The sequence below is a fragment of the Lontra canadensis genome, unplaced genomic scaffold (assembly GCF_010015895.1).
Source record: "Lontra canadensis isolate GAN:19392208 unplaced genomic scaffold, GSC_riverotter_1.0 scaffold48, whole genome shotgun sequence".
Classification (NCBI taxonomy): Eukaryota; Metazoa; Chordata; class Mammalia; order Carnivora; family Mustelidae; genus Lontra; species Lontra canadensis.
In genome coordinates, this window is record NW_022631042.1 from 12,546,267 (window position 1) to 12,690,445 (window position 144,179).

Consider the following 144,179-nt stretch of genomic DNA (forward strand, 5'->3'; position numbering starts at 1 on the left):
CGGAGATGTAAACCAAGCATTATATTGGAGTTAGACTCAACAGAACCAGAGGTTGGTTGGATAGAGCTTATGAGAAGCAAGAAGGGTCAAAGAGAACCCACAGGTTTCTGGTGTGTGCATCTGGGCAGATGGTGGGGTCATTTAGTGAAATAGGGAACACAGGGAAAGAGGGGGTTTCAGCTGGGAGAATGATGTGTTCCTCTTTGGACCATTGGTTTTGAGATGCCTGTGGGCCATCTTAGTAGATTTCGAGGACACAGCTGCCCATCAGAAGAGGAAGCAGCCAGCTGTGTCGGGAGTGGCAAATGGGGCCATCCTGCGTTCTCTGCAGCCAGGTAGATGCCTCTTAAAGATGGGCCCAGCTGATTGGTAGTTAAGTAAATCAGAGTGGAGGCATACATCTCCATTACAGTGGCTGCAAGCCATTAACACACCCAGCAGCACTCTTTACTGAACGCTGCTCTCAAACAAATAGCACATCTGGCAAGTTAGTGCCAATTCCATGGCCATTGGAGCCTGCAAATCAAAACATGTCTCTCAGTAACGTGCAGAGTGAAACAAAATGGCACTGAAAGGGGCTAAGTGATGCTGTTTATGAACCTCATAAACTGTCTGAATGTCACGGTTCATTAACCAACCCGCCTTGCTCAATCCATAATCCCAAACCCTGGGTGAGGTTTGCTAGCGTCACATTCCACAGAAGTCACAGGACCAATTTAGCAGGATGCTCATTAATAAACTCGTACGATGTACTGTCCATCACTTCATCAACAACTACCCTCAGGGGACACAGGGCTTGACAAAAAGAATCTCCTTTTTCCCAAAACTGAAACCCAATGTAAGCTGAAAAATATGTTGATCCCCGTTATAGGGCAGGGATAGAAGTATGTCTGTATTGCAAAGTAACCTAAGCTAATTAGATCCATCAACAGATTGTCAACAGATTGTCAAATTAGAAGGAAGGAAGGCTGTCACTCCACAAACTCGCTACCAGGTGGATGATACAATAGAAATCTCAAACACAACGTTGCCACACATTCGAATTTATTAGTCATCAGAAGCAAAACCTGGTCACCCCAAGAGATTCTGCATCAAGTCAGGCGTCGGCTTTCCGCTCAGCAAGGAGTCTGCTTCTCCCTCTGCCCTTCCCCCTCCTTATGCGAGCGTGAGTGCGTGTGTGTGTGTGTGTGTGTGTGTGTGTTCTCACTCTCTCTCTCTCTCAAATAAACAAAAAAAAATCTTACTAAAAATTAAAAAACATAAAACACTAATGCTAACCTTCTTGGAATGTGGATTTCCAGTTAGTGGGCTCAAAGTGTTAATTAAACTACCCTGCCTAAAATGTGTATTCTTGGGGCGCCTGGGTGGCTCAGTGGGTTAAAGCCTCTGCCTTTGGCTCAGGTCATGATCTCAGGGTCCTGGGATGGAGCCCCACATCAGGCTCTCTGCTCAGTGGGGAGCCTGCTTCCTCCTCTCTCTGCCTGCCTTTCTGCCTACTTGTGATCTCTGTCAAATAAATAAATAAAATCTAAAAAAAAAAAAAATAAAATAAAATGTGTATTCTTCATTAAAGCATCTGAAAATGTTAATTTAAGGCCCAAGGACTTAGATTTACGTTAACTTATACCCATATATATCACATACTGAAATTTTTTGAGAGAGATTTTTTGAGAGAAATTTTTTGCAAGCAGGGAAGGGCAGACAGAGAGGGAGGAAGAGAACCCCAAGCAGGCTCCACACCCAGCACAGAGCCCAGTACAGAGCTTGATCTCACGACCCTGAGAGCACCCAGATGCTCTTCACATACTGAAATATTTTAAAGTGAAAATCACATGTAGACAATAAGATATTTGGGTTTTTATTTTTGTCCTTGCTTTGATGTTAAAAATAAAACCAGAACTCATAGCATGGGCTCTGTTCCAATCACCTTTTACTATGTAACAAAACTTAAAACTTAATAGAAACTAATGTCAAGCATGGTGATTACAGTTAATAATACTGTATTATATACTTGGAAGTCACTAAGAGAGTAGATCTTAAATGTTCTCACCACAAAAAGTACTGGTAATCATGCTGTGTGAGAAAGTGTTAGCTAACAGCTCTGGAGGTGACCATCTTGCAACACACTAGTGTACCAATCAACATGTTGTGCCCCATAACCTTACCCAATATTATATATCAGTTATATCTCAGGGGAAAAAACACTAATCGTTATCTATTTTGTTCACAAATCTACAAATTGGTCATGGCCAGTTGGAGGCAGAAACTCCGCTCTGTTCCACTGCACCTGGGGCCTCAGCTGAAGGACTTGGAACAGCAGGATGGGGAGTCAGGTCCAGAATCCTAAGAAGACTTCTTAACTCACCTCTCTGATACCTGGGCGAGGAAGACTCAAACACGGGCTCAGCGGACACGTCAATCTGAGCATCTATACATGGCCGCTCCACTTGTCAACATTTTGGGCTTCTGACAGAATGGTGGCTGGGTTTCCAGAAGGAACATCCCCAGAGTGAGTGTTACAAGAGCATGGCCATTTCAGACCTCCGCTCAGAAATGACACAGCCTCACCTCCACAATGTTCTGTAGTGACAAGCCACCCCTGATTCAAGGAAGCAGAATGAGACCTCACGAGCCTCTAGAAGGGCAGTGGTTGATCACATTGCAGAAGGGCATGGGGGAGGGGAGTCGGTCGCATAGCCAATGATTCGAAAAAGCAATCTGCCTCAGGTTAGGACTAAAAATGATTAATATGTGGTCACCGGGTCTTTGTCCTGAAAGAACTCGTAATTTAACTGTGGAAACAGAAAAAGAAACGAATAATTACAATACAAGATGGTGGTAGATCAGGGATCAGCAAACTGCGACTTGCCTCCTGTTTTGTAAATACATTTTCGCAGAACATAACCATGCTTACTCATTTACATATTGTCTTTCATACTATGATGACAAAGCCATGTAGTTATGACAGAAACCATATGGCCCACAAAGCCTAAAATATTTACCTTTTGGTCTATTAGAGAAAAAGCTTGCTAACCCCCTATAATAGATTCTTTTAAAAAGGAAGGAAGGAAGGAAGGAAGGAAGGAAGAAAAGGAAGGAAGAAGGAAGTAAGGGAAAGAAAAAAAAGCTTTGGCAGTGGTGAGGGGGGAAAATTAACTTTTTTTTAAGGTTTTATTTATTTGTTTGTGAGAGAGAGAGAGAGTGAGAGAAATCATGAGAGGGGAGAGGGTCAGATGGAGAAGCAGACTCCCTGCGCAGGGAGCCCGATGTGGAACTTGATCCTGGGTCTCCAAGATCATGACCTGAGCCAAAGGCAGTTGCTTAACCAACTGAGCCACCCAGGCACCGGGGAAAATTAACTTTTTATTGGAATGTCAAAGATACAAAAAGGGTAAAATTTAGACTGAATTTTATTCAATGATTTATTCCTATTTGACTTGTCTGAGAAAAGATTCAGGGCAGTTGACAAGGATGTGGAAAGGATAACTAGGCGTTCACCAGCAGTGGTGTTGGAGAAGGGACATTCCAGGCAAAAGGAACATGCATGTACCACGTGTCTGAGGAATGAAAATGTGGTCTGTTCAGAGAACTATAAAGATTCAGTGCAGTGGACCATGTGGTGGGGGCTCCCAGGCCAGAAAGAGTGAGAGGTCATGTGATACCAAGAAATAGGAAGTCTGGAGCCCAAAAACTCTCAGGAGAACCATGATGAAGACTGGACCCAGGCCGACTAACAGGAATGCAGAAGCAGGGTTATGTCCAGACATTCGCAAGGATCATTCCCTTATTTCCTCACCTTTCTCATTTGCGACCTCATCAGAGATGTCTTCTGTAATCAACGTGTCTAAAATAGCAACTCCCTTCTATTAACCTGTGTTCCCATACCTTGCTTCGTTTTCCTAGCCATTAATACCAGTCACCACTATGCATTTACTTGTCTGTTGCCTTTTTCCCCCATCAAATATAAGTTTCAAGAGCATGGTCTTTCTCTGTTTGTTGCTATTATCCCAGTGCCCGACAGCAATAGACTAATTTGTTGAATGAATGAATGAATGAACGAATGACCAAACAAGTAGGAAAATATCGAAAAGCAGAGTGACCACAATTCAGAAATTAACTGGATATGGGATGTGGGAAGGGGAAAGCCTGAGGGTCACTCCAAGATTTCTAGTACAGTTGGCTGGGTAGATGTTGATGCCATCAACTAAGGGAAGTAAGAAAAGGTGTATTGGGGAATGAGGCATTGGGTGAGAAGACTGCAAGTTTGGTAATTTGGTTTTAGACTGTTGAGTTAAAGGGGCCTCATAAAACCATTCAGAGTAACTATTCAGTTGGCAACTGGGAATTTGGATATTAAGTTTAAGAGAAAAGAAATGAGTGTGAAGATCTGAGATCACCTGAGTATAGGTGATAGGTGATACCATGACAGGATTTTTTTTTTTTTTAAGGCAAAAGAGAGGAAGAGAGCTGGTGACTATATTTGAAAAGATAAAACATCCTTTAAGAGGTTGGTGGAGAAAAAGGAACCAAGGAGACTTAGGTTACAGTCAGAGAAGAAGAGAACCAGAGAAGAGCTAGTGCCAGGTGGGCCAAGGGAGCACGTTTTCAAGAGAGATAATAGCCAACAAATTCAGATACTGGAGAAGGCTTCTGATAGGATGAGGGAGAGGATCTCCAAAGAGATCCAAAATGTTCCATGGTGACTCTTACTGTTGGGATATATTTCTCATTTAGAGATTAAATTTCTTCTGTCATCCTCAGAGAAATAAGATTCCTCTATCTAGAGACCAAAATTCTACCCCTGCAGTTGACAGCCTATGTTGTCTCTGTGACCAGGTAAATCATTGGTAAAGGGAATGTTCATTCAAATCATGTTACTAACACAACTCCAACCACGTGAGCTGTCCACATCATCAGGGTGTCCACTCACTGGTTAATGAGCTCCTGTCTTGGGTAATTAAAAAAACAATATGGAGTCATTGTTTTGAGTATGAATCACAGCCACAAATAGATTTGCTTCAGTCCTTAATTGATGTAAACAAGGTATTTCAAGGGACCCAGCAGTGAGTTCTCAGCTGAAGGTGGTAATCTCCTCTCTGAATCTCAATCCATGTTTTTATTTACTCTTCTTTCACCCTTTCAGATTCACTGTCACCTCAATATGACATTTATGCCCCCAAAACAGTTCTCTCCACGGCATGACCAAACACTTCCTAATGAAATTCAATGACCTATCAGCACCTTCTTCTGCTGATTCTCAACCTGGTGGTCACCAGCCACCTTTATCCTCTCTTGGAAGGCTCTCCTCCTTTGGTTTCTCTGCTATCAGGTTCTCCTGGTTTTTCTATTGCTCTGTGTATTTTTTATTTCTTTGAATGGCTAGATTTCTTCCTTCTGCCCCTAAATGGTAGTTGTCTCCTAAAATCCAGTCTTCATTTTTCCGGCCTTCTACTACACTCATCCTTGTCTCCTCCACTTCTCTGTTCTTCTGCTTTCCAGCTGGTCATATAGTTTATATTTCCTGTGATGGTCGTCATTGTATGGAACATCAGTATATGTATAAATATACAAAATATTTCCTACAATGTATTGGTAAGAATGCCGCCTGTTTAAGACTGTGGCCAGTTCAGGTAGTCTTTTTTTTTTTTTTTTTTTAAGGATTTTATTTATTTGATAGAGAACAAGTGAGAACATGAGCTGGGGGAGAGGCAGATGGAGAGGGGGAAGCAGGCTCCCCAATGAGCAGGGAGCCCGATACGGGACTCGATCCCAGGACCCCAAGATCATGACCTGAGCTGAAGGCAGATGCTTAACCATCTGAGCCACCCAGGCACCCCTGAGGTCATCTTTTTATATTAAAGTCAAAGATGATATTCTGACTTATGATATAAAAAAGCGTTTTGAGACAATAGTCTCTCATCTAAGGATGAGATTGGGCAGAGTTTAATTCACCCTGGGGACTAGAAAAGTTCAATTAAGAAAGCACTGACTCAGAGGGAAAATTGTATTAAAATTAAATAACTTTAGGGGCACCTGGGCGGCTCAGTTGTTAGGCATCTGCCTTTGGCTCAGGTCATGATCCCAAGGCTCTGGGATCAAACCCCACATCTGGCTCCCTGCTGAGCAGGAAGCCTGTTTCTCCCTCTCCCGCCCCCTCTCCCTGACTTGTGTTCCCTCCCTCACTGTCTCTGTCAAATAAATAAATGAAATCTTAAAAAAATTAAATTAAATTAAGTAACTTTCGGGCACAATGCTAGGTGCTCATTTACATATATTAAAAGGGAATTGTTTGAAGCCAGTTAAAGCTACTTCTGCAATAGAATTCACAACAGAGATTAAAAGTTCGTTATTTCACACATTTTCTTTAATAAGAATTTAATTCACTTAATGCTACATATGTTTATTTTGCTATGTATTTAAAGTTTATCTTTTGTCTGTACCCTTTAAGACTTTTTAAAATAAATCTTTTCAAATCAAAAGTGAATATTATATATTTACAGTGTCACCAAATTTTCAGTCATTCCTATCAAATATTAAGTTTATCTGGCAAATCCTCCAGCCAAAATAAAACACATATTTGTTTAAAGGAACAGAAGGAAGGATGAAGTCAGTAAACGTGAACCCCAAATATAGTAAGTGATGTTCAGGATGTTGGTCCTTCAAATGCGATCTTTTCCTAGTTTTCGCATTTCTGCCAAAAGTAACATTATTTTCTTGGTCCACAGGCTTAATGTCTTAGAGATTCCTTTACCTCTGCCCACTCCTTTCTTACGTATCTCCAGCCTGTCTGCAGTCATTACTCATTCTTCTTTATTTTCGGAGCTACTATCTGGTCTAGGCCATGGGTACTTTAACAAGGGGAATGAAATAGCTTCTCCCTGGTCCTCTTGCTCCCAATCTCTCACTAGGTCAAGTACTTCTCACCAGGTACCTCTTTCGTATGAAAGAGGGCTCGAGGAATTTTTTTAAAATATCATTTTGAAGTAAACTTTTTTAATCCTCTGAGATAAAAACTTCAATGACTTTATATGAGCAGGTAGATACACATCAACATTATGTTCTTTGGATTCATTATATGTAATTGGAGATAAAATTTGTTTCCATTTTTGCCTCCATCTTTGTGACATTTAGCTCTTAAACTTCTGAACGCTTCTATTATTTAACTGAAAATTCAATCTTAAGTTGAAGATGGAAACAGGTGAAAGAGGCCACAGAATGGACTACTTGAGGTACTTCTAGGAATAGAGGCATGAAGCTAATCAATTATCTTGAGAGGTAAGTAAAAAATATAGACTCAAAAAGGAGTTAGATACACTTGAGGGCAAGGGATCCATAATGAGTTAAACACACATTCAGAAGCTTATTCATAGTCATCAGGATATTATCGTGTGCAGCATAACGAAAGATGTCAGACAAGTTTGCTGACATGAACTACTGGCTGTTTCCTGGGCAGTGTGCTTCAAAGGCTCTCTATGGCCTGTCATATAAAATCCAAACTGAGAATCTGGGCTTCCGTCTCTTTAATTATGAAATGGCCATGCTGGTCTTGAAGAGTGGTCTTCAAAATTTTGAGCAACCCAAAACATAAACCAGATTAAAGTGGAACCATTAGAAGAAAGCATTCCCAGGAACCAGATACTACCACTCCCACCATGCCCCTCCCCACTGCCCAGCACCCCCCAAAGATAAATCGCTGATGTGGAAGATCTCCAAGTTTCTTCCTTGCTGCTGGGATTCTCTTCTGAACTTAGATTTCAACGTCCTCCATTAAACGCTCTTGGCTTCCTTTACCAAACTCGGTTTTCTCCATTCCCCCTGAGGGTTCGGGATACAAACCCAAATGCCCACGGACAAGGTGGAAATTGAGGCAATCCTGAAGTCCAACCCTCATCTAAAGGGTTTACCATCCAGAGTTGCCAGATCCTCCCATTTGTCTGAAGAATCTAGAAATCCAGCTCTTCCTTTTAAAATCTGGAGATTTTTAAAATGTGGGTAGCTATGATGGTTACTTTATGTGTCAGCTTGCTAGGTTATGGTGCCCGGTTGTTCAGTCAAACACTAGTCTAGGTCTTGCTATTAAGATATCTTGTAAATGTGGTTAACATCCACAATCAGCTGATTGTAAGCAAGGGAGATTACCTTTGACAATATGGGAGGGCCTCATTCAATCAGTTGAAGGACTTAACAGCAAAACAAACAAACAAACAAAAAACTGAGGTTTCCTGGAGAAGAAAGAATAAGGAATTCTGTCTCAAAAATGTAAATAGAGGGGCACCTGGGTGGCTCAGCCAGTTAAGGGGCTGCCTTTGGCTCATGTTATGATCCCAGGTTCCTGGGTTCCAGCCCTGTATGGGGCTCCCAGCTCAGCAGGAAGCCTGCTTCTCCCTCTGCCACTCTCCCCTGCTTCTGTTTTCTCTCTGTCAGGTAATTTAAAGAAAAAAAAATGTAAATAGAAATCCTATCTGAATTTCCAGTCAGCCAGCCTACCCCAGTGATTTCAGACTACACACACACACACACACACACACACACACACACACACACGTTTTCTTGGTTCTGTTTCTATGAAGAACCATGACAGATAAAGTAGCTAACCCAGACTTTTGTGAATCTCTGTAGGCCAGACAAAAGACATGCATGAACCCAGACTGTTCATGCCACCAGAATGTGGCCTCAGTGCCCTGTCATCCAGCCCATCTTCTTGGGAGCCCCTGTTTAATGTGCACCTCCTCTTGGTACCACCATGCCCACATGGAAAGCCTTCCCCATTTTTTATTCCCAGGAAATCCAATGCTACCCAGATGCACCATGCTCAAGGCTCTCCTCACTTTCAGGAAGCTTCCATAATGATTAGATGCCATGATGACCTCTATGCATTACTTTCAATTCCATCTACATTTAACGTTCACAGATAGAATGTGCTATGTGATGCCATCGTCGTGATTTTTTAAATCACTCTCAAAACATTATTCGCCTTGTCTCTCAAGGACTAACAAACGTCTCACCTTTAGACATTTTCTGTCATCATTCAACAACTTGTGCCAAAAACAAATTGCTCTAGAAATCAGAAAACAGGATGAGTTCCAGTCTCAGCTCTGACACAAGTTAAGGGCATTGCCTTGGAAAGGTCTCCAGGCATCTCTGGGAAGCAGGATACAATTAATTAATGGCTAAAATTTACCCACTGCTCGCCACTCTCCAGTACTATGAGCTTTACATGCTTTGATTCATTTAATCCTTAAAATGTTATGACATAGATACTATTGTATAGAAGAAACTAAGACACAGAAATACAAAGTAATTTGCCCAGGGCTAGCTTGCAAGCAACAGAATCAGCATTTGGACCCAAGCAGCCTGGTTCCTTAGCCCATATTCCCTTTTTTTTTTTTTTTTAAGACTTTATTTATTTATTTGACAGAGAGAGACACAGCGAGAGAGGGAACACAAGCAGGGGGAGAGGGAGAAGAAGGGTTCCCGCCAAGCGGGGAACCTGATGCAGGGCTCCATCTCAAGACCTGGAGATCATGACCTGAGCCAAAGGCAGATGCTTAACAACTGAGCCACTCGGGTGCCCTGCTTAGTCCACATTCCTAACCACTACACAAAGGAGACTCAAAATATATATTGCATAACTCCCAGCAGCTCTAAAATTCTATGATTTTACTTCTAAGATCACCTTCACTCAGTATGTTCTTTATTAGAAGACACAATAAGGACTCACTGAATGTTAAAATGAGTCAACTACTTTTCAGTTAATTTCTATTTCCTTACCATGATGGCAGGTCAGGTTATGTGAGTGTGGAGGATGAGGTTTGACTGAGCTCCTAAGTCACTAACAATAGGTTCTGATCATAGGACTGACATGGCCACTAAATTCCCTATCTAAACTCTATCCTATTCTTAGACTTATAGTCCCATGAGATTAGATTATACTGAACATCATTTGTTTCCTGCAAAGCAGGATAAAAAGATATCTCCAGAATTGGTGTGTAAGGCAAGTACTTACCCAAAGAAAATGAAAACACGAATTCAAAAAATTGTACGTACTTCTATGTTCATTGCAGAATTAGTTATAATAGGCAAGATACAGAAATAAGTCAAGTCTCTGTAGATAGATAAATGGGTAAAGAAGATGTGGTGCACTGGAATATTACTCAGCCATAAAAAAAGGATGAGCTCTTGCCATTTGTAACAACGTGGATGGACCTAGAGGGTATAATACTAAGGGAAATAAGTCAGGCAAAGTCAAATACAATATGCTAATACCCACGTGTGGAATTAAAAAAAAATAAATAAACAAACAAAGAAAAAGAAAGAAAAAAACAGACTCTTAAATATGGAGAACAAACTGGTAGTTGCCAGAGGGGAGTTAGATGGGAGGATGGGTGATAAAGGAGATAAAGAGTACACCTGCCACGCTGAGCACTGAGTAATGTACAGAATATTGAATCATACTGTAAACGTGAAACTAATATAACACAGCATGTTAATAACAATAATACTCCAATTTTAAAAAATAAGTAAATAAAAATTTTAAAAATCTTCAATTAGGGGGTGCCTGGGTGGCTCAGTGGGTTAAAGCCTCTGCCTTTAGCTCAGGTCATGATCCCAGGGTCCTGGGATCGAGCCCCGTGTTGGGCTCTCTGCTCAGTGGGGAGCCTGCTTCCCTTTCTCTCTCTGCCTGCCTCTCTGCCTACTTGTGATCTCTGTCTGTCAAATAAGTAAATAAAATCTTCAAAAAAAAAAAAATCTTCAATCAGTGCCACACCTGAGTGGCTCAGTCGGTTGGGCATCTGCCTCTCAATTTCAGTTCAGGTCATAATCTCGGGGTCATAAGGTCAAGTCCTACATCGGGCTCTGTGCTCAGCATGGAATCTGCTTGAGAGTCTCTTTTTCTCTCTCTGCTCCCACCACTCACACTCTCTAAATGAACAAATAAACAAACAAACAAATAAAATCTTCTTAAAAAATAAGTAAATAAGGGCACCCGGGTGGCTCAGTCAGTTAAGTATCTGCCTTCGGCTCAGGTCATGATATCAGGGTCCTAGGATTGAGCCCCACATTGAGCTCCCTGCTCAGTGGGGAATCTGCTTCTCCCTCTGCCCCTCCCCCCTGCTCATGCTCTCTCTCAAATAAATAAATTATATTAAATAAATAAATAAAATTTCAATCAGTCAAAAAAAAAAGTACATTACACGCTATGACTGATCATACAGTTGAGGTCAAAATAAGCATTTCCAGCTGGTGGCACAACCACAGAAAAAGAGTTAACTATTTGCCAACAGGGGCAGAAACAATGACCTTAAAGATGGGAGTTAGGCTGGTTATAGCAGATCCTGTCAATAACCCATCCTTGTGCCCTTGGCCCAACACCCCCACCACCACCCAGGTCTTCAGGAAACGGTTCCCACAATACTGACAGCTTCCAGCCTCAAGCACTTGTGTCTCTCTACTGAAGGGCACGCTTGGGCCAAGCCTGACAAGGGCCAGAAACGTGGAAGGATTTATGTGGCCAGGAGTAACCCCCAACCAATGAGGTGTAAGTAATCAACTTCCTGCTCCCGTCAGTAGGATGCTCCTGGGGCTGCTGCACATATATTTTTTGGAAGCATCCCAGAGAGATTGAGTCCCTGTGCCCACAGTGGTCATTGACCTTACCCCACTTTCTGTGTCTCCATCTGATTCTATCACTATGCTTCCTGGGATCATTTCCCAAATCAAGTTCTGGCACCCAAATCCTTTGTCTCAGTTTGGAGGCTGTGGTTTTGGAGGAACATAAATGAAGACACCAAACCTTCCATTCCCAGTTTTTTCACTCCTGATTCTCAGTTTCTACAGCAGCAATCTTCAGATCCACACGGCATCCTACTTCCCAGTGGTCTGAGTCCGCCATTGGGGGAAGCCACCAAATTGTGCATGACGATGCTTTCTAAGACTGTGTAAGCTCACATGTGTACACGGGCACATGTAGAAGCAGCAAAATGACGTGGGTCAACATTTCCCAAAATACATCCCAGGGAATGATTTTTAATAAATTTTGCTTGAAAAATAATCTTAATGTCAAATTAAAATTTTTTAATGTTAAATTTGGGGCTGGGTTGCTTAAAGGACAGAGAGGGCTAGCATACATCCCATGATTCTGTTGTGCAAAGACAAAAAGGTGTCTGTTTGCTCTGACTTCTCTTGTTCTTGAGCCTCTATCCTCACCAACTGGGAAAAATTACACTTGCCAATTAAAAGTCCCTCAGCCTTGTCAATTTTATTTTTTATTTTATTTTTTTTTAAAGATTTTATTTATTTATTTGACAGAGAGAGAGAGATCACAAGTAGGCAGAGAGGCAGGTAGAGAGAGAGTGGGGAGGGGGGAAGCAGGCTCCCTGCTGAGCAGAGAGCCCGATGCGGGGCTCGATCCCAGGACCCTGAGACCATGACCTGAGCTGAAGGCAGAGGCCTCTACCCACTGAGCGACCCAGGCACCCCAGTCTTGTCAATTTTAAAATGTCTCTTTTGGGGGTGCCTGGGTGGTGCAGTCAGTTAAGTGGCCGACTCTTTCTTTTGGCTCAGGTCGTGATCTCAGGTTCATGCAACTGAACTCGAGTTGGGCTCCCCACTCAGCGCAGAGTTTGCTTGAGATTCTCTCCGTCTCTGCCCCTCCCTTCTGCACTCTCTCCTTTGGGGTACATATTTAGTTAACTCAAAGTTCCAAACTTTCTATCAGAAGTTTCTCTCCCTCAAAGGATCTCACCATCTCACATCATAAGTGGTTTAGGGGCCCAGAGGCCAAGAAAGTATGGAGAGGGCATGCTGCCCACTGGAGGTGGGCCCCACTGTCCACCAGAATCGACTGGAGAGATTATAAAAATGCAGATTCCCAGGTCCTCTCTCTGGATGTTTTGATTCAGGGACAATGGAGTGAAACCAAGAACCTGTGTTTTTAACCAATTTCCCAGAAGGTTCTGACATAGCCAGAGCAAAGCCTGGCATTTGGGAAATGCTAGCATGGTCTGTCTTGTTGCCCACCAAGTTTTGAACTTCCTGCCATACTATAAAGTAGGAAAGACTCACGGCCTGCTGTCTCCCGCTGAGGTGTATGATGTAGCACTGTCCTCGCCTTTATTCATCATGAGGCATATTGGGGCAGAGGATAATAAGGTTTCCATGTGAGTGCTGGCACTAGTGGTAATATACACTGATGCCGTAATTTAAATATGGTAATCACAGAATTTTTAAAGCAGAACTGAGGAAATAAAAGGAGGAGAAGAGCCTCTGGTATTAATTCCAGTCATTTCAATACCATTAAGAAGGAGTAAGTTTTGGGGCGCCTGGGTGTCTCAGTCAGTTAAGTGTCCGGCTGTTGCTTTTGGCTCCAGTCGTGATCTCAGGGACATGGGACAGAACGTGGGCTCTGTGCTCAGCCAAGAGTCTGCTTGGCAATTTCTCTCCCCCTCTGTCCCTCCCCCCGCTTGCAAGCATGCTTACACGCACTCTCTCTCTCTTTTTCTCTCTCTAAAATAAATTTTAAAATCTTAAAAAAAATTTAAAAGGAGTAAGTTCTAAGAAAAGCCACACAAAAATCCCTGAAGAAAATGAGGAACAGTTTTATGAACAAAGACCAAAAAAAAAAAATTATATATAATTTACTTAATAAACTCTACATCTACAACTCTGAAAATTAGATCTCTTATAAAAACTGCTGGAAAAAGAAGTTAGAGGTTATTTTTCTATAATTGTATACTTTAAAATCATTAGATAAAATGCTCTTTCTGTGGTATTCTTTATAATAAAGAAGTTTATAGCATCATTTTTGAAGTATTTTTAAGATGGATATTGTATCTTAATGAATACATAGGAAGGGTTTATACCACTTCAAGTTGATATCAATAAAATCTTTCACCCAAAACAGCTTTACATTTCAAATTCCCTAGAGTGAAATTTAACCTTCTAAAATCTGATCCAGAATATTATGTCAGCCTGTTTCTTCAAAGAGAACCTTTACCTGACATAGGAGTCAGAACATAGTGGGTTGGATTTTGGTTATAAACAACGACAAGATTTCAGTAGCTTGACCCACCAACAGTGCATTTCCTGCCCATATGCAAGCTCAACGCGAGTGAACTGGGGAGCTCAGCTGGTCCCAGCCTTTCAGGGGCCATGTTGACATCTCAACATGGGCTCAAGTGCTTCAAGTTTCCCACAGCAGAGGGGAGGAAACATGACAGCTTGTTACACAATTCTGCTCACCTTTCATTTGTCAAACCAAATCAATTATCATCTTAACTTCAAAGAGGGTTGGAGAATATTGTCTTACTGCCCGCCTTCTAGAACTGGAGAATTTGTCACCAACCCTACTGGGTATCACTTCTGCCTTGCTTCTTACTCCTCTGTACGTTGGCACCAGGTAACAATCCACACTATCTATCCCCCTGTTTGGGACTCATATTTTTTTTAGGTGAGTGGGAAATAATTTTAATCAAAGAATTGTACATTTTCTTCCCACATATCTTGCTTTGTATTAGGAAATGACACTGCGATCCATTTCACTAAAATATTACAAAATATTTACAAGAAAATATTAAAATAACTCAAACACAAAAGGCAAGATGGGGTAAAATAAACTGTTTTTTCAGAAATCTCTACTCCAGTGCCCACTGCACACAAGAAGAGAATCAAAGCAAGTAACAAAGATCCCCCTGATCACAAGTTTCCAAAGAATTGGAGAAGGGGAACAAATGGGATGAACACAGTGGTATGAAAGGGAATGTGTATTAGCAGCACCGCTTCAATAACCCATCTATTCTGAATGAAATAATCCTCTCTTACATGCAAGAAATTCTAAACTTTAGTATATCCCTTGAACTGAAATTTAAAAATACCCTGACAGTGAAAGTCGCTCTTTCACTAAGTTTAGTAAGAGCCTCTTTCCCCACCAATCACTGATATGAACAGAAACCTGTTCTGGCATTAAAAGCTGTTACAGGAGCCCTTCCATCTCTTTCATGAAACCTTCATAAACATCATTCTTAGTCTGCACTGAGACAGGAACAGATGGACCAGACTTGGGAGCTGCTTTGGCAAGAGGCACAGCAGAATCATCCTCTGACTTTCTTTGGGGAGCAGCAGTGGCCCCTTTATCCTCCCGACATACCTTCAATGCAGTGGGCATGAATCGAGTGATCTCTGCCTTGGGATTAGTGATCGTGGCTTGGCACTGATGGTTGCTGGTGCTTTCTTCTCAATGGTGGCTGCACTTGTATCATCCACCTTGGGTTGCTGAATCAAGTTGGGTGGAGCACATAAAACCCCTGGGTTCGGCAACAGAGTTGGTGGGAAAAGCCCAGATGTGGCAGGTCCAAGTGGAGGCACCAAAGGTGGGTGCATCATGCCAGGACGAGGTGGAGGGATACCTGGAGGAGCAGGGGGATGCACCAAGGAGCCTTGGTGGGGGTCCCTGAGGAGGAGGGCCAGGAGGCAGACCTGGAGGTGGACATGGGGGAGGGCCAGGAGATCGGCCTGGTGGTGGGCCTGGAGGCAAAAGTCGGGGTAAAGGCCCTCGGAGTCCCGGCATTCCAGGCAGTCTCAGGAATGGAGGAGCTCCGAAAGGTGGTCCAGGAGGAAGGCCCGTGGGAGGTCCAGGGGACCGTAAGGGTGGAGCCAGGGGTGGTCCAAGAGGAGGCAGTCCCAGCATGGGAGGTGCTTGAATCTGAGAAGGAGGAACAGACTGTGGGGCGGAGGGTGGGGGGGAGCTTGCTGCTCTGAAGAAGCAGTAGATGTGCCATCAGAAAGAGATTCCTCTTTATGCTGTTTTTGTGATTGCTCTTCTGCTTCAGAATCATCAGAATCGTCTTCGTCATCATCCTCTGAAAATTCTTCTACTTCTCGTCCCTACTCGGGGATTTCCTGACCTGCCATTGGAAGCATCACGGCTTGAAGGGGAGTCAGTTCCTTCATGTTCTTCTTTTTCTTCCTGATTTTCCAGGCATATCTGCAAATCTCACACTCAGACCTGACTTCTTTCCTTCGTTGTTCTCTCTCTCATTATCATCACAGTCCACAAGGTCATCCCCTTCACTTTCTCCATCTGATCTGTCAGTGTCGCTGTCATCAGTATTGTCATCATGCTTATCTTGATCCATGTCCTCAGGATACCCGTCATCTTCACTGGTGCTGGAAACATCATCATCATGACCCCGCTGAGCAAGTTCTGGGCTATATAACATGTCTTCATCCCGCCTACGAGGGGGAAGATCTAGGGCAAAGCCCACTTTATGGCCATACATTTGTAAGACTTGAGGAGGTGGTGGACCAGGGGAGGACCAGGAGGTTTTCTGTCGGGGGCAATCATGGCACACTATGTCCAAGAAGAGGAAGTATAGAAACTGCCCATGTTGGAGGTCCATAGGCTCAAGTCTTTTTAAGGATGGAGGGTGGCTGGGCACCAGGCCTGTCCTGGATTAAGATGTTGGAAGGAGCATGTGGCATATCTGGCAAGGGAATGCTCTCCACTTCCACACGCTGAGCATTCTTGACAGTGTCAAAATATTGGCTAAGTTGAGTCCTTTTCTGTTCATATTCTACTTCTAGTTTTCTCAGTTCTTTGTAAATACCCGGATTGTCTTTCTCATAGAGTCGCAGGTTACATTCAGAGGTTTCACACAGCTTTTCACACTTGTCTTTCAGCACCTTCTCATTTAACTGTGGTTGCTGCACCGGGTTAAACTCCATTTCCTCCAATTTCTCCATGTCCTGGATAATCTGCTTGGGATCCTTCATCTTCAAAACTGCAGCTCGTACCATCACGTACTGTTTTTTGCTCTTCTTTAATTCTCTCTTCCAGGCTTCTTTTTGGGTTGGTCTGTGGGGTTCATAAATCTTCCACTCTTGGTGGATAATGTCAATCTCCATCCCATCTTGACCATTTGTATGGTTCACTTGTTCATTAAAACAAAAAAAACCAGAAAAACTCGTAGGAGCCTTCACCTCTGTGTACCCGTCAGCCACCCAGCCACCGCCATCTTGAAAGCTCACGTCCCTCCTTTGGGACTCATATTATCAATCATAAACTTACATTATCAATCAAACAACAAAATATTTCATCCTTCTAGACCCATCGTATTAAAAGCAAAATCTCCTTTTTTTCTTAAAACCAGCATCCCTAGTATATCACATTTGGGTAGAGCTAGGGTAGGTAGGTTCATTTTTTAAAAAGAGGAGATGCTGGCCCCACTGTGACAGAGATGACCAGCTGTGCACCAACCCCATCACTATCTCTGGGTGGTCACTGGTGAGCTGCAACAGAGGCTCAGACCCTTGCAGTAGGCATAGTTATATGACTCCATTCTGGTCAATGAAATGTAGATGGAAAGGTCATTTCCCACTTTCAGGCCCAGCCCATAAAAATCGCCCTTGTCACATGCCACTCGCACGTTCTGGCTGGATGCCGATGCGGGCAGCAATCTAGAAAGCCACATGTGGAAGATGGTAGAGCTTCCCTCAGCCTGGTCTCCAAGGGACCATGTGACCCGAGCCTTCCCTCAGTGCCCTACACTGCTGCTGATACGTATGTTTTAGTAAAAATAGGCTTTTTTAAGATCATTAAAATAAACTTGGATTATGACTGATAAACTTTGAGATGGGGTGGTATAATAATTCACAAAATACTCTAAAAGTGTGACTTAAAAAGTGTTTTGGTTGGCCTCGATTCTGACAAGATCAACTAATGTACTTGCTCAGCTATTTAGGAATCTCCGTTCTCTAAGGCAGATTCTCTGGGTAACCGCGCCACCTGACGAGACAATTTTCCAGCAAAAGCAGGAAGAACTGCACTATTCTCGAAGGTCGGGAAAAGGCAACAGAGGAGATGGCCAGTGTCTGGTTTCGTGAAAGACTTTACTCATCACTGACCCTTCCGCATAGAGAGGAGATACAATCACGTCAGTGACAGTCTAACGCCGATGGGCCACATTCTAAGTGTCTCATGACAGAAATAATTCATAACACGTGAACTTAGATAGATGATGCTACTTACATTTTATCACGCTCCTCAAAGGGCTATCAACGCTCCTATGTTGCTGCCAACAGAACGCTCCATTTCTTCCCCTCCCCCACGGGGGGGGGGCACCCAGAGAGGCTGCTCCCCAGCCCCCGGGTCTGTTCGGTGGGTCACGTGACAGAGTTCTGACCAATGAAGTGACGGCACGAGAGCCACAGGCAGTTCTCAAACCCAGTGGAGGCCTCAAGGGCCAAGGGGAGAGCAGAACCTCTAGCTGGAGGGAGCTGGTTCTGGACTGAATGCTTGGAACCCACCAGCTCTAGAGGAGAGAAAGCAGTAAACCACTGAGATTTTGTTATGCGATTAGCTCAGTTAGGGTACCCTCATGACTGTATTAGGGCTGTGGCCTTGGCCCCAGAGAACCAGGAGCAAGGTTAAAGCTAAAGGGATGGTATGTAAAGTATACCTCAGTAAAGCCGTTACTCTTTATGAAAGAAAGTCCAGGGGTCCCGAGGGATGTATTCCAACCCCGCTTCTGCTCCCTCCCACCCCCTACCTTCCCCACCCCCTACCGGACTCCCCCCACCACCCCTGTTGAGGTTGGCTCTTCCCACTCGTGCAACAACTCCTACAGACTGCTGCTCGCCGCCAGTCGGGCATACCCGCACTTGGCCACAGCCCGCGCTCTCTGGGCCTTTTCCGGCATTCTAGGCTACTTAAGGAAATTTCAGTCTTCCGAACTCTACCTGCCTATACTATGCCCTCCGCTGGAATGCTCTTCCCCCTCGCTTCTCCCTGCCCAGCTCTCCCTGCCACCCACCCCTACCGAGCAAGGCCTTCCCTCTGGAAGGCTCAGGTGGGAAAGACAACCCTGAACTCCTACAACCCTTGTTGCCCCCCGCGTCATCTGTGTGTGATGACAGCAGGTGGACATCTCTGGCCTGCTAAGGGGCAAGCTCCTTGCAGACAGGGACTCCATCTGCCAGCACACGGACGACAGTCCATGACAAACGTTAACCGAATGCTTGCTTCGTGGGAAGCAGACACGATGGTCCGGCACTGCCCCCACCCGGAACATCCAGATTCACAAGGCAAGGGGTCTGCCAAGAAGGCGGAGGAAAACCCTCTTAATTAAGAAAGTATGGAAAGTTGCTTAAATTTCAGACATTTTTAAAGTAAAAATGACTTTAGGTAAATACTATGGTTGATCCATATTGACGTATAACGCCCACGCAGAAAAGTGACCGTCGAGGGTACAGCTCGATGAATATTCAACAAAGTGTTCACTCCGCGCCGCCCCTACGTCATCCAGAAACAGAGTGTTCTCAACAATCCAGAAGCCCCTCCCCCGCTCAAGTCGGTAAATACTATTTTAAAAGAAAAGGAAGGAAGGGGAGGGGGCAGATATCCACTTCAAAAGAAAATGAGAAACACGAGGGGGGGGCACTCACCCCCTCGTGGAGCCACGCCCATTGGGGGCTTTTCCGGACCCGCGGAAAATTCTCACCGGATTAAACAGAACCACGAAATGGATAATCGCAGAGCCAGCGGCCGGGCTTTGGAGGCGAAGAAGATTCCTCCTAGGTACCCGAAGTAGCGAGGCTGTGGGGTCCGCCCGGCCCGCGCGCCACGCTGGGAACGGAGCATGGGGCGGGGGCCCCGGGGAGGCGGGCAGGTGGCGCAAGGCCCCAAGTCCAGTCCGCCACTCCGGAGGGCGACGCAGGGCGGTGGCCTCGTCGCGTCCCCAGCCCCGCAGGGCTTCGTTCGGGGTCCGCGCTCCCTTCCCACTTCCCACCCCCGCCCGCCCTCCTGCACTCTTTTTCTGGAACCTGGAGAGGCAGGGCATCCTCTGGGATTCCTTCCAACGGGATGTGCCTCCGCCAAACTCTTAAGCAGAGAACCCAGGGCTTTGAAAGGATCAAAGTCCCACGTAAAGGCCTGAGAAGCCGCTTGTTGCCATCGCTCCAGGCCTGGACCCGAGCTCTGAGAGCAGGCTCCATTTAAGCCCGTTGTACGTCTCTGCTATGCCCTAGAACAGGGAAATCAGGCACCATCTTTGGTTTGGAAGCTGCACTCCCTGTTGCAGTTCTGTCTCTGTCAGGATCTCGGTACATGAGATAGAGACAGTCATGTGATGAGATAGTGGATAGGTGTGTAGGTAGATAAAAATTCTAGAGTGTCTGCAGGTAATTCTGCAGGCAAGGTCCCAGGGCAGGGTCTTGACAACCGTGTTGAGGGGAGGGGGGAGTGGATTCCTTGTTTACAAGGATGGGTGGTACAGGGAGTTTGGGGTCTTATATTTCAGTTCCTTATATTAAGGGAACAACAAAGAGAACTAATAAATTGGATCAGGCAGAGGGGCTATAAAGGGGATGTTTCTAAAGCATTACAGTTCCTTATAATCTTACACTGAGTTTCTTCCCACCTGCCACAGTCTGCACAACAGTTTCCTCCCATATTTCCTGTTCTGAAGTTTCCAGAGAAGGCAAATTGCAGGGCTTTGGGTTACATGGTTAGATGGGAGGGAGGGGATGCCTGGGTTTTGGTTGATTTGGGAGATTAAAGGGGGATCACCCCATATTCCTGTTGCTTCCTGTAAATGCAAGGAGATCCACTGATTTTTTTTCTTTTTTTTTTTCTTTTAAGATTTTGTTTTTTTGTCAGAGAGAGAGAGAGAGCCCAAGTAGGGGAAGTGGCAGGCAGAGAGAAGCAAACTCCTCGCTGAGCAGGGAGCCCAATGCAGGACTTGATCCCAGCACCCTGGGATCATGAGCTGAGCCAAAGGCAGGCGCTTCACCAACTGAGCCACCCAGGTGTCCCTCCACTGATTTTCAAAACAGAGATATCCTACACAAACTATCCATTCCACAAATATTTATCAAGGCCCTTGCTTTGTATGTGCACTGTGTCAGGCCCTGGGGGATTCAGTGATGAGCTGACCAGTCACTGTCCACAAGGATTCACAGTCGAGTGGAGGAGACAGCCCAGTAAAACAGCCATGGTCCCCTGGAATAAACACTGTGACAGCTGCCGCTTCCCAGCTGTGGGACCCGGGGGCAAGTCACCCAACTTTGTGCATTATTTTCATGACCGGTGAATGGGGATAACAGGAGTGCCCTCCTTGGGATGTGATGAGGATTAAATAAAGTAATATATCCAAGTGCTTGGAACAATGTAAGTCACATAGAAAGTGTTACGGGAGAGTTTGTTCTTGTGGGTGATGATAGTATTGTGATTCTTGGGGTGCTTACCGATGGAGAGAAAAGCTTCCCTCACCCTGTGCTTTCCTAAACCAGAAAGCCCACCAAAGTGATCTCTTCCCTCAAACTGTTGCATTTTTGTAACAGACATCATATATTGTACTTAATCGTACCTATACGTACTATCATATTGTACATCTTAGCTTTGTTTCTGCACATCTTATCTCTCCAACTAGACTGTAAATAAACTCTCTAAAGGCTATCACAATGAGCTTTCCTCATAGCAAATGATTCATTCTTAATCTGTTCATTAACCACTGACAGATCTTACTGGGTTATTTTCTCATCTGTCCTACCTTGTCATTCTTGCCATGGTTGGAAGTGATACAGAAGGTCATGTAGGTCTACTGATAAGAAAAACATGGTCCTAGATGCGTGGAGATCCACAGAAGGGGGTGGGGGAGAAGAAAAGAAAAACATATCAATAAAGCAGGTTAATGATGAAGTCTAGGGGTCTTCTGAGGCTGAAAGAGGCCCTAACTCATAAAGAATTCTTCTGCAAGGAGGAAGTATCCACAGAAAGGAAGGAGACATTGACCACGACTTCTGCCTTGGAACGCTTATGACATACGGTCAAATTTTAGCAGCTATATTAGGATTTGGGGAAGGGTAGGGTATTTTTAATCTCAAACCACCAATAAAGCCTGAACCATTTGCAAGTTTAGTCATAGAACAGACAATATTTGCATAATTGGACTTAGCTGAGTACTTCCTTCAGTGGCAAGGAGACCCAAGAGCCAGTGTCTAGCATTTTGGAATAACTAATGTATATATATGGGAAGTGGGGGATGCAGGGGGTAATCAGGTTGGGATGTGCCCCCCCCCAAGTGTGACTGAGCCAGGGCTAGGAGGGGGATCTGTTGAATAGTCTGGGAAGAGAGCTGGCCAAGTTCATGGTCCCTCTGTGGTCAGCTCTCCTGCCCCAATTAGCCCCCCTTCAACAGTCGGTGGGAAGCACATTCCCCTCATTCAGAATCCACCAGGAGGACCAGCTCTGAGGCTTCTAAATCCACCATCCTCCTAAAGGAGGATTTCTAAGTAGGAATATACTTTGGGAAGCTGATGAGGCCCCTCTAAATTTTGGGGAGGCAGTCCTCGCATCAAATGGTTTGCCTGCTGCTGTCCATGATTACAGGTACTATTTGACTATTTGTAGAAACTATCTGCAGAAAGCTAAGACCCAAGGGGTCGATGTGAAAGGAGATTGATCAGATCAAGGATAATTTATCTTGATGTAAGAGTAATTCAGAGAACCTCTCAATTACATACCTCCAAGAAAGCTATGAGGCCAGCACCATCCTCCCTGATGTTCCTGGGGCTTAGCTAGAGTCCAGGAGAACCCAGATTGGGGATGAACTCTAGTATAGGAAACCCTGGGGCAGAGGAGAGGGGACACTGCTTCACGATCTGAGTGGGCTTAGGGGTTCCAGAAAGAACTGAGGTCACCTGGAAAATATAAAACTCTCTAAAAATTATTTAGGATGGTTTTTCTATGGATTCTCCACTCCCATGGGACTCAGAAGCTATCTCTTTGTGACTGTCTATCTGATGGTTGTGTCAGTGCTCAGCTCCCCAATCTTCCCATGACAACTATTTTTTCTGTAGCCAATATCGGTCACAGTAAGTCTTCCCCAACAGCACACATGGATACAAGCATACACACATACATACTAGTGATATTTTGGACCCTGAATGCTCTGAAAATATAGAGAAATGTCTTAGCAAGGTAAAGAAGCAAGCTCTCAGAGCTTATCTTTGAAAATGTTCAGCTTTGTAACTCAGGCCCCTAGATTACTAGGTTTCTCCCCACCCTCCACCCCTCAGTTACAGCTGATGAGCAAGGGTTCATTTGAATTCCTGTGGGGGTGGGGGGGGAGACAACAATTCAATGAGCTTTGCAGGGCTAATGGGCTTAACTGGGCTCTTAAAAAGCTTCCTACCAGACTGTTTCTCTAATATTGCGGCTCTTAGGCCTTTTCTTCTCAGAACTATCTAGAAAGAACTATTTCTGTCTCACGTGTTTATGTTTTATGAATGTGTATTTAATTTGTCTCAGTCTCTCCCCTTCTAAAGAATTCATTCAAAGGGGAGAATATACGTACGGTAAACATCGTTCACTCTCGTGCTTCCCTCTGTGCTATAACAGGAAATGCATTTCTGACACTTTTAAAATGAGCAATCACACGTATAATCAACTTGGTTAAAACTTCCTTCCTGGTAACTGCAACACTTCCTCTGCATCTGGATATGAAGGGAGACCCAGAAAAGCGGAAGAGCTTAGAGGCACACGGGGTCGATTCTCGATTCGAATTCGTTTTGTTTGCAAAAACTAAACAAATGATCCTTCAGCATCTCTGCCTCGCTCGGCGGCTTTATCAGGTATTACTTCCTTCTATTTTTTGCCCTTTGTCGGGTCTGACTCGGAATAGTGACACTTCCGCCTCAGCTCGAATATTTTTATCTGGAAGGGTTGTCGGTTCTCGAGATGATACCACCGCTGAATGGCTCCGGTTCACTGTCTAGTCCAGCCTAGACGTGAGGATATTCACAAGGTTCCGGCCAAAGTGTCTGCAGGTGCATCTGTCCTGTTTTGTTTTGTTTTGTTTTGTTTTTGTTTGGGAGGAAGTGGGGAGGGCGCCGGGGGCTTGTGCCTGCCGGGCTTCATGGTCTTACAAGTGCATGCTCACTGCTTATTGCGCGTAAGGGTGTTTCTGATGCCTTCCCCAGAGGAGAAAGCCTGTAGCCTCGGCCATGAAGGAGAGCAGTGAGTACTTAGCCAGCCTGTTTTCTTCTGCGTCCGGTATCTCGTGAGATGGTTCAGTATCACCGCGGCAGAAGCGATTGCTGTGCATGTGTCTGTTGCCTCAATGTGGACCAATTTTATTTTAACTTGTGTCAGTATAAATGTATCTTATGGTTCTCTTCTTCCATCGTTAATCTAGGACATAGGCACAGACCAAAGAGTGAATTAAAAGCTGGGAGAGAGAATCCTCTGGGACAGTTGATTTCATGTCTTTACTAAATATAACTTCATCATATTTGAAGAGAGGGAATATTGACTTTAAAAGTAAGTTCAGGTCAAGATTGAATAGAAGCTTGGATCTAATGAAACTTGTCTTGCTTATCTTTTAATCAAACTCTTTTCGGTATATATCAAATGGTCTGCTCTTAAGGAAATAAGTACTTATGAGTCTTACTAACATTAGTCATTTAAGAGAGTAAATGGTATTTTCTGAAACATTAACTATTGTTTCGATGTTTGATTCTTATTTAGAATATATCTTACAATGCGGTGATACTGAATGTTAAAATCAAAACACCTTGTTTGTATTTCAATTTTAATATTTTTACTATTTATTGGAAGTGTTTCCTATTGCATTCTGTCACATTTGTACTCAAATGTTTTGTGAAGGGGAGGTACTTATTAAAGATTTGAGGAAAGAGTGAAATGATGAAAATGAATTTGTGAATTCTCATCACAGAGAAGAAAAAATGAGAAAAAAAAAAAAAAAGGTTAAATAATTGACTGGGATCCACCTAGGAAATCACTAGAATCCAGAAATCCTTTCTTCCAGCCTGTGGTTTCTCCACTGTCAGAGGCAGAGCAGATGGAATGAATTGGTGCAAAGTCACAAACATCTGAACGTTCCTACTACAAGAGTACTGCCTTGGTGACTCCCCTAAGATCCTGCCTTAATGTAGCAATGACAGTGGGAACGTGTACCCATTTCACAATTCAAAAACGTAAATACTTGCAAACGTTCTTACTCTGCAATATCACCCAATCTGATGGTTTTGAATATTATCAATGCAATTACCAACTTTTCTAACTAGAAAGAAAAAAAAAGAAAAAAAGAAAAAGACAGGAAGTTGGCTAGATAGTAAGATACCTGATCCAGACAGTTTGAAAATCGAGAATGTGCAGCGTGGCTGGGTGAGGTGTCTGGGTCCCAAGGAGAAGTGTAAGACTGAACAAAGACGAAACAAGTCGAAGGCCCATTTTCAAAGTGGCGGGGGGGGGGGGGGGGGTTCAACATCTCACACTGCACCTTGTAAATTAGAACTCTGCCCTTTAACTGTGTGATTTTAGTCCTCTATCCATTTCAGTATGCTTAAGAACAGCTATTACCCTGGAGCCGTTATAACACGTGAGGGACCGTGCGAGATGAGTGCTTTACGTCTCTTTTTAAATTTTCAGATGTAATGAAAGTACAAGATAAATGAACCCCCATATGCCTATCGCCCATGCTGAACAAGGATATCACCTATGCTGAACAAGGATATCACCTAATTTAATCATCCCTTTCACCCTCTGAGGGATTCCCAATCCCAACTGACAGGTGGTAAACAGGCGCAAAGATCCCTGAACTAGCTCAAGGCCCCCAGATACCAGGGGCGGGGTCAGGATTCCCGCGCCCCGATTTCAAACACCACCCCTGCCCGTCCTTTCGTGCGCGTGTCATTACCATTCTTCTCCCTTCTTCTGCCACCTCGTGGGAAAAAAAGTGCCTTCCCCGTGACAAAGCCTCCTGTGTCCCCGCTCCCAGGTCGCGTAGGGCATGGAGCTGGAGAACTATGAACAGCCCGTGGTTCTGAGAGAGGACAACCGCCGCCGGCGCCGGAGGATGAAGCCGCGCAGCTCCGCGGCCAGCCTGTCCTCCATGGAGCTCATCCCCATCGAGTTCGTGCTGCCCACCAGCCAGCGCAACAGCAAGACCCCCGAGACGGCGCTGCTGCACGTGGCCGGCCACGGCAACGTGGAGCAGATGAAGGCCCAGGTGTGGCTGCGTGCGCTGGAGACGAGCGTGGCGGCGGACTTCTACCACCGGCTCAGCCCGGACCACTTCCTCCTGCTCTACCAGAAGAAGGGTCAGTGGTACGAGATCTACGACAAGCACCAGGTGGTGCAGACCCTGGACTGCCTGCGCTACTGGCAGGTGCTGCACCGGAGCCCGGGCCAGATCCATGTGGTGCAGCGGCGCGCGCCCTCCGAGGAGACGTTGGCCTTCCAGCGGCAGCTCACCGCCCTCATCGGCTACGACGTCACCGACGTCAGCAACGTGCACGACAACGAGCTCGAGTTCACGCGCCGCCGCCTGGTCACCCCGCGCATGGTCGAGGTGGCCGGCCGCGACCCCAAGCTCTACGCCATGCACCCGTGGGTGACCTCCAAGCCCCTCCCGGAGTACCTGCTGAAGAAGATCACCAACAACTGCATCTTCATCGTCATTCACCGCAGCACCACCAGCCAGACCATCAAGGTCTCGGCTGACGACACCCCAGGCACCATCCTCCAGAGCTTCTTCACCAAGATGGCCAAGAAGAAGTCTCTGATGGACATCCCCGAGAGCCAAAACGAACAGGACTTTGTGCTGCGCGTGTGCGGCCGGGATGAGTACCTGGTGGGTGAAACGCCCATCAGAAACTTCCAGTGGGTGAGGCATTGCCTCAAGAACGGAGAAGAGATTCACCTGGTGCTGGACTCGCCTCCGGACCCAGCCCTGGACGAGGTGAGGAAAGAAGAGTGGCCCCTGGTGGACGACTGCACGGGAGTCACTGGCTACCACGAGCAGCTGACCATCCATGGGAAGGACCACGAGAGTGTGTTCACCGTGTCCCTGTGGGACTGCGACCGGAAGTTCAGGGTCAAAATCAGAGGCATTGATATCCCGGTCCTGCCCCGGAACGCTGACCTCACGGTTTTTGTGGAGGCCAACATCCAGCACGGGCAGCAGGTGCTTTGCCAAAGGAGAACCAGCCCCAAACCCTTCACCGAGGAGGTGCTCTGGAATGTGTGGCTCGAGTTCAGCATCAAAATCAAAGACTTGCCCAGAGGGGCTCTACTGAACCTCCAGATCTACTGCAGCAAAACTCCAGCCCTGTCCGGCAAGGTGGCCGCAGAGAGCCCCAGCTCTGAGTCCAAAGGCAAAGCGCAGCTTCTCTATTATGTGAACCTGCTACTGATAGACCACCGGTTCCTGCTGCGCCACGGGGAGTACGTGCTCCACATGTGGCAGATCTCTGGGAAGGGAGAAGACCACGGGAGCTTCAATGCCGACAAGCTCACGTCGGCGACCAACCCAGACAAGGAGAACTCAATGTCCATCTCCATTCTTCTGGACAATTACTGCCACCCCATCGCCTTGCCTAAACATCGGCCCACGCCTGACCCTGAAGGGGACCGGGTTCGGGCGGAAATGCCCAACCAGCTTCGCAAGCAACTGGAGGCAATCATTGCCACGGATCCACTGAACCCTCTCACCGCAGAGGACAAAGAACTGCTCTGGCATTTCAGATACGAAAGTCTTAAGCATCCAAAGGCCTATCCTAAGCTGTTTAGCTCCGTAAAATGGGGACAACAAGAGATTGTAGCCAAAACATACCAACTGTTAGCCAGACGGGAGGTCTGGGACCAAAGTGCTTTGGATGTTGGGTTAACAATGCAGCTCCTGGACTGCAACTTTTCGGATGAAAATGTAAGAGCCATCGCAGTTCAGAAACTGGAGAGCTTGGAGGACGATGACGTCTTGCATTACCTGCTACAGCTGGTCCAGGTAGGGCTGCTGCTGCGCTCCCCAGAGCACTGTCCTTAGAGGGTGTATTTGCATGTACACAGTCTCCCCATCCAGTGGTCATCAAATGCCTTTTGTCCCTGGTGTCACAGTCGGTCACAGTAGATCTGATGAAGCCACGTCAAAAAGCAGCAAACTGTCCCATTTACTTGTGTACTCTCTTGGAGGGGCCGCCAATAAGCATTTTGAAGACCTGAGCAATTTTGCTTTTTAGGAAAACTGGCCCTACAGGAGTCCTTTGTTCTCATTTACTGTATGAGTGACAGATCTGACTTATTGAATGCTCCCTTTTGCCCAGACAGGGAGGCTCCAAGTGATTTGCATGCTTTTCCTGTATTCTCACATAGAACTCTCCCGACAACTATGATAGAGGTCAGATTAACATTTGCATTGTATGTGTGAGGGCACAGAGGATGGAGAGTCTAAGGAATGTGCTCAGGTCACATAGTCGGGAAAGAATCGAACCAGAAATCCAGCTCCAGGCCCTGCTCTTTGCACAGCCTCCAATACCCTGCAACAATCCCATGGCAGGAGTGTGTGTCCTAGAGAGAAAAGGTCAGCCTCTCTGATCGCGCCCATCACCATCCGTAGAGTAACATCTCCTATCTGGGTGGCACCTGGAAAGCCCCTCTCTCGAGACAGGTCTGGTCCAGCATTTCCACTCCAGTTCTCACACCTTTCCCTGTAGTCCAGAGAAGCTAAGCGATTTGATTACGGTTTACCTAGGAAGTTGAAAAAAAGGAGGCATGGTTCCACGCACCACAGCAGTTCCCAGATGGTTTTGTGCTGCTTAACAAGGAAGAGGAAGTAAAGGAATTGGAAGGGAATTGTTTGTTTTCAGTGCAGAGATGTCCCTACATTAATTCAGTAACATATACTGAGTCTTTGCCGCATTTTGGATGGTAGATAGAGAGCGGTGATCACAACCGGGTCTGTCTCTGCCTCCCCATAACTTGCGGTGCTGTGGAGAAGATTGACAGCAACATACAAACAGATATTTAATGACAAATTGTGCACATGCTTTGGGGAAAGCCTGCAGAATATTATGAGAAAATCGGCAGGGGTCCTGGAGATACTTAATATAGCTGGAGGAAACCAGGGACAGTTCTGAATAAGTGATGTTTTGACCGAAGATCTTTAAGATTAGCCAGGCCGAGTGTTAGACACTAAACTGTCAAATCATTAACAGCCTATTAGAGGAAGGCCCCTGAGTTTTCTGAGGAGCATTTTGGATATTCTCAACTTTAACTCTGAATCTTCACCTTCTCATTATGCAGATCCTTGAAAGATGATATTCGACCTTTGCTTTCATCTATTAAATGTACCTAATCTTTTCTCAGCCAACTAGTTCAGATCCTGACATACCACAGGTGAAAATTAATGAAATTTAATTCACCGATGAATTATCTTTCATTGTCATTTTCTCAAGCAAATTGTACAGAATTGAAAAATGAATGGCATTCTTCTTGGAACTGTTTTAAATGAAAGAGGTCAGTAAGTAACACTACCATTGAATTTGTGGTTGTAAATGTGAAAAAGAGTCATCATTTGTAAAACTATTTGAGACATTTTCCGATATGGCAGAATGACTCATTCCTGATGAAAATGATCTCCTGGTTGAGATCAGCATCGTGTTTACAGAAGTGAAACACGAATAAGGTCAAAAAGACTCACGTTCGAGCCAGAAACATACAACTGATTCTGAAGTTGGTACCGTGGCTAAATAACCACATTCTCAGAATTCAGACCCTCATGGCAGCTACAGACACCTTACTGGCCCACACATGAGAGGTGCCTTTGACAGCATGGAGATAAGAGAGAGATTATCATGTCAGGATTGATCATTTCCAAACTGGAAAACCAGAGTAAGAACTGGATATTGTACCAAGAAACCCACAGGCCTGCAAACATTAAAGCGGAATGGGAATTTCTTTGGTTCCTTGGGAGAAAAAAGATAGACCATTTCTATTTGTAAAGGAAATACTAAGAGTATTGCTAATTTCATTTTAAGCCTCTCTTTATGCATACATGTGATATCCACCCTCTTTTTGCACCCATCTTATTTGCTACTCTTGCAGCTGTTAAAAAGATGAGGTACTATAAGTACAGAGAATGATATTGCAAATATGTATACACCCACCATTCTTAATTATTTTTTCCACTTTACTGGTGCTTTTCCTTCGGTCATAGAGCAGTCTGCCACCTGAGTCCATATCTCTGTGATAGCCAAGAGATAGGAAAATGACTAAACCGGAAGGAGCATCTAAAATCAGAGACTTTTCAGACAAAAAGCTCTGTCTACACTGCTCCATGGCAGAGGGGTAGTGATCACTCTGTGTGGGTGGTCCAGGCCTGCTACTAACTTGCAGTAAGGCCCATGAGGCAGCTTGGGGAGATGCCAAACACAAATCTTGAGCAAAAGGGAACCGACAGGATTTTTAGGATTTCCACATCTAATCTTTTTCTCCTTATAGGTACTGTTATCTGCACTGTCCATTTCCTTTCCAACAATCTCTTTTACGTATCACTTTTGCCGATTTGTTGTAGCCATCCCCATGTGTCCCCTCTGTCCTTCCAGTAAATCAGGGAAGCCCCTACCGGGAGCTAAAGCCTCACAGCTTCACCTTTGAGGTTATCAAAAGCACGTAACGATGAGTCGAGAGTTCTGGCTTCTAATCCCAGGCCCTAAGCAAGTGGTTCACTCTGGCCCAAAGTGTCCTTGAAAAGAACGGCTGACTGCAATGACTGCTAAGAGTCTCCTCACCCTAGCTCAGAAAGACCCAGGACGGCAGACCATTTTCCCTGCATCCCCTTCTTCCTGAGTAACCAACACAGAATGCAATTGGACAAGTGCCCATGTGTTCTTCCTTCAGGCTGTGAAATTTGAACCCTATCATGACAGCGCCCTGGCCCGATTTCTGCTGAAGCGAGGCTTAAGAGTAAGTCCTTCCACTTTGATCATAGTGGGGCATTTCCAAAGTCAGCTAGAATTGGCAGCAGGAGCCCGAGTCACGATAATTTCATCCTTCTCGTTCCCACCCTCAGAACAAAAGAATCGGTCATTTCTTGTTTTGGTTCTTGAGAAGCGAGATAGCCCAGTCCCGGCACTATCAGCAGAGGTTCGCCGTGATCCTGGAAGCCTACCTGAGGGGCTGCGGCACGGCCATGCTCCACGACTTCACCCAACAAGTTCACGTGATCGAGACGCTTCAGAAGGTCACCATTGATATTAAGTCACTCTCTGCTGAGAAGTATGATGTCAGTTCCCAAGGTACAGTGGCTGTGTTTTCATGGTTCCCTTTCCAAAGGCCTTCATCTCCAAGTGCCATCAGCCTTGTGATTCTTCTCCTTTAGAAAGGCAAGTCGCACCTTCCGAAAGGGAGCCAAGGACAGGTTTTTTTAATCCCCTATCTCCGTGGAGTAAGTGAATTTAAAGCTCCCTTTTTACAAGTTCATATTTTTTTGAACTATACACATATACGTGCTAATGATGAATTTATGAAAATAGACATTAAACTCCATGAATAATTTAAAAAGCATTATGCCAATGTAAGATGTATTAAGAACGATTGTTTGCACCCATCCAAAGATTAGTTACTTGCAAATACTTACCTATTTCCTCCCTTTCAATATGTGCATAATTTTCAAATTTTCAGTCATTTAAAGAAATTAAGAAATTAATTTAAAATGTGTGTGTGTATACATATAGACACACATACATTTATTTATTTATGTCAGTGGACTTATACATCTCCTCTCTGAAGTCATTTCCAAAATGATCTTCTTATCCCTAAGAAATCCTGCCCCTGCCCCTAGGAAAATTAATCACTCTTTCTCTGTATTCCCATAGGTTTGGGTTGATACTGTATTAAATTAGAGTCATTAACATGTCTTTCTGGTCTAGTAAATTTCATGAGCCTTGAAACAAGGGGATATTTCTTACTCATTTGTGTATACCTAGACCCAGCACTATGGCCCCAGGTGGACACACTCTAATATACTCAGCCAGTATTTTAAACTTAATATTCCAAATTTCCACTTTTTCCCTTTGATTCTTTTCCAATACACCAATAGTACTCTCCCCTAAAACATAATAATGGTAATAATCATCTTTTTGCATTGCAAATAAGAAAGGGAAACACTTGTTCTGGCCTCCAGTATGGTATTCAGGAAGTCATTTTCAACCTACATATTTTGCCTTAGACTTTAGAATTCTGAAGAACTCCTGAATTTTGAGGCTATCACGTTGTCTCCACATAACCTAACTTCCTCTTTTGAAAAAAATTTACAGAACCCTAACCGAATGGCATTTCAAACAGTCTTCAAATGTCTGTTCCCCAAACCACATGGCAGTTGAGAGTTTCACATTGGAACAAAAACTACAGTATTCATTCCTTAGCATTACCCTCAAGGTATCCTCCCTTACCTGACTGGCTTGGGATCCCACAGATGCACTCCCACGCTTCTATCCTCTGCTGTATCATGCGTCGCGGTCACATTGCTCACAATAAGCCTGATTTAGGGGCGCCTGGGTGGCTCAGTGGGTTAAGCCTCTGCCTTCAGTTCAGGTCATGATCCTGGCGTCCTGGGATCAAGCCCCACATCAGGCTCCCTGCTCGGCAAGGAGCCTGCTTCCCCTCCACTCTCTCTGCCTGCCTCTCTGCCTACTTGTGATCTCTGTCTGGCAAATAAATAAATAAAATCTTTTAAAAAAATTATAATCCTGATTTAACCTGCCACCTCTTATGGCTAGTTCCTCAAAGACAGAAACCCAACGCCCTGGGTTCCGACTCCACACCAGACCAAATGGATAGAATGTTATGAAGAGATGTGGCCTCAGGAAATGTTCTAGATAAAATCGGTGACTCCCTGAACTTACGTAACTTTTGTGTGCTTTTGAAAATTACAGTTATTTCACAACTTAAGCAAAAGCTTGAAAACCTACAGAATGCGAATCTCCCCAAAAGCTTTAGAGTGCCATATGATCCTGGACTGAAGGCGGGAGCCTTAGTGGTAGGTATCACCCTGATGTCCCCAAGTGGTCTTTGTGTCTTGAAGCTGTCTGTGCACGCTTTACAGGGTCCAGTGGGTCAGAGCTAACATGTATGTAGAGACAGAGAAGCTGGAAAGTCCCCGAGAGGGCTCTTGTCAAGGTGTTCTCTACGCACTAGCTACTCAAAACCTCCACACCAGGCAGTCTCCCAACCACTTGGTTTTAAATCAGCTCTCTTAAGGAATCATTCACATACAATAAAACTCACTCATTCGAAGTGTACAGTGTAATGAGTTTTGACAAATCATATAACCACCACCACAATCAGGATCGAGAACATTTCCAGGGAGATCTCGTAGGAAGGGTCCTTTCATGTGCCTTTGCAATTAGTCCTTCCCTCCTGCCATCCCCCGTCCTAGACAACAAATCTGCCCCTGCCACATCATTTAACTTTTCCTAGAACTTCATGAGGGGGAATCATACACTGTGTGGTGTTTGTTTCTGGATACTTTTCCTTAGCATAGTGCTTTTGAGATCCATCCACGTCACTGTGTGTGTCAACAGTCTCTTCCTGTTTTTATGACTGAGTGGTATTCCCCTGTCCAGATATACTGAGACTTGTTTTCCATTCACCTCTTGAGGAAGTATTTAACAGCGAGGCAGTGGAGTCATGGTACATGTGTGTTTCATTTTATAAGACACCGCCACACTGGTTTTCCAAAGTGGCTGTACCATTTTCTTTTCCCACCAGCATTGTGAGTTCCAATTGTCCTTCACCCTTGTCAACACTTATTATCACCAATTTTTAATTTTAGCCATTCCAATGGTGAACTGGTATCACACTGTTGCTTTTATTTGCATTTCTCTAATGATGTGGAGTATCTTCTTGTGTGCTTATTTTTTTCCCCAAGATTTTTTTGTTTGTTTGTTTTTTATTAACATATAATGTATTATTAGCCCCAGGGGTACAGGTCTGTAAATCACCAGGTTTACACACTTCACAGCACTCACCATAGCACATACCCTCCCCAATGTCCATATGCTTATTTATTTTTTTGAGAAGTTTCTGTTCCCACCTTTCATTCTTTTTTTTAAATGTGGGTTGCCTTCTTATTTTTGAGTTATTTATATATTCTGGCTACAAATCATTTATCCTTTATCAGGTATATATTTTACGAATACCAGTCCATGGTTTGCCTTTTCATTTTCTTAGTAGTGTATTTCAAAGAGCAGAGGGTTTAGTTTCGATTAAGCCTAACTTGTCACTTTTTTATAGTTTGTTTTTTTGTGTCCTATGAAACTTCTGCTTTATCCAGTAATTCTCAACCAGGGGTGACACCCCCCAACAAAAACACATACATGTGGTAAAGTCTGGAGCTATTTTTTATGGTCACAACTGGAACAATGCTGCTGGCATCTAGTGGGTAGAGGCCAGGGATGCTGTTTACTATCCTACAATGCACAGAACAGCCTCCCAACAATGAATGATCTAGCCCAAAATGGCAGCAGGGCCAAAGCTGAGAAATACTGCCTAATTCAACATGACAAATCCTTTTTCCTAGAAGTTTCATTGTTTTCTCTCTTATATGTAAGTCTTTGACGCATTTTGAGTTAATTTTTGTGTAGAGTTGGAAGTAAAGATCAGGTGTGGGTTTTTTAAGAATCAAATATCTGACTTTTCTGGCCCCATCCATGGAAAAGACTAACCTTTTCCTGTTGAAATACCTTGGCACTTTTGTCAGATATCAACTGACCATATTTCAGAGGTCCTATATCTAGATTTTCCAGTCCACTTCATTGATCTAAATATCTATCCTTGGGGAACCTGGGTGGCTCAATGTGTTGAGCTTCTGACTCTTGATTTGGGCTTAGGTCATGATCTCAGGGTCAGGAGATTAAGACCTGCATCAGGCTCTGCACTCATTGAGGAGTTTGGCATTCTCTCTCTCCCTCTCCCTCTGTCCCTCCTCCCACTTGCTCTAAGATAAATAAATAAATAAATAAATAAATAAATAAATAGATATCCTTATATCAATACTGCATGCTCTGGGTTACATTCAGATGATAAACCACTCCATATTTGCCTAAGAATCTTACAACAGTATATTCCCATTACCATCCTCCCATCCTTTGCACTATTTTGTCATGCCTTTAACTCCCACATATATTATAAACCCAATAATAATAATAGCTATTGTTATTATTGCTTTAAATAGTTAAGAACAGATTGAGCAGATTTAAGAGATTAAACATTTTTTATATTTACCCACACACTTAACCACATTTGGGACTCTTTTATTTCTTTGTATCGGTTCCTGTGTCCATCTGGCATTGTTTTCCTTCAGCCTTAAATACTTCTTATAATGCAGGTCTTCTGGCTAGAAATTCTTTCAGTTTATGTTTGTCTAAGAGACCTTTTTATCCCACCTTCATTTTTTCGGAAGCTGTTTCCCCTAAATATCGAATTCTAGGGTGATTTTTTTTCTCCCTTTCAGCAGCATTTTCTTCTGGCTTGCATATTTTCTGACAGTAATTCTTCTATCATTCTTATCTTTGATTTCTCTACATGTCTTTTTTCCCCAAGATGCTTTTAAGATTTTCTTTTTTAGCACCGTGGTTTCCAGCAATTTGATGATGATGGGCCTTGGTATGGTTTTCTTTACATTTCGTCTACTAGTATTTGTTGGGCTTGGATAAACGGCACATGGGAGTACCAGGGCCCTGTGGGGAGGGGGGGTTATGCAGATGGCATCTGCCACTGCCTCTTGGGTACCTCCACAGACTCTGAGGGTTCCTTGGAACACAGTTTGAGAACCCTTGCTTTCAGGTACTGTGACTTGCTCTTATATCCAGATTTGGTTGGAATCCTTTCTGTGTTTTCACCCAAATCATTAAACATCATTTTCCAGCTAGGATGCCGTACTGGCTGTTTGTAGTGGCGCCTTGCAAGAGGATTTGTATCTCCACAACACGTATTCATTATGTATTGGAAACACATGACCCTTTCCTTACAGATTGAAAAATGTAAAGTGATGGCCTCCAAGAAGAAGCCGCTGTGGCTTGAGTTTAAATGTGCCGACCCCACGGCCCTATCCAGCGAAACGATTGGAATTATCTTTAAACACGGCGATGACCTGCGCCAAGACATGCTGATTTTACAGGTACGCCCACCGCTAAGGAAATTTTTGCTCAGGTACCTGAAAAAAGAATTCCGTGTTAGAGCTAAAAAATGCCCCCATGACTTCCATTCCCACTCTCCTATTCCATCCACACACGGTGAGCCAGGATTCCGTAACAGAGTTTCCACAGCGGGGAGCATGGCTGCAGACTGTTCGATGCGTGATCAGGGAACAGCCCCGTTCCATCCGTCCGTGAGAAGATGCACAGCCAGCCTCCGCATGGGGCCAGATGGGTCTCCCTCCCCGTGCCCTTCTTGTGCACACCATATTCCTACCGTGATAACATAGAATACAGACCTCTTCGGCTGCCTTGGCATCCCCTTTAGGTATATTTATAGACATAGATGTGCACCCACAGGTGCTCTCCTTAGAGACCCACAGACTGTGATACACATCCACATCTGCAAACCCAAGTGAAGGAAGAGAGAACAGGCAGGTGATTTCAGAACTCATGCAGTTAAACAGCAGGAGTGAATGGATTACTAGAGCAGAAGGCAGATGATAATCGATGTTGGCCATCTTCCGTATTGGCTAACGTTTCTGGATCAACTTTAGCTTTGCAACCCGGTAAAGTAATATTCTCCATATTCTAGCTCACCATTGTAGAAGTAACATAAGTTCTAATCTTTAGTGTGGTTTATTAAAAATAGGCAGACCTCATTGAGCTAAATGTGGCCTGCTTAAAAACTGGTCGTGTTTTCCATTCTCTCCGTTTCTGCTCATACTTATTTCTGATACGGAAGCGGTAATACCTTTTGCTCTTTTCAAGAATCCTAGGTGTATTGTCTCAGAAGTATTCAAAAGAAAGAAAGAAAAAGAAATCCTTCAAACCTCTTGGAGTTTTGTTGCATTTCCCATAAATCTGCAGACTCCTTTGCATTATTCGAAGACAAGAACTTGCATCACTGTGCCATTCCTCTCAATTTGCGGGGAGGTTTGCACATGCCTTTTATGTTTTGTTTTGATGCTGAGGCATGCTGCTTACAAGAGCTCAGGAAGCCTTAGTCTCTCCACCTGCAGAATGGGAATGATAATCATACTCCCGTGAGAGGGTAAATGCAAAGGAAAGACCTAGAACAGCACTCAATCAATTTGCCGACATTTTCAGCACTGCTCCTGTTGCCTTGGGTTAGCCCAAGCATGCCTTATGGATAAAAACTCGTAAGAACAGCAGAGCAGACCGTAACCTCAGAATAGCTAAAACGTCATTACCGCGTCTCCCCACTCAAAATCCGTTCACCCTCTTCCCAGAGGACATCTCAGGGACCGAACTTAAGAGGCCCCCAAGGAAGGAGAATTTCAGAGCACCCACTGCAAAAAAAAGTACGGCTATTATTTATAGAGTGTAATGTACATATTTTGTGTTACCAGATAAGATTGTGGGGCTTTTTAAGGGAGAAGAAAAAGACATTAAGCAAATATATATTTCTAATGGAGACTTTTTTTGTGATCGCTGTCCAGATTCTACGAATCATGGAATCCATTTGGGAGACTGAATCTTTGGATCTGTGCCTCCTGCCATATGGTTGCATTTCAACTGGGGACAAAATAGGTATGTGGTCACCTCGGGAGATGAATGTACCACTCAGCTCGCTTCAAGGGATCCTAAGCCCTTTCGTGTAGGCATTTAATACCTGAAAAATTACACACATAATCCATATAAAAAAAGAAGGCAGTGTTCCAAGGCTGGTGCACGTGACTCGAGTTAATGTGGATCTGTTGGAAATACACAAGTGTGGGATTCCAGTCCTGTGACTATACATGGTAATGATTTTAGTAAGAACTTATTCCCTCCTCTCTACTTGCCATGTCTAAACTGTAACTCGTTTCACTGCACATTAAACGTCTCTCTCACAAATAACATTTAAAAATAGATGGAAAGATCTGTCACTTACTTCAGTATCTTAGAATTCACATTATTGAAGTGATTATATAGTCATCTCTTTGGTGCTTTTATAGACATTTAACATTTTTTTTTCAGCCACACATATTTTTATTCAAGCTTCTGATCTGAGAACTGTATAAAACCACTTCCATTTGACCCTGGGATAAAAAAAGGAAAAGGCACCATTTGCCAACCTCCTATGCTCAGCACATAAGTGCTTTTTACTTATGACTTTTCAAAACCAGCTTTCCTCTTTTCATTCAGGGACACCAAAAGCAGGTCCCACACAACTTCCTCCATCCTCCTCCTTTACTTTCTGTCCCTCCTAAGAAAACCAACAGCACAAACCTGGAAAATAGCCCCCTGGTTGAAAAGCCTCCTGCCCCCCGCCCCCATCAACAGAGACAGAACCATTCACCCCGGGGTCAGGCACCAGGTCCCGGTTTACATCAGATTCTGTGCCTCCTGTAGGAATGATCGAGATCGTGAAAGATGCCACAACAATTGCCAAAATTCAGCAAAGCACAGTGGGCAACACAGGTGCATTCAAAGATGAGGTCCTGAATCATTGGCTCAAAGAAAAATGCCCCATTGAAGAAAAGGTGAGCTCCTGCTTTTTGCAGCGCCAAAGGCTCCTTGCAAGCTGGTCATTTATGTACAATAATGGGTTCACATTTTCAAAGCATCTACCAGTGTCACACTTCCTGATGTTGGGCAAAATCCTGTCCTCGTGAGGCCAAGAGGGTTTTAAGCGCCTTCCCATGGGACACGGCAGATTGGTGTCAAACGCTCCATTCAGAATGCTGTGAGCATTTGTTTCTCCTTTGATTATCAGGCACGCTTTGCATCAAATTTGGTTCTATGAAATGATGTGTTGGCACTTTTTAGGACAGTCCATTGTTGTTGTTCAGCAGAAACATGTAGTCATTGTGTTATCAACCCCTTCCTCCCTGGGAAACGCCACCTATCCTATCAGTGAACTTGTAATTTACACACCCGCCTCCGCCCTCCCATCTAAACGGTGAATTATGGATGCGGCAAATGTCAGTTCCAGCATCTTTCTGAAGGACGTATGCTGCGTCCTTCACAAGCTGCGTGCTTGGGCTGCTTGGCTGTCACTTCAAGTTCTGCTGCGCCAGATTAGCCCTTCTCATTTGCATGGTTAGCAGTCTTTTGGGGAGGAAATATAACTAGCAGCATTTATTAGGCGGCTCTACACGTGGATTTGTGAACCCGTGCCTACTGGGAGTGGTCACAAGCAAAACATACGTTCACGGATGAAGGAGGAACCATTATGGGTTCTGTGGAGTTGCTGGCAAGCGGTGCGGAAACGAACCCTTTGATCAACTGTTGCTCCCTGACTCTTGTTTCCTCTCCCCGCTCTCTGAGTCACTGAATCTTCACCTAAATTGTAAGGAAAGCGGTGACCAAGTCAGCAACTCATAGAACGTTAATGAAATCAGGGGCAACCCACTTGCTCTCTGAAAACAGTTCCCAGAACGGTCCTTTTTGGAAGTCACCTGTCATTGGGGTGCTCTGTTCTTTGTGGTTAGAACACAGCTAATGCCCAGATGCCTTTGCATTAGTTTCAGGCAGCCGTGGAGAGATTTGTTTATTCTTGCGCTGGCTACTGTGTGGCTACCTTTGTTCTTGGAATAGGCGACAGGCACAACGACAATATTATGATCACGGAGACAGGTGAGTTTATTTATTATCATTTTTCTATCATGGTAGAATATATATAACAGAATTTACCATTTTGACCAGTTTTAAGTATACAGTTAAACGGCATTAAATACATTTACACTGCTGCACAACCATCACCACCCATCGCCAGAACTTTCTCACCTTCCCCAACGGAAACACTGTCCCCACTGAACTAGTACTAACTCCCCCTCTCCCCTCTCCTCGGCACAGAGCAATATTTAAGCAGAGGTCCGTGTGAGAGCTCACATCTAGAAGTCATTACCGTGCAGGGACATAGACGCCGTGATCACTCCCAGACAGAACCCAGGAGTGAATAACGGAAGAAGATGCCAGAAATGAGACTTCAGAAGGAAAAGCCAGAGAGTAGCTAGAAAGCTTGTGTGGGGACATATCCCAGAAGCTGGTGACAGCGGGTGTGATCGGTAGTGCCAGACGCAGCAGGGAAGTGACGACAAGAACTCCCAGATGTCCTTCCATCGGAAGCGCTCTGCCTTCCTAACCTACCCCTCGTCACCAGTTCGCTGACTGCCCTGACAGTGGTCAGTACTGGCTACCGTGCCAGGAAAGGGTTCTCTAAGAAATCTGGACCAGTTTAAGAGTGGAGCCTGGAAAAAGCACCAGATGGGGGTAAACTGCTTCCTCTCTGTGGGAAGCAAAAGATGTCACGTACTTATGGACCAGACGTGCAATACGGGCTACGTAAACGAGAGGAGATGGTGGTCATCGTGGTGGTAATAGTGACAGTGGTAGAAATGGACCCAAAGGAGATTCAATATGGTTTAATTCTGTGGGGCTACTCCAAAGTAAAAGGTGAACGCCCTTCCCCCAAGCAGCACCAACCCGCCTTCTTTCCTGAGTCCCATAAAGGGCATAAGAGGGTCCGGGGTGTAACAATGGCAGATTAGCCAGAGAGTGTAGACTTCCATTTCTAAGAATAATTGAGACGAGTCGAGGATTTTTTTTTTTTTAATGGCATTTGGCTGTCATTTAAAGAACACCAGAGGATATCAAAAACACACTTGGTTCAAAGAGTGCTTTGTGGTTACTACTACGCACACCTGCTAAGCCGAAAAATATCACAAGCCTCTAAAACAGGGTAAAAATAGCTCTCTCACCCAAGATAGCTCATTTTCAGGCAACTTGAAAAAATACTCCAGGAAATAAACAAACCAGAGTGTTGTTACAAGCCATTGTGCCAGTGTAATGATGTCTGACATTTTCTTCTCTGAAGGAAACCTATTTCATATCGACTTTGGACACATTCTTGGGAATTACAAAAGTTTCCTGGGCATTAATAAAGAAAGAGTGCCGTTTGTGCTAACCCCAGACTTCCTGTTTGTGATGGGAACTTCTGGAAAGAAGACAAGCCTACACTTCCAGAAATTTCAGGTAATTGGCCTCCTCCTGCATGGCCTCCGGGAACACCAACCAGAGAGTGCTTGCCGGGCCCAGCAGCTCTGCCCCCCAGCTCCACTAAGGCTTTTCTGCCCACCCTCTCCGGCAGAGACACCCAGTCCTCCCCGTTTCCTCTGTTCCATCCCCACGTACACAATCCCATTCCTCCGTCACCTCCCACCTCAAACCAGACGGCAGGTGAAAGCATTCTGTAATCCAGGGACAGGCAGATCCAAAACACCAGGATGGCCCCTGTACTGAAGGGGTTGACCCCTGGCTTGACCGGGGAGCCCCTCCGAATATTTCTTTCTCTATTCAAGCCAGGGCCTAGAAAATCCAAATCTTGCCTGTCCCTTTCAGGACTCTCAGACAATCGTGAGCTTCTCTTGATGTCTGCGACAGGTGTGTCTTTTTCAAATTACTGACAGAGGGGATGGTGGCTGCATCCCTGGACTCTTGTCTCATGTGTGTGAAGGACAGTCCCTTCTCTCATTCGAAATGCTGTCAGTGTGTGTGCAGGGGGTGTGCCCAGCTCTGACACGGGCTACTCACCGGTCAGCGGGCTCTGACATGGGTCAGCCCGTCTCCCCGGGGCGTTCACGTCCTCCTTGCTTTTTTATTCCTTCCTGGTCTCCATCCACATTTGACTAGCAAATATTTCAAGCACCCGAGGAGGAACATTTTGGCACTTGCAAACTTAGTCACTGTGAAGGAATAGAAGTGAAAATGACTACCTGACGGGCTGCATGAAATACGTACACGGTACCCCCCACGAACACAAAACAGACCAGGGAGCTCGAGAGTGTGACTTGACCGGCACCTGTGCTTGGGTCCCCTCTAGAGACCCCACCCCCGTCCCTGACCCCCAGCCTTAGGGCCTCTTCAGCACAGCCTGGTTTGCAATTAGCACTTCAGGAACAAACCTTTTTTCCGGAGTCTCTTCTGGAGTCCCCTGGGATCCTTGGATGTGGCTCAGGCCCCGCAATTGAGTGCAACAGAACTGGGAGATACGCATTGTTTTGAAAGCTGTCTGTTCTTGTTTGTTCTCCTGGCTGATTTCGATCTGATTACAGGACTTAATTCTCCCACGGTTCCGGGAATGCTGTCAGAGAGACTGAGATCTCTGCGGCCAGATGGTCTTAGGATTTGGGGTGTGTGTGTGTGTGCTGTGTGTGTGTTTCTGTGTAAACTCAACTGGATTTCAGACTATTTCAAGGGATTTGACACATTTCAGTCCTGTTTTTCTTTAAAATTAAAAATCATGTTTTTTGACAACTTCCTGGAAGAGAAAAATGGTTCTCAAAAAAACCCCAAACCTGGAAGAACTTTACCATTTAAAGAAGAGGGGGACCCCAGAGGGGGTTCACCCAAGGGGCCTAAAGCACAGCCGCAGTCATGCCACTGAGAGTCGGGCACACAGGAGTCCGTCCTCTCTGACAGGCTTTCCTGCTGTCTCTGTGTGTGTTCTCTTTCTCTCGGTCAGTGGTTTTCCCCAGAATGACTGCCCGTCTCTGCCATTCCTATGGACCCCACAGGGTCCGTGCCACCCCTAAAATCCCAGCAGGACTTCCCCTTTTACTCTTATTCATTGTTATGCTTCAGAATATTCTTTAATGAAGATTTGGGACGTGGGAGGCCAAAGAAAGGTCACTCCTCCTCCCAGACAGCTTCTACCCAAAGCAACAAAACTCTGCAGGGAGCCTTTGCACTAGTCTCTCGGTCCAGGACCACTGCTCCATCTGTTGTGACTAAAGCTGTCTTCCCAAACCGCTAAAACCTCCTTCACCAAAGTGACCTCTAGGCCATGTGCACTGCTAAAAAACACACCTTCGTAAATTTTACGGAACTGATGTATCTGTGTTCTAGAGTACTGGCCTACGGTTTAAGTACCTGTGAGCCTTAAACCCAGATCCAGAATAGCACTGTAGCTGAAGGATGGCTTTGGAGCAGACAAATAAGCTTGAATCCTAGCCCTCTACTTAATATCTCTGTGTGTGATACAGAGCACCCGCCTGTTCAGAACCTGGGGTTCCTCTTCCATAACAGCAGGAGCAGGAAGGGATTATCTAAGCGCAATGGGTAGAATGCTCTTCCCAGTGCCGAGACCACAGCCAAAATCCAACATCTGGCAGACCCCGGTGGGACGTATATTGCAAGGGGTCTGCTAACTTGGAAAGCTTTTAAGCTGAGAAGCCCTCTTAGACATGAGATCACAAGCACAATAGCAACGTACAAAACGCAGAAGAGTAGCCTTGTTCTGGGGAAAGAGCGGGGGTGGTGGGGGGTCTGAGCTCTGCCTGCTTGCCCCCCACCCTGCCCCTTTATCTGCTCACCCCCCACACCTCACTCACAACAGGGAAAAAGCTGGCCACAGACACGTGTGTATACGATTATCTCATATCCAGGCTTCCTGAAGTTTCAGCCTGACCAAGATGAGCAGCAGGTTTTCATCATTTGACTCAGGCCTTGTGACAATTTATTTTTTTTAACATACTATGAAACCCTCCAGAAATTTTTCTGTTTCTTAGTTTTATGTTCCCTTTTTGAAACAAAGGCCTTCGGGCTCTGGGAGGACGTCTCTAAGCTCTCGAAATAGCGCCGCAGGATCTCGTATAATAAAGCCACCGTTTTTAGGTAGGCTAGAAAATGTTGTATCTATTTACATTTTGAATCAAAGGTGTCCTCATTTCCAGCAAACCGCTAATTTAGAATGGTGAGGTTAATTAATGCACACAGCATGTTTGAGTAGCCTGTTAGGGAGGGTGGAGAGAAACTGACCCACTTTTCATTAAGGGTGAGGCAAGGCTTCTCCGTAAGACGTGAAAACATACCTAGCTCTTGGCTGAAGGCTCGAAGGCCGGAAACTGAAAGAGGAAGGCGCTGCTTTATTGCCCTTCTCCCTTTTTTCCAAAATACTTGTTGAACCCAGGAGCATCTTGATAAATTATTTCTAGAATAGGGTCGACTTCAGGAGCGAGCTGTGATCACACAAAAAGGCACAAAACCAAGGCACGCTGACTATTTGAACCCGAGGACCCCTGCTGGCCTCCGGAGCAGCGTCCTGGACGCCACGTGCTAAACAGAAACACTTCAAAGATGACGGTTTTGATAAATAAATTCTCATTTGGCAAATCTCTCCCTTACTGAAGAGTGAAAAGGAAAACCACGTTTTACTCACAGACAATTGATTTGAGAACCACTGCGCTTTAAATTTCACTAAATGGTTTTAGAACCTCTGTGACCTACAGATACATTTATATCATTAGCAAATGAAATTTGGCTCCCTCTTTTTTTAATCTAAGAACGTGGGGGCTTTCTCCTAATTTTAAAAGTGGTAAATTTGGTTTTTTTCCTAAAGCCAGTGAAATATTAAAAATATCAGGAAGATACTGAAAACCCACCTTCCAAAAAGAACACTGTCCACATTTGAGTGTTTTCCCTTCATTCTACTCTTTGGCCTTGGAGAAGATTGTAAATTCATCAGAATTTGGTTAAAACCTGAACTGAAGCAATAGATACAGTGCTACTCCCTATAAACTGTTCAGCTTCTCACCTCACTTTGAATCAAATCTGATTATCGAAGCCTGCCCAGGAGGCTCCATTCGGGGAGCCCACTGCACACCCCCCACACTCACTTCCGAAACAGAGCAGTCGCCCACTGGTGGGGCCCCCGGCTGTAGGCTTTGCCCTGCACAGTGCCTTCATGGCACCTGGGACCGCATATCGCCGTCTGGGCAAGGCTATGGCAGCCGGGCCCCATCTGACCTTAATCCCTCCCGTGGGGCCTGAGACGTAGTGAGCACTCAGGAGGAATTTGCCGAGTGGAGAGGAGAGGGCCGAGGGTCAGTTCCTGCCTGCTCTTGGCACACAGTAGGCACTGAGCAAATACATGTTAGATAAAGCAAAAGAAAGCTGGGGAGCCAGATAATACCTTCTCGGGCACATCTATGCGAAGCAGGCAGCTTGAGGAGCACACTTAAAAGGCATTTGCCCCTAGATGTCACTCTTAAGAAGCGTTTTATAGGAGAGAGTTCTGGAACTTATTCATGGTGTTACTTTAATCTTGGCGGCCGGCTTTACCACCCCTGGCAGTGAGGTCCCTGCACCCGATCTCCGTGTGGAGTCCTGACCTGGGTTAAGAATGATCTCAGCTGTCGTCTTGCTCTCCTCTTGGTCCCAGGTTCTTTTAACTGCCTCTGCCTCAGTTTCTCCAGCACAGCCCTGCTTGTTAACCTGCCTTTAGGAGCGGGGCCCTGCCCCCACCTGCCAGTTGCCTCGCTGAAAACTCAAGCATTGTCCTAACCCCCGCCACAGGGACCCTAGCGCTTGACACTTCTGAGGACTGTGGCCTCCTCGCCGGTATTCCCCATTCCTGCTCTCTGACCGCCCTTCCCCATGTGGTAACCCTGGGTTTGTCTACACTGAGAATCCCCTGTACTTACGGGCTGCCAGCCTGTGCCTTCTCAGCCTCCTGCTCCGCCCCGTTGTGGTCACCAGGCCCTGCTTTTCCCTAGTTCTTACCAGGCACTGATGGATAAGATCCATTGCACTTTGCGCGGCAGACACAGGGAGGGAAGGACCATCCAGGCAGAAAGAATAGCATGAGCCGGGGCATGAAGTCAGTATTTAGTATCCGTATTTAAGAACAAAAAGTACAGGCGCCCGGTATGAAAGCCACACAGGTATAGACAGAAATGTGGGGTGAAATTTGGGTCAAGGAAAGAAATTTGCATCTAGTTTGAAGCAGTGCAAAAGGTGTATTGGGGGGTGGGGGGGTGGAGAGCAAAGCAAAGGAGTCACTTGGAACTTCCTTAATGAACCACACATTCCTATAATGGACGCCTATTATAGGCCAATAGGGAGACGACAAGCTTATCTGTCAAACGGCCCAGAACACACTGAGTTGAGAAAGGATTCCCTCCTGGGATCTGCACCCTGGACCATAACAAGGTCAGGTTCAGCCTGCTCTCCCAGCCTGAGAATGCTCAGTACTATACTATCCACCGGAAGACAGCCTCAGAGAAGGGTCCAGCATCAGTCATCCGTAGGCGTCGGGATTCACGGGCATGGATTTTGGACCCTCGTGACTTTTAAACATCTATTAAGAATAGCCTTCCAACTGGCATCTCCTCTCCCTGTTTAGTTTCTTCTAGAGAATTGTTTCGTCTACCCGAAGAGTATTACTGAGGCTGTTACTCCCGTGTTACAAAAAAGTGTACTCTTTATAGAGATCCTCTTGCAAAATCTGTTAGGTCATAGTCTCCAGAAAGGCTGTGTTTCTCCTACACAAAGAGTTTCTTAAAATCATCTGACCATTGGGTGAAGTAAGGGGTTTGATTTTCCTTTTGGCTACAGATACATGTGAAGATGGCCCACGGCAAGTACATAGCGTTTGTGATGTATGGCCTTGAACTGGTCTTTATCCCAACCCCCTGTGATCATGTTCTTTGTCCTTCCTTTCCTTTTTTCTACTCACTTCAAATTAATGTTATTTTGACTTCTGTGTACCCAGATAATCCGACCTCAGTCCCTTCTGGAACAGGCTAGAACATGCACACATATCCCTACATCCAGTCCATTTAGAATATCTGACTAATAATGCAAGACAGTGTAATTGTAACTGGTAGGTTTCTAATGAGCTTCTAAGTATTTGAGAACATGGCAACACAGCCCTTCGCCTGGTAGACGGAGCTGGTCTGAGATTCATTTTTAAGAGGTCCTTAGAGAGAAGATTCCTAATTCAAACTCAACAAATGCACAGCCAAGTGTCAGACACACTCTTCCTTCAGATTTACCAGAAAGTGCTTCCTCCTGCATTATTGGGTCTGCTAGCCGGGGTCTCTCCGTTTTGCCAAAATAACTTCTAAAAGCATAGCCTGGCCAATTCATTGATTTTTTGTTTGTTTGTTTGGTTTTGGTTTTTTTGTTACAAAACAAAATAAAATCCTCTCTGACAGGAATGTTTTTCTCTCCACTGTCTCCTTCCTCTAGCAGATGGAGGCAGCCTTACTATTTAGAAAAAGTCAGTGGGTGCGGACATTGCTTTTCATTGATGAGTCTTTGTGAGGTTTTCTCCTCTCTCTCCTCTCGGCCCTGGAGTTCCTGTTTTGTAGGCCTGTGGTCGCTTCCTCATTTTCGTCAGTATGTGTGTGCAGTACTAGTTCACTTCCACTTTGTTTTAGAGGAAAATGGAGGAGTTTGTTTTAAGAAAAAGGAGGCCTATTCCCTATGACCTTGGACAGCCTAAAGCAGCCAGAGCTCATTGGTGGTTAAAAAATTAGCAGACTGGGGCACATGGGTGGCTGAGTCGGTTAAGGCTGTAGGCCTAGGTCAGGATCCCAGGGTCCTGGGATGGAGCCCAGCATCAGGCTCTCTGCTCAGCAGGGAGCCTGCTTCTCCCACTCCCTCAGCCCCTCCCCCAGCTCATGCTTGAGCTCACTCCAGCATGTTCTCTCTCCCTTTATGTCAAATAAAATCTTAAAAAAAAAAAAAGGAAGAAAGTAGTAGACTGTATACAGAAAACTTTCGGTTTAATGAACAAGTTTGGGCCCAGTTAACAAAATGACTCTAAGTCTTAACCCTGAAATGGTAATGAAGTCCTTTGTTCCCAAGGCTTCTGGGAGTGGTAGCTTTGTAAAAACAAGCTTTTCCTTTGGTACTAGATGCTATAATTAAGGCACTTGAATCAACTATGAAATTAGGAGCTGAGGTGCTGTGTAGGCTCAGTCTATCTGTTAACGGCTCCTGGGTGGTGTGCGGGCTCACAGTAACAATACTACCCGCATTCCCCACACTCGGGCTCATTAACAAGTGCATCACACCAAGTTCCCAAAATCAGTCTTCCTTTACCCCTTCTTCTCCACTCAGCATCATACAGCCTTCGCCAGGCAGCTGAGAAGGAGAGAATGAGGATGTCTGGGGTCGTGCCAAGCAGCCTGGGCGGAAGGGAAAATTCTGCTGCTCCAACCAGTCACTTCTGTGTTCTGTGTTTCCCCCCAGCTCCGCAGGCCACATCCTCAGCCCCTCAAACCACAGGCCTCCGGCCCAGGGCAGCCCATAGCCAGGGCGCTCTCACACACACCCGTGGCTGGGTACAAGAGCAGAACTGAAACTTCTGGGGCTTGAGGGGGCGGGGCCAGTGCCCAGCTGAGCCCCTCCCCCGCCAAGAGAACCCCCTGCAAGAGCTGCCAGGCCACTATCTGCTTCCGACTGGCTCCCCACCTCCGGGTGGAGAAGTGGGCGTTGGAGAATGCAACTTGGCGTTCTATTAATAGTAATCGCCAACCGCCCACACTGCCCTTAAATCTCACCACAACCCTATGAAACGGGTCTGGGTATTCTTCTTCTTATGCTACAGATGAGGAAACTGAGCTCTGGGGAGGTTAAGTGATTTCTCCGATGACAAAGAGCTTGTCTGTAATAAAGCCAACTTTGAATCCAGGCTGCGAAGCATGACCACACATCTAACCCCTACTCCACACGGTTGCTAAGCCAAAGACCATTAAATCTCTAACCAAGGTTTGGTGTCTGCTCAGCCTGTCAGAGTGTAGACAACGTGTCTGTCCCATACAGGGCGTGCAATTGGGGGGTGAGATTTCTCCCTCACAGACATGACCCTTCGCACACAGTAACAATCAGAACTGAGTAAACTCAAGCCAGCGGAGATGCCTCATGTAAAGGAGATGGCCCAAGAGGGAGACAGACAAACACAGGACAGTTCTTTTCCTTTAATACATTTCTGTGTGCCACAGTGAGGAGTGAACCCATGGGCTGCCGCTTTAAAACATACACAGCACCTAGGACTGGTGTTCAAATACCTTGGCCCCACTCTCATTTTCCTTCTCAAAGATTTTCTATTAAGGCATTTGACCACACAGTGAGCTCAGACAGCAAGGGGTGTGCCTGGAGCCCCCAGTGTGCAGAAGGCTGGGAAATAATTAAAAATCAGAATATACTCCAATTCAAAACCAAAAGGCATCTCCATCGATGCCCTTGTGAAAATCGTGTGAGCTGACAAATTAATGAGCCAGTTGCCTGGGGTGAAGTCTGCCCTTCACCTGTGTAATTACCAAGAAATGAGAGCGACATCGGTGTGTCCTCTGGATGAGCAGAAGATAGTGATTTCGGCCATGAGTGGGGTCACGAAGGACACAAGAGTGCTAATGCACTGGGGCCGAGGCAGGAACAGCCCAGGCCCTTGGGTCTGGGAGCTTCCGGCTCCAGGGCAAGCAGGCAGGCAGGAGATACAGAGTGATGACCCCTCCAGACAGGGACAGGAGATGAGGAACATTTACTGAAGGAGTGCTATGTACCACCCCCCAGACCGGGCATTTTATATATATTTTCTCGCTTAATGCCAGAATCATCCATGGGCTTTTCTGCTTAGACGGGGTGATGTGTCCATGGTCCAGCCTTGCTGTACAGAATGATACAGGCGTGACCGCCATTACTGCGGCTCTCAGCCGGCCACGTGTGAGTGACACAGACAAGATCAACCAAGAGCAAAAAAGGAACCTCACTACCTTAACATTTTGGCCTGTTAACCTTACAGTCTTTATTCTCTATAAATATTTTCTGTCCGTTTACCAATACGGGCTTACGCTGCATGTGTTGTCTGATGCCCGCTTTTTAACTCAGACGCTGTTACATGGTCATTCCGCATTCCTGTCCAGTCTCAGTCCAGCACTTACAGAGCACACAACTGGAGGGACTCCCACCCACCCTTTTATCAACCCGCACTTGTAAGATGTCTAGGTCCCCTTTAAGTTCCCGTGTTTTTAAATAATGTTCTGCTGAATATTCTTATAGACCGAGCACTGCAAAAGTGATGCGATTTTTTTTTTTTAAAGGTAAATTTCTAGCATGAAAATTGGTGGGTAAAAGGATAGACACATTTTTGAAGTCCAGTTTATTGAGGCATAATTCACCTACAGCAGAACTGGGCCTTTTCACGCATACACTTCTTTGATTTTGGATGAATGGCTTCGGTCACTTGACCACCGCTGCAGTGATGTTCTGTAGCACTTACTAGTAATTTAAAGCTTTTGATGCATGTTATCAAATTGTTCGCTAGTAAATTTACACCTATTCCCACCTTCTGTCAGCCCGTGAAAGGTGAACATTGGATTTTATTCTTTTAAGAAAAAAATTTAAGATTTCCCAATTTGGTAGGTCAATGTTTCCATTTTGTTTCATTACATTTATTTGATTACTAACGAGATGGTGTATTTTTTCGTGTTTATTCTCTGGTTTTATGTCTTGTAGTGTGAATTCGCATTTATATCGTTGGCTTATATGTCTGCCAACTACTTAATTCCACTCTTTCTTACCTATTTGTAAGAGCTGTTGGGGGCCGGTAATGAAAGAAGTGATTTGTCGTGTTGCAAATGTGTCTTCTCTTGCTGTTTGTTTTTTCTGTTGTTGGTTATAGCTTCCCCACCTCCAGTAACATTTCGATAATCTCGCCACCTTTGCCTTAGAAGACTGCACCTTGGAAAGTGATCTTCATAAAGGCCTTTCCCACTCCATGATTATTTACATGTTTACCAATTTCCTAGGAAAGAAATTGACCTAATAGTTACAGTAAGAAAAAAGATGAAATGTAGCATATTTAATCTTTAATGCATCAGGAATTTATTTTCGCATATCACATAGGATAAGCTTTGTCACCCAAATGTTGAGCTGATTGTACCAGTCCCATTTATCCAATAATAGATCTTCTCCTCACTAATTGGAGAAGTCACCTTTGATATATATTACATGGACATTTAGTCAGATCCGTGTGCTGAACTTTTCCATTCTCGTCTACACAATGTCTTCTCTTTTTCTGAGGAAAAGAATAGGTGCTATTTCCCACAGTTTTAAATACCATAGTTTTAGAATATGTTTTAGCATCTGGCATGCCAAGAACTGGTTTTCATTAACGTCCTTGTTCAAAATGTTCTCTCTGGGCCTAATGGTTCCAGGTAAACTTAAAACCATATCTAGGTTTTAATATCCAATAGGAATTTTTGTTGAAATTTCATCGTAGATGAACTTGAGAAGAATTTGTGACTTTATAATAAGCAGTTTTCTCTCTGAGGATCATGCTACATCACTCCACGTGTTCAAGTTTCCTTTTCTATTTCTCAGTAAATTTTCACATCTTTAAAAACAACGGGCTCTGCGGGTTTTGTGTATGCATTTATCCCAGGAGTCATGGGGTGGGGTTGGTTTTGTTGCTGTTATTCACAGCATTTATCTTTTCACTCTACTTTCTAACTGGTGGTTCCAATTTATAGCATCCTATGTATTTTATCAAAAGCCATTTTTTTCTTTTTTCAAGATTTTATTTATTTATTTGACAGAGAGAGAGATCACAAGCAGGCAGAGAGGCAGGCAGAGAGAGAGAGGGGAAGCAGGCTCCCTGCTGAGCAGAGAGCCTGATGAGGGGCTCAATCCCAGGACCCTGAGATCATGACCTGAGCCGAAAGCAGAGGCTTAACCCACTGAGCCACCCAGGCACCCCTCAAAAGCTATTTTTTAAAGATTTTATTTATTTCTTTGACAGGCAGAGATCACAAGTAGGCAGAAAGGCAGACAGAGAGGCAGGCAGAGAGGCAGGGCGAAGCAGGCTCCCTGATGAGCAGAGAGCCTGATGCAGGGCTCGATCCCAGAACCCTGAGATCATGACCTGAGCTGAAGGCAGAGGCTTAACCCACTGAGCCACTCAAGTGTCCCTCAAAAGCTATTTTGATAAAAACTAGTTGCTATGGTATTTTTGCTTTTTTCCCTTCGGTGTTCCCAGGAGACAGTGAAGTTATTTGTAAATACTAACAAGTTTACCTTTCACATTACATTTTAGTTACACATTAAGTGACATGTTAATTTTAAGAAATTAGAAGCAGAGGTCACCTGGCTGGCTCAGTCAGTCGAGCATGCAATTCTTGATCTCGGGGTTGTGAGTTTGAGCCCCACGTTGGGTGTTAGAGATTACTTAAAAATAAAATCTTTTAAAAAAATCAGAAGTGGGTTTTAATACAGTACCTTACGATGATCCTTGCAATTTGGGAATAAATAGTCTTTGGAGATGTATATTATTCGTTTAGCATTTTACTCTGTATTTTATTTGAAATATTTCTATCTGTAATCATTAAATCCCGTTTTCTTTAACACGCTATCTTTGCCAAGTTACAATATTAGGGCTGGGTGGTTCTCATACTGCAAAATTGAGAACCTTGCAATTTCTTCTCTACTTCGGGACCCTTTAATTGGCATAAGCCCTTAGCCTTGCTTCCCAAGTGGACCCAACTCACCTATCTCATCTGCTCGAAGGCTTTTGGAGGAGGTCCAGCCAAAGCATTGGCTTAATGCCCTCTCTCTCACTCAGTATCCAGCATTTGTACTAAAATTCCCACATTTATTCAACAGTCTGAGCGTCAGCAAAACGCTAATACATCTGTTTTCTTAGACTAGGACAAATTGTAAAATAAAGATGAAAACAAAAATCTCCCAACACCACATTGCCATCGTTTCTCTGGATTCCGTGAGCCGTTGGCAAACACTTAGGCTTACATCAAGTTTACTGCTTCCAGTATGGTGTTCAAAAACGGACTCACCCCTGTGCAGAGCCTACACACATTTCTACCCTCAATGTCCTAGGACAGAAATGGACGTACAAGGTAGAGTAAGAAAAAAGATGAAACGTAGCCTATCAGTTAATTTTCCTGGAGCCCAGCCGGACCCTGGGTGACAACACCAACGTGCTTCAGAGGGTATAAACACAGTCCTACGTTCTCATCAAGGCTTCCATCTGAGGCGGGGGACCTGCCCTCTTCGTGACGGCTTCCACCCAAGAGGACAGGATAAGGCCGCGTAAATTCCAGGACAGCCCCGTGGCCTTCGGCCCACTCAGTTATCGCAATGAGGCTAACAGCACTGTCTTTTCCTTTTTCCTTTATGCAGGACGTGTGTGTCAAGGCTTACCTCGCCCTTCGTCACCACACAAACCTGCTGATCATCCTGTTCTCCATGATGCTGATGACGGGAATGCCCCAGTTAACCAGCAAAGAAGATATCGAATATATTCGGGACGCCCTAACAGTGGGGAAGAACGAGGAGGAAGCTAAGAAGTATTTCCTGGATCAGATCGAAGTTTGCAGAGACAAAGGATGGACGGTGCAGTTTAACTGGTTCCTGCATCTTGTTCTGGGCATCAAACAAGGAGAGAAGCACTCCGCCTGATTCTCCAGGCTAGAACGCAGAACCAGTGAGGGTCCTAGAGCTTTAGGTCAGCACGTCCGTCATCGAACTCGGATCTGAAAGGTAACAGGACATCACAAAGGTTGGCATTTCAGAAAGACAGCCCCGTTGCTAGCTGGACTCTTCGCTGGAGGAAAATACTGGCATGTCACATTGTCTAAGTCACGTTGGGTTTTAGGCTTATGCCCAGGTTTGTTTTTTCTCTCATTCGCCTCAGTGATGTCGGAGAACAATCTAAGTTTAAACGTCTAAGTTTAAACAAACTAATTACTTCCTCATGGTGCCTGCTGATTGGATTATCTCGTCATTGAGTGCTTCTCGAGAATAATTGGTGACATGTCTTTTCATCTGGGTTTACCCTCAATTTTGGTTATTCTTGCGTTCCTCAAGCCCTTGAGAGAAAATGATGTTATCACTGTACCTTTCTCTCATTCCCCAAAGGACACTTCCAAACACTCCCTCTTTGTTTGTAGAGGTTAGTGATTTGCTGAAAGCAAAGGCAAGCTAGCCTTTTTAGTGTCTCTTGTAATTAGGGTCTTTTATAGCATACAATGGAGACGCACGGACACACAGTGGAAAACCTGAGCCGTTGGACCCTGGCCCTCCCGGGTGGGTCTGGCTGAAGGCTTACGAAGAGAATAGCAGAGATAAGACCCTTCGTCTCAACTCCACCCAAGAGTCAATGGTCAAGTACAGTTACTCCAGCCTTCACTAGTGGAACCAGGAGGAAACTAAAGGGGACCCCCCCCATTTTTTTAACCTTTTAATCTTCCTCCCTGCCTCCCTTCTTCCTTAATGGCTAACCCTCCCACAACTTGTTACCCAAGTTGTGAAATCCTCAGAACATATCTACCTTAGAATTCAAACAGTAGTTGAAAAACAATTTCTCCTCTAGGGTTACTGAAATTTTAGGTACTTCTTTGTAGAAATGTTTGGAGGTTTTTTTTGTTGTTTTTTTTTTTAAGTATATTATTAAAGAGGACATTCTAGGAAATAGGGGTTCGTTTCCAAATGCCTTAATTTTAAATTTTAGCCTGAGCAGTTTTTTTTTTTCTTCTTTTTTAGTGGAAGGAGGTCTTTGAGCTCTAAACAATACATCCAGTTAGGAAACACACTACGTGCTCTGGCCATCTCTCAGTTTAGAGGACTCTGAAACTCTGACGTATTCTTCAGATTTCCTAGAAGCTGAAATGTCTTCTCTAAAAACTATTTTCATCTCCTAAATATTCTATAGTGGAAGCGTTTAACCATAGAGAAAGATCGTTAAATTATTTATAAAATATTTTAAAACTACCTATAGTTGGTACTTTACCTAGAAATAACTCTGGTCACAGTGCCTACATTTTCACATGATCACGTCTAAATAGATATTTAATTTAAAATTTTTCTGAAGAGATGCCTGTTTGACTTCAGTGTAGCCCAAACTTTTCTTTTTGTATATGCAAAAGCCCTTTGAAGGTATAGGTAACACTGCTCCCTTCCTGCTGAGCCTTTGCCTGGCTCATGAGGGGTCTAGAATGATCTCTTCCTTGACAAGCTATCCTTTTAAAATCACACTCTATCCTCCTATAGAGAGGACCATGCCCTGTAATGAAATGTTTAATCCTCTGTCTTAATGGAAGATGGATGTTTTATGGCATTTTTCCAACAACTATTCCCCACCATTCTTTTGAAGAAAAATAGGAAGAATGATGCTTTCTAATTCAGAAGAGGCTGTATTCATTATTCTTATAAAGAACAGACAAACTTGGCCTTGCTACAGATTCTGCTTTTTATTTGAATTGCTGAAATAATCATCTTTGATAGAAGAATCACAGAAGAACGTGTTTATATTTAGCTTATTGGCACGTGGGCACACCTATTTTCACTTCAAACGAACAGGTTCTTACGCTGGTGCACATCACCTTGGTCTTGACTCCTCCATATTTCACTGAACTTGAACTCTTCAGACTTGCCAATAAAAATCACATTTACATGTTTCCTTCCTTCATTCCTCCCAGGGAATCACATGATCCACAACTTTTAGATCTTTGAAAACGTTCTAGAACGAGGGCCATCTCCTCCTGGGAGGAGATTTGGGGGGGCTACCCACGACTCAATCTTCCCTGCCAGAAGAAAACAGAGATTACAAGTCAGAGGATTCTGGCCAAAGCAGCTTTTGTGTGTGTCCGGGACTGGCTACATAATTTGCAGAGCCCAGTGCAAAATGAAAACGTGCAGGCCTGCCATTCCAAAATTGTTAAGAAGCTCAAGACAGCGAGAGAGCACGGAACCAAGCCCAGGGCTAGACTGGTCACAAGCCCATGAAGCTGAAACTGTATATATCTGAATAATGGCTTTGGTGCTCGCTTTTCCATTTGGACTATGTGCGAGTTCCGATAAAGTGCCCAGATCAAAATGTTATTTCTGTTCTAATTAAAATACCTCATCTCTATGGCTGTACATTAGGACTTCAAACACTGGCCCATTGTTTTGGACTGGAACCATGGCCACTAAAAGTAGCACAAAGCAGGTGTTCAAGCTCTAGCCCTGTAGGACTGTATTTGACTAGCTTTGGTGAAAGTGTGAGGGAGTGGAGACATTATAGATAAAGTATGGAAACCCTGAGAGAAAACTCTTGACTTTTAAAAAAATATTAAGTATATATTTTACAGGAGATGAATTATTTTTTTAAAGAAAGATTAGATATAGGAAATCTGCAGGAAAATTTGGAGGCTGTGAGTTCTTTGTAAATGGAACATATTTTTGGAAATGAGCCAAAAATGATTGAGGAAGTAAATTTCTGGAGCAAATTCTGGCATTTGGTAAACCTAGGCTCTGTTTGCCACAGCCATGAAATAAATTGCCAATTGTGTTTTATGATACAAAGAAAAAAATGGGGTGATTTTTAAGGGTTCTGCTATCTTATTTCTGTTTAACCCAACCTAAAAATTCCAGTTAATAAATGTGGTTCTAGTCTGTGTTCTTGTCTGCGTACTTGTCTGCATATTTGCAAAGACTCATTTTTAGGACAGATGCTGGGCAAACCTAGGGCATGCTACTTGGCAAACACACTCATTCAGAAAGTTGAGACATTCCCTCTTCTGGATGGTCTAGGTCTCCCCAATTGTATTTGCGTCTTAATTGTTGAATGTAAATTCAAATGAAAGAATTGACTTCTTGTGTTCTCTGTACACATCTTTTAAATTTCTGAAAGGCCAGAGATTCCTGAGAGTCAAATTCTTTAAGAAACCCATGGTGTTCCCACAACATACTAGTCTCTGTGCTAAGGACTGGGAATTTGACTATAGAACAAAATCAACCCAGCCTCAGTCCTTCCAGGGTCTATAGTTTGCTGGCAATAGCAGACACTTCAAAATGAGGAGGGTCCTCTTGTGGGTTGAAATGTGTCCCCCCAAAAGATATGAAGTCCGAACCCCTGGTATCTGTGAATGCAATTTTATTTGGAAATAGGTTCTACAGATGTAGTAAAGTTAAAATAAGTTCATAGCAGTGGGCCCTGACCCAACATGACTGGTACACTTAAAAGAGACTGTAACAGAGGTAGAGAACATAGTGTCTTAAGCCAAAGAACACCTGAGGCTACTGGAAGCTGGAAGAGATAAGGACAGAAACAAGGAAGCTGGAAGGGACAAGGACAGAAACAAAGCGCCCTCCCCTAGAAGCTTCCAAGGGAACACGGCCCTGCCAACCCCTTGACTTCACCTTTCTAGCCTCTAGAACTGTGAGAGAATAAACTTCCACTGTTTGGAGTCACTCAATTCGTGATATTTTGTTATGACATTCCTAGGAAACTAACAGAGTGTCAACAATCATCAGTTTTGTAGGGGTTTCTTTTTTCGGGGCCAGGGGGGTAGAGACACTTTATGTAAGTAAACTTGATATTTGATATTCTCTGCTGTTACCAAAAAGATTCAACTTCAGGCAAAATACGTGACAAAGTGTGAATATACTTAATATATAAAAAGCATTAATAATTCAATAAGTAAAAAATAAGCACCTTATCGGAAAAAATATTGAATTCACAAAAAAAATGCACGTGGCCAATTAGCATATGACTGTGGACCCCAAATCACTGTGGATTAAACAAATGCAAATTAAGATAACTTGAGTTTCTTTTCACCATCAGATTAACAAAGATCGGCAAAGCCCAGAGTTGATGATACTTGGGGAGAAAGAAAGCTCTATCACACTGTTGAAAGCAGAGCAAGTTGATAAATTTATGCATGGCATTTTGTCAAATTTTATCAAAATTAAGAAGATATCTATTTTCCGGCCCACCAAGTCCACATCCAAGAAGTTATCCTTTAGCAATTATTGGACAAATGTGCAAAGACTTAGAGGCAGAACTAGTTACCAGCCTTCTCTGTAATACAACCCCAAACTGCAAACAGCCTGAAAGTCCCTCAATAGGGGATTGGTTAATTAAGTCACATTCATACAACGGACTACAGTGAAGACCCTGAAAAGATAAGATAGATGAAAATTTATTGACATCCATGTAGATCTACGATCTACTGAGGAGTGAAACAAGGTGGTTATAGGCCAGTATTACAGTACAGTCCTAATCAAGTAAAAATGGAAGTTTGTAGCAACATTAAAAGGCTGGGAGAATATATTCACACCAAACTGTCAATAGTGATTTTTTTTTTTTTGACCTTGTGTTTTTTTTCTTTTTCTCTTGAGCGTGACTTGATAGTATTTGAATTTTTAATTTTTTTTAAATTTTATTTATTTATTTCACAGACGGAGATCACAAGTAGGCAGAGAGGCAGGCAGAGAGAGAGGAGGAAGCAGGCTCCCCGCTGAGCAGAGAGCCCGATGTAGGGCTCGATCCCAGGACCCTGGGGTCATGACCTGAGCCGAAGGCAGAGGCTTTAACCCACTGAGCCACCCAGGCGCCCCTGAATTTTTAAAAATGGGGGAGAAAAAGTCTTTTAATTTTGGAAAAACAATACAATCTGCATAATAATCCTGCCTTTTCGCTTATACCAAGCCTCACTAAAAGCTCAGAAAATGTTCTCAAAAGAAAAAAAAAAATCATGTGAAATCAATAATTATCAAATGGTAATGTCCGAGCTGTTGTCAGAACCTTCTGGCATATAAATGACTATGTCAAGGTTTCCTGCCTCACTGTGATCTTTTGCCCCTGTGCCCACACCGAACCCTCTAACTCACAGGTGAGGTCCCCCTTGGAGGTGCAAACCACCTCATTTTCCCTTCTCAGGAGTGTCAAATTTTTTTTCTATACATGCACTCATTAGTACAAGTCAAATCTCCCTGCCTGCTCCTTTGTAGGACTTTTTCCTTCTGGGACCCAGCCTCTGGGTCTGGGTTCAGAATGCACAGGTCACCTGATTGGGAGGATATAACAGGGACAGGGGCACGGCCAGGAATACAGAATCCATTGGCAGCCCCCCAGCGACACTTCTCGGACCTCACAGCAGAAGGACAGTCCTGTAAGAAGTTTTATACTCAGAGATTCAACCTCAGAATTCTTTTGATTACACTTAAGTGTTGAAACGGGTCCCTAGTCTCTTCAGAGATGCACACCCCCACCCCCCGATTACCCCTGCCATTTCCAGCCATGTGCAAGGTTGTGGCTGAACAGCATCTCCCATTACCAGATGTGTGTGGTGGCCAAAGCCACAATGGTCCCCAGCATCCCCACCCCCATCCCCATGTCTTTTTTTTTTTTTTTTTTTTTTTTTGGCATCATCACCAAACACCTGTTCTATAAACTAACCCAGGCCTCCACTGGGAAAATCCCATGCCCACAAACCACTGCCAAATCCCTGACCTCTCCCTGGCTCTGCTCTCCTCAGTCCATGGTTCTGGAAACCAGAAGAGAGAATTCTTCAGTTTTGCAGCAACTCATTGCTTAATAATCGCTCATCGTGACAAAGCACAATTGCAGGAGTTGGACTCCTTTCATTTACAGAGATTGAAAGGAGTCTGAGACTTGAGATACCCTGATGGAATTGCAGGTAAGTGTGCGTGTGACTGTAGAAGCAGAGTGGACCGGAAGCCGGCGGTATAGGGTAACCCACATCAGAGTCTAGGCCAGATGCCATAGGAGCAGTTTAGACGAGGAGAGGCAGTAAACACAGCATTGGATCATTCCAGATTTGGTACAGACTTCCACTTGAAAGACTTGTCTAATCTCGTTAAGCTTTGGCGCTCTCCTCCGTAAACTGGGAAGACAGACAGTAGTGCCTCATTCACAGAACTGCGGTGCAGATTAAACGAAATCATCAAAGTGCAGCTGGAATGTCTGAAGTCATTGTTCAATAAATGAAAGCCATCATTTCCATGCTCCTTCTCAAGGAAGGCTGAAGAAGCTCCAGAAATCAAAACAAAAAGTTCGAAGGCAACACACTTGAAATGTGACTTCTCGGAGTCCTTTAACTGGTGGAAATCTGAACAACTTTCTCAATATGTCGTCTTCCCAGAAGGACTTCAAAGGAGAAATAATTTCCACTCTAGGTCAACATCAGATACCAAGGTTATCTTTTAAATAACATTCTACGCTGACGAGTTAGTCTAATCAGTGCTCTGGGCCTACAGAAAGCTAGAGGACCCAAAATCAATTTAGAAGACTCCTCTTTTTGTTGTTGTTCAAAGCAAAATTTATTTATTTATTTTTTAAAGATTTTACTTATTTATTTGAGACACAGAGAGAGAGTGCACAAGCAGGGGGAATGGCAGGCAGAAAGAAAGCGAGGAGGCTTCCTGGGAGCCCCATGAGGGTCTCAATCCCAGGACCCAGGGACCAGAACCCAAAGCCTACTAATTCCTACTTAACATTTTCTCCCCATCAACTTTACAGAAAGTAAAATTCAGCCATTTAAATATATAATGTGATGAGTTTGACAAATGTACACACACAGTACCTACTACCACAGTCAAGAGGCAGTCCAGTCCCATCCCAGAAAGTTCTGTCAGGCTTCCATGCAGTAAGTTTTGGCCCTTGTCTCCACTGAAATGCTTTGGGTCACTGCAGTTTTGCCTTTCCTAGCACTGCACAGAAATGGAACCATGCCATAAGTGGTCTTTTGTGCCAGTCTACTCTCACATAGGATGATGCTTTGGAGATTCATCTAGGATGCCTAAATTTAAGAAGGCTCACTCGCTGGACAGATTCACGCTAGTTCACCCCAGAGCCAAACTCCAAATTTCACGTTCATCCGCCATCTCTGACAATGCATGCCGGTGGTTCCTGTTCTACCTTAGATTACAGAGACCTTTCCTTCCTCTTCCCTTGTTGGTAATACAAGACAGTAGGTGACAAGAAGCCTTCATTTCAAGGGCTTCTTTTCCTCTGATTTTCAAATTAGTGCAGCGATAGATGGTAACATTCCCCACTACTGCTGAGGGGCAAGCAAGGAGCAGCGCCAGCAGACAGAGGAGCGTGGGAACACTGAGGTCATCAGACAGTCTAGAAAAGGGACCTTCTAGAGCAACATTTCTCCAGTGTTCATGTGCACGCAGCTCACCAGGCATGCCGATTCTGATTCCATAGGTCAGGGACAAGGCTGGAGGGTCTGCATCTCCAGCAAGCTCCCTGGAATATCTAATGCTGCTTGGCCCCAAAGCACACTTCACATAGCAAGGTTCTAGAGGACACAGAGGCAGATTCTGTGCACTGGTGGGGAAAGTCAAAGCTATAAGGAGGCTGAAAACATGTACCAACCTACACTCAAGAAATACAGCTCAGAGGGGCGCCTGGGTGGCTCAGTGGGTTAAGGCCTCTGCCTTTGGCTCAGGTCATGGTCCCAGGGTCCTGGGATCGAGCCCCACATGGGGCTCTCTGCTCGGCGGGGAGCCTGCTTCCTCCTCTCTCTCTCTGCCTGCCTCTCTGCCTACTTGTGATCTCTATCTGTCAAATAAATAAATAAAATCTTTAAAAAAAAAAAGGAAATACAGCTCAGAGACATGATTTTTCATCAATACATATATATACATCATCAATCATCTCTGTTTTTTTTCTAATGGCATCTCAATTTTCTCATCTATAAAATGGACGTTAAACTAAACTATTTATTTATTAAACTAAGTAAACCTCCAGTACAGTCAGTCCCCAGTGATCTTTGACTCCTGGTGTCATCCCCTTGTGTGATCCCCTCCCCTTGAGTACAAACTGGGCCTAGCAACCTGCCTCTAACAAATAAAACAGAGCAAAGATGATGCGACGTGACTTTCAAGACGAGGCTGCAAAAGCCTGTGAGTTTTATCTTACCAGCATTCTCTAGCTCACTCTTTCCCACCTGTTCAGTTCAGTGAAGCCACCTGCCATGTCGCTAGTCACTCTCCGGAGAGGTCTATGTGGTAACAAACCCAGCAGGCCTCCGGCCCACAGTGTGAATGCTGTGAATTCTGCCAGCAACCACCTAAATGAGCTGGGAGAGGGGTCTTTGCAAGTCAAGACTGTGAGAGATCCAGAGCCAGAGGACCCAGCTAACCTGTGTCTGCATTCCTGATCCACCGACACCGGTGAGATAATGTTATGGCTTCAAGCCATAAAGTTTGAGTAATTTATCATGTGGCACTAGATAACTAATACATTTCAGAGTTGTTTCAAAGATTAAAAAGGACAAAGGAATTAATGTAAGTGAAAGAACTTAGCACAGTGCCTGGCACAGAGTGTCTGCTTGGCAAAGTTTGTTGAAACTAAAAACAGCAGTGTCATAAACATCACCAGGATCTGTAAACAGCAGCGGTAGCCACTAATCTAAGACTAATCCATATGTATAAATTCTGCTACTTTCAACCTTGTCAGGGAACCTGCAGAGCCAGAAGTTGGACATATACCTGTAAATACAAAGACATAAATCATGCCATTCATGTTTTACATATTTATGCAGATATCTCACTTCTATATGGTAAGCTTGTTGTTTCATGGATCTTAGGGGCATGCTCACATAACCCAGCAGGGAGGAAGAGGAGAGAAGGGGGGCACAGGGGCATCAGAGGTCATCAGAGATTCTAGAGAACTTCTAGAACAGAATTTCGCTCTAGAAGAGGAGGAGAGAAGGGGAGCGCCCACCGAACCATGATCTGTCAGGGGGCATTCCCACATTTTTTTCTCATCCTCTCCCTCCTAGCTTCTAGTTGATTCAAAGATGCAAGTTCAGCAGCGGCCATCCAGCCAACGGAAACTGTTAAGAACCACGTGCGGGTCAGCCCAGGTCCAGAACCTCCACTCCAACAGCCATCAGAGCCCTTCACCAGAACTGGAAGCTCAAAACTATATGATGAAAATCACTGTGAAACGTGTGAGCGCATTTCAGAGCGAGACCAAGTCCACCCTGTTTCATAGACCTTTATTCAGTGACCGCCCTGTGAGCCTGGCATTCAGCCCTCTGTGATCCCGGGAAACAAAAATAAGTAGAGCGCCATCTGGTGGATGGGACGGTACAGTCACGCTTGACCATCCAGGAAACCGGGGGGCGGAGCATCATCTACTGTGCTTGCTCCTTTGCAGGCTTGGGAGTAGGGGCGGGGAGGTCAGGCTGACCTCTTGAGAGCGAAGACGGGTCGTGGCAGTGTGGTAATAGAGGTGTAAACAGTCAAGAAAATACAAAGATGCCCAAAGTTAATTCTGACTCAGGGCCCAGGAAAGGCTTCCTAATGAAGGTAACATGTGTGTGTGTGTGGTTTTGAGGAATAAATAGGATCTTACCACGTAGGTAACAGCATTCCAGATGGGGTGAGGGTAGGTGCGGCCCAGACAAAGGCAGTGAGGTGGGAAAATAGGAGGTACGTCCAGAAATGCCGACGAGAGTGTCACCATAGGAGTATCAGCTGTATGGCAGCAGAGTGGGAAGCAAAGGCTAAAATGGGGACGATCATAAAAAGCCCGGAGAAAAGAGGCTGGATTTATCCTGCATGTAACAGAAAAGCATGAGTACCTTTTAAGGACAGTAGGAATTTGGCCACACATTAGCCAGTATGCTTTGGGCTGCAAGTGACTGAAACCCAATTCAAACGGGCTTAAGCGAAAGAGTGTATTGGTTCACTCAACTGGAAAGTGAAGAGGTACATCTGGCTTCAGGCTCAGCTGGTGCCAAAGAATAAGTGATACCACCTCTCACTACTATTTTCCCCTTCTTGACTTCTTTCTCACGGGGAGTCTGTCCACACTGTGACAAAGATGGTGGTCAACAGCTACATCCCAGTGGCGTAGGGTCTCCTGTGCGAAAAGAGTGCTTCTTCCCCAATTGTTCCATCAAAGGTCTGGGAGCTGAATCTTTCTGGATAATCAGCATCACCCATTACCAACGTAAATGCTAGGCCAGGGGAATGTAGTGCCCCTCTTTGGAGACTGAGTGGGTGGGGGAGGGTTGGCCCTATCCAAACTCTATTCAGTGAAGGGGGCTGGATCCTCAGGAAAATCCAAGGGCTGTTTTCAGAAGAAAGAGAAATAAGTGTAAAGCTGACAAAAAAAACAAAACAAAACACAGCAACTTGAAAACCAATACCCTGTCCATTGCAAAACAAAAGAGGAATTCTAGAGACAGTCTTTTGGAGAAAATGCAATACAGGTCCCCCACCCCCACCCCTGAGGCCTCTGCAACAGACCAGGCAAGACAATGGTGTGAACCAGGACACAAGAGCCCAGGCATGACAGGAATAAAACAGTGGCTCATAACCTCACACAGAGTACTGATGGGTCCAGAGAGAAACGTTTTAAGTGAATCTGGAAATCATATGTGTAATCAATGTGATTTAAGGGGTCCTGCGGTACGAAGACAAAACTTAGATTTTATTGTGTTTCTACCCATGTGAAATGAATTCAGGTTATCGTGGCTTATTTGTTGTCAGAACAAAACAGAGTCTAAGATAACTTAGTTTGAAGTTAGACAAACACCACATATACAAGTCTACTTTGGAAAAAAAAAATTACTCGTTTGCATTACCTGTGGACTCAAATTTTTCTTCAATTTGCTTTAAAAATTAAAATAATTATCTAATTGCATTACAAGCACCATAAAAATCCCTAGCCATATATGTGGTATAAGTACTTTATTAGATACATGCAAATTTAAAAAAACAGTGCAGAAGACAAGATCTCAGGTGAAGGAGTTCAGAACATGCACCCCAAAATATGCCACTTTGGCTTACCGATTATTTTTAACTGAAAGCAATTAAGAACCAGCAGATGCAAGAACGCTCCGAGCTCCCCTTTTCTATAAAAGCTTCCATGAGAGAGGTGCCTGTCCTCCCTGCATCAGGAAGAAAAGTACATTCTTATCACCGGAGACTTGGAATTACCACCAAAATGGATCTGGACAAATACACAAAAAATAACTCTTCTCTCTCACTAGCTTACCTCACCAATATATCTCTTAGTAACCTCCCCACAATGTACTGCCCTTAACCCAGACCCCTTCATCTTGCCGTTTCTTCCCAAGTGTATCATTTCCTTATCTAAAAGATCTGAAAGCTTTCTGTTCTGGTCACTTCTTTGGGTCCTCATTCTCTTGTGAAGCCCTCCCCTTAACTGTGAAATTTTAATAAAACTTGGATGCTTCTCACCGTTAGTCTGTCTTATGTCATTGTAATTCCGAGGCCCAGCTGGAGACACTCAGAAGGCAGAGAATGTTTTTCCTTCCCTACACAGGAATCTAAACATGATTTTCATGAAGAAAGTGCTAGAGGCAGAGTGGGGTTGGGGAAAGAACATGGGGCTGAGGGGTGGGGGTGGGGGTCATGATTCCACCCCAGGGCAAACCAATCAGCCCCCCAGGGGGTCAGGATTCTCATCTGGACAGAGAAAAGTTAGAGCTGGACTCTGCGGGGTAAGGTTCCTTCTGCACCTGCGGCATAAGGTTCCTTCTCCACCTAATCTGCTGTGGTTTTTTTTTTAACCAGAAAGTTCCCCTACACCCATAAGGCTCCCTCCCAGGGACAATTCTGAATCTCCTCAACGCTAGACCTTTTCTGGTCAGCCTGCTGGGTGGCAGTTCTATAAAAAGCCTCACTGACACTTCCACCAGAGCCCATCACATGAGCATGAGGCAACATTTCTGTGCGGATCACCCAGCCACACCCCGTGTAAGCGCATGACTAAAGCCACACACCCACCCCTCAGATGGCCAGTGGAAGGAGGTCAGCGTCCTTGCAGTACCACAAAAAGGACACCTATCACAGCACCTAGGCAGTCAGAAATGACAAGACCCAAAACCCGGACCAGGGAGAGACATGTGGCAAAAGTTGATTCTAGCAAAGCGGAGTGTTTTATGAGAGGCCTTCTAATTGGAAGGAACAGAAAACCACTCTAACTTAAGAACAAAGTGGGATTTATTTTAAGGATATAAATCTGTCTCATAAAACCTTGGATCAAGAAGTACATCCAAGCTTTCCAAAAAAAAATGGGAACTAAAAAGCATCAAAAAGACTTTCCCATCTCTCTCCCTCGCTCCCTCGTCCTTACCTTTTCTCCTCTGTGTGCTTGTGCCTTCCTCTCTCCCTGCAGACCCCCTCTCCTCTTCTTGGTTGAGCAGGTCGTGAAGCATGGCCACATCTCAGCCCTCCTCTGGTTGGAACATCTAATTTAAACCTCCAGCATCTTTATGTTCCAATTAAACTACACTGAAGGTTATGATTGGCTCAGCTTGTCCACCTCTAGGCCAATCAGTTACGACCAGGGAGGCGGGGCCATGTGGTGGAAACATGGCTGCCAGGACCTACCCCCCACTACCCTGGAAACCTGGGCAAGGTAGTACACCGAGTTCCTGAAGATCTTCGGCCTCGAAAGAGGATATGTAGGTGTAGAAACACTTCGGCCAAGTTTTCTGTAATTTTTTTCCTTGCTTAAATATTTATTTGCATATTAGACAATATACAGAAAGACATTCTATTGTCTACATAGTCTAATGTACAGAGGATCTAACTGCGAAGACACAGCTGCTGAATCCGAACATGACTATCATTTCTTAGTACCCATCATACTAACAGAGAAGAAAAGCAATTCAAGCAACTGGAGTTAATCTTCCCTATCTTTCACCCCAGAGATGAACCCAGGTCACTTAATTCTCCCCAGCTGAGTATGCAGCTGACATTTTAGTGAAGGAAGCATAAAAATGATTTCTGGCTATGTAGGTGTGTTTCATGCAAACATTCTTCTTCAGCAGCTCCTGACTTCAAATGAGAACTCCAAGCACTAGCAGGCACGTTTAGTGCTTAGTACATTTAAGAAAAAAGAATAGGAGTTATATGGTTTCCCTGGAAACCTCTTTCTGAAGAAACTCACACAAGCACCTTCTCCACAAGCAGGATTCTCCACCCCCACCCCCCACCACCCCCCCCACCCCCGGGGGCGTTCACTAAAGTGTCAAGGCCAAGGTTCTGCTGGCTGGAGCTGCAGGAGCAATGGCAGACCTTGTTTTACTTGGAGTTACTTAGTATCAAGTCTCTCTTCACTACCTGCTTTTAGGAGAAAAACAATCCCCAGTGGCTTTTGGCATCTTTAAAAACATTTCCAAGTCCTGGCTTATCCAAGGGAAGTGGAGGAAGTCCTATCATGTTTATCAGAATGGGTGATGGGGATTTGTCAGGAGAGGAGATAGCTCACCAATTATTATAAGTGATTTGAATCTGAATTCCCAATGCAGTCACGTTCAGATTCGAATAAAAATGACCTGGGGAAGAGCAGTGGAGATCAGTATCAGGTTCAGGGCCTTTTTCAATAGCTTTGGTCTTTTAGAGTTTGGGGGTAAGGTTACCCAAAAAAAAGAACTATCAGATTTGCAGAATTTTCTGGAAATTATTGATACCTTGATTCCCAAAGTGCCATGGGAGCCAGGTTGAGAATGATTCCTACCTAGCTTAAAGGAATATTATGAGCCACCAGCTTATATAAGTAACCCCTTCTTCCACTGCACATTTCACAATCCTCCTGTTTCCTCCACCTCCCATCTCCATAACAACCAGGGTTGTTATCAGAAAGAAATCAGCCTGCTCCTTTGACTTTTGTCTCTAATTTAGGATGCTTAACTTAGGAGGTCTACTTTTTTTCTTCCTTGGGAACTCTTCACATTTTAAGGCATCAGGTCAATATCTTGGTTTCAACATCCTCCCCCACACCCAGCATCAATTGAGAAGATGCAAATCCAGCAAATCACATCGGGAAAGGGGATATCATTGTAAGATACAGAAGAGACTGCGTGATTCCTTTTAATAGATCAGGACAGGCAATACAATTTTAATATTGACTAGCCTTGTATAGGCAAGAAAAAGCAATGTTAGCCAGAACAACACTCACTCCAGATTCCCGTACTAAGCAAAGCCTCCAAAACTGTGTCCCCATTTCCACTTGAAGTCATCCTCAGCACTTAAGATTGCATGAGGTCAAGACTGAAAGGACCCAATCTACTTTTAAGATAAAGTTCTTTCTTTTTCATTATGATTATCAAACATTTATATGCCAGATACCCTGTGAAATCTTTGGAATTCAGAATTCATAACACACAATTCCTTCAGAGAAAGAGTCATTAAGTCTCCTACCTGTATTTTTTTCTTGTTCATATTTAGGGACAAATAATGTTCCTTAATTCATCAGTATACAATATTAGATAGGAAAAACTTTCTTGAATTAACTGGCTTTCTAAATTTCCTAAAACATAAGAGCTGAAGTTCTTTAAATGTTTATCACAGATGAATGATTCTTATTCTTCCTGGCCTTTGCTCTTCTCACAAGGAAAATGGAGCCAGAAATCCAAACTAACCGAAGGATTTGTATGAATAAGAACTATCATCTGCTTACCTGCCAAGCTCAGTAAAGGCTCATCACTCTGTTAGTGGCCCTACCCTCTAAACTCGACCCTCGGTTTCTGCAAATAACTTGAAGTATCCTGTTGACTGATAACTAAAACTACATTTCCTTTTCCTCAAATTTTCTGGATCTCTCTTAAAATGTTATATTTATCTTAATGAAATATGTAAGGCATATTTTGGATTCTTGTAATATTTTGTCTTCACCAAGCATGTCAATTGACTTGAGAATATTTTGAAGTGATACAAATCTGGATGGACATAGAAACTGCAGAAGAGAATAAAAGATTTCGAGACCTCTAACTAGACTTAATCAAATGAATAATATTGTGACAACTGGAATTGCTAGAATCCAAAATACTCAGATTAAAAGAAAATCCTCTCATGGACTTTCCCCAGACAGCCACTAAATATATCATGGACACTTGCAAATCTAATATCCAAGAGTTCAGCTACTAAAGGGCAACTCCAAAGGTCATTTTTTGTAGGAAGCCAATTTTGAACCCAAGCTTTGAGACTCATGTGAGGAGTTGAAGCACTTAGCTAACGAGTGAGTCCTTCTGACCCATCTTATTCATATCTCCACAATTCTTCAGGGTGTATATAAAAGTATTCACAAGTGCAATGTCAATGCCAGTTGTTTATTGCTTTGCCTGTTTAGTAGTTATTGATGCAATGCTTTTGTAGTTGGAAAATCCATTTATTCCCTACTGCACCAAAAATTAGTGTGTGTTAGTCATTGGAAATTCTGTAGCAAGCAAATACATGTAAAATCTCTGTTCTCATGGACTTACACTGTGCAGGATAGACAGACAATAAACAAATGAGATAATTACAGATTTTCAATGGGTGTGATTAAGGCAATAAACTTGGTAATGTATTACCAAGTAAATGCAGAAGGACTACCCTACATAGATGGGTAGGAAGAACCTTCTGAGGAGTTGACATCTGAGTCAAAATTAGAAGGAAGAGAGAATTGGGATGCCAGTACTTAATTATTAGCTGTTGCTGGAGAAAATTAAGTCCAAATAGAAACAAACAATGCTATTTACCTGTTCCAGGAGATACTTAAGAATCAAAAGGCCTCAATGGGATGGATATGATAATTTAAATGCCTCTGAATTATGCATCTACTTTTCTATGAGTTATTTCAGTCCTCAGGATGAAACAGAGCCACTGCTTGGCTATAATGTGTTATTCATTAGCATAATCTATTTAGAATGAACCGTATTTCTTGTGGATATTTTCTGTTACCAGCATTAAGTGTTATCTTAGAATACAAGTGAATCAACCGTACAAAATTCAATCACATTTCTATACACTTGCAAGAAACAATCTGAAAATGAAATAAAGGGAAAAAATTCATTTACAATAACACATGAAAGAATAAAACGTCAAGGAATAAATTTAATAATGAAGTGCAAAACTTATACTCTGAAAACTACAAAACATTGTTGAAAAATGTTAAAGGAGATCTAAATAAACATAACAGATGCCCGGGTGGCTTAGTCGGTTAAGTGTTTGCCTTCAGCTCAGGTTATAATCCCAGGGTCCTGGGATCGAGCCCCACATCAGGCTCCCTGCTCAGTGAAGAGCCTGCTTCACCCTTTGCCTGCCACTCCCCCTGCTGTTGCTCACTCTCTCTCTCTCTGACAAATAAATAAATAAGTAAATAAATAAACAAACATTGAAGCATCCATATTCCTAGATCAGAAAATGATATTGTTAGATGGCAATACTCCCTAAATGGATCGCAGAATCAACACAGTCTTCCTCAAAATCCCAGCTGGCTTTGTTGTAGAAATTGACAAACTGATCCTAATATGGACATGCAAGGAACCCAGAATAAATAAAACAATTTCAAAAAGGAAGAACAAGGTTGGAGGACTCACATTTCCCAATTTCTAAACTGACTACATATGAATCAATGGACTAGAACTGAGAACCCAGTGTGGAAATGGACATAGGATCTGAACAGACATTTCTCCAAAGAAAATATTAAATAGTCAATAAGCTCACGAAAAGATGCTCAATATCATTAGCCTAAATCAAACTCACAATGAAATACCACTTCCTACCCACTAGGATGACAATAATCAAAAAGAGAATAAAGAGGCTGGAGAGAAGGTGGAGAAATTGGAACCCTTATACGCAGCTGGTGGGAATGGAAAATGGCACAACCGCTTTGGAAAACAGTCTGGCGCTTCCTCAAAAGACTGAACATCGAGTTACCATATGACCCAGCAATTCAGCGCTTAGGTTAGAGAAATGAAAACCTACATCCACATGAAAACTAGTATAAAATGTTCTTGGCAGCATTATTTGTAATGGGTAAAAACTAGAAACCCCCCAAGACTCACTGCTTGATGAATGAATTACAACGTACAATGGAATGTTATTCAGCAACAACAACAAAAAGAATGAAGTATTGGTATATATTGATACTATGCTACCGCAAGGATGAATACTGCCAACAGTACTCTAAATCTATGTGAAAGAAGCCGGTCACAGAAGACCACATATTGTATTATTTCATTTACATTAAATGTCCAAATCTGGCAAATCTATAGAGACAGAAAGTAGATTAGTGGTTAGCAGGGATGGAGGAGGAGTGGTTGGGGGTGAAAATAGGGAGTGACTATTCATGGTCGTGGGATTTCTTTTTGAGGTGATGAAAATGTACTAAAATTGATTGTGATGACAGTTATACAACTCTGTGACTATATTACAATTGTACACTTTGAATGGGTGAATTGTATGGTATGTGAATTACATCTCAATAAAACCTTTATAGTTTAAAAAAAAAAAAAAAAGCTGGAGACAATACCAGGAAGCATTGATGGTCCAGAAGATCAGAAGAGTCAACAGGAATTATTTATTTATTTATTTATTTATTTATTTATTTATTTGAGAGAGGGCATGGGCACAAGCAGGGAGAGGCAGAAGGAGAGGGAGAGAGAGAATCTCAAGCAGACTTCCCATCCAGCACGGGCCCATCCCACGACCCTGAGATCATGACCTGAGCCGAAATCAGGAGTCAGATATTTTGCCAAGCGAGCCACCCAGAAGTCTCAACCAGAATTTCGTAGGTCAACTTATCTACCTTGCTTTTACGTACAACCTCTGTGTAATAACACTAGATGAAAATCTGTTGTTTTTAGGCCCTCAAGTAAAGGAGCATCCATCAGGCACTTCAACAAACCATTCCAGTTGTGACAACAACTCCAGGAATCAACAAACAAGAATCTTTTCTAAGACCAACTGCATGTCAGATTTTAGGCTAAGATTAATCTCCCTTGAGGAGAAAAGATTAACACAGTAATTACTGTGTTTCCTATTTTTCTGGGTGTTTCTAGTCTAGAAACAAGAGCCTGGTACTAATCTATTATGCCTCTGCTCTACTGGTCTCATCTCAGGTTTGGCTCCTTCCTGAAAAAACTGAGTGCAAGTCTCCCATCTTAATTTAGGGTAAGAGAGACACTGCACAAATGTGTTACTTTCTCCCTGCTTTCATGCCCATCAATTTCATGGGCTACTATGTGATAACTGAGCTTATACACAAAAGGAAAATTATGACTCAATAACAATAGCATTGTTTAAAAAAAAAAATGATAAGATGCTGGTTACTATTTTATAGTTTTCCCAAACCAGAAAGTCCTTTTTCTTCTCCCAAGCATGCTTTTAAGGGACTTGGTTTAAGGTTCTTACCTTCTCTTTGCCTGATGCTTTAAGTATGTTAGTATCAGGAAATTTTTAAATATACCACAACCTTATGAAAATCTGAAACCAGCGGCTGGAGAGTGTGTGGAAAAGAGCTACAAAGACAGCGACAAAGAGATCTCCAAGGAAGGTAAAAAGTAATGAGGTTTTTAATGTGGGGTTCTGCCAGTTTTTCTCTCTTCTACCCAACGTAGTTAGACAGTAACCTGCCCTTAGTTTATACTCTCTATAGATGGTCTCCAAAGCTGTCATAGAGAGTTCTGGCTGAGCTATCCTCATCTCAAAAGTTCCATAATGGAATAATTGTATATTATTTTAATATATATTACTTTAATGCAGTAAGAGCTTTTCATACTGTGAGAACCTTTTGCCCCAGTTACACTGTGTTTACTATGTGCTCCTTTCAGAGTCCTCTGCTGAGAATATACTAATTTTTCCAAGAGGGGAAATTTTTGTATTTAAATGAAAGTCCATTTCAGCACAGTGATTACTAAATACTATACGAAGCACCGTGGTGGTTCATAATGTAATGTTGACACAACTCTCAAGGATCTTAGAGTCTAATGAGTTGAGAAAGGGCACAAATAACTCGGATACAGAGGGGAGCAGGTCAAATGTCACCCACCAGCATCGGTGTTTAGTTCCTGATTTCCCAAAGCTTTCCTCCTATGTTTAGTTCCAAGAGCTCCTGAGAATTTGAATAAAATGCAAGTAATAAACAATTATGTAAATATGAGGTCTTCTATTCACGGTTATATGTTTTTTTCCTCCAGTTTGATTTCCTGGCAAGAACAACACTCAAGGCTTCCAATGCTCTAGCATTTAGGTGTTTCTTCATTGGGAGATTTACATCCTATAAAAGAAAGGACGATGATAAGGCTGAATTCATCTGTGTCCCTGATGGCAGATTGATTCTATCCTAAGAAGTTTTGTTGAGGGGTAACTGGGTGGCTCAGTGGGTTAAGATTCTGCCTTCGGCTCAGGTCATGATCTCGGGGTCCTGGGATCGAGCCCCACATCAGGCTCTGCTCAGCAGGAAGCCTGCTTCCCTTTCTCCCTCTGCCTACTTGTGATCTCTTTCTCTCTGTCAAATCAATAAGAAAAATTAAAAAAAAAAAAAAAAAGAAGAAGAAGTTTTGTTGACATTTGTTTGCTCCTACTCCAAACCCTAAAGTAGACATGGGTTTCTTGTCCAGGAGCAAATATCAGAAGAACCCGAGAAAGCACGCACAGATATCACTGGGAGGATGTACCTAATATATTAGCCGTGGTGCCTGTCCCACCCATAATCCCGCCTAGGGAACTCTCTGCTTTGTTCTAAGGGAAGGTGACTTCACGGAACTACAGTTGAATCCGAGCCAATCTGTAGCTTGGTTAGTGACCTAGGGTGGGTCCTGGTATAGAAAATTAATGAGTCTTTCTCTTGGAAATTTAAACTAAGAAATATTGAGAGGATAAGAGAATAAGCACCCCACTCTCTCAGTTTCTCTTGTTCGTAATGGGAACAGTAATAAAAGCATTTACAACATAATGGAAATTAATCAGTTCTATTAAAGCACTTAGAACAAGATCTGGCATAATAATAAGCAAGTCATAAATGCATCGCCGCCATCATCATCTACATTTTGAGTAGTTGTCTTCTGTTCAAAAACTTTCCATGAGAATGCACACGTAGTAATACATGTGTAATAAGCTACAAAATGAAAGTAATGAGTACTTTTTGTTCTTATATTACATATTTCCGTGCTGTTAAAGTATTTTTAGAATGTATATATTATTTTTATGATTTTAAGAACTCATAGAAATTAATTTCAGATCATGACCTGAGCTGAAGGCAGATGCTCAACTGACTGAGCCACCCAGGTGCCCTGAAATTAATTCTTTTAAAGAAAAAAAAAAATCCTGGGGTGCCTGGGTGGCTCAGTGGGTTAAAGCCTCTGCCTTTGGCTCAGGTCATGATCCCAGGGTCCTGGGATCGAGCCCCACATTGGGCTCTCTGCTCTGCGAGGAGCCTGCTTCCCCCCTCTCTCTGCCTGCCTCTCTGCCTACTTGTGATCTCTGTCTCTCAAATAAATAAATAAAATCTTAAAAAAAAAAAAAATCCGAGCTCCTGGATGGCTCAGTTGGTTAAGCAACTGCCTCTGGCTCAGATCATGATCCAGGATGGATTCCTGCATCTGGCTCCCTGCTCCGCAGGGAATCTGCTTCTCTCTTTGACCCTCCCACCTCTCATGCTCTCTCTCTCTCTCAAATAAATAAATAAAATCTTAAAAAAAAAAAAAAATCCAGCCATGGCTCCCTGTGGCCAAAAATAAAGCTCAAACTCCTTAGCACACCAAAGGCTGCCATGATTTATTTCTCTTTTTCTGGTTAAGATTTTATTTATTTATTTGAGAGAGAGAGTGGGTGCATGTGAGCATGAGTGGGGGACAGCAGGGAGGACTGGAGGGAGAGGGAGAAGCAGTTTCGCCGCTAAGCAGGTTGCCCAATGCAAGGCTCTATCCCAGGACCCCGGGATCATGACCTGAGCTGAAGGCAGATGCTTACCCAATGAGCCCGACCATGATTTATTTCTAACATACTTTTCTTTTCAGCCTCATCTCCTCTAGTCAGAATTGCCTTGTCTTCCTTTTTTGCCCCCCTCAGCCCCTCATTGGTAATTCGTCTGTCTGCCCTTGGATCCACTCCCTGCCCTTCTCCCTTTGCTCTGAAAGCCACGTGAGCAGGAATTTTGTCTGTTTGGCCCCTGTCATAGTCTGAGCTATAGGACCTATTTATTAGATGAATGAATAAATGAATGACAATGACCTTTGCTTCGGTCATGGAAGGCAGGGGGAGGAATGAAAACCATTGATAGAATGATACCAATTCTGTCTCTTTCCACACTCATCTAACTTTCTCTCCCTCTTGCTTGGAAAGCTCTGGCTTCACGGGCCTTTCTCAGATTCTTGGGCCCACTAAGATCTTTCCAAACGGAAGTTCCTTCTCATCTTTAGATCTCGGCTTCAGTGTTTCCCATTTTTCTCTCCCCCTTACTTGTTTCCTTCATCATGTTCATTAAAATTTGTAGTCATCTATTTGATTCCCTCTTTAGACTATGAGGTCCATTGGGGTCCGGGCCATGTATCCCTAAAATCTTTGTCTGCATATATCAGGTACTCACTGAAAAACAAAGCTTAAAAATTGTTGCTGAATGAGCCTCAGATAAACTTGGCTTCGTAGTTTCGATCGTGGTCTCCTGGGTTGTCCACTAGTTATGGGGGTCAAGCCAGAAAATAGAAAATTCCCTGACAGCGATACTAGGAGATTCCTACTTCTCACAGTTGTATTCAGACTGGAAAGTTTCCCCTCCCACTACTCTCTTTGCACAGATGAGACCCTGTTCATCAAATACCACTGCTTAGGAAGAGTTCTATGCTGTGGCCGAGATGGGATGAATGGCTGAAACGAGTTGGAGAAGATGCTCCTGAACCAAGACCCTCTTTCACACGATCTGATTGCTGAAGGCAATTTCAAATTAATTTTGTTAATTTCAAATAATGAGGCTTTTAATTGTATGTGGGAGACATGGCATTAGTAGCAATTCAATTCCCATTCTTTCAAGGAGCTAAAGATTTAGCTTCTCCTCAGCCTTTTGGCTAAGATGGGGTATAAAGAATTAGCTTCTGAGGCCATACATTCCATTATCAGGTTTTCCAAGAAATGAGAAAAACACTGAATTTTTTGAAGCTTAAGCCCATATTCTGAATCTGTTTTTCATTCCCACTTAACTTGCCTTGTTAAAAAAAAAAAAAATCAGAAGTTAAGATTTCGACATTGACTAATTCCACCAATTACCAGTACGATCTTCTCCAGAGCTAATAGCACCATCCTTCTTCCCCATGTTCCATGGGCCATTTGACAATATTTTTGAATATACAAGGCACACATTCAATACTTAACGAATCTTTAAGGAAGTACTGCTGTTTACCATTTTTGTCTTTATGAAGAAAACTGACACACAATGACATTTTCACGATTTGGTAAATCACTTTTGTAAACCCTTTCCTGGGTAATTAGAATTGCCGGTAAAATCCCAAGTTCTTTGTTTTATTTTTTAAATGAGTTCACTTTTGCATTCAGGTGCCTTGCAATACCTCCTTTCTCTTCCTTTTGGTAATACAAGACACCACCTTCTCGCTCCAGTTCCAAGATGGTGCTTCTTAAACGCAGTGCAAGCCAAAGTCGGAGTCCTGTGTGTCTTGCCCCAACGCGCAAGTGCATTTGCAGAAACCAACCCCCAGGGGTCAGAATTCACAAACTAGAAGTGGCCTCAGGCTTCCTTATTAGCTCAAGAGCCTTCAGCTCTAGCCCTCCGGAGACTAACCTCTTACATGTCATGAGAGAAGTGGGGTTTTCCCCAGAGGATTTTTGACTTCTCTTCACTTGGTGATAAAAGGTCCAGATGACAAAGAATAAGACATGTCAAACCATTCTGGGTAGCTAACGAACCTTTTGTATATTGCACAAAAATGTCCCTGACTTGACCATTTGGTAACTATTTTAGTCTTTCCTAATCATTTAGCAACGAAGAACATTCTTTGCTGATGTGCCATCTTGGACCAGATAGACCCTACGTTCACACTGACAGAATTCTTACTTCTTGTTATGGGACCACTAAGTGTATCTTCTTAGAGAAAAAAACATGCTCTTAATACATTTTTTTAAGTTATAATTGAGAGGCCCCTGGGTGGCTCGGTGAGTTAAGCCTCCAACTCTTGGTTTTGGCTCAGGTCATGATCTCAGGGTCATGAGATGGGGAGCCCCATGTCAGGCTCTGTGCTCAGCACAGAGTCCACTTGAGAATCTCTCTCTGTCTTCCCTCCCCGCCCCCACTTTCACTCCCTCTCTCTCTCTAATAAAATAAATAAATAAAATCTTTAAAATAAATAAAATTATAACTGATAAAAACTTCAGAAAATCATCCTCCCAGAAGTACATTTCTATGTGATGTCAGCCAACAGAGCGTGACAAAGGCAAACAGGTGAGAAGTGCTTAAGGTTTAAAATATTCATGGTATCAACACTTCCAGGTAACACTTACTACCTCTCGGTGGGTATTCTTATTAGAGAGAGAGCTTCTTCTCTAGCTTAGAGTGGGAAATGACTCCTTTGGGAAGAAACACAAATCCCAGAGTTTCCCACATCCCAGGTGACTTTTGCCCATGGAAGGCCAAAGAGTGGGAGGGGCACCATGGGAGGGGGGGTGGTGACCACCGGGCCTGTGGAACCAATGTGAACCCAGGCTCCCTTCCGCTTCTAAGAATCCACCAACCTCACTGGACAGCATCAGCATGCCAGACCCCTCTGGTCACCTCTCCCCTTTCTGTTCCACTCCTCAGATCCAATTTCCCACCATTCTCTTCCTTCATAGCTCTTACTGCTAACCTGTCATGCCCTAGTTGATGGAACAACAAAATAAAATAAAACCATGCCTTCATTGTTCTCAGCCTAGTCAGAGAGATTCCCTGCCTTCTGTATCGTCTGTATCATCTGCTTTCCTGCACAGAGGGAAATTCTGCTCTCCCAGGGATGACCCCTTTTCTGAACTCAGCTGAATAAAAGCTGCTCTGTATTTTCAAGCTCAGCTTCTGGGCAGAATTCTCCCATTTGCACTTCTGGGTCATTAACACTTCCCTCAGGCCCTGTCATTCTCACCTCTGACCTCACTACCCCTTCACCTCAAACTCGGGCCCTTGTGGCACGGCTCCCTTCCAGAGAACTTCCATCTCCATGCAAAAGACCATCCATAAAACACCTTGGTCTCATAGCACCTTGACCTTTCAAGACCACACCTGAAGTTTAATTGCTCCCTAGAATTACTCCATCTCTGACATCTTAGACTCAAATACCCACCCCCTGACCGCATCCTGTTCTTCCGATCACCACAGCGTAGCTGCCACTCAACCAGACTGGCGCGTCTAGTTCTGTATCCCACCCACTCTCTCCATCCTGTCAAACCCCTTTTGTGTTCCCGTCACTCTTTTCTGCTCCCCCAGATTCCATGCTCAGTCCCTTCACTCTCTCACCCCTTGACCTACTTCTACTATCTCTAACGCCTCACCTGTGTGGGCTACTCACCTTCCCGCAGCTCTTCCTTCTTCAATTTTCAGGCTACCTACTCTTCCTGAGTGACCTCATCTACTCCCACATTTTAAAGTACTATTTACGAGCTGATGTTTCCCAAATATCTACCTCCAGCCAGATAGTTTTCCTAAATCCAGGAGGAGGCACATACCGGAAGGTCTACGGAATATTTCCACTAGCACTTGCAAACTCACTTTGTCAAAACTGAGCTAATCATCCCTCCCCCACAGTTGGGGTGGAAAGAATGATCCTCATCTCAGTGAATGGTACATTGTGTACCTAGTCTCTCAAATCAAGAAGTCGAGTCATTCTGGACTTCCTTCTCTTCCTTCGCCACAAGCATTCTTTCGATCACAAATCAGTGACTGATTCTCAAGAGTCTGTGGAATTCACCCGTTCCATAGCCTAAGGATCCTACTCATTTCCTACTTGAACTTGACATCAGGCTACTCTAGCTGCAAGCAACAGAACCTAGTTCTGGCTAATTTGTTATGAGAGATGTATATATATCAGAAAGATACTGGGTAGTTTCCCAAAATGGAAGGAAAACTGACTAACTAGAACTTTGGAAGGCTAGGAACCGATGGCTTACAGAGGTAGAAAGCCTCCTAAGGTGTACCATTAGCTTGTGTCTCTGTGTACCTTCTGCCTAATCACCCTTTTGTAACCCCTTCCACACCACCTTCACACACTTGCTTTCCAAAACAGAAATCCCTCGTTCTTAAAATCCTTCACTGGCTAATCAAAGCTTTCAGAATAAAGTCCCCAGATCCTTAGCATTCATGAATTGGCTTCTCTTGGTCCCGACCATGCCTCTCCCCCTCTTTCCTCCTCACACCAGATTCTGGGTCCTATGCCCTGCAGGTGCCAAACTTGCTCACATTCGGGTGCCCACTTCAGTGATGATGATCCTGGCAGAAACAGAACTCACCTGGGATGGCTCAAGTGAAGATTCTCAAAGGAAAGAACCACTTTCAGAAGTATCAGAAGGGTTGCATGAATTGAGAAAGGAAGATGGACCGTCTATAGACTAGCCATGGTGGGAAGCCGTGACCAAACTGGGCTGGATATATCAGAGGTATCAGAGCCCAGGGAGAGCTGAAGTCCCTGTGAGAGGATCAGCCCTTCGGAAGGGTCGCCTTGGGAGATGCAACTCCTACCCCGGGGTTAGGACGCCCGCCATATCCCCACGTGATCCTCTGCTACTCTGTAGAATGCATATCACAGCTCGTTTCATACACCAGGGCAGCGCTCGTTTATGTGCGGCTTCTACATTTTTGGAGGACAAAGACTTCTCGCTTCGGCATGCCCCAACATACACAGGCCAATATCCAGCACGTAGAGTGCTCCACAGTATTTGCTGAATTAATGAGTAAATTCATTGATCCAACTAGTTTCACATTTTTTCCCCTTCTTAGAAAAGATTTTATTTATTTATTTATTTGAGAGAGAGAAAGTGAGGAAGAGAAAGGACGTGAGCGGGGGAGGGGCAGAGGGAGAAGGAGAAGAACACCCCTAGCCCCCATCCCCTTCCCCCCTCGCACCTGCCACCCCAGCCCAGGGAACTGGAAGCGGGGCTCCATCCGGGAACTCCAGCATCATGACCTGAGCCAAAGGCAGACCCTTAACCAATTGAGCCACCCAGACGCCCCAGTTACACATTTTTCAAAGTAGAATCTGAAGGCAGCAGGTTTACAGGCAAAAGAGGGAAAGTGAGAATTGCAGGCAGAGTTTGGCAATAAGCTTCTGGAGATGGGAAAGGTACCACTCGCCCTGTTAGGCTCCTTCTGTCTCCAGGATTGGGTCTCCCAAAAAGTGTTTCATGTTATTCGAGTAACATGAAAATAACCATTTGCGGAGTCTGACTTTCAATGGAAACCATGAGCAAGAACTCTACACTCACCCAGTGCAGAAGGTGAGGGACAGCATCTGTCTTCTCTGAGGTGAGAAATGAGGGGTCCATGGGTATCGATGAGATTCTCAAAAATAGGAGGATAACCACAGCCAAGAGAGGAGAGATTAAGCTTAACTGAAAGTGAAAGGATCTCTCTTGTTCCATAAAGCTGGTATGTGGAAGTGACAGTGAGGGGTCTTGTAAGAAACAGAAATAACTTGGCTCTCTGAGGGTAAATATAAACCAAGACTTAATAGAAGAGATTGGTACCTCTTAGGCCTGCAATTAGTTCACCTTAAAGAACGTGTAACTTTGGAGCTGGGATCAGGTGTGTCAGCAGCCAATGTCTGGGGCACAGGTAGGGCCGAGCTCAGGGAGCCCTCAGTTCTGAGAACCTGAGAACCCAAGGTCCTTGGACCAAAGTGAATTCGCTAAGGTGTCATGGATGGTAGAAGCCAGGCTGATCTCTCCTAGAACCATCTGCTATGGGCTGAATTGTGAGCCCCCAAAATTCGTTATGTTGAATGTCTAAATCCAGCATATATTTCTGACTATATCTGGAAAACAAATCCCCCCCCCTTTTTTTAGTTTATTTATTTATTTGACAGAGAGATAGAGACAGAGAGTGAGACAAGCAGGGGGAGTAGCAGCGGGAGAAGGAAAAGCAGACTCTCCCCTGAGCAGGAAGCCCGAGGTGGAGCTCAATCCTAGGACCCTGGGATCATGACCTGAACTGAAGGCAGATGCTTAACCAACTGAGCCACCCAGGCACGCCTGGAAGCAAAATCTTTAGGAGCTAATTAAGGTTAAATGAGGTCATGGTGGGCCCTTATCTGATCGAACCGTAGCCTGACAAGAAGAGGAAAAGGGAGAGAGATCTCTCATGTGAGACACAGGGAGAGGCCACAGAGAGAAGGCAGCTGTCTGCAAGACAGGAAGTAAGCTTCTGCCAGGAAGCAGATCAGCTGGCAAACCTTGAACTTGGACTTCCCAGCCTCCAGAACTGTGAGAAATAGATTCCTCTTATTTAAAGCACCCAATCTGTGGTATTTTGTTATGGTAGCCCAAGCAGACAGACAACACCGGATATCAACTTGGGCTCTATATTTGAACTTTTCTATACTCTGAAACAAAGGGTTTTCTTGTGTAAAATTGGTCGTTTAAGGCCAAAACTTGAAGCCAGAGGACCCTCCATGAACCACCTTCTGTGATCCTCTGTAAAGTGGGAATGCCAATCCCTGCTCTGCCAGCCTCACATCACTGCTGTGATAACCAATTACACGAGAACACTCTGGAAAACCAGGCCTGCCAGGATGTGTAAGCATCCCAGGATCGGCCCTGCCCACCTCCCAGCCCAGAAGGGAGCCGCAGGCACGCACAGCAGGAATATTGGCTCCTAGATTTCTTTCTGAAGCAGAACAAAAGGTTATCCTAATTCCCACTTGGAATAATTAAACGAGGAAGCATTCGGAAGCAGCAGGAAAATTTCAGGCAGCTAATGCCGGGCGAGTCTCAAGTCAATGCAGGAGCCAAACTTGGAACGGCTGAGACAGGGGAAGGAAGAGTAAAACAAATGTGCAGCTTAGAGAAGAGGAAAGAGCCAAAAAGCTAAGAGAACTCTGGCTTCTCTTCCCCAGGCAACAGTCTGTCCCACAGCAAACGACTGTTCCAAGGGGAAGAGAGGGTTTTTCGGAGGCTGGGATCTTGGGCGGCGGTGGGCGCTGGCGGGGGGGCGGGAAACAGGGCGTTTGAGGTGTAAGACAAATCGCTCGCACCGAGTATGAGTAAAAGTGAGCGCAGCAATGAGAGGAAGGCTAACGGCCTGAATGTGGGCTAAAGTAAATCTTGTCAAACATGATTAAACGCCTAGCGCGGAGGCAGGAGCTCAAGTTCACACGTGGCCAAAGCCCCGGTCCTTCGCCAGAGGAGCCGAGACCCACGGCGCTCCCATCGTGCGCCTGCGCGGAGGGTACGGCGGGCCTGGCGACCGGCCGACTGGGGCGCTGGGGAAGGTGAGGCCAGGAGGGGCACAGGTCAGGGCGCGGGGCCCCGGAGAGGCCAGGGAGCGCGGTGGGGGGAGCCTGAGCAAAGGGGAAAGTGAAAGTCCGCACACGCGTGCCCCTCCCCCACCCACCCCTTACCAGTCGGACTCTGCGCTGCAGCTCTGGGGACCCCGGGCTCCTCCTCCATAAAACGGGGCTGACAGAACTGGCTCAGCTTGCCCTCCGGAATTGTTGGGAGAATCGGAAGAGTTCCAACAGAAAATATTTCCTAAACGGAAACGAATCCTCCACCTGAATGGTATTCAGTACAGGTATTTCCGTGGAGCCCAGGTACCCCCCCCTCAATGGAAGCACACCGGAGGGAGGGTCGCTCAGAGCTCCTTCCCCTGGGGCCTCTTCCTTGTCTGCTCTCAGGAGCACCTGGCCCCCTTCCTGGTGACCTTGGTTGGGCCCAGGCTCCGCGGTGGCCACGGTGGTGGCAGAAACGCCACCACAGGGTGCCCTTTTCTCTCCTTCCTCTCTAGTCTTAGAGCCCTGCCCAATAACCGCAAAATACAGAGCCTCTAGACTTCTGCTCCCCCACCTACTTCCTCCTGCTCCAATTCCTCCTCTCCCTGCTTTCCCATAAAGGGCAGTGCTCATGGAAACCCAACGGGTTGCAGGGGACGAGCTCCATCGCCCCCACCCTTGAGTGCGACAGAATGGTGCCCCTGTCTCCTGCCAGTGCTTGCCTTTGCCAGGACACAGCAAGGAGAGTACTGGGGACTCCTGTGACGCTCTGGAGAAGCGCCTCCCACCCACAGGGAACTTTCAGGGGCCCTCTGGGAGATTCCTGAGGGGCACAGAGGCAGCTAGGGAGTTCTGTAGGGTCGAGGAGGGGGCTGTAGCTAGCTGTAGCTGGCTGCCATATCCTCCCCACCCGCTCCACTTACAGCGCCCCTCCCACAACATTGCCACCTGGCCCTACCCTGGGAAGGCTCTCCCCAGTGCCTGGCCTCCTGTGGGCCCCGGTGGTCTTGAGACCTGCCCATCAGTGTGGGGATGCACACCCAGATTGCTCCAGGTGTGGCTGCCTGCCCGTGACCACAGCAAAGCCAAGTGGACAGTAGGAAGGACACTCAGAGTGAAAACCAAGTCTCGGATGAATGCCCACAGGGGCAGAGGTCTCCCTACTCCCAGAGTTGGCTGTGCCCAAGATGGGCCAGAGACTGCGTCTTGCCTGCTCTCCCAGGGCAGCCTCCAGGAAGGTGAAGTGAGAGGTGACTCCAGGTAAGCACTCAACCTCATGCACATTGGAGTTGCCTGGAGACCTTGTTTGAAACACTGACGGCCCCATGCCCTTGAGCAATTGATTCCGATGTGGCTGAGCGAGAGGCCTTGGAATCTGTGGCTTTGTACACTTCCCCACGTGCTTAGAATGACTTAGAACTGCCATTCTAGGTTCTCAAACAAGGGAAGGGGGCATCACAGAACGGGGGTACCCCAAATTCGAGCTAGTGCCCCATCACTCCTTTTCTTTACCCTCCTCAGACCATCCGTTCCCGTTCTTGACTTTCTGGGTCCTGCTCGGGGTATCTCTAAAAAAGGCATAAGAGAGGAGTGCTGGGCTGGTCAAGGCTCTAACTTTGTAAAAACTCACTGCCCTGCCCGTAGTCTCGGTGCCCCAAGAAGAGCATACCTTCCCCACCCCCACTGTGTCTTCAGCTCAGATTAGAACCGCAGAGTCTGCAGCTTGCTCAGGGCTACTCTAAAGACGCCCCTCCTCTTCCAAAGGGTCCCTCACTGATGGAGAGGAGTGGCAAGAAGAGTCGGCTGGCTGGGCCAGGGAACTGAGGCCGTGATATGAGGACTTGTTTGTGCCGAGATGCCAGCTATAACTCAGCACTTCTAGCTGGAGACTGAGGCCCTCCGGGTCCGTTATAGCCATTAGCTTTCCTTTCAGGCACGTATTTATCTAACAGGCTCTCTGAGCCAAGCTTCTGTCCGGTGCCCCCTACCCCCACCCCGGCTTCCTGCCTCCCGAGGCTCAGGCAAGTAGCTCCTTTATCTAGCATGATAGTCAGAAACACCCCCAGAAGATAGGATACCGCTTCATTGGAACTCTTACCACCCCAGAGAGTCCCACGCCCAAATCACACGGCAGGAGCAAGGACTAGAAATGGTCTTCCTGCGTGGAGGGGCAGGGCGAGGTACTTAATGCAGGAATATGCAGAGTTCTCTCCCAGTGTGTATCATACAAAGGGATAGGGTAGATGCTTTTAGAGCTGTTTCAACAGTCTTGGCAACAACCTGGGAGATAATGATCCTGATCTGTTTCATAGCTCAGTAGAAGCCCAAGAAGGACACATGCCCAGGACGTAGGAGGCAGTAAATGCAAAAGCATTTGGATGCAGGCTTCAGGCATGGGGGCTGGGGGATGCTGACTGCTCATCAGCGGCAAACCTGTGCAGAAAAGTGGGTGCTACAGAAATCCCCTGGTGCCTGGTGCTGATTACACGCAAGGGGGAGTGGGAAGTCTGGATCCATGCAAGAACGTGGATGGCACTTGAAAGCATTGGGTTAAGCCAAGGCCACATAGTGTGTGATTCCATTTATACAGAAGGTCTGGGACAGGCAAATCTACTGACACAATGTAGATTTCTGGTTGCTGGGGCTGGGGCTGAGGCCAGGAGTGAGTGCTGAGTAAGTGTGAATGGCTATGGGTCTCTTTCTGGGTGAGAACAATGTTCCGGAACTACATAGTGGTTATGGTTATACTAAAAACTACTGAGTTGTATACTTTTTATGGTATGTCAAAAAGAGGGGGAAAAAAAGAATCCAAGCATGAAGGTCTTCAAAATCTGGAAGCTCCCCAGGATTCCCTGAAGTTCCTAGAATAACTTTCACAAGGTCCTCCAACGAGTAAGGGGAAAAGGCAAAATGTAAGTCAAAACCTGGAAGAGCCTGGTTCCCTTCCATCCAATGTCAAGTTCAGCTGGTCCCTTAACTCATCAGCAAGCCCTCTTCCATGCAGGCCTCTAGCTCCCGCCCTCCTGACATCTCACGTGGGTCTTCTGCACGCGGGAATCGGGGCTGCGGTTAGCGCAAGATTGGACTGGAAGAGTATATTGGCAATGCGGACTCAAGAAGCCCCATGGGTGGTTGGGGAGCTGGGCTGGAGTGGGGATGGAGGGTATTGCCACCCTGGAGGGCTTAAGGAAATTTAGAGGACTGGGGAGAGAGGCAGGATAGGGCCTTTGCATGATCTGGGTACCTGGCACAGTGTGCCACCCACCCCTCCTGAGCCCCAGCTCATAAAAGCTATGACACTGGGTCCGGCCTCTCTCTGAATGGCGGCTGCCAGCGAACACCAGAACAATGTGCCTTAGGAACCCGAGCCCCGCCCTCACCTCAGCCACCATCCGGCCTCATGTGCCTGTGTAGCTCAATCACCTCCAGAGGTCCAGGTGCCCAGACATTACCATGCGTTTGGTTCTGTATGCCCCTGCTCTACCAAACACCCAGGCTCCTGCCACATAACATGCTTCCCTGAGCATCCTGGGATACCTGCTCTGAGCTTAGCACCTGTACCATAATGTCAGAGTTCTTCAAAGCCTTTTTTTTACCTCTTCATCTCAACCCACCCCCAGCTCTTTGCTGAGAACATCACCTGAGAATATGACCTCCCTGTTGTCCCCTTACCAAGAGGTCAGCTTTTCTCAGCCTAAATGCACTGCCCTCGCGGCTCCTGCATTTTTAAAAGATTTTGTTTATTTATTTGATAGACCATCAGAGAAGGAACACAAGCAGGGGGAGAGGAAGAGGGAGACACAGGCTTCCTGCTGAGCGGGGAGCCCAATGCGGGGCTTGATCCCAGGATGTTGGGACCATGACTTGATGCTTAACCACTGAGCCACCCAGGTGCCCACTCCCCACGAGCTCCCTGACTCCGTTGCACTGTTTTCCTTCGGCCCCTTCTTTCTTTTCTTCGAAGCACCTGTTATAACATGAATTATTGTTTTGTCCTTTACCTGGTTGCAGACTTTCTCCTTCTATAACATAAGCTCCACCAGGACAGGAATAAGGTCTGTGTCCTTCACTGCCACATCACTAGCACTTAGCACGCATGACAGGCATGCCGTGGATGTCTGAGGAAGGGAGAACGAGATGAAGTGAAGGGACAGGACAAGTCAAGGAGTTCTAGATATCAAGAGGGCCAGGTACAAGACCTGCTGAAGAGGTGTGGAGGAAAGGGGAGAGGGGTCAGCCGGAAACAGGAATGGCTAGAGCCAGTTCCAAGCATGCTGTCTCTCGCTTGCTCGATGAAAGGATTCATGGTGGCTAAGCAGCATCCACCCTGTGGACACAAGATGGCGGCCCGAGAGCCAACTCTTCCAGTCCAAAGGGCGATCACGCTTCCCTGATCTTCTAGAGAATTCCAGGCTAGTCCATGGAGTGAATCAGAGGCAGCAGCCTTTTCTCCACATTTAGAATCGCCAACTTGTCCTGAGCACCAGCCCTCCACTGAAGGCTTACCAGGTGCTCCCAGTCTCAGTCTCGCCGTAAGCATGTGACCTAGCACTCACCGTTCCCATGTGACAGACACTCAGGCAGCCTGGTTCCGAAGCTTACAGGCTTAACCACTGCATTTTACGGATTCCTTTCCCTGCTACTTTCTTCGTAAAAGAACTCCCTGTAGTTCCATCGACAAGGATAAGATCCTAGCTTTCTGTGCTCAGACCCCAACTGTGACTTGTTTATGAAGCCAGCCCTGTGGCCGGTGCAAGGGAGCTTCTAGCTTGCAACAGTGAGTAGAGATTCTTTTTTTTTTTTTTTTTCCCAATCAATAAGTTTTATTTTTATTTTTTATTTTTTTCTTTAAACATATATTTTTATCCCCAGGGGTACAGGTCTGTGAATCGCCAGGTTTACACATTTCACAGCAGTGAGTAGAGATTCTTAAAAAAGAAAAAAAAAAAGCTATTGTGGACAATTGCCTATATGTTACTTTATTTCTAATTATCGTCCCGTTGGAAACTTGTCCTTTTCTTCTCATTCTGTGAAAACAGGAAAAGCCACAGAGTGTCAGCAACACAATGGTCACCTCCCCTGCGTGGCTGGGGGCCCCTCGTGAGCCACCTCCTGTAAGGAAAATGAAGTCGATGAGGATGAGGCCTTAGGAGAGAGTTTTCACATTGCGAACAGCTCCCAGTGCATCACTTACTTCTCCTTTCCAAAAATAGGACTTTTATTCAGATCTTACTTTGTTCTTCAAGGAGAAACTGCATTTGAATAAAAGCATAAGTACCACCCCTGGGGCTTTGCACATGACACTGAAGGTATTTCTGCACCAGGGGACTCTGGGGTTGGGGTGGGGGGAGCAGCCTCCTACAAATTGTACTTAGCATGTTCTGAATTCCAACTTGAGCCCCGTGTGTGACTCTGGTCTCTAAAGTGCTGGCTCTGCGGGAAGCTTTCTGGGGCACACCAAGCTCTTCTCCAAGGCCATTGGAAGCAGGTGTTTGGGGGGGATTCTGTATCTATTTAGCAAACAGAATATGGTTAAAAGAAGCATCTAGAGCAACCCAGAAATGGAAGAGAAAAGGGGGCAGGGAGAAACTAATGTAAAACATCTAAAACCTAGAAGCTGGAAAAACTGGTTGACGGAAGAGGGTGTCATGGGACGTCTCCAAGGGGTGGGGACCTTGCGTCAGCAAGAATAGGAAATCAAAGGGACACCTACTTCCCCCTTCCTGAAGCTGAAGCCCACACTGACCCTTATGAGAAAGGCAGAAGGTGATTCCAACCTGATCTCTGAACTTGGAGGTAACCGCTCCCCCTGCCTGTTCTTGGAAACCCCTCCAGGTGCTGCAGGAGAGCGGTTCCTGGTCTTCTCTCCAGATGACACAGCAGGAAGGAGCTGGACGCCACTCTGAGGAGACCCTGCTGTGGGATTATAACAAACTGAGCCCCCAAAGCAAGCCTTTTAAAGCCCAGGCCTATTCTGCAGCCCCTCTGCCACCTGACTAAAAGCCACATGTGGATTCCTTGTGGAGGAAATCCCCTGAGAGTCAACCTTTCTCTTTTAAAATCTTGATCCTCCATGAAGGGGAGACTGTCCTCAAATATCCAGAACAGTGTGGTCTGTGGTCTGCGGACCATCTGCATCTCAATCAGCTGGGGTAACTTAAAAATCCCGAGTCCTGAACCCACTCTCAGACCTACTAGATCCACTTCCCTGGGGGCGGGACCTGGATTTGCATTTTGCAGAGTTTTATGGAGTCTGGGGCATACTAGGGTCTGGGACTCACTAGATTTGAGAATTCAAGACTCAGACTCTTTCTCAGAAAAATCTGGCCCAGGTGAGATCCAAGCATTTTTAGACCCGTATTTTTTTCTCCAGCTTCCTCCTTGTTATGCTAACAACAAGGCGCCTGGGAAGTGGCAGATTCATTACGGAACAAAAGCTCTGTACCTAGAGCCCAGACTGCTGGCATCCAGTTCAGGGAAATGCCTCTGCCTTGCTTACAGTGCGATCTTTCGCTGTGTGATGGTAGTTTGCTCCGAACAAAAGGAGCAGAGAGACAGGGTGTGCAGGTGAATCTGAGCTGTGCTTGCGATCACCATGGAAACCGCAGCCATTATCACTACGCTGGATCCCCACCGGTCCATTTTCAAAGCCCCTGCCTCTGCTCGCTTCAGACTGGAAATCCTGCCTTCTTGGGACGTGGCTCGGAGGGTCTATAAATGGGTATCCAAAGCAGAAGCAAATAGGCAATTGTGCATTTTCTACCGCTTCTGTTTTCTTACTAAGCGTCCTCCAAAAGCATCTCTGCGTAATCCAAACAGGATGGAAATTCTTCTCATCTCTTGGCACCCGTCTCATCTTGCCTCTTGCTTGGAGGGGAATGGGAGGGGCTGTGTGGGGCTGCGATCATTCGTTTGCCTTCCTCCCTCCCCTCCTTAGTTCATGGGCCTGATAAATGCATCCACCCGGGATCTTATTTAGGTTGAAATTTCAAAACGTTGTTTATTTTTTGGAGAGCTTTTAAAAGGATGCCTATGAGTGAGACAACGCCGCATTTTTGTTCCAGGAGCCTAAATGTTAGTGTTGATTGGGCCGTGCCCGGTAAGCACCGTATCTTACATTATGAATCAAGCATTCTATCTTTGCCTAAAAATGGTAAAAAATCACTGCAGCTAGAAGCATATGTGCTTATCACATAGGAAACAAGGCTCGGTGGCTGTGTCCTTTACCAAGGGGAACTTTCCACATTCCAAAGTCAGGAGGGCCTTCCCCCTTCCATGCTCAGAAACCCAAGTGCTCCCTGAGTATGTGAACCTCCTCAGGGACAGACTCGCAGCCCCGAAGCCCCCAAAACTGGAAGGCCAGCTTGTTCACTGGCAATGAGAAATACCTCCCAAGAGCAGGAACTCGTAAATTACATAACCAGTCCTTTCTCCCCCGGTTGCCAACCTGCAGGGGAAGCCAAGGAATACAGTGGTCAGAATGCCATTTTGTTCATTTCTAATCAGAAAAAAAAAATTTTTTTAAACCACTATATGTAATGGAATGCTCAAAGGCCTGGTAGCAGAACCATTTCCGTAGGCAGCACTGTAGAGGAAGTCAGATAATAATCAGAGATTGCCTGAAGAGCAGGAAGTCAGAGAAGAGCCGTTCAGATAAATCCAGTGCTTGATGGCACCAGGCTAAGAGAGCCCGATGCTTCCACGGACATGATAGGCCCCGCCCCGCCAATGGAAGGGGCGGGTCTCTTTCCCCTGGACAAGGCTTGCAAGAACCCGGCCAATTGCCCCTGGTGACTCAGTTTTCTACATTTCAACCACCTGATGTTCACGTGATTTCTTCAGCTCTGATTAATGCCCGCTGGGCTACCGTCTTGCAGGCTTGGGGGGCGATCGTCTTTCAAGTGGCTTTTAAGTGTCTACGCAGTGGTCTGTATTCTGGACCCCGTTGTGCTGACGTCACGGCTGAACTCTGTGCCAACTACTGTAGTTCAGTCTCTTGAGGGCAACCTTGCTGGAGCTCCAGATAGGTCGGCAACATTTCTGAGTACAACGTTCTAGTTCTTCTGAGTTGCAAGGGACTCGAGCTTGCATTTGAGAAGATGGTAATAAAGTCGCAATCCATCTCTTCCTCAGCATGGAATTGGTTTAGACAGTGAGCAGGGCTGAGCCACCTTTGAATGCTGATGTAGGGCCATCAATGGTTGCTTTAGGGACACTCCCTTCCTTATTTCGCTGCTTTGCCTTCTCCCCTGGTCACCGTCTGTTCAACAGTTACCCATTTGGCTAATGCTTGTGGGGTGTTGTGTTTTGTTTTGTTTTGTTTTGTTTAGAGAGAGAGAGCACACAATTGGGCATGGGTGGGGAGGGGCAGAGGGAGAAGAGGGAGAGGGAGAATCTCAAGCAGGCTCCATGCCCAGTGTGGAGCCCAGCTCGGGGCTTGATATCATGACCCTGAGATCATAACCTGAGCTGAAATCAAGAGTCAGATGCTTAACTGACTGAGCCACCCAGGTGCCCTGGTGAATGTGTGTATTAAACGGAAAGGGCTGGGGGCAGATGGGGTCATTGGGGGTGGGTAGGATAAAGCAGAGGGAGTGCAGATGGGGACAAAGGTCCCCTGGGGCCCTTCTGAGGAGGCCCAGTAAAGAATTTTTTAAGTTCAATTTGTTCTATTAATTTTTGTTTTAACTTATTGGACTGAACATCTATTGCATAATAGAAGTGATTTTGCACATAATTTATTCACATTCAGGTAAATTCTGGTAAGCAAAAGAAAAGGGCAGAAAACACTTTCTATAACCCCTAGGGGCCACTTGCTCTTTTGAGCTGACTGGGGGAAAGGAGCTTGGGACTCGAGTTCTTCTGAAAGTGTTAGCCTGGAATGAAGCTACCACTCAAAAATGAAGCATTAGGTCAGGGCAACAGATGGAAAGTGAAAGACAGACAAACAGCGATGCTCAATCCATAGATTCTGAAGACATGGGTGGAATGGGGACATCAAGGGATGGGAATCTATTGGAGGGGTCCAGGCTCTACCTCCCCCTGCCCTTTGATCCTTTACTTAAGCATGTGGGTCTCACATTGTGGAGCAGAGCCCACTAGTTGTGGCTGCAGGGGCACCATTAGGGTTTCTGCATGGAAAATGTGAACACAGCATTCAGCATTCACCTTAGAGAAGCAGCAGACCCCGGAGTGGCCCTTGCCTCCTCTGGGGGCTGTTGGTGGGATACTGCAGCAATCTAAAGGCATGAGGAATCCCAGCCTGGGCTGGTGTCGACCCCAGAAAGTTGGGGATCCAACCAGAATGAGGAGAACAAAAGAGTCTTAAGATTCTACTGAAAAGGGGCGCCTTGGTGGCTCAGTGGGTTAAAGCCTCTGCCTTTGGCTCGGGTCATTATCCCAGGGTCCTGGATCGAGCCCCTCACCGGGCTCTCTGCTCAGCAGGAAGCCTGCTTTCCCCTCTCTCTCTGCCTGCCTCTCTGCCTACTTGTGATCTCCATCTGTCAAATAAATAAATAAAATCTTTAAAAAAAAAAAGATTCTACTGAAAAGGTTTGGGGTTGGTGAGTCTGATCTGTTATCTGTATTGAGAGCTGTGCTGGTGCAGGCTGATGAGTGAGTACATGACCCCACAGACCTCTGCAGAGCTGGTGGGACCTCTTCTCCAGCTCCGGAGCAAACCAGAGAAAGAGAAGATGTGATATGTCACAGGATCTACCAAAGTTAAAGCCTAGGAATTAAGGAGAGCTGTCCCAGAGAAGCAAAAGGAGAATTTACCAACTGTAGGCCCAAAACATGAACATCCTAGAATCTTAAACTTTGCTATCTAGAAACACAATGATGCTGCATTGGTTTCAGGATTCCTATAAATGATGTTAAAAAGAACTTAATTAAACTTCTGTGTGGGGGTGAAGGAAAAAGCAAGGTAAATGCAGAGACTGGGAAATTTTTATCATTTGGATGTACCAGCATTTTATTTCTTTTTTAAGCCGAACCATTGGAATTACCCAAGTTATATATATATAAACACAGTAGAAGAAAGCTACACTAGCTACTCAGTTTTTCCCTCTTACATATGAAAAGACAATTTAGGATTGCCAGGCATAGGAAGAAAACCAGCAACGAGAGAGACCAAGATAAATAATTGGAAAAACAGAAATAATTCGGGAAACAAAGCAATGAAAAGCCTCAGAGCGATTAGCTATTCATAAGTCAAGGTTAAGATACTATAAATAAGGAGAAAACAGAGAACAGAAAGAACCACTAGAAGTTATCAGCTGCTGATATAAAAAATGTAATAAAAGAATGGAAAAGTTAAGAAACTCTCTCAGACCTTAGAACAAAAAGTCATAGAGATACAGAAAACTGAAATCTCAAGAGACAATTTTATGTTTCATGTATTTTACCACAATTAAAAAAAAAAAAAAACAGATGAGACAAGGCTAATTCAGCAAGCCCAGCATGCAACAAATCAAATTTCAAGAGAAAACAGAGATCATACAGAAGAGAAAACTTAGCAAAGAAATAATGGAAAGCCTTTAAAGTTAAGAGGTCACGAATCCACAAGCTGAAAGGAGCTATTAAACCCTCAGTTCAAGATTTTAAAAATATCTGTTCCTAAACACATTACTATGAACTTTTAGAACACCAAACCTAAAGCGAATATCTTAAATCTTCCAGAAAGAAAACCAAGCCAGCCACAAAAGAACAAGCCAGACTAGCATCTGATTTCTCATTAGTAACAGTGGGTGCTGGAGAACAATGGCCTAGGGGCACCTGGATGGCTCAGTTGGTTAAGCAACTGCCTTTAGCTCCGGTCATGATCCCAGAGTCTGGGATCGGGCTCCCCACTCCTCAGGAAGCCTGCTTCTCCCTCTTCCACTCCCCTGCTTGTGTTCCCTCTCTCACTGGGTCTCTCTCTCTCTCTGTCAAATAAATAAATAAAATCTAAAAAGAAGAAAACAATGGCCTCATGCTTTCAAATGTCAAAGGGAAAATAATTTTTGACCTATTGTGGTAAGAGGATATCTTGAAGGATTCATCTGTATGTTTCCTGTGTGTTTCTTTCCCCCTTTACTTACTTGAACCCCGAGGGCCTTTCCTTCCACCACTCAGTCCTACTCAAGAGACTCATGAGTCACCCACTTTGGAAGCAACAACAGAGACTATAAAATTAAAAGGAAAAAGCCTTTAGACAAAGGATCGGACAGAGAGATATATCAGCATGCTTGCAGAGCTAGCTTTTCCACTCCAAAGACTAGGTAAAATATTAACTGGAGAAGGGAAGAAAAAGACAGAGGGACGACCTCACAAAGGAATGAAGAATACTGCAGATTTAAGAGGGGAAGTTGGTAAGATGGGGAAAGCCTCTCGTCACAGGTGTCAGCTGGTTGCCTGGAAACTGATTTGGTGCTGAGCTGTCCACACCAGTTGCAGTCTCTGGTGAAGAGCTCCGCCCTTCTAGTCTGATGGCTGGTCATCGCCTGCAGTGTCCAGTTGGGCTGGGACACACATTAGCACAAGTGGACTACCCACTGTCTAATGGGGTATGCCTGAGACATTTTGTGGGGTTTTGGTGAAGTGAACAGAAAACATTTTCCTCTGATCAAGACAAGGCTGTGCAACACCAGTTAAAAATTACCCTATTCCAGATACACTTAAATACCATACCCAACCAAACTATCAAAGGCACCGACAAAACTGAGATATTTCGAGACATTTCGTATCTCCCTTTAACACAATTGTTAGGAAATTACTTGATCTCTTAGCAATATTGGGAGGGAACTGAGAAAGAGGAAGATATGGTGTTCAGGAAGCAGTAGATGCCATAGAAAGCAGCAGTGAAGGAAAGTGCCAGTATTTCAGAGTGGTGGCTGCCATGCAGGCCTAGAAAATAAGTGGGGTTTTTTTGTTTTTGTTTTTTTTTTTTTACTTTTTAAAAAAAGATTTATTTATTTATTATTTGAGAGAGAGAGAGTGTGTGCATGGGGCGGTAGAGGGGCAGAGGGAGAGGGAGAGAGAGAATCTTAAGCAGACCCCACACTGAGTGCAGAGCCCAATGTAGGGCTCAGTCTCACAACCCTGAGATCATGACCTGAGTTGAAACCAAGAGTCAATGCTTAAGCGACTGAGCCACCCAGGTGCCCCCCAAATAACTCATTCTTAAAGAAGAAGAAGGATGGGTCTCTCTGGAACAGAGGGAAGTCTTTGGGAGGGTGCTCTCTGTTAGAAAGGGGAGCTTGATGAAAGAGGTGGTAGATGGACCAAATGTTTGTGTCTCCCTGAAAATTCATATGTTGAAACCCCATTCCCCAATGTGATGGTATTAGGAGTTGGAGCCTTTGGGAGGTAATTAGGAGTAGATAAAGTTGTGAGGGTGAAGCCCTCACAGATAAGTGTTGGTGCCTTTATGAGAGTCACAAAAGTTTGCTTCCTCCTCTCTGCTCTCCACCATGTGAAGACACAACAAGAAGGTGCAGTCTGCAACCCAGGACAGGGTCCTCACCAGAACCCAATCCACCCTGATCTTGGACGTCCAGTCTCCAGCACTGTGGGAAATATGCTTCTGTTATTTAAGCCATCCCACCTATGGTGCGCTGTTCCAGCAGCCCCGACTGATAAGACAGATGGTATGATGGGATAGATAGTATAATGGAAAGGATCAGCCAAACGTGAGTGCTTTAAGGGAGGGGAGGGCATTTAGAAACTTAAAAATAAAACTCCACAAGAAAAAGATATCTAAATATACAGCAAACTCAAATTCATAATGGTTTGCAGAAATTTTTATAAATTGTAAGAAAAGAAAATCCATTTGACTTTGAGGAAAAGAAATCCTCCTACTGATCCTGAGTTTCTGTCATTTGGCCCAGTACAGAACTGAAAGTATTTCCGGCACATAAGTTGGGCCAGCGTTCGCACGGGCCGACTAACACAAAAACTGCTTTTTTGGCTCGCAAGGAAGACTTGACTGTGGTAGCAGAACAGAATGCAAATTGGTAATCATGATAATGTAAAAGGATAGTTGACAGAAGGAGGGCCACAGCAGGAGGGGGAGAGCCAGAAGAAAGAACGGTGCACCAATATATTTCAGTAAGCTGGGAAGCAATAGAAAAATGCTAAGAGTTGGTGACACACAAGACACAGAGGTACAGGTAAATCACCTTCAGTTATAAAGGAAACCAATGGGGGAAAAAAAAAACACAAGCTAGACATCCAGACGTTGACTGTCTTAGCCAGTTTGAGCCGGTAAAACAGATTCTTGTACACGGAGGAGCTTAACAGAAATTTATTTCTCACAGCTCTGGAGGCTGGGAGAGACAAGATCAAGGCACGGGGAGGTCCAGGACCTAGATGAGGTGTTCTTCCTGTTTGTAGGGGACACTGTTTTTATATCCTTATGGTGGAGAGAGGCAGGGAAAGAGTAAGGGAGAAAGGGATGGAAGGTCAGAAGAGAGAGAGAGAGAAAGTTCTTTTGTGTCTCTTCATCTTATAAGGGCACTAATCCCATCACAAGAGCCCACACTTATGACCTCATTACCTCCCTAAAGACCCCACCTCCTGACACCATCACAATGGAGATTAGGGTTTCAACATATGGGGTTGGGGGGGGACATAAATATTCATTCCATAGCATTGACTCCTGAGGCTGAAGAGAGGTGGAGAGACTACTGTTTTTTTACTATAAACAACTCTATGCTCTTTGTTATTTCAAACACATACTCTTTTGATTAAATATTGTAGACGCATTTCAGGAATCACCTCCTCCATGAAACCTTCTCTGACCTCTCCCCACCAGTAGAGTCAGACACTCTCATTTATGCCCTAGTTGTACTTATACCACGTGTTAGGGCCTGGATTGTGTCCCCCAAATGCACATGGGTGGCCCTAACCATCCATGTGACTGTATTTGGAGATAGGGCCTTTAGGGAGGTAACTAAGATTAAATAAAGTCTTACTGGTAGAACGCTGATGAAGAGAACTAGTGTCCTTATACACCAGAGTTCTCTCTACCATGTGGGACACAGCTAAAAGGCAGCTGTTGAAAGTCAGGAAGACTGCTCTCACCAGAACCTGGCCATATTGGTATACTGACCTTACCTTACAGAACTCTCTGGAACTGTGAGAAAACAAATTTATGTTGTTTAAGCCACCCAGTCGATGGTGTTTTGTCATGGCAGCCCAAGGTGACTGGTACTACCCAGGTTCTACCACTGTGATTTGATACATGTCTATCTCCTCTTTTAAAATCTAGACTTCTTGAAAGCAAAGACCCATAGTCACATAACTGCCATATATTGAGGGCTTACTAAGTGCCAATCAACGTAAGAGACACAACACAATCTCATTTAATCCTTACAATTTCTCAAGGTCAGAGCTATTATCCTCATTTTATAGATAAAGAAATTAAGGTTTGGTGAAATTATATGGTTTGTCTAATTTCATTAGGACCCATCCCCACCTGGCTCCACATCTCCATAATACTGCCTTCACCATCATCTGTGTTTATTGGCCTCCTCATGGTTCCCCCCACACAGCTGGCTTTGAGAGGGTGTTAGTTTCCTGAATAAATGCATTCTAATCTCTTTATGGGAGAAGGACACTGTTTCTCTTTACAATAATGAAATTCCTAAACTTGATGTTCTTGAACATTCCCACCTCCCACGATAATCAAATAAAATAACATAAAATAAAATAAGCTTAAAAGCTCCTTCAGACAGATTATCTACATAATTGGTGGAGCTTAGTGCAAAATGAAATCGCAGGGCCTCTTGGTCAAAAGTTATTAAGAATTTCAAGAGCTTCCGGGTTGGTGAACACATGGCGGTTCAGGGAGAGTGGCGCACCCAGAGAGCATGGCAGCTCCTTCCCACATACCTTGCCCTATGCATCTCTTCCATCTGAATATTCCTCAGTTAAACTCTTATAAGAAACTGGTAAACATGGCCCATTTTACACACCCACCTTGCATTATTCATAGAACAACCCACCCTGGTGATCTCTTCCCAGTACTATGTTGAGATATTCTTTTTCCTTTTGCAGCCTCAGTGTCCTCCATTGTGTGGCTTATTCAGTCAGTTCCTGCTAATGTTTCCAGTCTTTTATTACTACCATAGAGTTACAGTGAATTTAAAAAAAAAAAAAAAAAAGAGGAGGAAGAAGAGGAATTTCAAGATGGCAGCAGTAGAGCAGCCCTTCTACACATAGGACCTTGGGTGACTGTATAGCCATATGCTCACAAATCCAGCCCACCCCGTGATATCTCCCTCTACCTTTCTTCTGAGATCAGTCATAGACCCAGTTTCTAGTCACCCCATATGAAATTGTTATTCCCATAATGAAATAGGTTCAGATGGCGTGAGAGTAATTTGGATAGGAGCTCATCACACACTCTTTCTCCTTTGTTTTTCTGTTCCCTGGAAATGTTGCATTTGCTCGTCAAGAATCAGCACTTGAGAAACAGAGAATTCTTTTTTATTTTATTCTATCTTATTTTATTTATTTATTTGTCAGAGAGCGTGAAAGTGAGAGTGAGTGAGCACAAGCAGGGAGAGCAGCGGGCAGAGGGGGAGGGAGAAGCAGGCTCCCCGCTGAGCAGGGAGCCCAATGTGGGGCTCGATCCCATCATGACCTGAGCTGAAGGCAGACGCTTAACCGACTGAGTCACCCAGGCGTCCCAAGAAATAGAGAATTCTTAACAGACAATGCAGAGTGGCACTATTCGACAACAACAAATATTTGTGGAATGTGATAATCTGGTGAAGGGTCTGAGTGCCTAGGACCCACATTTTGGAAATTGTCTCCTTTATAAAGGGCAAATACCTAAAACTCCACATAAATATATTACAAAATGAGAAGACATATTAATCACAGGAGATTAAAACATTTGGTCCATTGCCTTACAATCTCCTTAATCTTTGAATATATTTAAGTGTTGGCATCAAAGTTGCCAACTCTAGCAGAATGATTCCATATGGAATACTCCATTTTCATCTAGTGGTTGTGGAGCATTAAACCAAGAATTGCAAATCCAGTGCCTCGAGGAGCCAGATAAGGACTGCGAGATCTGCCAACTGTGGCCTTGAGCAGCTGGAGAGCACAACCAGATCTCTGTTACAGCTGTTCCCCTAACCGGGTAAGCTGGTTCTTACCTCATAGGAATATGAGCTAATAGGGTCAAACCTTCTGAACTGTCAAGCACAATTTCATGTGTTAGCAACTAACTTTAATAATTAAAAAAATATTTTCTTGGGACGCCTGGGTGGCTCAGTTGGTTGAGCGGCTGCTTTTGGCTCGGGTCGTGATCCCAGAGTCCTGGGATTGAGTCCCACGTCGGGCTCCCTGCTCAGCAGGGAGTCTGCTTCTCCCTCTGCCTCTGCCTGCCACTCTGTCTGCCTGTGCTCACTCTCTCTGACAAATAAATAAATAAAATCTTTTAAAAAAAATCTTTTCTGGTCAAATGAAAATTGCCTGGGGGCTAGAAATGTTCATGGGCCCTTAGTTTGAGTCCTATGTGACAAAAGACTTCTTTTATCATAGAGTCCTAAGAAAACCAGGGTCCCACAAATAAATCCATCATTCACGAGAATGAGTTACTAGGATGTCTGAATTAGGAGGAACAAAATTTCTAAGGCAGTGGCTCACAAATTCACCACTCAAGGGGACACTTGGCAATGTCTGGAGACATTTTTGGTTGTCATCACGGAGAGGAGAGTGGGAATGCTACTGTCATCTCATGGGAAGGATGGCACTAGGGATGCTGCTAAACATCCTACAATACAGAGAACAGCCCCACAGCAAATACTCATCCAGCCAAAATAACAACAGTGCTGAGGCTGAGGAACCTGCTCGTAGACAATGATTTACCCTCAGAATGTGGTTTTCAGTCCACAGCTTAAAATTCAGATCCTTGAGGGGGAAGACCTGTGCTCTGAAAACTATAAAACACTGATGAAAGAAACTGAAGATGACACAAATGCAAAGATAGTCCATGTTCATGGATTGGAAATACAAATATTGTTAAAAGTCCCATACTACCCAAAGGAACATACAAGTTCAATGTAATCCCTAACCAAAATACCAATAGCCTTTTTTTTAATAGAACCAGAACAAACAATCTTAAAATGTGTACAAAACGAAAAAAGACCCCAAATAGCCCAAGCAGTCTTGAAAAAGAAGAACAAAGCTGGAGGTACCACCATCCCAGATTTCAAGCTATACTGCAAAGCTGTAAGCAATCAAAACAGTATGGTACTGGCACAAAAATAGACACAAAAATCAAGAGAACGGAATAGAGATCCCAGAAATAAACCCACAATTATTTGGTTAATTAACCTTGACAAAGGAGGCAAGAATACACAATGGGAAAATGACAGTCTCTTCAACAAAGGGTGTTGGGAAAACTTGACAGCAACATGCAAAAGAATGAAACTGGACCACTTTCTTACACCAGACACAAAAATAAACTAAAAATGCATTAAGAACCTCAATGGGAGACCTGAAACCTTAAAAATCCTACAAGAGAGATATCACAGGCAGTAACTTCTCTGACATTGGCTGTAACAATCTTTCTAGATATGTCCCCTGAGGCAAGGGAAACAAAAGCAAAAATATACTACTGGGACTACATTAGAATAAAAAGCTTCTGCTCAGCAAGGGAAACAACCAACAATACTAAAAGACAGGCTACTGAATGGGAAGAGATATTTACAAATGACATAGCCAATAAAAAGTTAGTACCCAATATATATAAAGATCATATACAACTCAACACCAAAAACCAAATCATCCAATTTTAAAAATGGGCAGAAGACACAGACATTTCTCCAAAGAAGACATCCAGATGGCCAAACAGACATATGAAAAGATGCTCATCATCTCTCATCATCAAGGAAATACAAATCAAAACCACAATGAGATATCACCTCACACCTGCAAGTTCCAAGTGTTAGTGAGGATGTGGAGAAAAAGGAGCCTCGTGCACTGTTGGTGGGAATGCAAACTGGTGCAGCCACAGTATGGAGGCTCCTCAAAAAGGTAAAAACAGAATTACCATATGATTTCATAATTTCACTGCTGGGTATTGACTCAAATAATATGGAAACCCTAATTTGAAGGAATATATGCACCCCTATGTTTATAGCAGCATTATTTACAATAGCCAAGATATGGAAGCAGTGCAAGTGTCCATCGATAGATGAATGGATAAAGAATGGATATATATATCCATACATATACATATATACAATGGGATAGTACTTGGCCATAAAGATGAATGAAATCTTGTTATTTACAACAACATGGATGGATCCAAAGGGTACTATGTATGCTAAGTGCAGTCAGTCAGTCAGAGAAAGACAAATACCATATGATTCCACTCAAATGTGGAATTTAAGAAACAAACAAACAAACAAAAAGAACAAAGAAAAAAAGAGACAAACCAAAAAACAGACTCTTAAATACAGAGAACAAATAGGGGTGGGGGATGGGTGAAATACGTGATGGGAATTAAAGAGCACACTTATTATGGTGAGCACTGAGTAATGTATAGAATTGTTGAATCGCTCTATTGTGCATCTGAAAGTAATATAACACTGTTATGCTAGAATTAAAATTTTTAAAAAACATAAAATAGATGTGAACCAATAGAAAAAAAAATGCAGAAGGTTGGACGCTAACCTGGACAACTCAGTTATAAGCTCTGAGAATAACACCCAAATGTGTGCATTTTAGAATTATCCCAGGTGATGTTAATATATGCTAAAATCTGAGACCCACTGAACTGAAACAACAGATTTTAAAGAACTCATTTAAATCTACAGAACTACCATGGTATGCTCGCTCAACAAGGACGCATGTTCAATAATGACAGAGAAAACTTTCGCTTTTAAGTTGCAAAATACTGCACACAGCCAAAGCAATAGTATCAGAAGAATCCGCCCACGATCACAACCTGTTCCAAAAAGATAGGAGGAGTTATAAAGAAGAAAAACTGTCATCATATCCTTACCCTCCAAGCACAGAAGATAATTTCTTAGATTGCTAAAAGTATTTTTAAAAGTTTATCAACAAGAAAAACAAAACAGCTATAAAAATCACAATTTCAAAAGCAGTCCATATTCCTTAAGCTTTGCAAATTCAAGCATTTGAAACCAGGATACGATGAAATTAGAGACTACAGACATCCTTACTACCATCGGCACACATCACAGCAACTGGAAACGAGTTTAAGCTTCATAAACCAATCTATGTTGTAAGTTTGTTTGTCATTTCCCATTGAAATACTAATACTGTATATTTTCAAGGAAACACTGCCTGGAGCCCTATTTTTCATGTGATGTATTAGAAGCTTCCCTGCTGTAGAAAAGCCAATAGCTACTCTTCTCTTCTCTGGCACGCTAAGTTCCCATGGGTCACAGAAGTGTGTCCAGCCCTGAAAGATCGAGCGTGCGTAGCCGCCATCACCCCTAGTGGACATAAGTGGAAAACTCAGCCCAGAAGCATAAACAAGGATAAGGGGAGATTTGTCCCAGGGCTGATGCAACAAGACTTCCAAGGCTGTGAACTCAGACAGAAGGTCTGAGATATGGAGTTTCCTGCACAATAAAATTATTGTCTTGTATGCTAGTGTAAATCTTTTCTGATTTGGAGCATAAAAGTCATCTTTGCAGGCCAGCCAGATCACTGAACTCTAGAGAAGATCTCTGGAAGACCAAGGGAGACATTGGGGAGAATGGGGAGCTGTTCCACACTCTGGCAAACTTAACCTTGTTTCTAGCCTTTGTGGTGCTCTTTTTCGTTGCTTTTGAAGAAAACCAAAGGAAAATTGGTCATGCCTACACCAGATTGTTATTATAGCCTATCTACAAACCCAGATGAGCTTCTGAGGTCTGACCCAAACCAGGGTGACATTGCTTACCCTGAGTGGTAGGTGGGGGGCTCACTTCTGGAAGCAGCACTATGACCAGAAGTCCACAGAGGAAGTCATCAGAGCCTTTAGGATGGAAAGGAACCCTCAGAGACCTCTCCCTCTCTCCCAGCCTCACCCTTAATGACGTCCACCCAGCCCTTTATTCATTTCGGGAACTCTATCGCCTTCCAATGCCTCTCCTGCATGTGTTTCAAGGCTTTCTGCCTCATCTCCAAAAGATAAATATTCAGACCTCATTCTGCCCAGTTCTTTCAGGTAGAGGAGATTGATGTGACAAACTACCTACTGGGTAAAGAAAGTAATGCGTTACCTCTGTAAGGGTTCAAATATGTTATCCTCAAATACGCCACTCCGACATATTGATTATTTTGAATTAAAGGACTCAAGAAACAGCTGGTACGAGGACATTCTGATCCTCTCTATGCCCCTGAAAGCAGGAAACAAGTCTCCCACATGAAAATACCCTCCCTATACCAGGAGGGTAAAAGGCACCCTTATCACCAGAGATAAGGAATTTAGGGCCAAGAATACTGTATAAACAAACCTTGTTACTTCTTCGCCATTTTACCAGCCCCAGTCCAAATGTTTTTGTCTTATCAATTCTTCACATATTTATTGTTTTTCTAAAAGGTATGAAACCTTCCTGCTTTGGTTACTTCCCTGAGTCTCGTATCTGTGGGGATCCCACCACATACATATGTCATTAAATTTGGTTTTCACCCAAAAACATAGAAAAGTGGAAGAATAATTATTTTTCTTCCCCTATGCCTTTTTCCAGAAATTATTTACATTGTAGATGTCAAAAAAGGTAACACTCCAAAACAATTGATCTCTAGAGGTAAATTTTCAAGAAATAAATCTCCCAAATGGAGGTGATCTTATACCCCTCTAATCATTGTGGATAGTCAGAAATGTGAGCCATGGAGAGAGGGAAGGAGAAGCTCACAGGAGATCTTGTAAAGACAGGTTAGCTGGTGAGGAAACAGTTCTCCATAAAGAAATGAAGACGCCTGGGTGGCTTAGTCAGTTAATCGTCTGGCTTCAGCTCAGGTCCTGATCTCACTCCTGGGATTGAACTGGCTCCCAGCTCAGCAGGGAGTCTTCTTGTCTTTCTTCTTCTGCTCCTTCCCTGCTCATTCATTCTCTCTCTCTCTCTCTCTCAAATTAATTAATTAAATCTTAAGAAAAAAAGAAAGAAATGAAGATGCCTTTTCCCAAACTTATGCTTAAAAACAAAAAAGTTGGAAAGCTTTCTTCCTGGAGACTGTGGTTGTAGAGAGCAAGATGGAGTCACTCATGTCAAGCAGTGACATAAGCAGTCAGGTGCATTGCACCTAAGACCACATACTGCCAAAACCAGCACAAGCTGATGATACCCAGAACTGATACCCAGCAGAACCAGAAGAGGTCTGCAAAGAGCCAAGACTGATTAAACTTCTTTAAAAAGGGAGGACTTTTGCAGCCACTGTCAGACTCCCCAGAGGCTGATCCTTTCATGTCTCACCATATTGAAAAGGCAACAGCCCCCAAAGGCTCTGCCAGATAGATCTCTGAACACGACAGACAGTCTGCATAACAAGCATCCTGTGCTTAGGGCTGACCCAAACCAGACTGTGGCCTCATCGCAGCCGTGCACTCACCTCCGGACCTCATGTTTGGTTCCTTGACTTCTTACCCTTTATTGTATCTTGCTTGTGTTGTGACTCTGTATTATGCTTTGCTTTGTGTGATGTATACTGGGCCAAGTTAAAGGAACGGTGAAATGTCATTGAGTTGGAATCCCGACCCTGCTTTACAATGATGTTAACCTTGCTGTAGGATCGAATGAAGCCAACATTATGGAAACGCATGACTCCTGTGTGGACCTTCACGGCGTACTTGCAACAACAATACAAATGCCTTTACCTTCAAAAACCACAATGGCAAAATTCAGAAGACTGCGCACCCCTACCCAAAAAGGCAGTCATTTTCCATGACCTTTGCCCATGGGATGAGGGGAAATCAGAAAATCTGTACATCACTTGACCTCTCTATGAATCCCCTTGCTCACCTACAAAGCCAAACCACTCCTGCACACACAGCACAGAGATCCGTGGTCGTGTTCACTAATTGTACCTCAACAAACAATCATGGGCTGTTACGTAAGGAAGAGTTGTTGTTGTTGTAATAAATGTTAAGTTATGGGTCAGAGAATGTGGCCGTGTTTGCAAAAGCATGAAGAGAATGATCAATGGACAAGGACTGTAGTTCCGGGTAACAACCCAGAGGAGAACCTGCACTGAGTGCCAGTTCCTGCCCTCCACGTGGTGTGATCCCAGCGAAGACCGGGGAAACTACGTCCAATGTCCTGGAGTGGTTTACAACTGAAGACCACTCAGGTGGCCAAGAGTTCCCTCAACAGAGAAGGAGAGGAACCCCAGGTGGCAGGGGGGTTGGGGGGATTCGTGGCTCAAAGATCAACTTCAATCTTAAGCCGGAGACTCATGAGAAAGTTGAGCTGTGAGGTGTGTAGCATGAGGGTTATGCCCACCATTCAGGAAACAGGTAGAGTAAAAAGAAGAATATAGGAGAAAAGAACTATTTCAGAAGATAAGAGAGATGTAGTAGTTAGGTCACAGTTCTAGTGCTAATTTGCTACTCACTGGAAACTAAGCTGTATGTAGTCAAGCCTTACTCATGGCCATCTAGACCCAACACCTAGAACAACACAGAGCACCTATTAGGCACTCAATAAATATCTACCAAATGAATAAATGAGTATAATCTTGAAGAAGTCAAACAATCCTTAGGGACTACTTCTTCATTGATTCTTTCCCTATTTGCCTCACTGCGTTCCTGCCCAAGGAATGAGATCCTGAGCAGCCCTTGTGAAAGTTGCTGATGACGTCATCAACGATGATGCTCAGGAGGAAAGGCACGCGGTGCCACTGTGCGGATGGGGCTCTCGGGCGGCAGGTGTACTGGCCAGAAGGTGAGGCAGAGCCTTTGGCTAACTGTGAAGGAAGGTACGCACTTGTTGGAGGAGGGAAGGAGAGTTGGTTGCAAGGGCAGAAGTGACAGCAGCCTGACAAGGAGCGAATTTGTTTAGGTGGAGCAGAAAAATGGTGTAAGCAGCCCAGTTCCCCCGCGCTTCAGCCCAGGGGCTCATGAGACTGAGGCTATGACCCTCAAATGGAAACGCGAGGACAGAGTTAGCAGAAGAAAGTTGTAGAGCTGGGACAGATGGGTCAAAAAAGCAAGCTGGGGCTGGACTAGATCTTTGGCCTTCCCCAGAAAAGAAGAGAAGGAGAGCGTGTGAGAGCACAAAGGACAGAAGAGAATCTCATCCCCAAATCAGACATCCCGGACTCCCCAGGACGTTCTCAATTTTGAGTCATTTTATTGTTTTCACTAAAGATTATCTTAGCCTTGGTTCTCTGCAAAATAGAACTTTTGGAATTTGTAAGTGGTTGATTTTTGGATGTGATTCCTGGAGCAAGAGGGCAAGACAGGAAAAGGGAACGGAGAAGGCAGGAGAAACAGTATACGGATGTGAGACTGAGACAGCCATAGCTAAGGGCAGTGGGTGTCCATCCTGCTAGGACCTCCCGGAGAGCTAATGAAAGGCACCTCCAAACTGCCTACCAAGGAGATAACATGGGGAGCTGTCATTAACTTACCCACTCTTCTGGGCTGTGCATGAATAAGCCCAGGGTGACTTCATATAGGTAGGTGTCCCATACCTCCGCATCAGCAAAACCCCAGGCCAAGAGTGAGAGGTTCACTGCACAGGCTCAAGTGTGTCTGCACAAGACCCATCAAGCCCACAGGAAACTGGCCGAGGCAGCAGTGGCTAGAGTAGGAGGTGGGACCAGGAGCTGGGGATGTGGGGCACAGCCCACACCTTGATCCTCTCTGATCTGCAGGTGTCCCACCTGCCGGAAGTCCAATCCTTCACAGAGTCCCGTCAAGGTGGTGGCTGGTTGCAATAATACAGAAGGGCTCTTGGGATAAGGTGCAGCTGGTCCCCAAACCATTACTGATATTTAAGACTTCCCTTCTTATGATATAGTTAGGTTCTGAAACTTTGCAAATTAGAAACATTCGCACAACTTTTCTTATTTTTTTTAATGATTTTTATTTGTTTATTTGAGAGAGAGAGAGAGAGCAAGAGAGAGAAAGCACAAGTGGAGGGGGCAGAGGGAGAGGGAGAAGCAGACTCCCCACTGAGCAGGGAGCCCGACTTGGGGCTCGATTCCAGAACCCTGAGATCATGACCTGAGCTGAAGGCACTTAGCCAACTGAGCCATCCAGGCACCCTCTAGCAACCTTTTAAAACCCTGATGTGGGGGTGCCTGGGTGGCTCATTCAGTTAAGCCATCTGCCTTTGGCTCTGTCGTGATCTCAGGGTCCTGGGATTGAGCCCCGTGTTGGGCTCCCTGTTTGGTGGGGAGTCTAGTTCTCTCTCTCCCTCTGCCTATCTCCACAGATGGTTCTCACTCTCTCTGGAATAAATAAATAAAAATCCCTAAAAAATAAAAAAAAAATTAAAAGTAAAATAAAACCCTGATGTCTATGCTATTACCCAGATGGTAAGTCAATAATTCTCTAAATTAGAAAATTAACACAGTGACTATACTTAACAATACTGTATTGCATATTTGAAAGTTGCTGAGAGAGCTTTTAAAAGTTCTCATCACAAGAAAAAAGATTTGTAAAAAAAAAAAAAGAAAAAAGATTTGTAAGTACATGTGGTGATGGATATTAACTAGATTTATTGTGCTGATCGTTTTGTGACATACACAGTTACCAAATCATTATATTATCCACCTGAAACTAATATAATGTTATATGTCAATTAAATATCAATTTTAAAAAACATAGTTAGGAAAAAGAAAACTAACATCAATGATAACATTACTTAATCTGCAGGTAACACTCAAATTTCACCAGTTGCTCTCTACTGTCCTTTTCTTGCCCAGGATCCAAGTCAGGTTGAAGTGCATTCAGTTGTCCAGTGTCCTTAGTCTCCTCTAATCTGTAACATTTCCTCAGTCTTTTCCTTATCATGACCTTGACACTTGGAATTTGTAAGTAAATCATTTATTTGGGAATGTGGTTCTGAGAATATTGGTTGGTTATTCTATGGAATGTTTCTCAGTTTGGGTTTTCTGATATCTCATGATTACATTGAGGTTATACATTTTTGGCAAGAATGTCATAGAATATTGCAAGAATCTCATGCATTATACCATGGTCATATGATGTTGCTGTGTCTCACTGGTGGTGATGCTAACCTTGATCACTTGGTGAAGGCAATGTCTTCTGGTTTTCTCTAGTGTAAATTTATAATTTTCCCTCTTGTAATCAATAATGCATTTCTTATGGAGAGATTCTTTGAAACTATGCAAATATTCTGTTTCTCCTTAAACTTTGCCCAGAACTTTCAGCACCCATCAATTGTTCATTAAAAAAAAAAAATGGTTTTATTTATTTATTTGAGAGAGGGAGAGAGAGCACGAGCTAGGGGAGGAGCAGAGGGAGAGGCAGAAGCAGACTCATCACTGAGCAGGGAGCCCTTGCTCAGTGGGGCTTGATCCTAGGATTCTGGGATCATGACCTGAGCTGAAGGCAGACGCTTAAACCAACTGAGCCACCCAGGTGTCCCTCTGTGGTTCTTACCTGTCACACTTACCACTGTGGTGTTTGTCACATTCTTCATTCCTTCTACATTTATCGATTGGACCCGTAATCTAAGCAAGCACTGTGTGACTTGCCTTTAAGTAACTATAAAGGTTTAACAGTCCTGGAGAAAGGGCTGGTCTGAGGCTTGAATTAAAAGAATGAGGGGGCACCTGCCTGCTTCCGTTGGTTAAGCATCTGGTTCTTGACGCTCAGGTCATGACCTCAAGGTCATGAGATCAAGTCTCCTGTCTGACTCCACACTGAGTGCTTGTCCCTCACTCTCTCTCTCTTTCTCTCTCTCTCTCCCTGTCTCTCAAATTAATTAATAAATTGAAATCTAGAAAAAAAAAAAGGGAATAAATGAGAAACAGAACTGCTAGCCTGCTGGTGAGAGAAGAACGAAATATTTGTCCGTGGTTTTCATTTAGGACTAATACTGTTGCTTGTTATGGGGGGCACAGCTAGAGATGAAGTATCAATAAGCCATCTGAGTGAAATGCATAGTCTGGAAGATTCTGCGGTAGGAAACATAACAGGGCAGTGTCTAATATGGTAACAAAACAGCAACAGGCTGGCAGGATGTGGGATGGTCAGTACCTGATCTCTGTGTCAAAAAGGAACACATGTATACAAATGTTCCAAGATTAAGACCAGAAGACAAGAAAGACATAAGGATACTGGCTGCAAAGACCCAGAACAAAAACAAAAGAAAAAACCGAGCTTGATACATCTGCTTAAAGGAAAACCGAGAAGTCATCTGAGGTGATTAAAAAAAGAAGAAAAAAAAGGGGGGAATAGCCATGAGGAGAGACTCAGGAAGAAGTGAAGAAATAAGAATTTTAGGTCACAGTTGGTGAACCTGGCAAAGGAAACTAGGAAAATTAGCCAAAGGTGGAAAACTCCAGAACCAGGAAGAAAGAGGTGGGTCCTGCCACGTAGAGTATGGCTGGGCCAATTCACTCAGGGGCTAGAAAACAAGGGGTCAAAGGCGGGGAAGGAATGGAAGCAAGAGAAACACACTGCAAAGGGCATCTTAGCCACGAGTCTTCTATCTACAAGGACAACTCAGTTCAAACCACCCTAAGCAAACACAGAGGCTCTTTTGGCTTCCATCACTGGGAAGGTCAGGGCTTACCAGCCGCCAAGGCTCCCCATCCCCAGGTCTTGGTCCCTGCTGCTCCTTCCCAGCCCCGTATCTCTCAGGTCTTCTTGCTTCTGTGGGTTGGCCGCTTCGCCTCCCATCTCAGGTGGGCCCCTCTGTGTGGACAGAAAAGGTGGCTGCCCCTATCTCGAAGTTCTCATCGAGCTTTTCAAAGCTTTTCAAAGAGAATGCCTTTGAAAGGCTTTTGAGGCATTTACAGTAGTGGAGACGGGCCAAGCACTGCTGCTCTCCTAGAAAAGCAGTTGCTTGCAGACTGCTGCAAAAAGTGTGCTTCAAAAGAGTCAGTGGGAGCCCGCCAGCTGGGCAGTAGGGCCCCTGGGGGTGGGGGGTTGGGAGCCAGCTGTCATCCTGTGGACGCTGCCCTCTGCCCTTGCCACCAGTGGCTTAGAGCCCTGTTCTCTTTGCCCCGAGTAGTGTGTTGCAAGATAACTCAGATGTACATGTGCCCTCTACCTCCCCACGATATTTCCACAGCTTTGAACTTGTACCCAGTTTGCCCTTGTATTCGTCATCTGTAAATTTCCCTTGGTATTTTCAGGGTCTCCTCTAGGCCCGAGGCCTCCCTGACCTCCTTAGGGGCCATTGCATTTTCTACAATGGCCCAGAGGAGCATTTGGACAGCACGGTACATTCTGCCAAGCATACAACTCTAGCTGTAGCAATCCGCCCTGAGAAAGACCTTTAAACTTTCATTCAGTGCTGTTTTGTACCCTTTGTCATTTCTGAATAGAGAAATGGGACTGGGGCTGAGCATGAGCTGTCCCTTTTCTCAACCTATTACATTACAAGTGAAAACTGTCCCATTTTAAGACATCTGGAGGCATTTCTCACATTCAAAAGTAACTGGGGTTCAACAACCCTTAAAAATTCTACTGTGATTCTCATCTGATCCCATATGCTGAAGTTTTAACCTGCTATTTGTTGAAGCACAGATTGCTTCAATATTGGTTGTTCTCTAATACCTTTTCTCCTCTTCTCTATAATGCTAGAACCCTCGACTGGCAGACATTCACATGGACTTTGAATATAACACCAGCATTGTTCCATATGACATCTTACCAAGAGCTGACCAACTGCATACGATGGGAAGCGACATGGTCAGTGCGGGTATGTATCTCAAAGGAAGGTGCGTGCCCATCATTCTTCCTCCTGTTGTCTGCACTGTGGATGTCATGTGCTGGTGCACCATCTTTACCACTGGGCAAGGGCAATGTCCTAAGTTTCACAGAACAATAAGATGGAAGAAACTTGGATCCCAGGATGACTTTATGGAGCAAAACCTCCATACCATCCCTGGGACCATCTACATCTTTTTTTTTTTTTTTTTTTAAGATTTTATTTATTTATTTGAGAGAGAGAGAAAGAGACAGCATGAGTGGGAGGGGCAGAGGGAGAGGGAGAGAGAGCATCTCAAGCAGACTCCATGCTTAGCGTGGAGGCTAAAGCAGGGCTTCATCCCAGGAACCTCAGATCATGACCTGAGCTGAAACCAAGAGTCAGATCCTTAACCGACAGAGCCACCCAGGTGCCCTGGGACCATCTACTTCTTGACTGTAACATAAGAGAGAAATATATTCCTAGCTTAAGTCACAGTTAGTTTGGGTCTCTGATAAACGCAGCAGAACCTACAAAACAATAAATACACTTGTTCTCTGTCCCTGAATCTTTTCTTAAGGCCAAACCATCACATTCATTCTTTTGACTCTCTTGAAAGAAATCGCTATTTTCCCCTGTCCTTGTGACCTTCCTGTAAACTTTCTCCAGGTATCCTCTGTTCTTCATTTTGGGTGACCCTCAGACCTCTAAAAATTACAAATTACAACAAAAGGATTAGCTTTCAAATTATATACTCTATTCCTTTTTCCCTCCCTCCTTCCCTTCTCTCCCTTTCCTTTCGTTTCCTCCCTCCTTCCATCCTTTCTTCTTTCCCTCCTTTCCTCCTTCTTGCCAAACTGTAACAAATACAGTGCTTCCACTGTACACCAGGCACTGGGATGGACACTGGAAGAAGATACTTAAGTCCGATATGTATCAGAGTCCTTAGTTGCCAGCAACAGAAACCTACACTGGTTAATTTCAGAGGAAAAGACTAGCAAAGAAGATTGAGTATCACAAAGTCACCAAGATGACTGGATAGATCGTGGCTATGCTGCCAGGACAACCATCCTGAATCACACTGCAGAATAAGCGGATCTGGAGAGGTTGCTTCCTGACCAGCACCAAACACTGGACATCTGTGGGGCTAACACTGCCAGCCCTGAGCTCCTGCAGTGTCTCCAACATCACTGCCTCTACTGCCCCGCCCCCAAGCCCCCACCCTGCCAGGGAGCCTTCCTCACCATCCCCTCCTCTATGTCACCCATTTCCAGTTCAAGGTCTGGGGCAGGCACAACTGCTGCTGGTGCCTGCATCACCTGCCCAAGGCTTGGCCGCCAGGGAAAGTGAAATGGGGAGCATCTCGAATTTTCACCTTGTCAGGTGCTAGCAGTCTGCCCATCACGGTAAAGCACAACATGAAGAACTGACCAACACAGGAAGGCGGTTCAGAAGCCAGGCTACCAAAACTAATGGCAATATGTGTCATGGAGGAACTTGACCTTGTCCCCCTATATCTATTGGACTATTAATTTTGAATGCAGCAAGAAGCTTGTGCTTTTCAGTTCTGTACTTATTAGGCAGCAAAACTCTAAAGAAAGAGATCTTCCTCCTCACTTGTAGAAGAATGCAAGGAGTCCCAGAAAAAAAAGATCAGCCTTTCTCTTCCTGCTTTTGGAGTGATGGAGCTGATTCTCAGTATGCTAAATGAAGTGAAAATTTGTACAGAGGGGCTCCTGGTTGGCTCAGTCAGTTAAGCGTCTGCCTTCAGCTCAGGTCAGGATCCCAGGATCCTGGGATCAAGTCCCACATCCAGCTCCCTGCTCAGCGGGGCATCTGCCTCTCCTTTTCCCTCTGCCTGCTGCTCCCCCTACTTGTGCTCTTTTTCTGTCAAATAAATAAATTTTTTAAAAATCTAAAAAAAAAATTGTATGGAATTTGAAGGAGCCCTTACCTATGTTTGGGGGTATTTCCCCATTACATAGGTCTGAGTGGACCAGTCTGATCTTCGATTTCACCATCACTGGAAGTTTGGGCTCAGATATGTAAATGAATGATGGCCAATCAGATGCTCGTGTCTGAGACTTTAAATCTGAAATGAGTGGAGCAAAGAAGCTGGAATGGTCAAGAATTCATCTGTGCCCTAGGGGCCCCAAGGGACCTCCAACATTTAGTGCAAACAGCAGACACGTCCTGATCATGTGTCCTCAGCATGATTTGGGTTGGATTCTCACCTGGGTTTTAAGCTTAGCCTTCCTGGAGATTCCGTGACTTACCCTGAGACCCTTTCAATAAATTGCTTTTTTGCTTAAATCAGTCAGAATTCCTCTTGCTTGCAACTAAGATGCTAACCCACACACCCACTATGTTTTTTTAAAAAGATTTTATTTATTTATTATGGGGGAGAAAGAGAGTGCGTGAGCACAAGCAGGAGGAGAGGCAGAGGGACAGGCAGACCCCTCAGTGAGTGTGGAGCCCAATGCAGGGCTCAATCCCAGGACTCTGGTTCATGACCTGAGCTGAAGTCAGACGCTCCACCGCCTGAGCCACCCAGGTGCCCCCACATTTTTATTAGTACATTTTTTTCTTTCAGGAGTGTTTCATTTTAATAACATATTCACATATAAACCACTAAAAACTGTTAGATCTTTTTCAGCTTTGACTACCATATTCCTAAAGTTTTTCTTCATCTTCCTATGACCTAACTAAGACTAGAAGGAACCCTGGGGACTGTCTAGACCACTTCCTTCACTAAGGGAAACTGAGACTCGAAGACGTTCTTTTCCATTTTGGGGACGAGTCTCATTTCTATGGACAGTCTCTGGTAATTTCTCCAACTAAATCAAAACCATTCCAAATTAAGGGCCTTTCTTTTCTCATGCTGAAAATTTATTTTAGAAATATAATGAGCTCTTTCTCTATTACACAAACCACCAAAGGCAATAAGAGGACTGGGCTCCGAACCAATCTTAAGGAAACATCACCAGTTTTCTTTGCTATTCAGCCCAGGTTTGGCACCTGTTTATCAATTTACTTAGTCAAAACCACATTTTCTGAATTTGTTAATGAGGATGTTGATGGGAAGGACGGAAGGACGGAATCAAAAGACTTGAGGAGGCAGCTGGTAGGGGAGCCGGAGGTAGCTCACACTTCCTTAACAAGCTGGTGCTAAAAATGTGAAAAAGGATCTGAGGAACCAACATTCAGAACGGACGGCAGCGACAGCGCAGCCAAATCAAAGGAACCTGGGTCCCCAAATAAGGCATGAAGTGGGTCCCCTCCCTCCTCACCCCCGCAGACTCAGCACCCCTCAACTCCAGCTGTGATAGGAGCCCAAGATGAACTTCTTTTGTGTGAAGTCACTGAGATTTTGGAAATGCATTAGTTAGCCTGCTCTTCTTAGTTTCATGCCTAATTATAGAAGAATACATTTATACCCATCAAAGAAAGCCTAACAGAGGGAGAGACTTGGACAAGGATGGAAAAGTTCAGCCAGGCTAATATAAAAAGATACGATTGTAACCTATTTCCTGGGTGACCCTAGCCTGGCACCTTGCGGCTCTAGAGTCCCACTTTGCCCGGACTCCACCATCTCTCCCGATGCAGACTTTTGGGTTCTAGATCTTTTCCTTGATGCCAACCCTTTACCTCCTCTAGACTTCTTCCAGGTCTGTGAGGGCTGGCTATTGCTCAGGGTTGACTCCCTGCTGCCCTCGAGTACTGGCCCTTGCCTCTCCTTGGCTCAGGTTCGTATCCTTATCTTCACCCCGTGCCTTGTTCTTGGCCGTGGCCTTCAGGCTCCTGGCCTGGCTCCCACCGGGTACCCAGAGTGCTCCCTGCCCACCCTCTCCTGATGCTGGAGTGATCCCAGTCACCCTTGGTGGAGTCACCTTCTGAGAGTTAGCCCAACACATTGTAATTATTTTTCCTTTCCCATAACTTCTGAGTGGATTAAGTTAGAAGAATATCCATATTTATGCTCTTAGCTATTCCTGTTATCTGAATTACATGAAAGAAAAAAACCCTTTATCTTGAACACCTATGTGTCAACCAATGTGTTAAACATTGGTGCGTTCCATTTAATCATTGCCAAAATACCCCTTTGAGGGTAGTATTGTAGCTGCACATTTCCAGAAGAAAAAAAAATGAGGCTTTATAAAATTAGGGTTTGGCTAAAGGTCACACAGCTAGTAAGAAGTGGGGCTAGGAGTCTGAACTAGGTTTATTTCATCTCAAAGCCCATTTGTTCCCTTTCCACTCCACAGTATTGACTGTGACCATCTCATTCTGGGCTACAAGGTTTCAAACAGGTATACAGAGTTCAAGGTGAGCTGGAGAAACAGAAAGCACAAATGTATGGGATATCTCCTGGCCATCAGACTAATTCATATTTCTCGTAGCAACATGAGGAATAAAACAGACAAGTGCCCATCCTTTGCCAGTGACATTAAGGTGAGTAGTTGAGCAGTAGTCGAAAATAATCATGGTGGGGCACCTGGGTGGCTCAGTCTGTTAAGCAGTCAACTCTTGACTTCAGCTCAGGTCACGATCTCAGGGTCCTGAGATCGAGTCCCACATTGAGCTCCATGCTGGATGTGGAGTCTGCTTAAGATTCTCTCTCTCTCTCTCTCTGCCCCTCCCCACTGTGCACTGTGTGCATGCTCTCTCTAAAAAAATAAAAATTTTAAAGAATCATGGTAAAATTTAATAAGGATAAAACCTCAAAGACAAAGTACAAATGCACCCCTCAAGAGGGCTTATTTTGCCTAAACTTACTTAAAAAGTATTCTCGGGTTCATAGTGACCCAGCAGAACCACCCCACTGTTGCCTTTGATGTTGATGATTATGTTGAACATTTTATTATTTTTTTAAAGATTTTATTTATTTATTTGACAAAGAGAGAGAACGAGCACAAGCAGGAGGCCCAGGAGAGGGGGAAGCAGGCTCCCTGCTGAGCACGGAGTCCAATGTGAGGCTCGATCCCAGGACCCTGGGATCATGACCTGAGCCAAAGGCAGACACTTAACCAACTGAGCCACCCAGGTGCCCCCATTTTATTGTTATTCTTTAAAGCATACCTCCAGGAGTTATTACCAAAAGCACGGCATGGAGAAACCACGATGTAATCTTTCCACTCTGTTTAACCTTGGTCAGGATTTCATTGGATTATGCAGTCATTTTTGGAGCCACTCATTGTGAGTGATATGTGAAGATCTTGGACATGTCTCAGGGAAAAGCAATAAAAATGACTGGCTTGGGGTAAAGAGCCTTATTAACAAAGTCCAGGGGAACCAGATTTATTGAGTAGCAACAGAGATCTGTGATTAGGATAAAAAAGTCAGGAATTTTGGTCACTGTAGTAGTATTTTCCAAAATGTGCACAGACCCATATGTATCGGCATCAACTGAAATGCATGTAAGAAATACAGATCTTGGGAAAATCCCAAACCTCTAAGCCATATTTCTGTTGGGGGGGGGAGTCCCCCCAAGGCTTATGCACACTGAAGTTGACAATCTTTGTACCAGTGATTCTTGGCCTGAGCTGCAGGTTGGAAGCACCCGGAAACCCACCCCAGAGATTCTGATTAATTGGTCTGGTATGACCTTAGGGCATCAGCTGTTAAAAACAGCTTTGGCAGGTGACTTTAAAGTGCTCCCGAGGTTGAGAACCTCTCCTCTGTGCTAAGCTAGAAGGTCTGAATGCCAGCAAGCAACTGTTCATCTTCAATTGAATGGTGGAGAAATGGGCTTATTAAGTTTGTGGAACATTTTTTTTTTAAGATTTCATTTATTTATTTGACAGACAGAGATCACAAGGAGGCAGAGAGAGAGAGAGGAGGAAGCAGGCTCCCTGCTGAGCAGAGAGCACGATGCAGGGCTTGATCCCAGGACCCTGGGATTATGACCTGAGCCGAAGGCAGCGGCTTTAACCCACTGAGCCACCCAGGCTCCCCTGTGGAACATTTTCGTTAGATAATTCCTTTACATGCACTGTGAGTCACCTTTCCAAGATAAATGCATTTTATTTTTATAACAGTGATTTGTCTGCTTTCGTAATTAGAACCTGGGACTCCGAGTCATTGTGAACCAAAGTCATGATTTTCTCTGGCTTTTGGTTCTTCACTCTTCCTGTGATTCTGGTTTCTCTCACAAGATGACTGGGAGCAATGACAAAAATATTATAGAGTGCTTTTTTTTTTTTTAAAGATTTTATTTATTTATTTGACAGACAGAGATGACAAGTAGGCAGAGAGGCAGGCAGAGAGAGAGGAGGAAGCAGGCTCCCCGCTGAGCAGAAAGCCCAACGCAGGGCTCGATCCCAGGACCCTGGGATCATGACCTGAGCCGAAGGCAGCGGCTTTAACCCACTGAGCCACCCAGGTGCCCCTATAGAGTGCTTTTAAACAATGGTGTAGGTCACACAATGACCTGACGCGTTGGGGATCATTGTGGTCTTCTTCTTCTCTGGGGTTCTGCATTGTCTTTGACTCCTGCTACCAAATCTGGACTTTAGGGTTGGAGACAATGACAGAAGGTGTGTTTGCAGATAACATTTGGATTCGGCCCCAGAGAACAGGTACTTTTCCAGTTGGGGAAATGTCTTGGTAGCCATCAAGTACAGCAGAGCAAGAAGAGTAAGGGTGATGATGTTACTGCTATTAGTCATCTGTGCCTTACGTTACATGTGAGTCCATACCGGGGATCTTTGCATTCAGGACCTTATCTGATTGTGTAATGACAGTAATTGGCCCTGGAAGGGATTTGATGGAATTTCTGGTACTGTTTCTTCCGTTATACTCTTGAAATTACATTTTAGGTAATTGGTCTCTTTCTCTGTAGAACATAATTTTGCTCGTTATCTTTCTTTCTAATTGTGGTAAAATACCCATAATATAAAAGCTACTACTACAACCATTTTTTAAATTTAAATTCAGTAATTAACATGGACTGTATTACTGGTTTCGGAGGTACAGGTCAGTGATTCATCAGTCTTATATAACACCCAGTACTCATTACATCATGTGCCCTCCTTAAGGTCCATCACCCAGTTACCCCATCCCCCCACCCACCTCCCCTCCAGCAACCCTCTGTTTGTTTCCTACGATTAAGAGTCTCTTATAATTTGTCTGTCTCTGATTTTGTCTTGTTTTGTCTTGTTTTATTTTTTCCTCTCTTCCCCTGTGATCCTCTGTTTTGTTTCTTAAATTCCACATATGAGTGAGATCGTACTAGTGATGATCTCTGATTGACTTATTTCACTTAGCATGATATCCTCTAGTTCCATCCACGTCATTGAAAAACATTTTATTTTTTTGATGGCTGAGTAGTATTCTATTGTGTACGGAACACTACATACCACATCTTTATCCATTCATCTTATCACAACCATTTTGAAATGTACCGTTCAATGGTGGTAAAACACTCACACTCGCAACTAATCTCTAGAATTCTTTTCACTTTGCAAAACTGAGACCCTACCCATTAAACAACTTCTTCCCATTCTCCCATCTCCCCAGCTACATACCATCTCTTGAACCTGGGAGTTATCAATTTAATCTACTATTTAAAAATTTCCTAAAATTCACAGCCCTACAAAGTTTACTCGGTATTGCCACATTTACCAATCCAATCTTTTTTTTAAAATATTTTATTTATTTATTTGACAGAGATCACAAGTAGACAGAGAGGCAAGCAGAGAGAGAGGGGGAAGCAGGCTCCCTGCGAAGCAGACAGCCCGATGCGGGGCTCGATCCCAGGACCCTGAGACCATGACCTGAGCCGAAGGCAGAGGCTTTAACCCACTGAGCCACCCAGGCGCCCCCCAATCCAATCTTATTAAATGAAAATATTTCCTTTCTCCTTTGTTAGTCCACATATCACTGGCCTAAGACACCACATGCTCCCAAGCAAGTACATTCTGGCTTTGCTTTAGGTAAAATATCTGTCCATTTAACACAAAATAAAAGTGGAATACTATGAACTGAATTTCACTGGGTGAAAATTTAAGTCTCATAATATCGGTGCTAGAGAAATAGTTAATTCTCAAATGTTGGGGGAAGAGAAAACGGATTCCACAAATTAGACAGTTATCTATCAAAATAAAAAATGTAGACATCTCTTCATCAGCTACTCAGCTATCAAAGCTTTACATATATATTCACAGAAATAAAATATAACTTAAATCTGAATCAACAGGGGACTGGTTAAATACTTACAGTATGCTATATGATGAACTATTATACAACTGTTAAAATAATATGAGAGTTCTGTGGGTGCTGATATAAGATCTGAAATATATTATTGAATGAAAAATTCAAGGCATATAGAATGACATAAACCTTTTGTGAAAAAAATTTTTTTTTTATTTTTTATTTCCTGAGGGACAAAGAAAGAAAGAGAGAGAGAGAGAGAAAGAGAGAGGTGGGGGGAGGGGCAGAGGAAGAGGGAGTGAGAGGATCCCAAGCAGACACCAAGCTGAGCTCTGAGCCCAACATGGGGCTCAATCTCAGAACCTTGAGATCACGACCTGAGCTGAAATTAAGAGACGCTTAACTGACTGAGCCACCCAGGCACCCCTCAAAACTTAATTTTATACACACACACACTCACATCTCTTGGTATCTAGAGATATAGTTTCTTTTCTGGAAAGATTCCCAAGCAATTGTTAACAACTGCAGCTTGGTGGAAATAGACAGGTGATTGGGGGTTGGGGGAGGGGAGAAATACATCTGTGTTTCATTTAAACCTCTCAGTACTATTGGAATTTTTAAAAACGTGTGCTTGTATTACTATAGAATTGTTTTTAAATGTCAACTGTGTTAACTAGTCAGCGGAATTACAGCTCATTTAAATTTTCTTTTTATCATTTTCTATAGATCCCGAAGTACATTTTAAAAATCTCTATCCATTTGAAAGGCAAAACAAAATATAAAGTTTTATTTCTTGCTTTAGATATTTGGCCAAATAATCACTTTCATGACTAATGTAAGTCATACAGTCTTCCATAGTTTATGTGTCTACAAAGAAAACAAGCCACAACCAAATCAACCAAACAAACAATCCTGCTTGCTTGTTTTTTTTGTGTTTTTTTTTTTTACCACAGCACTTTATTTTCCTCACACAATGACATATTGCTAGGGCCTAGTATTCTCACATGACAGTAGAAATCACAATCTGTTGTCATCTCTTAAAGAATTGAGGGTTGTGTGCAAAAACCTTACATAAATTAAAAGAATGAATAAATTTACAGGTGTAAATGCAAACCATTTTCCAACTCAAGGCAATTAACAGCCCAAGGTGTTCTGGCAGGAAAACATAGGGTAAGAAAGCAAAGTGGGTCCTGAGGCTCCCACCTTCCCATCCCTGTTATCCCACTGGACCTGTGAGACAGAAATGGCAGCTGGTTCAGGACTCTTGTCAGCCTCTAGAGAAATCCTGGAATAGGCAGCTCTTAACACAGATCAAGAAACTCACACAGGGGGCACCTGGGTGGCTCAGTGGGTTATAGCCTCTGCCTTCGGCCCAGGTCATGATCCCAGGGTCCTGGGATCGAGCCCCACATTGGGCGCTCTGCTCAGCCGGGAGCCTGCTTCCTCCTCTTCCTCTCTGCCTACCTCTCTGCCTACTTGTGATCTCTGTCTGTCAAATAAATAAATAAAATCTTAAAAAAAAAAGAAAGAAAGAAACTCACACAGATCAAGAAACTCAGGGTCTTGCTGATTCTCCAGTCAATGGATTTTTCTTCCATAACCATGTTCTCAATCTCAGGCACAAAGTGACCCAGCCAGAGGCGCTAAGGGTTTAAATCAAAGATATGTACTGGGTATTAAACATATACTAAGGGAACAGTTAACTTGGATACAAGGTCAAGATCAGCAGCAAGTTCCACAATCAGTGCTGATATCAGATGCGAGCTTCAGGGACACACTTCTTTCCAAAGCCTTGTTCCAGTTTCAGGAGGCCGGCATGAGGGTATACACTGACCAGGGCAAATGCATACTCGGGAATTCACTCATGGAGGAAATGCTACGCATCTGTTCCAAGTCCGTTTAAAAGCATTTGCAGTGCACAACGGAGAGGCCCGACTCAACATCCTCCTGTTTGCTGATCCACATCTGCTGGGAGGTGGACAGCGAGGCCGGGAGGGCGCCCCCGATCCACACCCAGGACTTGCGTTCCGGAGGAGCAGTGATCTTGACCTTCATCGTGCTGGGCGCCAGAGCTGTGATCTTCTGCATCCTGTCGGCGATGCTGGGGTACACGGTGGCCCCGCCCTGCAGCACCGCGCGAGCATAGAGGGCCTTCCGGATGTCGACGTCACACTTCCGATGGAGTGGAAGGTGAACGTTCTCGTGGATACCACCGGACCCCATCCCCAGGAAGGAAGGCTGGAAGAGCGCCTGCGGGCAGCGGAACCGCTAGCTCCGGATGGTGATTACCTGCCTTGTAGGGCAGCTCAAAGCTCTTCTCCAGGGAGGAGGAGGACGCAGCCGTGACCATCTCCTGCTCGAAGTCCAGGACGACCGAGCAGAGCTGCCCCTTGATGTCACGCACGATTCCCTGCTCGTCAGCGGCGGCAAAGCGGCAGCCACACTGGGAGAGGCTCTTCATAAACTAGTCCGTCAGGTCCCGGCCGGCTAGGTCCTGACGCAGGATGGCGTGGGGGCAGGGCGGACCCCTCGTAGATGGGCACGGTGTGGGTGACCCTGTCCCCAGAGTCCACGACAATACCAGTGGTGCGGCCAGAGCCATGCAGGGACAGCACAGCCCGGATGACCACATACATGCCTGGGGTGTTGAAGGTCTCGAACATGATCTGAGCCATCCCACAGTTGGCCTTGGGGTTCAGGGGGCCTCGGTGAGCACCACGGGGTGCTCCTCAGGGGCCATGCGCAGCTCGTTGTGGAAGGTATGGTGCCAGATCTCCTCCACATTGTCTCAGTTGGTGACAGTGCCATGCTCAAGGGGTACGTGAGGGTCAGGATGCCCCGCTTACTCTGGGCCTCGTCGCCCACGTAAGAGTCCTTCTGGCCCATTCCCACCATCACGCCCCGGTGTCGGGATCACCGAACGATGGACAGGAGCGCAGCTCGCGGGGGAACCATCCCCAGCAAAAACTACCTTGCACATCCCGGGGCCAGAGTGGATGGCGAGCGCAGTGATCTCCTCTTCCATTCGGGTGGGTGGAGGACGACACGGAGGGCCCTTGGTGGGGGAACGCGGGGCGCCAGCCGACTGGCCCAGTGAGACAGCTCTATTCTCTTTTTGACAAGAGAATAAATGACATTTACTAAAAATCCGCTCAGTTTTCTCCTTGGTCCTCTGAAAGCAGTCTTTGTAGAAAATTTGTAGTTTTATTATTTCTTTAAGCCTTCCTGCAGTTTTTGTCATTTCCTATAGATTTTGCTTAGACAGTTTTCCTCAAAGACTGTGTTATTACACTGAATAGACTAGAACATCTACAGATCCCTCAGGGTCTAAGGCACTTGAAGTTCCTGTGTTGTAATAAAATTGCCTTTTTTTGCTTCTTGTAGTCCTGGGAGTTAAGCTTTATTACAAGTGAAAATATTCTGCTAGTCTCAGGTCAAAGAGATAAAGTGCTAATATCCATACTCTGAAACTTAGCGCCATAGAACAAAACTGTCTTCCCACTTCTGGAAACAAGCTCAAGACTTCCACAGATATCATGCACCAAAAGTTAGATAAGAAAATCATTTCCTTTTTTTCTGTTGTGAAAAGACATGAGAGAATTGATTTTCTGGTTATTAGAGTTAATATAATGTTTATCTCTGTGCATGAATAAACACATTGAGCAATTACACGAATCAATGCTGCAAGTCAACGAATGAGCCACACTGTTGTAAAATCAATTCTTAATGATTTTATGATTTCACTTAAAATGGATCACTTGGAAAGACAATAAACAAAACCCAAACTCATTTGTAGTTACCATCATATTAGTCACAAAAAAAGTCCAGGCTGCATTATACAATTTTAAATGGCGTTCCCAATTGAACTCACCCTTACTATGTCCCAGCATAAAAATGCAGAATGTACTTATTTAGAATTGAGTAGTACTCATTGGAAAATAAATTTCTGGCAAAAGCACAAACTATGTGTGGTTCCCATAGAATTAAACAAAAATAGATATCGTTCAAAATAACAATAAGAATCCCATGGGACTGACTAATAAAAGATGGCTGGCACAATTTGAATTCCAGTGTAAGGGCTACGGAGAACTTTAAAAAATTGGTAACATGGTGGAATCATTTATCATTCTTTGCAACTATCACTGCCATGTTGGAACACTCCTGGAGACCATGCCTTCAAAAAGAGCTCAGGCTACTGACACACTGGGAGAAAGAGGTTGCGTCCTCTGTATTTGGGGTTTCAACAGTGACAGTGGGCTATCCAGACAACACAGATGTAAGCATCCTGCTGATTACAGCAAGATCAACTTCTGGTTTAATTTGTGCTAAAGTTTCTAAAATGTCATTCCACAGATCAGTCGCTTTACTTGCTATCAGATTCTCAAATAATATAATCAGAATATAAGTTCTTTAAGGTTTTTCAGATAAGGATGAAAATTATCAGGGCACCTGGGTGGCTCAGTTAACTGTCTGCCTTCGGCTCAGGTCATGATCTCAGGGTCCTGGGATTGAGCCCCTCGTTGGGCTCTCTGCTCAGCAGGGAGATTGTTTCTTCCTCTCCCTCTGCCCCTCCTTCTTCTCATGCTCTCTCTCTCAAATAAAATCTTTTTAAAAAAAAAGGGTGAAAATTATCATGTCACGTACCATATGATTGCATTCATATGTGGAATTTAAGAAACAAAACAAAAAACAGACTTTGTTTTTTTTTAGATTTTTTATTTACTTATTTGACACACTCAGAGAGAGAGCACTAGCAAGGGGAGTGGCAGGCACAGGCAAAAGCAGGCTCCCTACTCATGAGGGAGGCTCCCTCATCATGACCTGATCTGAAGGCAGATGTTTAACTGACTGAGTCACCCAGGCGCCCCCAATTTTGAGTGTTTTAGAGAGGCAGTTTCCCTGACAGCAGCCATGACTCTGATACCTGCATGGCTATTCAAAGACCATGGAGGTGGGAAGATGGGAGTGCTGTCCACCAGCAGGTGTGAGAGGCCCCTGTAGAGAACTACTTTCTAGTCTGTGGGGCTTGTGTGGACCTGGTCACTTGAAACAGTAACAAAAACAGCAGGGATTTTTTTTTTTTTTTCCTTTTGAAAGGACTGGGGAGTGGGGAATAACCCATCCAGCCATTTGCAAAGGCAAGCCAGCTAACTAACACTTATACACACACATAAATTGCTTGCATTTTATGCTTTCCTTACTGGAACCTGTTCCTTCTCTTAAAAAACTCTTTCCAGAAAATAAATAGGCACAGGAATCTTTACTCTATTTTAAATGACTATATTTTCTAAGATACATATTCTAAATAAAGGATCTTTCCTGATCACTGAGTTTATTATATAAAAATTCTTACAAAGGTATAAAAATTACAGAGGCACCTGGCTGGCTCAGTTGGTAGAGCATATGATTCTTGATCTAGAGGTCATGAGTTCAAGCCCCACACTCGGTGTAGAGTTTACTTTAAAAAAAAAAAAATCATATAGGAACACCTCGGTGGGTTCAGTTGGTTAAGCCACTGCCTTTGGCTCAAGTCACGATCCCTGGGTCCTGGGGTAGAGTCCCACATTGGGCTCCTTGTCCACTGGGGAGCCTGCTTCTCTCTCTGCCTCTGCCTGCCACTCAGCCTGCTTGTGCTCTCTCTCTCTGACAAATAAATAAATAAAATCTTTTTTAAAATTATATACATAGCCATTTAGCTATGTTTCTTTTTTTATATCAATTGCTTTTATTGAACACAGTAAAAATTACATGACACTGTAAAGGGTTTGGGACTATGCTGCATTTATAGTATGCAAAGGGAACTGAAAATTGATATGATAATTTCTTTGTTTTTTAATTTTTACTTATTTTACTTTATTTTTTTAAAGAATATATTTTTTAAAGATTTTATTCATTTATTTGACAGAGAGAGAGATCACAAGGAGGCAGAGAGGCAGGCAGAGAGAGAGGGAGGAAGCAGGTTCCCCGCTGAGCAGAGAGTCCGATGCAGGGCTCGATCCCAGGACCCTGCGATCATGACCTGAGCTGAAGGCAGAGGCTTAATCCACTGAGCCAGCCAGGTGCCCCTATTTTACTTTATTTTTGAAACTCCACTTTAATGGCCCTTATGGTAGACTATGTTCCATCGAAAATAATGTGACTTTTAATCTTTCAACCTGAAGTACCCCAAGTGTCCTTTACAGAGTGCGGTTGGTATCATCACAAAGATTAGGGGCCCTCAATGGTTAGGCTTTTCAGGGAAACAGAAAGAGCTGTGCAGACTGCTCCATGGTTTGGGGAGGGCTCCCTGTGACATTAATCCACAAGCTTTAACAAGGATGCAACGTAAGACAAAGAAGCCCATGACATACAAAAGGGCATGTTACTAATTAAGAGAGACTGTGTTTCCTGGATAAAAGGAAGAAGGGCAGTTTCATACCTAATGTTGCCTTGGTATTTCTTACCATAATCAATTGCAACAGTGTAATAAAAATTTCCCCTTGCTTTCTTTATAAAAATCATCCTGAGAAAAGACAGTGACCCCTCTCAGCCGCTGGCTTCTATTTTAATAGGGTATGATGTCTCCACCCTCACCAAAATGGGCTTCAGCGTGGAAACTTGTATAACTGTTGTAAATTCACATTAGGCCCAACTCTTGAGGCAGTGCTAGATGGGACAGGAAGAAATGCCTCTGCCACTCAGCCATTTTCCCTGACATACTCAAGGACAAGTAAGATTTCTCTAGGGCTGTAAGGAGGCCATCTGCCATGTTAGTGGGAACTCATTGGGGCCGGCCTTGCTAAAGGCAGAGAGACAACCAATTAGGGTAGATGATGTTCTCCCTGCCTTCCCAAATTCCTTCCCACTGGGCTAGCTGATGCCTGAAATTCTCTGATCAGAGTTTCATCCCTTACTTTCCTAATGAGGATACTCCTGAGAAAGAAAACATATCAAACTTTGGTTTATTTTCTCTTTTTTATCTCTTTGCAGGAAGGAGTTGATCAAACTGTTCTTGAAAGCAGTGTAACAGAGAATAGGGCTACTGCGGGAGGGGATAAGGAGAAAACAGAAGAGGGAAAACTCTCTAGCCAGCTTCTCTTGGGCCATGTGGAAATGCTAGGTCCCTTCGTCCTGGGAACATCCACACCATTAATGGAACAGTAAAGAGTCCTAGAACCAGTCCTTTAAAGGAATTAGTGTGTTAGCTAGACTGGTAGATGAAATGTCATTTTCTCCAAGTCCTCCACAACTAAGTTGTCTTCTGCTCAAGATTCTGATATAATGACTCACATCCTAGAGGCTTTGGGAAGATATCCCTATGAGACAGTCTAAATTCTGAGTGCGGTCATTGTATCTAAAACTCTTCTTGCTAGAAACACTGCAAAACAGAATCCAGCTCATCTTCCATAGCCCCGCTCAACTGTTCTTAAGAAACTGTATGTTGATAAATTCTTCAGCACTGCTATTTTTCTCTTTCACGGGTAGATCAAGGGCTTCAAGGTCCAAGCTCTCCCGCTGCCCTGTTTCCTTCTGTCTTTATCAGAGTGACTGCAACACGAGCTCTGGTGGTGGAAACTCTGATAGCTCTCCCTATCTTTGCCCTTCTTTCTCTCATTCTAAACTTAAATGTGGTCACCCCTTTCCTTTCAGAGTCACCTACGGGAACATGATAACTCGGGCTATTTCTCTGCTGTAATGCAAAAACCATGTTGCAACCACTGCAGTAATTCCATAGTATTTGAAATTATCACTCAGATATATGAGAAGGTTCACATATATCACTCAGATATATGAGAAGGGGATACCTGCTTAAAAAAAAAACTCTTTTAACAACATGTACTATATATGCATATATATATATCACATATAAAATAATATATAGTATACTGTATACTTGACCGCTGCTAAAAAGTAGACCTTAAACATCTCACCACACATACACACAGGAAGTGGTCGGGGGGTGGGGGGAATGGATGAAGATGGTCGTTAGGTACAAAGTTCCAATTGGAAGATGAGTAAGTACAGAGCAAGTAATGTCCAACGTGATGACTATAGCTAACCCTGCTGTAAGGTATATTAGAAAGTTGCTAAGAGAGAAGATCCTAAAAGTTCTCATCACAAGGAAAAAAACTGTCAGTATATGGAGATGAACATCTACTAAACTTATTGTGGTGATCATTTCGCAATACACAAATATTGAGTCGTTATGTTGTATGCCTTAAAATTATGTAGTGCTGTACATCAATTACATCTCAATAAAACTGGAGGGAAATAAAGGTAATGTGTGAGATGATGGAGATGTTCACCAGCTTTACTAAGGTACTCATTTTGCAGTTCATATGTATAAAAAATTGTCATATCACACACCTTAGCCATATAATGGTCTACGTCAATTATATCTTAATAAAGCTAGAAAAAAAAATCCCTGGCTATTTCTATATTGTCGGGAGTGCAAACAGTAATAATAATCCAGTTCATGCTTGGACAGTGGTGTATGTGAGATGTTTTTTTGCTATTTTTCTTATTTTGCTCAATACTTGCATATAAGCGAAGCTGACACAGTTCACAGGAAGCTGGAGCTTCCCTCTACGCTCAGCCAGGAGCCTAGAACAGATGCCATTTTCCACGGAACCAAACATTTCTGTGGCTACTCTGGAGCTTAGTAGCTTCGGATTGCAACGTGGCAGCTGAAGAAGCCTGTGGACCCCCAGGGCCGGTTCCTGAGAGCTCCTTCTTTCAAGTTCCTCCACCTTGACTCCTATTTATTTATTTTTAAATTTTTATTTAAATTCGTTAGTTAAAATATAGTGCAATATTGGTTTTAGAAGTAGAATTTAGTGATTCATCACTTACATACAACACCCAGTGCTCATCACAACAAATGCCCCCCCCTTAATGCCCATTCCCCATCTAGCCCATCCCCACCCACCTCCCCCCATTAGTTTGTTCTCAGAGGTTAAGAGTCTCCAGAGGGCACCTGAGTGGCTCAGTCAGTTAAAGTGTCTGCCTTGTGCTCAGGTCCTTAACCCAGAGTCCTGGGATGGAGCCTTGTATCAAGCTCCCTGCTCAGTGGGGAGCCTGCTTTTCCCTCTGCCCCTCTCGCTCTGCTTGTGCGTTCTCTCTCATTCTCTCTCTTACACAGATAAATAAATAAAATCTTAAGAAAAAAAAAAAAAGAAGAAGAATCTCTGTGGTTTGTTCCCCTCTCTTTTTTCCCCCCTTCCCATATGTTCATCTGTTTTGTTTCTTAAATTCCACATATGAGTGAAATCATATGGTACTTATCTTTTCTCTCCACCTTGATTCCTACTGAACCCCCTCCTCCCTCAGTCACTCAGTTTATCCTACCCTGGATTTCTAGAAATAAAGTCCCTTCAGTTTATGACCTATCTCTAGAAACTAAGCGTTTTGTAGACATTTTCCTATTCAACCCACAGCACTTCTAATAGATCTACAAAAAACACAGTTGCATTATTGCAGCAAAGCAAATATGGTGCCTAGAGTCTAAAATATTTGCATACAGCAGCTGATAACACTGCTGTCACAAGGAATCAAAGCCTAATCCATTAAAATATGATTGCCTCATTTCTTTAGAGCCCCAGATTTTTTGGGTGTGCGTTGTGGTGGAAGTATGAAGAAATGTTCCTTAGTAAATGGGAAAAAGTAATTTAACCTTTCTGAGAAAATTCAGCAAGCGTGAGATTGTCATAATTAGAATCAGTTGTCGTTTCCAAATTTAGGTGACCTTTTTGAAGTGGAGCAATTGAAGTCTAATTGAACACAAAGAAGTTAAGTTTTCATTCAAGAACCAATATCTAAATTCCAAAATTATTTCAGTGCCAAGGCTCTGCTTACTTTAAACTGAAAAAAAAAAAAAAACCCCACCAAAACCTAATAGGGGATTTTTAGAGCCCTGGACGTACACACTGAAGTATTTGATATATTCTCACAATGAGTATGTTCATGATTTTATCAGCTACTCTCAGATGTCAAAGAAGTAGAAAAAACTTGGGAAGTAAAGTCACTGATAATGGTGGCTGCAGTCAGTTGTAGAACAAGTGACCACATTATTTAGGGAAATAAAAATGTCCAGTACCAGGCTGTCCCTTTCATTTGTGACTTAAGGGTGGGGTGGGGGATCCCCCAGTGTTTTTTTTAGCCCAGTAGTACCTTCAGGAGCTCCATGAAGAGGATTAACAAGATCAGGCTGCCAGAAGCAAAGCAAAGAACTCCTCAGGACTGGTGTGTCCCTATTCACCTAGTTCCTCACCCTAGGACAGTTTACTGGGCTTACTGTTTACTGGTTTAAGAACAATAATAACAATTCTTGTACCTAACGCGCTTTCAAAACACTCACCCTTTCTCACTTTGTCCTCACCCAGCTCATTATCTCCATTTGCCAAATGCAGACACAACTCCCGCCCTCTGAAGTCCAGGCTGCAACCTCTCCTCAACCACCATGAGATGCTAAGATGAGATACAATCCGTATTCACGGCAGATCTGAGAAAAACATCTGTGCTCCACCCCATGCCCGGCCCTCAAAGCCACCACAGGATTCGAGTGTGGTTCTCGCGGGGGCGTGGGGTGGGGTGGACAATCCACTCAACCTCTAGGGTAGGGATAAAGGGCAGAGGGTTCTGGGCCATCCTGCCCCCCAGGTCCCACCTTCCCAAGCTGAGTCGCTGTATCAGATGAAAACAGAATGCGCACTGTTGTAAGTCAACGCCTCATTTCAGCCGCGCAGAGCGCACGTAATCAAGCTCGCTGCTGAGTATGTATATTACAGCCATTCCAGCCCATACTGGATCCGTTGCCGGGCGCAGAGCCCATTATGACGTCCGCCATGAGAAACTTACATTCTGTCTTTAAAACGTCCAATAGGGATTAGTTCCACCCTTGCCCTAAGCTAAAATGAGACATAGGAGTACATTTTGTAGATCAAAGAATGCCAAGATAACTATGCAGCGGGTTTCAGAGAAATGCATCTCCACTTTGAAAGCGAGCCAGAATTCATATCTTACCCTCCTGGATTGGGGGAAGGGGGCGGGGTTTCTTTACCAAAGCCACATAAGAAACCTTAAAACTTTCTTTAGAAAATTCCTAGTTTTTGTTGCAGTGGTGAAATGTGAAACCCATGTATCAATGGGAAATACATGTTGCTTTAGTAAACCAGATTCGTTGGGATAGCTACATGGCCTCCAAGTGCCCCAGAGAAAGCAGTTTTCCTATTTCATGAACAGGTGTAGATTTCTGCCTTCCACTATAGCAGTTTTCATGCTCTGATTTCAGAGTACTATGAAATACTATAGTTATCACTGTATGTTTACAAAAAGGAGACTGGAGCATAAAAAGATGGACCAGCACTTACAGTCAGTGATTCTCAAAAGTGTGGGCAGGGGATGCTGTGAGCCTGGAGTATTTCGAAGGGTTATGTCAGGTCCTTCTTTTTCCAAGCACATGTCTGCAGGAGGCAGGATTTTCTTCATCTATGTACTTCAACAAAAACGACACGTGCCAGCTGGTGTCAATACAGAAGCAGATTGTTGAAACCAACTGCCTTTTGTTAGGCCAGACATCAAAGAGATTGGCAAAATGGAAAACAATGCCATTCTTCCCGCCTAATGTGTTTTGGCTTTGCAAAATACTGTTATCTGTCAAAAAATATGTATTTAGGGGCGCCTGGGTGGCTCAGTGGGTTAAAGCCTTTCCCTTTGGCCCGGGTCGTGATCTCAGGGTCCTGGGATAGAGCCCCGCATCGGGCTCTCTGCTCAGCGGGGAGCCTGCTTCCCTCTCTCTCTCTGCCTGCCTCTCTGCCTACTTGAGATCTCTGTCAAATAAATAAATAAAATCTTTAAAAAATATATGTATTTATGTTAATATGTTACAGGTCTTTATTGTTACTTTAAAATGAAATAGTTTTTTTTTAATTTCTTTTTTTTTAAGATTTTTTATTTATTTATTTGACAGAGATCACAAGTAGGCAGAGAGAAAGGAAGGGAAGCAGGCTTCCCGCTGAGCAGAGAGCCCGATTCGGGGCTCCATCCCAGGACCCTGGGAACATGACCCGAGCTGAAGGCAGAGGCTTTAACCCACTGAGCCACCCAGGTGCCCTCATTTTTTAAATTTCTAATATGGCAAACAGCAATAGATAAAATTCATATAACCAAAAGCTCTTTGGAATCCTCGATGAATTTTTTAAAGGAATCTTGACGCTAAAAATTTGAGATTTGGGTGAAAGAATAAAGCCTTCATTAGACAAGCAAGTGAAATCATATTATCAAAAGATAATAATAAAGATGGATTTGAAATTAAAATGAAGATCACTGTTGTAGTTCACTGTTATCAAATTTAAAAAAAGATATTTTCAATAAAAGTAAGAAAGAAAATAATGTTTTAGGCAAAAGATCCATATGCAAGGACCAAGGAATATGGAAAAACAAAAATCAGACAAGGGCCCTCTACACCTGAGACTTTCATAACAACTTGTTTTTGAAGGGGAATTTGGGTGTATTTGCACTATGGGCTAATAACAAAATCACTGGGAAAGAAGAGAGTGTTGTTAGCAATGGAAGTATTATGGATAGATCAAAATATTAGGTCTAAATCTGTCAGCTAAATTAACATGAGATCTCAGGCTCATACACAAATCGATTTTAATTAAAAAACATAATTTACTAATTATGAATTGGTTAAATAAAGTGATACACCCTTATGGTACATATTTAGCCAATTATGTTCTAGAAAGAACATTTAATAACTTAGAAAACTGTTCACAAATATAAAGAGCAGGTTACAAAACAATATTTGGAAAAATATAAGTAGGAAAAGAGGAGCGCTTGGGTTGCTCAGTTGGTTAAGTGTCTGACTCTTTTTTTCAGCTCAGGTCATGATCTCATGGGTCATGAGATTGAGACCTACATGGGGCTCCCAGAGAGTCTGCTTGAAGATTCTTTCCCTCTGCCCCTCCCCCATTCTCTCTCACTTTCTCAAATAAGTAAGTTTATAAAGAAATTATTTATTTCAGAGAGAGAGAGGGAACACAAGCAGGGGGAGGGGCAGAGGGAGAGGGACAAGCAGACTCCTCACAGAGCAAGGGAGCCTAATGAGCGGCGGATCCCAGGACCCCGAGATCATGACCCAAACTGAAGTCAGATGCTTAACTGATGGAGCCACCCAGGAGCCCCAATAAATAAATCTTTAAAAAAAAAAGAGAGACAGACAGACAGACAGACAGGAAGGCTATATACCAAAATGTTAATATACGTTATCTCTGAATGATGATGTGATTATTATTACTTTTTTTGTATTTTATTGTATATTTAAATTCCCCCCCAAATAATAATAACAGCAATGATAATCCAACAACACATTTGTTTTTACAGAGCTATCTAACATTCTTGTTTTCTTCGTGCACTGGGCAAGCTGGAGCCATCTCTCCCCAGACAGGCCACACCCACTGACTCCTCCCTGGTTTTTAATAAATAACCCCAGGAAGTCAGTCCCTTCCTTCCCCTTCCAAGAGCCAGAGGAGCACTCTGTTCTGCTTTTGAATTCAGCCACTCCAGCATGTGCTAATTGATTTTATTCTGCGAATTTAGAATCAGGTAGTTGGGAACCTCGTGAACTCTCCCCGAAATAATGAATGCAAATTAATGTGAAAGTATATCCCCAGGATTTCCTGTAAGAATCTTTTATTACAGTGACAGTGAGGAGTTTTTACAAGTACTTATCATAAATAATGTATTGCCTCTGGTGGCAGGCTAGATCCCTTACGTGACTGTTACTATGGGAACATCAATGTCCATATACAGTTTAATTCTATTCCCAGAAGCTGAAGTGAAAGTCGGCATTATCTTAATGTTACAGATGTGAGAATTTAGGCATTCAAAAGCTAAGTAGCCGGCCCGGAACCAACAACAAATCAGAGGAAGAAGACCTGGAACGAGTCTGTTGACACCAAACCCAGGACACTTTTGGCTAACGCTGGGAGTCTTCACGTCATGTGTGTGGTGGGCTTGGTTTCCATGGACTCTCCTGTCCTAGGGTAACTCCAGGGGAGCCTCTCACAAGCCTAGGGTGGGCACCAACAGTCTTGTTACCTGGAGGCAGTTTATAGGAGGAAGAAGAGGATGCCCCTCCAAGGCTCTGAATTACCCATAGGGGCAAAAATCAACAGACAAAGGCACTCGCCCTTGACCCTTACTTTGCCCAAGTAGGAGAAGCCAGGGCAAGCGGGAAGCAAAGGGATTTATGTGTGCATGAAAGAGGATGTGCTAAGAAGCATTTAGACAAGTCAAAGGAAGGCTGTTTCATTTTAAATAAATGTGGCCCAGGGAAGAAAGGCGGGGCTCATTTAGATGGAAGGCTAAGGGGTTTTTAAAATTGTCACAGGGCTGGAGTAACAACAGAGTAATTTTTCTCCTGCTGTCCCCATTTGTCACAGGGGAATGATGACCCTTCCCCAGCTCATCTTCTGATCCTCTGTTTTGGGTACAAGGGGAAAAAAAAAAAAAAAAAAAAGAAAAAACTTTGGAAAACCCCAAAAATCTACATAGGGAAGGTCCTCATTTTATGTGGAAGTGATAGTCTAGGAAAACAAATTTACAGTCATGTGACTTAACAAAAGAGAATTACTCTCTTACAAAATTGATATAAAAATCTACCCTCTCATCCCATCACTTTTCATTCCTTAATATTGTTTAACAATCCCAATAAATAATACTTAATAATACTTTACATAAATAACAAATTATTAATTAAAAAGATTCTAATACTTATACCATGACACTTTTTACTTCTGGTCTTAATGAAAGAATTATAGGTCACTCGAAACCTGCGGTCAATGAATATTTTCTTTAAAGGGCCAGATGGCAAATATTTTAGGCTTTGCAGGTTATACAGGATCTCATTAAAAATGTAAAAATCATTCTTAGCTCAGATGTACAAAAATGCAATTTGCCATCCCCACCCTAAGCTATGGCAGCCAATGTAAGAGCTATAAAGGACAGGAGGGCAGAGCGGACAGGCCACCCATATCCACCTCCGTCATTTCCACAGACTTAGTCTGTCCTGTTCTCATTGTAGCTCCAGCCCCTCAAATGGTGCCTAGTGGCCACTAGGCCTAAATATGTGGTTGCTGATTCAGTAAATGATGCTGGACTCAGAGGGCTGGAGTTGCAACACGTTGAAAGTCTGCCATTGGCGTTGATTCTTTTCTACTAGGAATCTGAGTGTTGAGAGTCCACCATAATATGCCTTTGCTCTCTCCTGGCCAACAGGAGTATTATCAATAATGAAACAACTAAATATTATGACTTATAGCACAATAGGTCCTACATGTATGAGCATCTCAGTGGAAAAATGGTATAAAAAGGGAGTTATGTAACAGAGGCCTCTTTTACATACAAATCATCCTGGATAGAGGAACACAGGTACTTCCTGATGGAGTGGAAGGAAACTAACAGTTCCTGAGCCAATTTCATGCTAATGTGTTTAACACATTATTTCATATTATCCTCATACATCATTGCAAGGTAGAGGATGTTACATTTTACGGGTAGAGAACTGAGCTCAGGGGGGCTAAATAACTTGTTCAGGCTCCAAAAATAAATACGTACCAAACCAGGATTCAAATCCAAGCCTGCCTGGCCCCAAACTTCAGGCTCCTTCTACTCTACCTGACTATGGTAGGGGTGGTATTTTTAGTTCTAACCACAATTTGCCTTGTGACCTTTGAGATGATCACGTCACCTCATTCATTAGACAGAAATATAAATGGCTACCCATCTCTCAGTGAGTCGAAAGAATTCATGAATGTTGCAAAACCAAGCACACAGCACTACCTTGCACCCAGTAAATATATGCCTAATTTGAATTATGTTGAACATCTGAATTGGCTGACACCCAGGAGGAAGGAGAAAAGACTATGAGGAGGAAATGTCTGATTTATCACCCGAGAGGGAGGAGGAAAAAAGTATGAAATGTAATTCAATGATTATGTAGACGGGGGTATAGGTTCAGGCAAAGTAGATGCAAGGCAGGACCTAGAGAGTAGAACTTGGGTTTCTAGGAGAGCTAATGTAGACATTGCATTGATTTTCAAAGGATTTTTGTTAGGAACAAAGCCTTTCTTCTGAAACCTTATTTTGAAGCCCAGTATAGAAAACAAATACAGAGCTATTCTTAGCCCTGTTTTCTGGTTTCCATGGTGTCCCCTAAGGAACTTTTATAGAACCCCTCAGGCCAGCTCAGGGCATGGTTTGAAACTTCCTGGTCTTCTATCTGCTTCCTCGCTCAATGTCCAATCAAATATAGTATTTACAGTTGATGAAGGGTGCTGTTCCCTTTATCCTAATAATGGTACCAGAGATCTACTCTGGAGAGTGTAGCTGCTGGTTGTTACATTCAGGGGTGGGGGTGACTGTAGGCCTGGTCTGATTCAGGTTTCCAATTATGGAGTCAGGAATATGTCTCTCTCTGTTTTTGGATACTGTGTTCTCTGTGAAGATGCCAGTTCTTTCTACTCAGGACAGAGATGGCCACCAACAGTTTCAGACCTCTATCATCCCTGGTATCTATGGTCTCAGGAAGAAACAACTCTTGGTTAATAGCACAAGACCTCTTGAAGGATCCATCACCATCAGTCATGTGCTCATCCTGACAGTGCAGTTACTATGGGTGGAGTCATTCAGAATTATGATCGGCCAGGCCTGGCTGATGCACCCACCTCTAGAGTCAGGAGGGAGGCCAGTGCCACCAGCACACATGGATCAAGAAGAATGGGAGTGAAAGGTGATGCCCCAAAGTGATACTGAGCACAGAAGAACATAGGCCCCGTCCAGTGATCAAAGACATGATCATGATGGTAAGCAAGCCCAGGATGGGGGAGATTGCATTGATCGAGTTGACCGAAGTACTGATATAAGAAAAAGGTAGAAGTAGAATTCGGGCACAAACAAGCTAAGAGAAAAGGCGAGAGACGTGTCCCGTTAATGTGGACCTGCTTTTCCACAGGGGAAGAAAGATGTCTTCAGTCCCTGAAGGAAAGGCAAGTCGACTGTGAAGCCATCCAGAAGACTTATTTGTCATCAGGCTAAGATGAAAAGTGGTCAACAAGTGTCTGCATGAGGAGGTTGTGTGGGAACTCAGATTATAAAGTCACTGGGGAAGACTTCAAGAGACATTTTTGCAGTGATTCAGTTGCCAAGGGTGAGAGGGCGGAAAAGAGCAAGACTCAAGCCTCAGGAGTAGAGAGATTTCTTATTTATTTTGGACACAGTATCCAGAGAGAAAGATTTTGAGTGTTGACTGGACACAAATAGCACTGAGTCAACCAAAGAGAAAGACGCATCTATGGTAGTGTGGCCCAGCAGTTAGATGTTCCAGTTCTGGAATCAAGTAGATCTGGGTTTAAATATTGACTCCTCCCGCATGGGTGGTATGACCTAGACACATCACGTATTCTCTCTGGACCAAGGCTTCCTCATCTGGAAAGTAAGGATGTTAATCGCTTCTAGTTCATGAGCTTTTGTGATCTAGGATTAACAGAGATAACATTTGCAGAGAACTTTGTACAGTGACCAGCATATAAGTGTACATAAGTGGTGGCGTTCACAGGGTATAGAAACAAAATGGCTGCCGGACACAAAGCAGATATTGTATAAATGGAACAAAACATGTAGCCTAAATCAACTGAGTGAAAAATTGAATTGCCTCTGAGGAAAATAGCTGGAAAGAGAAGGGAGAGCAGACCACTGCAAAGAATTATCCAGGATACCTGATTTTTTTTTACTTGAAATAGATAAGTTATTGCAGTATATTTTTTTCATGCATGCATTCCAGAACTTTTCGTTAAGAGCCATTAAGTGTTAGGCACCATGTGCAAGCTGCCAGGGATATAAAGGAGAGGTTAAAACTCCCAGCCTTAAAGAGCTCACAGTCTAGAAGAGGAGAGAGAGAAGAACATAAATGGTATCAGAACAGCACGGTGAGAACGATGTAGGTTTGCTCAGAGTGTGTGAGGGCAGCAGGGCAATGAGCAGCCGATTCCACAGGACCTTCTCTGGCTACAGAGGGCATTCAACTATGATCTGTTTTATACATTCATGCTGGAGGTGGAGCTCAGTAATATATAGCCTTAGAAGGTCATATCTACAAACAAAATTGGCAAATGTTAACAATTGTTGAAGCTGGATGATAGGAATTCTTTTCCACTGTTCTCCCTACTTTTGAAAATATGCATTATAGAACTTTTTTCTTTTTTTCCTGAAGTATAACTGATACACAACATTACATAATTTCCGGTGTTCAACAGAATACTTCAACAAGTCTCCATGTTATGTTGTGCTGTGCTCATCACAAGTATAGCTACCTTGTGTTGCCATACAACCCTGTTACCATACCACTGACTCTATTCCCTGTGCTGTACCTTTCAACCTTGCAACTTATTCCAAAATTGGAAGCCGGTACCTCCCACTCCCTTCACCCATTTTGCCTATCCCCCCATCTCCCTAGAGCTTTTTGAAATGGCACATGAGACCTAATTTCTCAGAGCCAGAAAAGAACAGTTAGGCGAAGGAGACCTTGGCAGCAGCCATAACCAGGAACTTACAAACTGAGAAAAGAGGAAAATTGTGCTTCACCTGATGTGGATGGAGGAGTAAATGGAACAAAGCAAGGGGCAGGAACCTGGGAAAGACAGTGATAGCAAGGGGAAAGGAATAGAGATGGAAAGACAAATTGGAACAAAAAGGGAAAACGTATAAAAACCAGGAACTCTGAATACCAACTTACCAAAATAAATAAATAAATACAAGGAAAGAAGGAAAGGAAGGAAAGAAGAAAATATGCTGAAAACAGGTTGGGGTGAAAGAATTATAGAGAAACTGAATGACAAAGGTTAATGCACAAGTAAAAATATTATCAGAGATAGAAAGGGATTAGGATTCTGTTCCAAAAGAGGAATCGTGAAAACAGAAGACAGAAGGACGCCCCATGAGGAAACCAAGCACAGTGGGAAAGCCAGAGTTCCAAATGAGCTATCCAGCAGAATGTTGACATAAGGTGCTGCAGTTTAAAGAAAATTTTCAGAGTGAGGTTAGGGGACTTTGGGGAAGATCCACATATATAAGTTCATTCTTGACAAGTTCATAAATTCATTTATTTCTTCATTCATTCATTTCAACAAATAGTTATTAATCTTGTTTTCTGGCAATAAACTGACCTGTCAATCACATTGCCTAGAGCCTAACAATGGAGACGAACAATGAAACAAGCAATTCTACATTATAATGAAATGTGACCAATGCCAACAAAGGTCAGGCACTCATGGGGTGCCTTCATTCCCATGCAGGGTGTTTCCCTAATTCCGGGGTTGGCCCTTGGGATGTTGTAGGTACAGAACCATGATCTGCTTCCACACCTACATCCACCTCTTGGGGATGGACATACCCTAACCAAGCTCATAAAGGCATAACCACCAGAAGGCCAATTTACTGACTTAGAGTAAGAAAGATGAAGATGAACGATTTGGGTATTTGCATTCTCTGATGAGCACATTCTTTCATGATAGACATATCAAAGTGAGAGTCAGATTACCAGTCCAAGATTACTCAGAGAGAATGGATTACAGCAAAGGAAGGGTGAGCTGGATGACCTTAATGCCCAGTGTCACTTCTAAGTCATTTTCTGCCTCACAGAAGATATTGGTGTTCATGGGTCAGGATACCATCCCTCCGGTCACTGCTAGAGGAGTTGTCATATTCTATCTTTTTCAATTTCCTTTTTATAGACTCCCCTACTTTTGTGTACACACACATTCATTCTCCAGACATGGTACAATATAATTTACTGAATGTAATCTTTCTTAGATATAATCACAATCCAGTCTTGTCCCCACTAATGTGATACACAGATTACTCAAATTCTATCTGGGCACTCAAAATCTGTTGGGTTATCTCTACATAAGTCTGATTTTACCAATAATGTTTTAATTATTCCTAACTTCTTATTCAAAGTGTAATTTAATCTCATTTTGTGCTGCCTATTTTCCATTCGTTAGATCTATCCTCTAGCCAGCTAAAGTTGGGTTTGTCCAATAAATGGGCCATCAGAGATCAGAGGGAAGGAGGGAAGTGAAGTAGGGGTATTTGATTCCTCAGTTCTCTTCTTATGGGGTCACTGCAAATAGCCTACTTCTCCAGACCAATGATCACAGCTTTTGTTGCAAGAGTCCTCTCTGTTTCTGAGTTTTGGTAATAGCTCTCATCCTTTTCCCCTTTTGGCCTTGGGGTTGTAACAATTCCCCAGTGTTGCTAGCCCCAACATAACTCACTGTACCTGGTTGTTTTCCCTAAATCCTGCCCACACCATTGTAACAATTTCTTTATTAAACTTCCCTAATTTTCTCTTTTGGACATGCCATCTTTTTCCTCTTGGGACCCTAATATGGGTTGGTGTTGACTCTAAACCCATATGTTACCAATGGGAGGTAAAGGCTGGAGCAAATATATGTAGTCAACTAATTATATAGTGATAGAGACCCAAAGAACTAGGGATTTAATCTTTGGGGCTCTGAAAGAAGAAATGTTATGTATTACTTTCTTGAAAAATAAATGAATGAAATTAAATAGAATGCTGAGTTAAAAAACAAACTTAAAGAGTGTCAGGTTTCTAGATAATGCATAAAACCGAGGCAAGTAAGTTTCAGTGGCTCACCCACAATTACAAAGTCCCTTAACTACAGAATTGAGAGTAAATTTGGCTTTCTGGTTCCTATTCCTCTGCTACTCCTTTTCCCCTGGGCATACTATTTTGATTCCCTGAAGAAGAAAGCAACAAGGGTGTCCTACAAACAAGAAATCTAAAAAAGAAAGGAAGAAGGTGGTAGGTGTGGTGATTTTAAAATATGCCCACAGGGGCACCTGGTGCCTCAGTCTTTGAGCGTCTGCCTTTGGCTCGGGTCATTATCCCAGTGTTCTGGGATCAAGCCCCCATTGGGATCCTTGCTCAGCAGGAGGCCTGCTTCTCCCTCTCCCATTCCCCCTGCTTGTGTTCCTTTTCTGGCTGTCTCTCTGTCAAAGAAATAAATAAAATCTTTTAAAAAAATAAAATATGCCCATAATTTCTTTGATAATTCTCCATTCAAGAGGTGGATCTAGATTCCTGTTCTCTTGAGTGTAGACTGGATTTACTGACTTGCTTCTAACTAACATAATATGGTAGAAGAGATGGTGTATTATTTCCAAGACTAGGTCATAAAAAAATATGACTTCCTCCTTGCTTTCTCCCTTGGACACTTGCTCTGGGGTTCAGCCGCTGCCATGTTGTGTGGCAACTCAAGCAACCTTATGGAGAGGAAGCAAGACCAACCGTCAATAGCCCTTCAAGTACACCATCTCGGAAGCAGATTCTCTAACCCCAGTCTAGCCTTCAGATAATTACAGCCCTTAAACTTCAGTCCAGACCCAGAACCACCCCTCTAAGCTTTTACTGAATTCCTAACCTAGAGAAACTATGAAATAATAAATGTTTGGTGTTTTAAGCTGCTAAGTTTGAAGGCAATTTGTTATATAGCAATAGTTGACTAATAAAGACAGGAAGATGAAGGAAGGCAGAAAAGAGAAAAAAGATAGAGTAGTCAGAAAAAAATTCTGCTTGTAAAGTATTCTTGCATAGCACAGCCAAAAATTGTTCAGAGAACCACTACATAAAACACAGAAGGCTGATGATTTGGAGAGTTGCCGAATCAACATATTTGGAGCATGGAATGTCATGGTTTCTGTATGAATCCCAAAAAAAAGTTTCATAATTTAAAAACTTGCAAAGTGTGACTTTGGTCAGATCATGGTCTGTATGAGCCCAATGTTCTATTTACGATGGCGGAACAAGATGTGGGAAAACATGAGTATTTTTTATGGCATTGATCTCTAAAATCACAATAATGTATTCAACTAATGTCAATATATGTATGTATACAGAAAGACCTTTCTTTCCTTTTTTTTTTTTTAAGACTTTATTTATTTGCCAGAGAGAGAGTACAAGTACAAGCAGGGGGAGTAGCAGCAGAGGGACAGGGAGAACCAGGCTCCTCATTGATCAAGAATCCCAATGTGGGACTCAATTCCAGGACCCTGGGATCATGACCTGAGCCAAAGGCAGACACTTAACCAACTGACCCACCCAGCTGTCCCAAGACCCTTTTTAAAATATTATTTTCTATCCTTTTTTTTTTTTTTTTCTCTAACACTGCCTCCAAACTCTGAGGGTTGATCCCTCCATCTAAAATTCCTGTGACAGTCTTTGCTGGAAGATCTGGAAACCTAGAGGCTAGAGGAAACTCTGCTAATTCAATGTTAATATTTGGGGGAGGGAATGGCTAGCTGAAACTATTAAGGCCCCAATAAAACAACCAAAGTTACAGTCATTACCCATCTCAACAATAGATTCAATCTCCTTGAAGATCAGTTGTTTATCTTATCAATTCTATGGTTTGGGTCTTCACAAAAAGCACAAGCGTTTTTCGTTTGTTTTTTAACTTTGTTTTTTAGTAATCTATACACCGGGTGTGGGGCTCAAACTCAGGACTCTGAGATCAAGAGTCACATGCTCTTCCGAATGAGCTGGCCAGGCACCCCTCTATGAAGCTCTTCTTGCTACATATATATGCCTCCCTCTGACCTCTCTTTCTGTGGCTTTCTGTTACATCTAATACAGGACGAGTGGTCCTCTAAACTTTCTGCTGCAAGGCCCCTAATTGCTGCATCTGATGTTTCGTGGATGCCACTCATCCTCGATGTGGATTATTTCTTTTACAAATTTACAAGGAATCCTTGATTCCTTTTTCATTCAGCTTTCATCTTCTCAGACTCAACAATGGACAGACATTAAAGGAAGAAAGCAAAAATAAAGACGTAGGAATATCATAAAAAGTAAAGCTGAATGCTTGTGATGAGCATAGCATAAGGCTGAGTTGTGCCATCACTATGTTGTACACCTGTAACTAATGTAGCAATGTGTGTCAACGATGCTTCAATAAAACAAGAAAGGGCAAGTTGAATTTTTCTGAACGGTGTAGTGTAAAAGCTAATGATTTGCTCCTTAACATGCAAGGATGTGTGGTAAGAGAGTAGCTGTGCTTCAGGCTTGGAATCAGAAGAGCAGGTGAGTAAAATGCCGAGGCTACCATAGACGAGATTGGGGAGCAATGTCAGATGCTGGTATAGAATGGCAAGGAGAAGGCAGGCAGACTGGGGCGGGGGGATCTGTGTGTGACACCAAGGAGGCAGTCAGCCTAGTGGGAATCCATCAAGGAGAAGAAGAAATTCCTGAAAGTAAGGAAGACATGAGCAAGCAAGTTTAAGAAAGTTGAAGGAGGGTGTGGACTCCGACAAGTTTCATTGAGGAACATTCTAACCTAAGTAAGTCAGATAAAGGAGAAAACAGTCCAAGGTTTGATAGACAGCTGCATAGTTATGTAGCTAAGTGAGAAAATAAATAAGCACATAAATATGTATCAATAAAAAGAAAAGAGGAAAAGAGGGTAATAGAGTTCATCGCATGCTGTCTGTTTTCCCCAGAGAAAGGAGAAGTCTGTAATACCTTGTGAGTGACAGCGAGACCCCTAGAGGATGACCATCCACGTGGCCCAGCTCTGAAAAGAGAACCTCTCCTGATTATGCAAGTCTTTGGGGCCAAAACAGGACTCTGCCTAATGCTCTGGGGTTGCACAGTTTATTTTCCTAATGGGAGACTGGATTTTAAGTGGCAGAGGCAAATGTCTGAAAGCTGGAAAGCATAATAAAGTTCAGGAGGGAAAAGAGAATTCCTGGAACAGATTGGCTTACCACTGCATTTGCAAATAATTCCCCTACCGTTAAAATCAGCCTTTGGCAGATATATTTGGTTTGATTCCGGAGAAAAGGGAAATAATAAATTCCACGATACCCGTGCTTTGGACTCTCTCATTTAAGGAAGCTAGCAAAAGAATAGTGGTAATTGGAGGTACTCAACATCTTTGGATGCAGATTAAAAATTTTTTTCATAATCTCATTGCAAAGGCTAGGAGTGGCAAGTGACCAGAATAATAGCTCTGGCCTAAAATTATGCTACATAAAGAAGATGACAGAGTTGACCTTCCAGTATGTTCAGAGGGACCCAAAAGGGTCTGAACAGTGCCTTTGTCCCCAGAGACAGTCGTCAATACAATGAAGCATAAATCTTTTAAAAATAGAGCCAGCATATGGGTTGCCTTCTAACTGTGTGAAATATATAAAAATGCTAGGGAAATGTGATTAGAATTCCAATACATTATGGATAAAGCTTGAAATAAGGCAAGAATATTCATGCACCCCTCTGCGATATGCATAACAATAGAAACTGAAAATACACTGCATGGGAAAATGCTAATGAAACATTAATAAGCAAAAATTTCTGTGCATAATCAGGGAAAGTAGAGGGTTATTAAAGATTGGAAATCCACTGTTTAGGGGAAAGTGAAGCTATGTAAATAAAGAGGACAGAATTAGAAACGGTAGAAGCAATCTGTTTTGTGTATCAAAGAATCAAGAAAAAATAATATATAAAGTATGATCCCAAATCTCTTTTAAAAAAATGCCAGCTGCTGGCTCTGGATATTGGGAATATGGGAATTTCTAATTTTTTCTTCACACTTTCTTGTTTCTCAAATAATCTCATGTCTTACTATTTAAAATATTATTTTTAAAAATTGTGATGCAGATTTAAGGCCATATATCATTATGAGGTTGACACGAACAGATGGATTCTGTTTTCATTTTGGTAACAAATATGCAGGTCTAGATTCAGTGTAAACAACTATAGAGAGATTGAGACAGAGAAGAGGAAAACAGATAAAAAGAATATGAAAAGAAGAAATATCTTCGTTAAAATTTTAAGTCAGTCTTTAAAAGCCAAAAGGATGGGGCGCCTGGGTGGCTCAGTGGGTTAAAGCCTCTGTCTTTGGCCCAGGTCATGATTTCAGGGTCCTGGGACTGAGCCCCCAGGTCATCTCAAGGTCCTGGGATTGAGCCCCCGCATTGGGCTCTCTACTCAGCAGGGAGCCTGCTTCCTCCTCTCTCTCTGCCTGCCTCTTTGCCTACTTGTGATCTCTTTCTCTCTCTCTCTGTCAAATAAATACATAAAATCTTTAAAAAAAAAAAAGGTGAAAGGATGCAAGACAATACTTGGAAGAGATATTAAATAAAAAGAATATTCATCAGAGTTGCTTTCCTATAGTTTACAATTTTAACATGTATGTGCGTTGTTAGCGTGTTAAGTGTTTCTTTTGAGACATCCATGGAATCATAGAACTCTAGACTTAAAGAGAACCTTAGAGATTATCTAGTATCAATTCCTTCATTTTATAGAAAAAAACGGAGACCCAAAAAGGCAAAGTGAGCCCAGCCTAGTTAGAGGGAGTTTGGGATCTGAACGTAGGAATTCAGCATTCGGAGCTCCCTTAACCCGCTTTGACTGTAGTTTTAGGCCGCCTGTGAGCACTGCAGTCTTCCTCTTACAACATCCAAAAAAGAGGAGGAACATTCATTAGGGTAGGCCATGACATGATAAAGGCATATTTTAAAGAGATATGCTCAACTTCACAAAACTGGAAAGGATTGGATAACTAACCAGGAACTAAAAGAAAGAGAAATTGCTTCCAGACTGAAATGGAGAGAGTGGGGCTTGGGGGGCCACAAGGGATGTCAATGAACTCAAACTTAGAAAGTATGAGTAAGAGAGACTAACCAACCCAGTAAGACGGGTCTTGAATCAAGGGAGGGAATGGATAAAACGGCGGTAGCCCTCTATAGAAAATTGACGGCTGATGAAAACAATGACTTTTGACGTGTTTGGGGTCTCTGTTGGTAGAAAGATGGCTAATCAGCAATAATTTTTTATGAATAGCCAAACAGCAAAGTGTTCTGAAAGTCATAAGTGGAAAACAGAAAGTTAATGGAATTCTTCTGTTCAGAGAAATATCACTTAAATGCAAAATAAGAAATAGAAAGAGGGTAGAACAATTAAGAGATGTGTGACAGAGGACACTGAACACAAGACCCAGAAATAAGTCGGATTTTCAAGGAATTATTTGACCTGAAATAGTGCATCCAAGCCTTAGGAAGAAAATTCTCTCTAAATGAGTGGAAATAAAAATGTACAACGACAACAAAAATGTATGACGAGATGGGGATATTTAAATTCAGGGTTCTGTTTTATTAACAATGAATAAACCTGAACCATAAAAATGAATAGAAGCTCATCAAGATAGAAACAATAACGAAAGGAGAAAAGATCGTCTCTCGATAAATATGATTGTGCGAGTTTCAAGTTTCCTCTCTTTTTATATCAGCCAGAAAAAGCGTTTTAAATTAAAAATATTTATGAAGTTTTGTGACTAAAGCATTGGCAGCTGAAAGTTAAAAAAAAAAAAAATAGACT

At 43.9% G+C, this 144,179-nt stretch overlaps 1 protein-coding gene, 2 long non-coding RNA genes and 2 pseudogenes across 4 annotated transcripts in view; 1 reads left to right on the forward strand and 4 right to left on the reverse strand.

Moving 5' to 3' along the window:
* Positions 1–14,825: 14,825 nt before the first annotated feature.
* Positions 14,826–16,907, reverse strand: LOC116876925 (annotated as a pseudogene).
* Positions 16,908–21,581: 4,674 nt separating this feature from the next.
* Positions 21,582–23,529, reverse strand: LOC116876926. The gene is made up of 3 exons (XR_004384489.1): positions 23,352–23,529; positions 22,519–22,622; positions 21,582–21,616 (listed from the first exon to the last, which is right to left on the reverse strand). It is a non-coding gene; the product is annotated as an uncharacterized LOC116876926 (long non-coding RNA).
* Positions 23,530–23,897: 368 nt separating this feature from the next.
* Positions 23,898–53,668, forward strand: PIK3CG (phosphatidylinositol-4,5-bisphosphate 3-kinase catalytic subunit gamma). 2 transcript variants are annotated; one of them, XM_032873368.1, is made up of 11 exons: positions 23,898–24,316; positions 25,797–27,803; positions 30,695–30,760; positions 30,867–31,092; positions 32,731–32,834; positions 35,829–35,975; positions 37,455–37,545; positions 38,350–38,480; positions 39,465–39,576; positions 40,817–40,974; positions 47,980–48,200. In XM_032873368.1, exons 2-11 carry the CDS (start codon positions 25,809–25,811, stop codon positions 48,103–48,105), a joined length of 3,156 nt encoding a protein of 1,051 aa, XP_032729259.1. In that variant the 5' UTR covers positions 23,898–24,316; positions 25,797–25,808; the 3' UTR covers positions 48,106–48,200. The 2 variants fall into 2 exon arrangements, with proteins under 2 accessions (XP_032729259.1, XP_032729257.1); XM_032873366.1 differs by lacking the exon at positions 47,980–48,200 and adding an exon at positions 52,924–53,668 and having other exon boundaries at positions 23,905–24,316.
* A 65,619-nt stretch (positions 53,669–119,287) lies between these two features.
* On the reverse strand, positions 119,288–120,770 carry LOC116876928 (annotated as a pseudogene).
* Positions 120,771–134,922: 14,152 nt separating this feature from the next.
* Positions 134,923–144,179, reverse strand: part of LOC116876929 — a 21,812-nt gene continuing 12,555 nt past the window's right edge. Inside the window, exon 3 of the long non-coding RNA XR_004384490.1 lies at positions 134,923–135,211. This is a non-coding gene — a long non-coding RNA (uncharacterized LOC116876929). The remainder of the gene's footprint in view (positions 135,212–144,179) is intronic.

Bases quoted from the DNA above. Each gene is read 5' to 3' on its own strand.
- PIK3CG (XM_032873366.1), top strand. From the start codon at position 25,809: ATGGAGCTGGAGAACTATGAACAGCCCGTGGTTCTGAGAGAGGACAAC. The intron at 38,481-39,464 runs GTGAGCTCCTGC...CCTTTGCATTAG, and splicing joins AATGCCCCATTGAAGAAAAG to TTTCAGGCAGCCGTGGAGAG. The intron at 40,975-52,923 runs GTAATTGGCCTC...TCCTTTATGCAG, and splicing joins TACACTTCCAGAAATTTCAG to GACGTGTGTGTCAAGGCTTA.